We start from the raw sequence: 117,239 nt of genomic DNA, 5'->3' as shown, positions 1-117,239 counted from the left end.
TTTATTATCTAAACAAAAATCATGTTACATCAAAATTAATTATATAAAATCATGTTGATCTAAAATTAATTTTATCAACATACATCTAGACACACATGATATCGTCCATTCACAAAAAAACATGATATCGCCTAAAATTCTTATTTTTTAGGTAGCCAATGAAACTATCATATTAATGTTTTAATGCATAAGAAAAATATTAGCAAGTATTTTTAAAACATTGAATGGAAAACTAAAATTATTTTTTTTTATTGAAATGTTATTAATTAAACGATCTTTTTATAGTTCTTGATATAATTTATAGTGATTTTTTATTTATTATTTTCTTAATCAATATAACAGGACGTATAAAAGCTATGGCGTAGAGGTAAGGGTATTTTTTAATTTAATGAACGCAATTTTTTTTATAAGAATCAAAATAAAAAAAAAATACAAACTTTACACGAGATAAAAACATATCTAAGAGTGTAAAAAAAGAAATCTCATTATTATTATGATATTCTTTTACAAGTTTTCACCATTTTCAAGTCTTCATTTGATTTCTCAGCAATTTAATTTTTTGTTGTCTATGTTCTACTCTTCCTGTCTCTCTCTCTTTGTTGAACGCTCCACAACACGCAACATAACATAATTTAAAGACAGAGTTAATGATTCTCACGTCCCACACCCTACAAACACTAGTGCAGTTTCCTTGAATCCAACTCCAACTCACAAGCCCTTGGCATTTTCTGAAACAAAATCTTTGTTGCTTTCGTTTTTTATATTCCAAGTAAAGGCTTCTTTCATTGCCAGCCATGACCGAGGTCCTCCACTCCTCATCCCCACCCCATTTTGTTGCTTCTTCATCACCGCCAACAAAGACAAGGACAACAACCACTACAACAACAACCTCTTCATTCTCTTCTCACAATAATGCCTTTCTCCTCCGACCTCTCTTGGCTCTTCTTCTGACCCTTCTCAGGAAATCCTTCCAGCTTTCTCGCAGAAACATCTGCTCCATTATTATGAACATTGGTTCCCCAACTAACGTGCGCCATGTTGCGCATGTCACCTTTGATAGGTTCAACGGTTTCTTGGGCTTGCCTGTTGAGTTTGAACCTGAAGTCCCAAGAAGGCCTCCTAGTGCTAGGTCTGTGTCCATGCATCTATATTGAAGACACTTCTTCATCATTCAATTAAAGTCACATTTCTAAATGCATGTTGGTTTTTATTAGTTTTCATATTTTAGAGGAAAATTATGCATTATTTTTAATGTACATTATAATTTTGATTACGAGTCAGAATAGTATGATTTTGATTTAAAGATTGTGTTTTGTTTTATTTATTTATGCTTTTCTTTGATTTTTCACATGTAGTGCATCTGTTTTTGGAGTTTCAACAGAATCCATGCAGTTATCACATGACTCAAGAGGGAACAGTGTGCCAACAATTCTGCTGTTGATGCAAAAGCATTTGTATGTTCAAGGAGGTTTGCAGGTTGATCAACTACATTTGTCTGTAAATTTCTCATGATGTTGGTGGTTATTTATTGGATGCAATTTGTGTGAAACCAACAAAAATGTTAGTCCTGGTTTATAATGCACTGTTCTATGGGGACTTATTTGTTCATTTTACAAATAATTGCATTAATGGTCATTCTAGGTTAAAAAGTTGAATTTACACATGCAGGTAGAGGGGATTTTCAGAATTAACGCGGACAATGGTCAAGAGGAACATGCTAGGGATCAATTGAATTTGGGAGTGGTCCCAGAAGGCATCGATGTACATTGTCTGGCAGGGCTAATTAAGGTATAACACTGCAAGATAATTACTTGCTTCGGGTTCTTCTGTTGGTTTACTTGTTTATAGATGTTTGTTAGGTGACTTGAACCGAATCATCATATTGACAAAAAAAAAGGCTCTTCTATGATATGATGATTACTTTTGCTTGCAGAAATGATTATTTTCATTACCATTTTCAAAAAGACAAAAAAACCAATAAATATTTTTTCTTTATTATAGATCTAACATAATATCATTTGAGCATAGCATTGGTTCAACATGTAATTGATTGGAGGAAGGAACTTATCAATTTCGAACAGTTACTTGTCTAAGTAACAACTTAGACAAACAAACATCATTTCCAAATTCCAAAGTGTATTTGACTGAATAGAACCACATCTAGATCGTTTTAATGTATCAGATGAATAGTATAATTGTCTACCGATACAGTATTTGGATTATAGAATAAATGGTGAGCTGGGACATTCTGCAAGTATGAAGGAAGGATGTATTGTCACTCCTATTCTTTTATTGCATCTTATCCCTAACTTTTTTCTCATTTCCCTAAAATGTCCTTTGTTAAATAGTTAAGTTAAACAAATGATCTATTGCCAATCCTATACTTATCAAAATTTATAATTAACATTTGCTTTATTTTTTAAAAATACTACCTAATAACCGGATTAGTTTTTCCTTTTCAATTCAATTTTCGTTAGGACTAACAAACAAAACTAAACACTACAATACTAGTGTTTTCAATCTGTAAACTTTATGGTCTTGTTGGAAAGTGGAAACTGAAAACAGATGTCTTAAGACCCTGTTGTACTTTATTTGTCAAGAATTTTTAATATCATCATGCATGTGAATCTTTTTAAGATTGTTTGCAAAACAATTTTATCTTTTCTTTTTTCCGTTGCTTCTAGACAAGCTCAATGAGAACCTACATTTTTCTATCTGCTTTCTGTTCTTCCTAAATCATATGCTGACCAATTGCATCAATATCATCATCTGTTTCTGTCTTAACCTTCCAACATTTACTGCTAGCCACTAACAACCTGTCAATTCATGTCTTTAGGACAAATATAACAAGTTTCCGACATCTTTGTTTAAATTGCTGCTTCATGAAACTATAGTACTACTTAGTTGGAATATGTCACTTTTATTGGTGTAGTTTTGTCCTAGCAAGTAAACATAAGAATCCATTCCAGAAACATGAAAATGTACATAGCAAACTATCTTTCTTATGAAGGAATATAAGGTAAATGCTACAAACATTGCTTTAATTTGTAGCTGCTGCTTACAATCTATTCTTTGTGCTTTTGCCTTGGTGTAAAGGGAATGCATAATGTTATATTCCATACTATTTTGATATTCTTGTATTTTTCAAGGCTTGGTTTAGGGAACTTCCTACAGGCATTCTGGATTCATTATCTCCGGAGCAAGTAATGCAATGCCAGACTGAGGATGAATGTGCTGAACTAGTGAGACATCTACCTCATACTGAAGCTTCACTCTTGGACTGGGCCATCAATCTGATGGCTGATGTTGTCCAACATGAAAATGTAAATAAGATGAATGCGCATAACGTTGCCATGGTTTTTGCACCAAACATGACTCAGGTGTGCTTCCATTTTTTTTCATTCTCAAGTGATTGCAAGGAAGAAAAGATGTGCCACACAAGTGCTATATATTTTCATTTTCTACTTTACTAAATTGCATATGGGAATCTTTTGAAATCCAATTGAAGTTTTCTTTTCTCAGGAAATCTTTTCTGCACTACTTGTCTTGACAATATTTTCACCTTTAGTGAAGTCTTTACTATGCTATGTTTTCCCAAGAGTAAATAAAGATGCCAATGTGATAGTTGTTCTATCTGATATTAGGTTTGACCGTTTTGAGTCAACGAAAGTATTTGGCCTTTCTGATTGCAGATGGCAGACCCTATATCTGCATTGATGTATGCAGTTCAAGTAATGAACTTCTTGAAGACACTTATATTAAGGACAGTACGGGAAAGAAAGGATTCTGTGGTAGAATCTTATCCTAGATTTTATTTGCAACCTTCTGTTGATAATGAAAACCATTCACTTTTGGAGTCCTTCCAGCAAGATACTCCAGCAGAAAATAAAGAGGCTCAAGAAAACTTTGTTTTAGAGAAAACTGCCTTAGATCGTTCCCCTGAATCACTCCAAAACAACTCCACTAGAGCAGAGCCTGGCAGTTTGACAAACTCTTCTGAGAATCTTGTTTCCAATGAGGATTTGTATTGTGAGTTTCCACCCGTAGGAAACATGGGGAAGAGTAAAACTGGCCAATCAAGTAAGTCAAATGCTAGAAAAGAGTCCAAAAAGACAAGAGGCAGCAACCTGTGATTCATCAAATAGGGCCGGTTGAGAAAAAAAAATAAAAAAATTGGGAGTTTAAGCCACATAGATTCAAGACATGAACAGATCAAAGCGTGGATGTGAAGAACAGAAGGAGCACTGAAATGTAAATTGATTATTTGACATTGTGGCATTGTAAGTTTATTTATGTCCCAAGTTGCAAATCGCTAGGGGAGGTTTGTGAAGTGGTCCTTTATGTTGTTTTTTTTCCCTTTGTTTGTTTAACTTATATGATTTCAAGAATAGTACTATGATCAGTTGACCACACTAACATTGTAATGAAATCTCATTCCCTGTGTGTTTACTTGTGTTCATAATTATTCCTTAATAATAAATTCATCTTCTGTTGCACTTTTGAAGGGTCTTTTGGATCCTTACTCTACAATTTTGGTTTCCTGCCAGCGTATGCATGGTCCAATAAGTTTTGACATAAACTTGCATTGCTCAGATGATAGCAATGAGACATGCTACGCGTTTAGGTAGAAGTGGAACCTTTTTCCCTTGGACCATAATAGTAGTGGCCATAGAACTTCAATACAAACTTTTATGGAAAAAAGAAGTATTGTATGATTGATTTGGGAGGCATCAGGTCCACAAAGGTAGACCAATGACAAGATGTTTTATGGAGGTGGGAAATCTCAAGAGAAATGAAAGCCACAACAAAACTATCAAACTTTAAAGAAAACGTTGCAAGCTATTTTTCCCACCAAAACGCATCTATGGGCTAATTGTATGTACATTTCTATAATATAATGGGACAAGGCAATGAAAGGGAGGGATAACGGAGAACCACAACCATTTTCCTAGAAAGGAGTCGGCAAGTTTAAAGGACTCAATCGAATATTCCACTCCCTCTTTCCACCAATGATAAATTATGATCACAAGTGGAAGTGGGAATTGTGGAACTTGAAGCTATGCATGCATAAGTTCTTGGTTTGTTGCAATTCTATTCTGTAGACTAGCTACTAGCCTTATCCTCCTAGTCCAGAAAAGCTGAATGGGACTGTAGTGTTTGATGACACTTAGTAATATTTGATAGGTAAGGATTCCAAATTTAGATTACTAGTCCATTGCTAATTTCCTATAAAACAAAATTTATGAGAGTACAAACTCCAAAATAGATTCATCTTAAGGATAATTTGTGCAAGATAATACCGTATAAACTAAGTTTTGGTGGGCATGTCCTCAAAAAGCATAACTACTTTAGTCTTTAACCAATGCAAATTAGACCTTTTTTTTTTATCAGCATATAAATTAGATAATGTGGTACCAAGGGTCACGAGACACTTGCATACAAGCATGCCACGTTGCCTGCAATGTTCAAACTAGCAGAGCCACTTGGACAGTTACAACAAGTGAAAACGGTTAATTGAACGTGTACTCACATTCAGATGTGTTAGAATTTTAGAAGATTTTAGAGAAGGATGTGGCTGTAAGTGTAGGAGTGCAAGTAGTCTCCACGTTCACATCATTGTACTCTGGACAGCACCATGGTAGGATCGAATCATTGCTCAAAATTTGCCCCTCAAACCAAAGAAAGTTGTTATGGTCCTGTCTCCCTTGTTTCCTTCCCCAAAAGGAACATCCAATTGGAGTGCCATCTGCACAGGCAAGCTCTTGGTTATACCATTTTTATGTATTCATCTTCACTGACAAATTAATGATTATACCCTTTTCTTTTATGTATTTAGGTAGAAGCCTAGAAAGTTGAAACATTTGTTGCCTGATGCAATCCGTGTATTATATTTACACCCAAGACTGGGTCAATGTTTTGGAAGAAGATACCAAGTCATCAAGTCATTTCCATGACCGTGTGTAAAGGTAACTTTCAGATTGGAAGCCCTTTTAGTAAGGGTGATCGAGAGTACCTAGACAACTTTAAGAATACATGGTATACTAAATAGGATCGGATTAACGTGATGCTTAAGAAATCAATTTACCCTAATTTTTTATAATTTTTTTATTTATTGTGGATAATGAATAATAATGAGTTTAGATAAATTTTATTACTAAATGTGGGAATTAGTTAACAACTTCAAATTTAGATCTTAAATATACCGATTGTCTCCCAAAAAAATACCTATAATATAAGAAAAAGATATACAACTTTCTTAAATATTCCGTGCAATTTTTTTTATCACTGATTACCTCATGTATAAAGTATAATTAAGTGACAATAAATATTAAGATAAATCTAACCTGCATATAGTTACCTAGGACTTTTATATGGCCAACAACAAATCCTGGCTAAGCTACGTAAGCATAAGCATCCGTTGGCCATTTATAAGCCACGCCAACAGAAAAAAACAAGATACTATAGATCAGAGCCTCCTACTGCATATATATAACAGCATCTTCCCCTTGATTTTTTTTCATCTCATGCTATTTTCGTGTCTCTTTGCTCTTTTCCCCTATCTCTCAACTACCAAAAGTTAGCACTAACAACAACCTATTCCTTTCTCTCCGTGTTTAGTTCTACACAAAGCACCAACACTGGCTAGCAAGAAGGGCATGGCAACATGTGGGAGCCTGCATCACATCTTCGACACCCTTTTGCCAGAAAAGCCAACCCTGCTTGAATCCCTCTCATGGAACCAAATAAAACCCCTAAAACCCACAGACCAAACCCACTCCTTCACTGAAATATTTGGAGAACTTCATTTCAAGGAGAGTCCTATATCTTCATCATTCACTCCCCACGTTTCTACTTCATCATCATCATCAACTGAGATAACAAACAACACCAACAGGCACAAGAGTAGTGACAGCTTCTCATCCTTGAGTTCTGAGAGCTTGCACCTTTGCACTGAGGGTCTTGGCTTTGAGAGCTCTGATGATGTTGAAGACTTCAAGGATGAAATGAGTGAGAGTTGTGGAGTGTATAAGGAGAAAGAGGGCGTCAAAAAGTATGCGACTTCAAGGGTAAGTGAGTACCCTCCTCCAATTTCATGCATAGGGAGGAGTGGGAAGCCTTGGGTTTGTTTCAGATCCTACAGAAGTGAAGGGAGGTTTGTTCTTGAAGAGATAAGGATTCCTACACACGAGTTCTTGCATGCTTGTAGAGAGGATGGAAGGCTGAAGCTGCATTTTGTTCATCCTGAGGAGGAACCTATAGAAGAAGAAGAAGAAGATGATGATCATGTTGGTGTAGAAACTATGGATGAGGAGGAGGAAGAAGAAAACATGGGAGAGGAAAATGATGATGTGTGAAAGATCATGAAGAAAATGAGATTGATGCTCAAGTGATGACTAGCCACTCACTTGATGAAAGTGCAGAGAATTTGAATGCTAAGGAAGATTTACAAAAATAAGAGAAGAAAAAAAAATAAAAACTAAGCACTGTTGTGCTTTTGTATCTTTTCTTTAATATGTTGGCTTTTGTCTCTTAACTTTTCAAGATTTTGTCTGATCGAAACAGGAGTTGACACCTCTGATCGAGTTTTCATTCACATCAACTGTGACTTAAACTTGATTCTCAGACTTGTATTGATAAGCATATTGTAAATCTTGCTATAAATTTTCGTTGCTGTTAGTGATCTTTTTCTGACCTTGTTAGAACTTAGAAGAAGTGTCTACTCATAATCTAAATATTTTGTAAAAAAAAAAAAAAGAGTTTTGTGGTGTGTTCCAAAATTAGTGGACTAACCAGAAAATTGCAATAATCTGTCAATGACAAAGGGACCTGTTTGAGTAAATCTCTCAAAATATTTTTAAGAAAATAAAATAAAATTAACTCTTCCTTATCCGACACCTCCAGCTTACATCCTTTCTAAACGAGTCAGGTCTATTTTATTATGTATGTTTCTTAGTTATGATGGGAAGTGGAAATTCGGGGACTTTCACGTGAGACCAACAAGAAGTAAGAGGGAGACAAGGTAGATGCATGCTATCTGAGTATCTTTAAGCTATAAAAAAGGGTACACTACTATTATTACACGTGGCACAGCTCTATGAATTGAACTTGCATGTTCATGTTCATTTGTTCGTACTGTTCCATCAATCAATTGAGCTGTAACATTTAATATTTGGTTCCAATTTTTCAACCCAGTAGTTTTCCGTCAAAGTTCATTTCATATACCAGTTTATGGTCTTACTAATCTCAATACACTAGAACTCCAATGATAACATTCTTTTTAAGACGAGTAAATCATATTCTGGAAATTAAGCTTTCATAGTACCATTACATTCTTTCATCCTAATCAAATATACGAGCACAAAGTCCTAAGCAAATATTTGATGATGGCCAGGGAGGGTTGAATCGAGGTTAGCAAATAGCAATGACACATTTTGAGTAATGCAACGCGTGAAGCACTTTTTCTTAACACAGAAAATACGAAGAGATGAAAACCAAGGGAAAGTAGGATAATCTAGGAATAAATCAGAACCCATAATCGTAGTAACAGAGATAAGATTCTGAAAGAGACACGACGCACAAAAAAGAAGAAAAGGGCACCAAGATAAGAGCATTTAATATGCGATCCAGGGCCATGGTATTTTAGACAAAAAAAATTGTGAATATAATGTAATGTTGGCAATGATTTAATGCACAAATTACATACATAATATCATTATGTGAGATTATCGCTTATACAAATATTGTAAATGTAATGACAAAGTATTCATTTTTTTTTACAACGTTTTAGTTTATATTTATTAAAATTTACAAAATGTAAAATGATATTCATATTATTTCATAAGTTTCAAAAAATTATAACGAATAATGAAAATATATATTAACAATACACTGTTAGCTCATTCCTCCTTTGCATATAGTCAAACCAAATTTGCTGTAACGACGAGGGACCAAGTCATGTATTATAAAAATAGAACAAAGGAAAGAATATTCACGGAACGTTTAAGATGTTTTTCTTCTGAGTAATGCTATTTTGACAACATTTTCTCACAATATATCTTAAAAAAAAAGAGATAAAAAAGGAAAAGAAAAGAAAAAAAGATGAAGTACGTAATATAATGAAGAGAAATAAAAAGAAAAATAAATTGTGAAAAAAGTATTCTAAAAAAAATTGAATGAAGCAAGTATCATCCTTTTCTTTTTGCACGAAAGGCAGGGGGGAGGGGGGGAATAGTACAAAGCTCCACCAAATATCTCTCAGGCCCCTTTTTATCCCTTTTTTGTGTGTAAATTTTGCATAAATCTCAAAGGATTGTCTATATTAACAATTATAGGAAATCAACATCATCTTAAAACATATAATTCTCATAAATAATAGATAAATAATACGTATCTTTTTTCATAATGAAGCTTCTTTTCAGTCTACTTTGATTCTAAGAGAGGTGAGGAAAACAAAATTTTAATTCCTTGACTATTCTTTATAGGAGTTAGATTCTGTCAAGAAAACGACCTTATTTCAAGTTAGTGAGTATTCACCTTTTTATAACCGGTATTCTCATCAAACACCATTGTTTCTACAAAAAAAATTTATTTAACCTAATTAGAATTTAATTCTTAATTATTAATTATTTATTTATTAGTCCCTATATAAGTTACACATGTCTGTCCCTCATGAGACATTAATTCTAACAATTTGATCCCATCATCAAGTATTTTATATAAAAGATATCTAGAGGGAGAAGAGCATATTTTTCTCATAATACTAGTAACATACTCTTGGACATATTTTATTTAATACACTCTTCATTAATTAAAACTACAAAATTATGAAAAAGATTCATCTAATGAGAGACCTATATTTCTAACCATAGTTCAGGAGTAAATTTGTAAAGTTATTCTTTATCTTAGTCATCTATTTTAATTAAATCCAATGGTTCAAAATAATTCATTGATGCTTTCTTGCTTTCCCTTGTTTTTTTACAGTCGTACATCATTTCCTCTCGAAGTTGATGAACCACCCGCACTACTGCAGCAATTGCGACTTCGAAGAGATGTTTTATGTGTTCATGGTCAAATGAGACATTACTTCTAATAATTTGATCCCATCATCAAGCATTTTATATAAAAGATATCTAGAGGGAGAAGAGCATATTTTTCTCATAATACTAGTAACATACTCTTGGACATATTTTATTTAATACACTCTTCATTAATTAAAACTACAAAATTATGAAAAAGATTCATTCAATGAGAGACCTATACACTTTTATAATTTCTAACAAATTTCAACTAATAAAAAAAAAAAAGTATTAGCGAGGGTGTATGTTTATGTTTTTCTCACATACCGCCCAATTAAGTGTTCTGGGCTGCTTGGAGGACTTGAAGAAATAACATGTTTTCCTCTTCTGAAAGCTATGTACATTCTGAGCAACAATTGTGGTTAGATATTTATGGTGAATATAATAGGCTTAATTACAAAAATAGTTCTCCTATTTTTTTCAATCTGACTATTTGAGTTCTCAACCCTGAAATTGAATGTTGACTGTTAATAGGTAACGTTGACTGTCACATATCATAATCCTATTGGACGTTAAAACAAGGGATTAAATTAGTGAATTAAATTACAAGGAGACCAATTAAGTAAATTGAGATAAATATGGAGACTATTTTTACAATTAAGCAAATATAATATAATACAAGTTTTACTGTTTTTATACATTTAAAAAATAGATGGGAACATGACATTGGATTAAAATTTATTACATTTTTGTTTATATTAAAAAAGATTAAACCTGTTTGAGATCCTAAATTAACTAGTAATATAGCTAAAATAATATATCTACCTGATAGGTAATTCTCATCTCATGAACTGTTAGTATTAAGTTAGACCATTAATAAGTAAGTAATATGACTAAAATAGTGTACATAAGTGAGAGATAATTCCTACCTGGTGAGCTAACTTTTGAAGTTAAGTTGAATCTTACCAAAATTCTAAGAAAACAAAAAAAAATGCAAAACATTTAATTTTGTTCTGTCTGTAAACCAAATACTACCTAAGTCTACAACAGCTATATCTTAATGTGTCACAATAGCTCAGCCAAATATGCTTTAAAAAAATTACAGGAATGATCTATATAAACACAGAACAAATCACTTCCCGAAGCAAACAGCAAATTTAGAACACTACAGAAAACTTCGGTGTCGAAATAGCATAAAATGAAATACAATGTTCATACATGGTGTCAAATGATTCAGATGAATTGTTTATGAATAAGAGCACTACAAAACATCAAGTTACTTAGCTGATTGATCATTAATTCCACATATTTATTAAATTGCATGGAATAAGCAGATGATATTCTTGCGTTGTACCTTGTTCTTGCCTTCTTGGTGAGTGATAAACGCTCTGGAAGTTTGTAAAGGCTTAAACCATTCCAGGTATAATTCTATAACAGTTACAAGGTAAGATGTTTATCTATCATTGGACGGGATTGTTGCCATCTAATGTTAAAAGCACCTTATATAGATCAGGACGCCTATCACGGAATACACCCCAGCAATGCCTCATGGATTTGATATTGTCCAAATCAAATTGAGCAATAAGAACAGCTTCCTCTTTATCATCAGCAATTGAAACAATTTCTCCAGTAGGTCCTACATGTTGATAGAAAAGACAAAAATAGAAACAGAGAAGTTATGCCAGCAACTAAATATTCCCTAGTGTTAGAAGAATGAAGAAAAAATTCAATTCAATTAAGAAAAAGATGAGGAGGAGGAGGGAGGGGGGAATGCTACACAGCAAGAAAAAAATTGGTCAAGGTTGAGATGAATGTGGAAAACGTATATCATCTTTTAAATGAAGGGTTTTCCCACACTGGTCAAACGAGTAAGGTGTGCTTCTGTGCTGAAAAGAAAACAATTCACAAAAGTTACCTGCTATGAAGGAGTTTCCATAAAATGTTATCTCACTTTTTCCATGCTCAGTCTCAATAATCTCCTTTCCTATCCTATTTGAAGCCACAAGTGGTACCTGCATTTTCCAAAATTATTTGATCAAATATGTTGGAAAGTTTAAACATTAATGTTTACACAAGTGGTTAAACCCTTGATATTTATAAAAAGAAAAAAAAAGATGATCAAACAGTAAATTTCCTTTTCTCTAATACAAACTTTAGCATAGTAAATCTTGGAATTTTTTAGCCAACAACTAATGCTGAAGGAGTTCAAGATTAAGAAATAGAAACAACTGTGAGCATGGCATATATACACACATATAAGAAAGAGATAGCAAGATATGCACCTTATAGATACACATTATAAATGATAATATGTGGATGGGTAACTATTAGCTTGTGTACAAAACATACCAAATTGGCCCCAGCATGTCCTTGCATTACTCGTTTCCAATGGTCACGAGAGTCAATGCTTCCATCATGAGGTTCAGACCCAATAGCGGTAGGATAAAATAGAATCTCAGCACCTTGAAGCACCATTGCTCGGGCTGCCTCAGGAAACCACTGATCCCAGCAAATAGCTGACATGAAAATTAATTAAAATAGTTAAAAAAAATTGTTCAGTTTCCTATCTGGAAGAAAAATGAAAAATGCAGCTTCCAAAATGTGTTTGGTTGCTTGAGCAAAGCGAAAATCAAAATCGGGAAAATATTTTTTGATAGATTCAACATTTTTCTTTTCTACAACCACACTAAATGAAGTTTTGAGTGCAGGCAAAAAGAACAGAATGCAGTTATAGTAATTATAAGTTCTTACCAACTCCAACTTTTGCAAATTTAGTCTGGAAAACCTGTTCAGCAAAAGCCTCAATGTTACACTATGCTCTCCAATCATTAAAAAAAAAACCCATAAAAGCAAGGTTATTCAAAGCAGTGAATATCAATGAAGGCTATCTTAAGCACCCACCTTAAATCCAGTGTCACCTGGATTAAAATAGAACTTTTCCTCGTAACCTGTAGGGGAGATTGTTTGATGAGTTGGGATGTAGATATACTAAATGACATATAAATGGCCTGAATATTGTATACCTGGTCCATCCGGAATATGAGACTTTCTATAAATCCCAAGATCAGTTCCATCAGCATCAATTATGGCTGTTGAATTATAATGTGCATTGTTTGCCTCCTCGAAGAAGCTAACTGGTATAACTACACCTAACTCTTTTGCAAGTTTCTGCATTCTGCATCATGAACATTCAAAAAAGAATAATATGGTTCCACTGTCCCTTACAGCAGCATAATATGGTTCCAGTCCATTGAGTGGCATGCAAGCAGTGACTAAGAAGCAGATTACAGAAGCTACTTTTTCAATTATTTTACCTGAGGATTGTGGGATGGTCCTTATGTGGCTTAGCTCTTTGAATGAACTCCTCTCTCTGTGCCTGACAGAAGTAATAACCTTCAAAGAGTTCCTGAAATTAGTCAAATGTCATTAATATGATCCAAACACGCAAGCAATCAGGGTTTTCCATCTGAATTAACGAGTCCAGTAAAATTACTATCTCTACAATGATAGGCTAAGGAATCTATTTTTATTTTTCTATATGAACATCAAAAGTCATAAAAATCCCATTTTTCAGTCAGTAGTTTTAAAGATAAATAAAATTCCAGCAAAAATATTCTGTCAGTGTCAGCAATTACAGTCAAGAACCATCAGCATAATTAAGAAATCAATGCTAGATTGCCAGATATTTAGTGTAAGCAAGCAGTGCTTATTTGATTAATAAATAATGCAGAAGTAGAACTGTAATTTAGTCAAATGTATTCCAAATTCCATTTTACAGAAGCATATTGCAGAAGAGCAATTCTGCTTCCTGTCTAACAGATTCTCTCATAGTCTTGTAATATAGTATTGTATTATTCATGGTAAAAAAAATAGTTATATAAAAGAAATATCATCACAAAAATGGTTTTATGCAATCTACTTAGTAAATTAAAAATCAAGGGAAGTAGTCTTAAAGTAAATTGGTAACCTAACCAGATTTATGCTTCTAACCCACAACCTCAATATTTGCATTGCTATATTGGAGGTTGCACCTCCTCATTTTCCTTAAAACACGATTGCTTTTAGTTAAAAGTTTTGATCAAATAATCATATGGTTTTGAATCCCATTGAATGAAAAATACACATAGAATCCATTATGCACATATCCTACTTGACGTTAACCTTATCAAGCAATAGAAGAAGTCAACAAAAGATTGTATGGAATAAGATATTCTATAATTGATATGTAACACAAGTGGGAAGCATTGGCAGGGAAGGGCGTCCAAGGTTTTAAATATGCACACCTGAATAAGAATGATGTTCGCACCCTGTTTATGTGCAGCTCTAACTAGCCTGCACAAGAGCCAAAAAGCATCACATAACATGCATAGAATGATATAATTTTTTCATTTCTGCCACTGATTAGTCTACAAATTATCTTATATACTTAAACAATAATTAGGGAAGAAAAACTGAAGATCAAAAAATGAAATCTTTTAACCTGGGCAGCTCATAAAATAGTGACCCTCGTCACAGAGTTCAGGATTGAGAGCATGGAATTGGGGTTGCAAGGGCGAACAACCCGATATGAATTGAAATTGAAAGTGGGAAAATAAGGAAAAGAGGTGAAATTGTTACCTCTCGGCGGTGGCGACATTTGTTGAGACATCATCGGTGCAAGCAAACTGCAGAGCGGACACCACCACGGTTCTACCCTTCTCCATCTACAGCAACAACAACGCAATAAAGCTCAGGTTTTTGTGAATGTATGTGAGACTATTATTCCCTTGTCAGAGACCACTGCACACAACAGAGTTATATTCCGCCAACTTTTTAGACTACATACAACTGTGATTCGGTGAATAAGATTCGAGGCTTTTTTTCTTAAATTAAATGGTTCTTGCGTCAAATTTTGACTCCATCAACAAAATGATGCACGTGAAACTGTAAGCATGCTTATAGATTGGTTTTGTTTTACTATTATTATTATTATTATATAATATGTTTTTATTACTTGACTTTTTTTTCTAAATGACCAAACCGATGACAATCTTATTTTTTAGGAAATCTTATTCCAATATTATATTTTTATCAAAATTTAATTGTTATACAACTAATTTTATCTCTTCATCCTTTTTTATCCTCTTTTTAGATAATAATAATAATAATTTTAAATATGTTTTTCATATTTGTAATTATTTATTTTTTAGTTTATTATTTATATATATATATATATATATATATATATATTCAAATTTTTGCTTCTAATATTTAGTGTTATTTATTAAGTGATGATATGACGAATTAAAAGAATATCATATATCATGATGTGTCAAACTAACACCATGTTATGTCATTATTTAATCTATTTAGATGAGTAAAAATAAAGATTTAGAAATGTCAAATAAAAAAATAATAAACTAATAAAAAAATATTTAAGTCAAACTATTTATCAAATAAATGGAAAAAGTATATAGTTTTTGCACTGAAAAAAGAGTAGTTAGTAGTCAATGACTCACATGACACAATGTAAGAAGAACCAATCAATAATGAGAAATCAGAAACGGAAAGCAAAGTTCAGATGAACCAACAAAGTATGAATAAAATCCAATTCAACAGCCAGAAATTTCCAAAAACTGCATCATGTATAAATATATATGCTCTGCCATTTTCAGATCAATGATCTTCGGCCCGTCGGGCAATTTAGCTAAAGGCAAGGGATTCCATTAGGCTGATATCTGCCATGCTAACCAACAAGTTTAGTACTCTCCATTTTTAGTTTGTTACTTGCTTATGCGTTCGCTATTTTAATGATGTATTAGGATTAGATATTATCTACTTTATTAGTTTGTTACTTCCCTTGTCAGTTTGTAATCTACAGCTATATAAGTGCTATCCTATGTATCACCATGTACTCAATTTGATGATCTCAATAATAATCAGCTCCATCATGATTCTATAACAACCGCCAATTCATAAACAAACAGGTTTGATAGGTCATTATCTTTTAAAAACCCCGTAAAATGTTATTTTTCCGTTGGGTTCAGGTCTCAATAAACTAACTCTAGGGATCCAATTACAAAACTAGTAGAAGATCAATGATTCATTTACAGTTTTTTTTTTTTATATAGTTTAGGGACCTTATTACAAATTTCCAAAAAATTGAGAGACCTTATTTATTAAACTTAAACAAAACACTCTGAAGATATACTTCACATCTGGTTGGCTTTTGTGTTAGAGGGTAGCCTTCTCCGGGGCATTTATTCAATTTTTGTTTCGAGTAACTGACAATTTTGCGTTAAAAAATAACTTGACCGAAGCAGCAATGTTAAGCTTAAATGAGATCATTTGAAGTTAATGATAATACCTTCCTTATAGTGTGGTCATTTGTAAGTAATTAGTTGCTCCAAATGAGCTAATACGCGAAACTTATTATCCAGTTGGATCTGATGTTTACAAAGCTCATTCTTGTTATCATTTTGGCAATCTGCAAAATTTATGAGGTATTTGATTAGGTTGTTTTTTGTTTTCATTTTCATTGGAAATAGAAAATGGTGATGAAAATATGTTTTATGTTTGGTTGGATTTCTGTTTTTATTTTCAGATATTTTTCCATACGAACCAAAAATGAAAAACAATAAAATTTCATTTTTAGTTGAAATCAGGAACCTCATTTTGAATAAAATGAAAATGTGGTGACAAAGAAAGAATGTAATTTTAAGCAAATCTAAAAATACATTTTCTTTTTGAAAATGCATTTTCAGTGTTTTTATTTCTTAAAAACAGAAAACAAGAAGTCAAACCAAATATGTTTTCAGAATTCTAATCTTTTGAAAATGAAAACAAAAAATGAAAATACAAACCAAACACACCCTTAAGAACTTAAAAAGCTAAAATCAAGTAGAATATGCTCTCTTTGCATAAAAAGAATAATATGCTTTTAATTCCCCCGAAGTAGCATGGTGTGATGAAGTCCTAAGTCCTTCTGTTTTATTTTGTTGTTCTTTTTAATAATGAAACTGAAGATTGGAGGATGTATAGAAGATAGTTTAAAAATATTGACAATATATCTAAACAGCATTAGGCCTTCATGCATTACCAATTTTTAGGCTTTGTTATCCTTATCTGCCTCTTCGTTCCTAAGTATGATCTAGATCATTTCACAACTTCATATACAAGCATATCACTTATAGTATTTATGACTACTCTAACTCATTTATCAAGTTGAACAAAAGCAAAATAAAACCTAACTTTTGTTGTTATGTGGTTGGACTTTGGCATGAAGAGCTACTCATGCAACCGCTCTTGTTGCCAACGAGGCTAACAATCCTTTGTCTCTTTGATGCCACTTGCTAAATGGCAGAAACAAACAGCTACAAAAACTTGCTTTGAAATCTCCATACTTGTTATAGTACAAGCAACAAGCATACAGGGTAGAGATCCCTATAAATAGATCATGAAATTCAAAGCATATTGATCCAATTAAGTGTTTCTAGGCTCAAACTTTCAGCCTCATAGATAATTACAATCATGTCTTCCACCACCTTTAGAGTGTGTTTGAATGAGACAATTTAAAATTTTAAAGAATTTTAAATTCTGAGAATTTTAAATACTTCAATTTAATTTTTTTTTATTTTTAAATTTTGTGTTTGGATACCATGGCTGTGCTGCTAAACCAGCTTGAAGAACCTCATCAACTGGTTCTTCTCCTTTAGCGAAAGCATCTTGTCTCTGAAAATTGCTCCTCGAGAATCTGGCACGTTCGACAAACCCGTGTTCGCTTCATAGATGAAGCTCTCGTCGATTCCTTTGAACTCCAAATACTACGCCGCGCCCGATTTCATCAACAGATCGATTGTCTTGTCCGCGCAGAACAACGCCCTTGGACCTCCCAAATCGATGTTGAATTTTTGTGAATTTTCGCTGAGAAACACAGATTCATCGTAGGTCGTGGTTTCCGTGTCAGTACAGAGGGGTTGGTGGACGAGGTCGACGACAACGATGTTGTCAGAGTTGGAGGATGTGGTGGCGGTTGCGGCGGAGGGGAGGGAGTGCGGGGAAGTGAGGTAGGAAGTGAGATCATGAAAGGAGAGAGAAGCAAGTGGTTATCGTAGAAGGAGTTAGGATCGAGGTGGAGGATGGTTTTGCTGACGAAAGAGGCAGCGGCTGCGATGAGAGATTCCGATAGGGCAGTGCCGACGATGATGAGATCAAATTTGACGGGATCAATGGGAGGGTAGGAGAAGATAACAATGATGAGGTAAGTTGAGTTGAGTTTGAGAGAGAAAAGTTCAAGAGTAAGTTACAAAAAAATTTCAAATTCACTCCCTCGAAGATAGAATTTGAAATTTTATTCTTTCAACTAACTAAAATTCCTCTTAAAATTCTAAAATTTTAAATTTCTTTTACTATAATATCCAGATAGTTACTTTTGATAAAAAAAAAATTGATTTCCTATAAAAAAATACATTAACTAGTTAAATTATCCTATCCAAATGCATTCTTAAAGTTCATAAACTAATGATATCTGTTTTTGCCATTATGCAAATATCAAGAGCCGGTGACCCAGACATTCTCACTGACTTCATAGTCCCTCCCAACACCATACGTGAAGGCAACTTGTTCACCTTCACCGGCTTCAGTCATATTTTCACCCAACAACACTGTCTCAGATTTCAAAGTGCTGAAGGCAACCAAGGCAGAATTTTCTGCCCTTGATGGACAAAGTGTCTCATATGCAACCCTTGAATTCCCAGGTGGCAGCATATACCCACCACACACACCCTCGCTCTGCAGAGCTACTCTTCACTGTAAACCAGCACTCGCCATATCTGCCTTTGGAAGTGCCAGTGCTGGTACTGTGTCAATTCCTAACACTCTTTAACACCACCATTGATGACAATGACTTGGCTCTGGCCTTCAAGACTGATGTTGCCACCATTCAAACTCTCAAGAAAGGCTTTGCTGCTTATAAAGCATGATCAATGATGATAATGGGAGTAGAATCAATTAACTTATTACCACCTTTTTCCTTTCTGTATTGTTATAAAGAAAGGCTCTGGCCTTCTTCGGTAGTTTCTGAAGCTGTTACGGTCCATTCGAATATGGATAAAATTAATCGACCGTGTTGTTATAAAGTTTTTGCAGGAACTATATACAAACCCTTTAAAGGGAATCTCTTTTTTTCGCTATCCAACAAACAGCACCCGGTAGCTTAAAGTCCATTACATATGATGATTTGATAATATTCCTTTTAATTCTTTGAGATCGAGACTAGTTCATATACTTTGTTCAAGACCTATCGATCTGTTAATCTTGGAGGATTTTACGTAGTGCATTGATGTTTGATACTGCTTGTGTTCAGGTTTGAAAACAGCCAAGGCTGGACCAATAAAGAATATGTGCTATTGCTGTGCATTGGGGGTCTTTGAGACACCATGTACAATAATAATACTTCAACACTCAAAATGTTTATTTTATTGATACATAATGAGAAAGAAATAAACCATTAAAGTCAACCTAGAGATTGCCTAGTGATGTTGATATTTTCACATTAGTTTTTGTACAATAACCAACCCAATGACAATCTTTATTATACATAAATATTCGATTGGTCAAATCTTTGCATGAAAGGCAATGTGAGCCAGATCAACGACTTACTGACAAACTATTTTGTTTACTTTTCAGGGTCTCTCTCTCAGGCTCTCAACATTATAAAGCAAATAAAAAAGTGTTTATGGCGGATGTCTATCCTTATCAGTATTTAATTATCTTAAGAAAGTGCTAATATAAACACGAATCAAAGTTCAAAGAAATAATAAAAGATTAAGTTAGAGTATACAAACATATAAATAAGCTACTTACTACTAATTTTTTAAAAGTAATTTTGTATATACCAGAAGAAAAGAGGGATATCGTACCTCTTTATATATATTTTTTTAAAAATAACTAAAAAGAGAAATTATAGAGGTTAAATAAAAAATAGAACATGTAGTTATTTTTGTAGTTAACGGGGTATTTTTTTTTTTATAGGTAAGAACATAAGGCAGATATTAAGATATTTATAACAATTTACATATATTATTCAGAATTAAATTTCACTATAGTGAGATAATTTTTTATATGCAATTAAACATAATAGTAATATTGATGATGTTAGTAATTAAGAGACCAGATAGTCATATATATATATATATATATATATATATATATATATATATATATATGGAGATGAAAGGTATATATCGTCATTATATATAGATAATTTACTTTATAATTTAAATATTAAAAAATTTATATATATGTTAATACCTTTAAAAGAAGATATGTTATATATATATATATATATATATATATATATATATATATATATATATATATATATATATATATATATTATGAATCAAATATTACATTTTAAATTCTTTGAATGTGTATAATAAGGAAATATATTTGTGTGTAAAAAATTGTTATTATGTAATAAATTTAAATAACATTAAAAAATATTATAAAGGAATTAAATTGATATTGATAGGAAAGAAATCATGTAAAAATTATATAATTTCTATTACACACTTAATTTCTTATGCACAGTATTATAAAAAGTAATACCAGTGATTAAATGGAATTTGATAGGGAAGAAATAAAGAATTAAATGATAAGTAATCAGGGACTAAATTACAAGAAAATTAGAAATAATAAACATAAATTATTTTTCTTGAATCAATTAACTCCTATTTTTTACAAACGTCTTCCTTAATTTGCGATTGAAGGATTGTTATATGGAATCAATAATTAAATTAAAAACAATCAAATACTATCCTTCATTGTCCTCTTTGGATGTTCTTAATATTATGGGAGTTTGTTTTCTCAAGACTTAAACTATTTTCCACGGTTGATCCCTTAGAATGCGTTTGGATAGAGAATTTTAACTGAGAAAAGTAATTTATCAGAGAATTTAAATTTCTGTAATTTAGAATTCATTGTTTGGATGTTTTTTATGAAGAATTTAAAATTTTTGAATTTTAAAACAGAATTTTTAACAATTAAAAATCTGAAATTTCAATTTCTTTCTAAAAAGTGAGAAATTAAGATTCTCTTCTTTCTTCTTCAAGAAACATGATTTAAGTTCTTAAAATATCAATTATGTGAGCACAAAGGAACGCTTATAACTAGTATACCAATCTACACCAATCATATCTTCTCTTTTTTTTTTCATTCATTTTTTTCATTCTCATAATTTTAATTTTTTTTATCCAAACACAAAATTTTGAAAATAAAAAAATTTCAATTGAAATATTTAAAATTCTTAAAATTTAAAATTTGTCGGAATTTTAAATTTCTTCATCCAACCACATCATTTACTTTCCACGCCTAGCAATACCCAATAACAAGATTCCATTCAAATATTCAATAATAATAACAATTTTGCCAACCGAAAAACCAGAAAAAGCATAGCCATTATTTAACATATTTCCTCTATCTGTCTTTCTCCTTCAAAAATTACCTCACCTTTCTTTTCTTTTCTCTACTAGCACCGAACCCGAATTTGAAAAATGGATCTACACGACCCGAACCGGTTCCGCAACCGCAAACAAACCCTCTCCTCGCGGGAACGCTTCCTCGGCGTCCCATCATCCCACGCGCCTCGAATCGAAAACTCTTCCTCCTCCGCCACCGACGACGACGTCGTCGTTTTCTCCAACAACGACGACCTAATCGAAGACGATGTCGTTTTCTCCAACAATGACGACTCCACCGAACCCTCTTCTTCTTCTCAAATCCCTAATCGCCACCACAACCACAATAACCACCACAAAGCCTTCGCGTTCGGTCCCTCCGACGCTTCGTTCGGCATCCTCGCCGCGCTGCCGGAGAACGACCACGCCTCCTCGAACGGCTCGCACTTCTTCCACCACAAACCCTCGGTTTCCGTCTCCGTCTCTGTCTCGCTCTCCTCGTCCTCCTCCTCCTCCGCCGCCGCGCGCCTCATTCCGGCGATCCCGAAGCCCCCGCCGGAGCGGACTCCCTCCTCCTCCTCCTCCCTCAAGTTCCACCAGTCCGCGCCGGTGAACGTGCCGCTTATGCCGATGAGAAGACACCACCGCCGCGACTTCGATGACGACGACGACGCGACGGAGGAGATGCTGCCGCCGCACGAAATTGTGGCGCGGAATTCTGCGCAGTCACCAATGCTGGCTTATTCGGTTCTTGAAGGAGTAGGGAGGACGCTCAAGGGGAGAGACTTGCGTCAGGTTCGGAATGCCGTTTGGCGCCAAACGGGTTTTCTCGATTGATTGAATTATGAAGAAAATGCTTTTAGATTTTCGGTTTTTTCTGTTTCATTCTTTAGATATGTTTTTCTTTTAGGAAGTGCTAAAACCCTAAAACCTCGATTGATTGTAAAGTTGAAGAGTTGGTGAATAATGGCTCAGTGCTTTATTATTGTTTGATTATTGTATATCTCTTATGCAATAATTTATTTTTGTGGTCCATAATGAGCTCTATTGGAAGATGTTTTGCTGTTTGCTGATGGTTTATGGAATTTGTCTGAATCATCTGTGCCTTATTTTTGGGATGCATCTTTGCTTAAACCACATTTTGAAGCTTTGTGGTGTTTGAATATCAATTGCTCCTTCAGACATTGGAACTGGGCAAAGTAGGTTGCTCAGTCTTGGATGTTTGGCAATCCAAGCTGAGAGATTTGGTCAGCAACTGATTACCTGATGTGGTTGTTTCAAAACAAAATTTGAACTTTTTTTTTGTTGTAAAAGTAGGATGCTATGGTATGGTTCTTTATGGTCTTTGTTTTGGTCTAGTGAATTGAGGAATTATGATCTTATGATAATTACATTGTTTGTGGTATTTGGTTTTTGGGTCTATGGTCTGAGAGACTAGAAGGGTAGGGAGTGGCAGTGAACCTAGACCTTTGGGACCAATGTTGTTAAATAGCGGCTATGGCCCCACCATGGCAGAATGGTGTGGTGGATTGCCTTCCACCATCGATCAACACTGTTTGGGACTTGGGTATTCATTTTGTGCATGTTAGGAATGGCAAACTGGCAAAGGATGGAACTGAAGATGAGTAAAGATAATGAGTTAGTTTCTTCCTAAGCATGCAGCAACCTTACTCCTTCAGTTCTCTTCAATATATGCTGTTGTATGATGCTTACGCTAATATTGATAATTCATCCTTTAAGAAATAAGAATTAAGATTGATTGCCATGGTTTCTTTTATACCCTCAAATATGCAGCCTCTTGTACTTCTTTAATCTGAATAATTAATAAGTTTGATTAACTTGTACTATTTGTGAAACTTATGACACACATACCCAATCTCTTTTAAGTTATCTAGAGCATCTTCTTCCAATCAACTTATTATAGCCTAATTGGGCCACCTAGTTGTTCAAAGTTGCATTGACAGGGTTTGGTCTAATTGATAGATGTTTTTGACTTCTGGTGACATGTTGTAGTTGTAGGTAGGACTAGTTGTCCCTTGTTTTTCTAAAGAACAAATATTTAGACTGACCATTTCTAAAATCAACGTCAAATAAATGATTTAATCCTTCATACTTTAGCCAATCAAATGCATCCCAAGGATCTTTGGCTTTCCTTTGATAATTTCTGAAGTACATATGCAGATAATATTTTAGTCTTGTCATATGTTTGTGTGATGAAAAATACTTGATTAGCCACCCTGCTGTCTTGTGTTCTGCTTTCTTCAATTTTCTTTCTTCTCATCTGTCTGTTTTTTGTTTAAAAACATTCAAGGTTTCTGTACAACTCTCCCTCCCAGTGGGTTTAGTTTTTGGTGGGGATGGGGTGGAGATGATGTATATGAAGTAATATACACAGCATAGCAATTGGATGCTAGCTTAGAGTAAGATACAGAATGTTTTTAGGAGACGTTTATTTCAAGTTATTTAATTTCTTTTCGGGATAACATTCTTGGGGATAGTATGCTTGGGTATTTTTTTTAAAAAAAAGTGTCTGGTTAACCATTAAAGTTCATGGGAATCATTTTTATTTTCGGGAATAATTAAAATATGTGTTTGTTTTGCAATATATTTTTAGAGACGTATGTTATAATTATCAAAATGCCTCTATTTTGTAAAATATATTAATTTTCAATTTGATTTTTTCCATTTGCATATATGTATGTATATCTGTTTAGTATATTAAAACATATGTCGAGTGGCTAGCTGGTGGAGTGACATAAAATAAGATACGCAACACGTGAAAAGGTAAAAACAATCCCACGTTAAAAAATATTTTTTCAATCAATTTTTTTTTATTGAAATATAAATTTGAAGTAAAATATGGGTATTTCCAGGAGCAATTCAACTTTACCACGACGAAACCCTTTCAAATATTTTTTTGTTAGACCAATGTCATTCAGCACAAACCATTTTGTACAAAAACAGATATGAAACATTGTGGCACATACTAGTTAACAAATGCTTAATTGTTTTATAAAAAGAGGAACCTGAATTCTTAGACAGAAAATGATGTTAAAATATGAACGATTTGGAAGAACTGTTCATAAAAATAGCATTTTCCTCACCCAAATTTTCGTGTCACAAAAAAACTCAAAACCTCAGTAAAAAAAAGTCTCAAAGTAACATCATCATAGTTTAAAACTTGGATAGGACCAACCAGTTCGATTGGTTCATTGAGAACCTGACTGACTATTAGTCACTTTGGTCAGCTTAATGAATCGAATATGCAATCAAACCAATCAAAACCGGTAAATTTGGCTCTGAATCGTTCAAAATTGATAAATACTCAATATTGGTTCGATAGACTTTTACATCTCAATTTTTTTTACTCTCACTTGTCACTCATTTTCTGCAATAAATAGTACACAGTCCTAGTCCTAAGTCTGTTATGCTACCCTTTACATATGCAGTACTTGTTAGTATCTCTCCTTTTCTCAAACATGCGAAAGATAACCTTATGTCGTCCACTGGTTCCACACATAACCCAATGATTAATGATCTGTCCGATTTTTAAAGGCTATTATTTATTTATGACAGGAACCCTCCCACACATTGCTAACTTGTCACTATATCACAATGCGTGTATATAGAAATCTCATAAACACAAACTCGTGTTTGAAACAAATAAAAACCTAAAGGAAAATTTGAAGAGTTCAGTAGAGCAAATCGGATCAAGGGAGATAGAAACCACAAGCAAACATCTTTTATTGAAGGCAAGTATTTAATGCAGTTCTATAATCAGGATTTGAACTTGAGATCACTGACTAAATTTAAACAACTCACCCTAGGTAATTCACTCATCTTTTTTTAAAAAAATGTAGTTCACACGCTTGGTAAGTAATTTTACATAAAAAGTAGAAAAAAATTAACAAACGAGAGTGTAAATAACAAAAACATTTTAAGAGTAGCATTGTAAATATCGAACCAACTGGGATGAGCTGGCCTAACCGGGTAAATTTTGCTTACGGGTCACGAAGTCAGCCCAGTGTAGCCCAGACAAACTCGTTTAAAACCAATGACCCGGCCGGTTTGGCAACCCGGTCCGAGTTTCGCACTCTTTTTTTAAAAAAGAAACAAACAAACGACGTCGTTTTAGCTTGGAGACGCCCCAAATGACTTAATGCACGTTTTGTTACGTTCATCAATCGCTCTCTCAGACTCTCACGAAGCACAAACCCCCAAATCCCCTTATCTCTGTTCTCGCCGCCGGCCGCCGCGCCTCTGGTGACTGGATTCTGGAAATCGCCACCGTTCTTCGCATTGCGCGGAGCTATTTCTTCGCCGCGCCGCCCCTGGTTGCTGCAACTTGCCGCCGCCCTCATCGCCTCTGGTGATTTTCGTCACCGCACCACCACCTTTTCTGGTCTCTGAAACTTTGTTTTTTCTGGTATTTGTCTCAATTTCTTGTCTTTTATTTTGTAAATGAAAGAGGAGTTGTACTGCTCTGCTATTTGATATATTGTTCCTTTAGTAATGAAGGAGGGGACTATGTTGTGCATTGAAATTGGTATACAGAACTATACTGCTCTGTTATTTGATATACTTTTTTTTTAAGATCTTGATATAATGATTCTTTAATAATACTGTGTATTGTTGTGTTATTGAAGTATTGTTTATTAACTTGTGTTATCAACTTTGATGGTTCAACTGTTATTTTGGATGTTAGGTACTTTATTATGCTAATGTTCTTAAGTTTGGAGTATGGATGGACTTCTCTTCATCTCTTGTTATGCACTTTATTTGTTATTTGGAATGTTAGGCATTTTGAATTTGAAGAATGAATTGATCAATCAAATTATGTTATATAATTTTTAAATTTTTTTGATATATACCTAATCAAATCAGGCTAATTACTGACACACCCATTGTCTCGATCAAGTCAGTGGACTAGTTTTCACAACATTGTTGAAGAGTAGTTCTCATACTTGGTTGGATTCCACCGACCCAATTGGCCAAAGTCCCAAACGGTTTGGGGGGGGGATACTTTTCTTTCTGAATGTCAAAAGCTTGCTGCTCCAATATCTGCTTTTTGAAATTTTCAAGTTCATGTGCTTCTCATGCTTTTTACAGTATTCATTAATTCTACAGATTACTTCTGTAGATTCATCCTTGATTATTTTGTAAAGATGTGTTTAGAACATGTTATGTGTGTGAATGTATGAATACATGATTTTGATGATGGCAAAGTAGAATCAAACAAGGAGAAACATTACTTCAAGATTGATACAAGGTTGTTTTAACAAATAAAGCCTTGCTTCAAGATTAATTAAAGATCAAGTCTTGCCTCAAAACAAAGTATTTCCAAGATATCCAAGGCTCTGGTAATTGATTATTAGGCAGTGTAATCGATTACCAGAAGACAATTTTGAAAAATAACTGTTAAAAAGTGTTTTGAATTTGAATTTTGAACCTGTAATCGATTACCGGTAAAAAATTTCAGAAAAAACTTTTTGAAAAGACATATCTCTCCAAACCATTTTGAAAAATGCACGAAGGACCTATATATATGTATGTCTGATTTCAAAAAGCAAGAGAGATATTCCAAGAGAACTTCATTATCAAATGCTCTGTCAACAACTCTTGGGCAAACACTTGTAAATCTATTGAGTGTAAATCTATTGAGAGTTCATCCAGGAACTTTGAATTGTATTATCCACTCTAAAGGAGAGAAATTTTTCTGTTCTTCTCAGAAAGTCAATTGTAATCAAGAGATTTGTTGTCTCTTGAATTGTGAGTTTCCTAAACACAAGGGAAAGAGATTTCTTGGATGTTCAAAAATTGTAAAAATATTTTTTATAAATATAGTGAAAAATCTCAAGTGGGTTGCTTGAGGACTGGGCATAGGCACAGGGCGTGACCGAACCAGAAATCAAGTTTGCATTTTTCTCTTCCCTTATCTTATTTATGTTATTGCAATCAATTTTTTCTTGTACTTTTAAAAGAACATTGTTAAATTGATTGCTTCTTGCTCTTCTTCTGCATTCTAAGCCTATCATTTAAAAAGGGGGATTAAAAGTTTGTTAGTGGAAATTTTGAAACTTAATTCACTCTTCTCCTCTTAAGTTATTGAGACCACTTGTCTAACAATGTGTTACGGTAATCAATGTATATCAATATTTGATTCTATTGTTATGGTAACCAACTGTGCTAGATATAATTGTAGTTTAGTGTGCAAGGTAATTTTTACTTGCTTTCACATGTCTATGTTGTATTGTATCATTGTATGCTGTCTTGAAGATTGAAATCTTCAAATTTAAAATATCTTTTGCTTTAAAAAATAAAACTTAGTGAGTTAAAAGTTTATTCATTTATTTATTTAGTGGACTAGCCCTACCCACAAGGCATATAATATGAGCTTTTATTTTTATGGGCTTTATAAGCATGATTTGTTTGATCCAACAAGAATATTCCTATGAATATATATGTAATTATTCACTAGTAAATGCTCTTCACTCTGAAGTCTGAACTGCGTTAATATGATTGCAGGGTTTGGTCTTTATAAGAAAGAAGTATGCCTCATAGAACCCGACCCATGACGGCACTCTTGTTGTTCACCGCACTAAATGCAGTTTTATGTGCAACCATTACTCCAGTCTATGATTTTGTTTGCTTTCATCCGTATTGGGAAAGAAGGGTGCGATTTTTGCTCATTTTTTTTTCTTTGTTCCATTCCCATCTTCTGGTTTCTTATGTCAATGAATAATTGAAAATTATGTGAGATTACCCCAGTTCAGCTGGAGCACTGTTGTTATTGTCCTAATCTTTCATAGAGGCATCGAGCAGATCTCAAATTCATTAATTCTTGAACTTGGTTATCGACTATGATGACACTTTTTTATGTTAAATTTGTAACAAAGAAAACACAAAAAGACCAATAATCACGTAAAATCCTCTTATGGTTCAATATGAGGAAATTATCAATTGTGTCTATTTTTGGTAATCATGTAGAAAAATTCCTTGTTAATGGCTTTTGACCTTGAAGGTGGGCCCTAACGCAAACCATAAGGTTGTTGCCTTGTGACTTGAACATCATAGATTCAAATCCATCCCCATGCCCCATTAGGGGAGTCTCGTGCATTGAGGTACCCTCTTTTTAATGGCTATTGATCCCAACCATAATCATATGTTGGATGTTTTTTTGTGACCTATTTAACTAGCAGCTGACCAGAAGTAGATCAACTCCAATGTCTCCTTTTAACTGCCCTCTGTTTTGAAAATATACATTAGAATCAGAAAGTGTATCTTTTTTGGATCTTGCCATGGTTCGTAGGAAGTGCAAACCAATGCCATCTAATTGTATGCAGTGAATAGTGATAGCTATGGCTATGCTTAGAGCACGCAAAAATCAAATTAGATAAACTGGCAGAGAAGATAACTGTCACTGTAATGACTTATGAGTATAGTGGTAATATTTTGCTTAACCTAGCTGTCATTGCCACTTTGCTAGACAAAAGTTCTCCTTGAAAATCTCCCCCATAATTGGAAGTTTTTTAAATTTTTAGTTGTAATGTTCTTATTCCATGTATCCTATGTTTGATAAGCATTCAAGTATTGGTTTTTTGGAAATGGGGAAAATACTAAGTAATTAAGTGTGTGGAATTTCATATGGATTTGCTTGGTGTTGACTAGTTTTGAAATAGCGGGAGGTGGAGCAATTTATTTGTTAATTATGCTATTTGGCTAATTCTTCTACAATCTGATGTTACAGAGGGAAAGGCATCGCCAGCAACGTGAAGCTACTATAGCTAACAGTTCAACATAGCCATTTGGAGAACCTTTTTGAACGATGGTTTTTATTGCCCTTTCCTTTCCTTCATGATGTAAATAACCATAAGTATCTTGGAATGAAAATCTCAAAACTTGGACCTACTTGGCTGTTGTCGTTGGACATTTTTATGGGTTACTATCATATTTGTTTATTGAGGTTTAAAACCAAATATTCAACCGTTTCAAATTTAGATACATTTCTTTTTATTTCTTTAGTTGTTTGGCAGTTGATTTACATGAATTTAGTGTTGTCTAAGTCTTTTGATTCAAAATTCAAGTTGGTAAACTTGAGTTATCAGGGTTTTTTTCCTGTAAGTTTATTTTACGTATAAATGAATTTACCACATGGTAGACAAGGAAACCACTCGAGAAATTACAACTTTAATCACTTGCATACCTTCGATTCTGTTCTATAAGAACATCTTTAGCTGAAGAACCTATAAGTCTCATGGTATCACATAAGATATAAAAACTTTTGTTATTTTTGTTGTAAAATCCAATTTGGGTTTTTGGATTTTACTTGTAAAAAAACATAATCTTTTTTTTTAATCTCAAATGACTTGAAAAGATTATTTTTTAACAAAAATGGAATTCTTGAGAGTTGTTTTTTTTCCCTTAAATTCAATCACCAACATGAATAACTCTTAATGGACATTATTATATATTGCTAAAACTTACATCTTTTTTTTTTTACAGGAACTAAAACTTAAATAATCTTTACTATGACATATTTGATTTGAACTTGTTCTAATGAAAAAAACTGGGTGATTTTCCTTTTTGAATTTTTATGTTGCCGAATACAAATATCCTATCATCATGCCATGAGATATTAATAATTCCTTACGCTCTGTTTAAAGCCTTACACATTGCCATTTTGAGTGGTGTAAATGTAATCCTAGCTAGCTCGTTTTATAATGGGACAATAGCAGATGGCCCCTTTGTTCTGTTTATTTAATGCTTCATTTTCTTTTATTAAAACAGTCTAACATTGCCTTCCTCTAATCCGTTAGCTCCATTTAATACTGTCACGGTGGAGTAGCTAGCTGCTTGCCGTTTGTAAATAAACACTTTATTCTTCAATCACGTGGTGGACTTTTTTCTTTCTTAAAATGTGCTATGAATTGATCAATGTGCCAAGAAAGCCTCTTTCTTAGCTTGCACAGTTGCCTGTGCATTAGGATAAACACAGCTCCACAAATATTTATAATTTGTCAAAGTAATTATATATGCACTCTAATTTTTTAATACATTAGATCAGAGAACTTGCATGAGAAGTTTATTTTATCATTTTTATTATTTTATTGTCTTCTAAAATTGAAGAGTTTATTCAAACCAATTAGGTATGTTCATGAAATGAAATCCAAATGCTTCATCCGTTGACACAGTCACACAACCATCGTAACCATTACAATGAGTTTGCATCTTGCAGTATTACATGTTTAAGCAAGGGATAGCCAAGGAATTTAATAGTAAAGGCTAAATATACGTCTTTAAAATATATTTATTAAAAGAAATATCATTGTAATTTGTAAACCCATACAAGGTCAAATTCCTTGTGAAATTTGTGCATGTCCATATAAATTTTTCATTGTGACACAAAAAGATTTTCCTCTTATAAATAATACTTATGAAAATAGAAAGAAAAGAAAAAAGAATTAGAGAAATGCGTGTTTGCCATCGATCGGCTGCTAATTTTAAGAAACTGACGCGTAAACATTTTATACTGAACAAACATTTTATATATACTTCGTTGCAAGTTCATCATTAGGCAAATAATTATGTTGTAAATTCGTGTACCATTATATTATGTTCGTAGTAAATAGCAACTTTTTTTCTTTTTTAATAATTTGATCCACAAGGATTTGTGAGTATAATTGTTGGGGAGGTCCATGCAGTTGACAGAAACAGCGGAAAAGTCGAAAAGCGAAAATAACTAATTAAGCACACTACTTGTGTAAATGTTGGTGGTAAAGCGTTTCAAGGGGGCTATAGCCACCAGTCCCATTGGTAACAAATTTTTTTCATGTGAAATCATTCAAACATTAAAATCTTGCAACAAAATATGGGTTGAATATTCAATGGGCAAGTTGGGTTCTTCTTCTTAAGAAAATTCAATGTAGTACTACTACGTACCTCTCGACTCTTGTTTTACCATATCCTATATCATATCCCCGGAGACGTAAAATCAATAAAAGTGTAGAAATAGGTAGTCAATGTAACGAGAAAAATTAGAAAAAAGTTATATTATTATTTCTTAAAAAAAAAAAACATCCATAATTGGAACAATTATTGTCATTTTTTATTTGGGGTGTCTATTAGCTACATGCATGAAAGAGGTGATCATGACCAACCACTTACGGTTCATTAATATTTGAGAGCAAGTTAGTGTCACCGGTCGTTCTTGGCTCCCCCCAAATAACAGAACAACATTGAAATTCATGCTCTACTTCCACGTTGTTGTTCTCTTAGTTAATTATATTAATTAGTGGTTGTTATGGATTCCTTCTACCAGGAGATATACTTGCAACAAATCTACTTTATCCTGCTGAATAAATAATGTAGAGTATTAGTGCACTTCTACTAGGCATTGCAATCATGCTTATTAAACCTGGTCCATAACAACATAAAACATCAATCAAGAACCGGGTAGAATGGACAAAAATTAGTAAGATTTAGTATATAGAAAATCACTTTAATTATTTATTAAAAAACTTATTATTCTAAAACAATTCTTAAATAAATAAAGCTCTTATGTTTTTTAGATTTCTCTATGCTATTTACTCAATTAATTTTCTTATAATTTAATGTTAATTTATTATTTAATATATCTATAATATTCTTAATTTATTATTTCTCTATGCTATTTAATATACAACCAATGTTTTGTAATCAGAGAAACCTATATGCTGCATGAACCTGAATTAATTAGTCACGGAAACCCATTTTCTGTTTTGAAAATTATGGCCTTTTTGTAAGAGAAAAGTAAAATTCAGTGCAAACGTGCAATGTTTTGACCTAACTCGATTTTATTTATATATGAATAACACGTGTTCAACCACTTAATAGTCTAATTTAATAAATTTATTTTCGAAACAGGTTAATAATCATATGTAGTTTCTAGAGAAATATGATTAGAAGGTATCATGAACCTTCTTGACCTTATTATACACTCATGAAAGGTGAGAAATTATTCACGTGCGGAGTTATACTATACTTATCATATGTTTTTTGTTTTTTTCTTTTACTCTATCACTTACTGTTAAGATGCACGTCAAATAAATTCTTACAGAGCTAAAAGCTTGTGTTGTTGATTAATTATTAATTATTAGGATATTTTGTCGTCATTTGTTGATAAACCCTATCAGTACATAAGTAAACATAACTATAGTTGTTGACACCAACCACTATATCAGCTCTAGGTAGCTACATTTAATATATATGTTTATGTCTCAAGCTGCCACACTATATAAAAGCTTCAAATTATCTTCTTCTCTTCCAAGTTCCTTTGGCTTTTATATCTCATCATATAGTTATTGCTTAATTGCTTCCATAGCTGATGGCGTTTTCTCAGGTTATCACAACACTTCTTTTTGCATTAGCTATAGCCAGAATTAGCCCCTCAGCATGCCAAACGGTAGAGGGCAAAGTCTCTTGCACTGACTGCGCTGACAACTACGATTTCTCTGGTTTGTATCCACTCTCAACTCTTAACCATCTTATAATTTTATTACCCTCTAAGTTCGCTCACTTCACTTTATAGAAATACAAAAAGATATTCACGATGAAATTGAAAAGTAGTAATTCATGTCTTCTTAATTTTATAAAAGAGTTCAACTTTTATATATGTAAATGTAACGGTCAACTAGTCAAAAATAATTTTTTAAGATAGTACATTATAAAAGTGAATAAACGATTGTACATGAAGAACAGTATAAAAACTAAAAACTCTTTCAGCTTTAAATGCATGTATAGAGTATAGACTATTTATTACTTCTTTTTTCAAAATGACAAACAACTTAAGAGATATACTAAGGATTTATTTAGAAAATATTTTTCATATATAAATACTTTTAGGAAAAGAAAGTAATTAAAAAGTAAAAATAAAATATTTTTTTTCATAAACTAATATAATTAAGCTTCTACAAATAAAAAATTTTACATACAACATTTATATATATATATATATATATATATACATATATATAAAAGGATTAGAAAATATATCAAAGTAGTATCGACCAATGAGTTAGATCTAAAATAAATTTAAAGAAAATTTTTTATTTTAAATAAAAAAGTTATATATTAAGTTTTTTTTGTCAAAATAACTTTTTTTATATGTGTGATTTTTTTATTTAAAAAATTAATAGAATATTTTTTAAATGAATCTAAAATTTAAGTTTTAATTTAATTGTTTTTACCTTTGGGTCATGCCTGTATCAAAGACACACATAAATAGTTCACGTAGAACATTCTACAACTCTTTGATGTTTTCAGGCATTAAGGTCTCAGTGAAGTGTGAAGGTGTGAAAAACCTGGCTATGGCGACCACAGAAGATAAGGGCTTCTTCCAGGTTGACCTTCCCTCAGACCAAACAAAACCTCCCTCAGTGAATTGCTTTACAAAACTTCTCGGGGGGCCAAATACTAATCTTTATGCCTCAAAGAAAAACCTGGTCTCTCAAATTGTTAAGGGAAAAGAGAAAAACACATACACCATCTCCACTCCTCTTAGTTTCTTCACATCGTGTCCCCAGAACACTGAATGCAAGGCTGCTAATTATAACCAGTTCGGTTCATCCAAAACCTTTGATCTTCCATTGCCTCGGGAGTGGGGTTTGGCTCCTAGTAGCTTCTATGTTCCTTTCTTCCCCATCATCGGAATTCCTTAATTATTGTGTACGTACGTTCCACTGTTATATGCTCTTGTTCTTTAAATGTTTATATATGCATGCTGCCATGTCATTTGTGTAACTTATGAAAGAATGCCATGTATATGCAGTTGTGTGGTCTTAAATTTTAATGCATGCAGATAAACGTCCTGCGCTGCTTTGTGCATTTATATGTATCACCCGTACTATCTTATGATCGATATTTGATTTGAAAGCACTATTCTGAATATATATTGACTATTGAGTATAAACAACGGCCATATTCTAACCTCCAGAAAAAAAAAAGGACAGTATACTATTCGGTTAAAAATAAAAAAGTGTTTGCTCTCTCAGACGTAACAATACTTGGTTGGGTAATACCTAAGAATTTTCTTATTAAGTCCCTTGGAGTCAATTTTCTAATAATAATTTGTGATAAATCAATGAGGACAAGAGCATTAAATATGGATTATTCGAAACGACAGGAACTATAAATAATTAAGGACACGTACTTGCCTTTTATTTGTGAATCACTTGTCTCTTTTCAATACATCGGCGAATTTCTACACCGTAGTACTGCGTGGTATGTAGTAGCGATAGCAAGCGATAAAAAAAAACATTTACTTGTAACTTTCACCTTATTATAAGTAATATACAATAGTTAGTAGAAAATTCTACTGTGCCAGAATAATGTACTATTCAAGTCATGAACTCTAAGATTTTAATAGTTATGCCAGAGATCATTTTAAAAGATCGAGAAGAAAATATAAGTAGGTAAATTGCCATATCAAAACATAGTTTCAAAGGTAAATTCACTTTTTTAAGACCATGCAATTGATTGAAGATCCAATACTTGGAATTAATATTGGATTTCATACGTAGAATAATTAATACGGGGGTCAAGAAAGGTTTGAGGATATTTTTCACACCTTTGAAGCCGTGGTGAGAGGGGCATTCACGCGTAAAGGAATGACTCTGAATGATTTTACTAACCAAAATCCGCATTTATGGTTGATGACAACACAACAAGCCAAAACCACAATAACTTTTTTAAAAAAATAGTCACATTTGTGTCAGTGTACCAGTTTACTGTATACTAATGCCAGACCTTTCTCTTTCATTCTTTAATCTTTATAATTTAGATTTGGTCGTCAGTACAAGTTCCAACCCCTATAGCGTTTTCGTCATTACGTGTTTATTCGTCTACTCCTATATACGGTACTTATTTCTAAGTTATATTTGGAGTATTTATTTACGTTTTCTTTACTTCGATTAAGAACACTATAGATATTGTAGATTACGTCAGCATTTGCTATATACTTTATCTATTAACCCACTAAGTTACTGATATTTTATAAAATTCAAATATTCTGTTCAATTAATTGAGTTATTTTTTTTATGTCTAATATGTGTATAGCTACTATATATACAGTAACTAAGTATCAAATTATAAGAAATTTTATCTATTTACTAACATATCTATATTCAAAGTGAAAAGTTAAATAAAAAAACATATAGCCTACTGATAAAAAAGAAGAAGCATATAGCCTAACATTTCACATATTTGCCCTAATTAACAGTATTACACAATTACTTCTTTAAAATCATGTACGCTAGCGAGAAATTAATGTGCAGCGTAGCATATGCCCGTATGAATATTGCTATTGTGTTAAAATTTAGGATTCTTGTCTTAATCGGTCTTGCATGCATCATCACCCTACCTTGTTATATTTTGTGGAGTACGGGGCACTCAAGTTGATTTAGTCGCCAAAATGAATGAGTAAGAGGATTTCAAGTTATGTTCACTATTTTAAATATACACAAAAATTGTTTCTATTTAAATTTTTAATATAATTTTTTTTCTATATTAACAATATCTCAAAATTAAACTTCAAATTAGGAATTGTACGTAACGTAAATTGAACTTACAATGCTTTAACTTGTGTTTATTTCACCGATTAATAGCTCCTTTAATGGTCATGATAAGATAGGATAGGATATCATAGCAAGATAAAAATAAAATAGGATAAAAATAAGATAAATTTTAATTCTAACTAACATTTGATACGCACCATACAATAAATTAGATAATGATAGAGATATAATATGAATTATGTTGAAATGAAAAATTACTCTTTCATTAAATTGCATATAATTTTTAAAAAATTAACTTTTAATTTATTTTTCTATAAATTATGAAACTTATAAAAAATTATAATTTTAATTAAATTTGAAAAAATTATATTTTATTTATACAATTACTTTCTTAAAAATTATAAACAAATTATATATGTTTTTTAAAATTATAATTATTATTCAAATATTTTTTGAAAAAATTATTTAATTTTTGATATTTTAATTAATAATATAATTTAAATTTATGTATAAAAAGTAATATATATATATATATATATATATAGTACGCTGATTAAAATAATATATAAATACACCGCGTGTATATAAATTAAAAGTAATAGATGAACTTTATAGTAATATGTATAGAGTAAATATATAAATAGCTGTATATTATTTTACAGTGAATTTAAACAACATATTACTATGTATATTTTAATATTAAAATTATATACCCTCACTCTCTTTATATATATTAATATGTAATAATCAACGTATATTTATAATAATATGTGACAAAATATATAAATTTATAACAAAATAAATTAATATTTTACTATATATTCTATTTATTATATATATATATATATATATATATATATATATATATATTTTGCATAAAAATATAATACATATATTTTATGTAATAATTTAAATATTATAATTATTATATATAGAGAAAACTTATCTTGTCCTATTGATCTTAACTCAGTTCCTCTCTCATGATAAAATACATACTAGACCAACACGATAAAGTAAATGTTAGGATAAAATTATCATATTGTGTTGGAATAATAAACAACTAATTATAATAAGATATGATAAATTACGTTATCTCTTGACTATAAAACAGATCTTAAAAGTATATTTGGAAGAATGCAAACATAAAAATGTAACATTCTCATATTTTTCGTGTCCTCTCTCTTTTTTCCACCCACTTTATCACTTGTCATCTCTCTCTTCCATTCTTCTTCTTCTTCTTTTTATAATACACCTGGGTACTTCTCTGGTGACATCACTACGGTAAAGGATAAATAAAGAAAATATTAGCACGAAAATTAAGACTTATTCCACCCACAACCACAACAAGATTCCCGGACCCAGCGGATATATAAGCAAAAGCATCTAGCATCGACGATTCAAAGGGGATGCTTACTGGGGACAAAACCATAATAACAACAGAAAAATATACCCACAAAGACGTTTTCCTTCTCCTGTAACCGCGTGGAAGTTTCAATCACTTTTCTCATTTCACTCGGCAAATATCTCCTTTTCTTGAGCTCCTCTGTCCTCTCCATATATATTGTACGCAAACGGTAACTTAGCCAACATGGAGTTTCTCCCACCTGGTTTTCGATTCTACCCAACAGAGGAAGAATTAGTTGTCTTCTATCTACACAACCAGCTAGAAGGCCAAATACACGACACAAGCAGAGTCATTCCAGTCACTGACATCAATGGCGTAGAGCCATGGAACCTTCCAAGTACTACCACCACTTTAATTTTGTTACTATTCATTCTTTGCTGCTAAAATAGTTTGGTTTGTGTTGTTGTAATCAGCACTTGCAGGGGAGTTTTGTCGTGGAGACACGGAGCAATGGTTTTTCTTTTCACCTAGACAAGAGAGAGAGGCCAGAGGAGGCAGACCCAACCGAACCACGGCAAGTGGGTATTGGAAGGCCACGGGTTCCCCTGGCCATGTTTACTCTTCTGACAACAAAGTCATTGGGATGAAGAAAACCATGGTGTTTTACAAAGGGAAAGCTCCCACCGGAAGGAAAACCAAATGGAAGATGCATCAATACAAAGCCATTGAACACTCTCACCAATCCAACACTGCCCCTCCCAAGGTATATTCATCATTTCTATTCTAAAACTTCATTCCATTTTTTATTTCGCCAATCCTTCCATGTTATTTTTGGACTTCACTATTTTAATTACTTAATTTTAGTCTACATGACGGTCTAACATATTTCACGTTACCAACGCATGCTAATGTGACATTTTGTTATACTATTAGTCAACATTTTTGTTGTATATTATATGTCAAAGTTAGCATATAGACTAAAATGGTACGAACTAAAATAGAGAGTATAGGTAGCAAAATTGAGAATTATGAAAGTAAGAATATAAAAAGTGCAATTAAATCTTAGTGCTAACGTGTCAGTATCAAAGTTATATAAGAGTCTTCTCAAGCAATAAAAAATTATGATTTATTTTGTATTTAAAAATATTTAATAATAATAATAATAATAAATAAAAATAAATAAATTTGTGTATCTGGATGTACATTCTTAAAACAATAAATAAAATTCAATAATATCAAGACTCTACATGTATTTAGATCAAGACCAATATTTATTATCAACTATCTGATTAGTAGAACTTTAAAGAATAAACTTTTTTTCTATTCTTTATCTCTAAAAATACTAGGCTTAAATTTTTTTAGCTTTGTCTAGTGTCCTTTACTCTAAGGTAAATATTTCTCTATATTTATAATATTAAGAAGATATGGAAGTGGGTCTTTTAAAAAAAAAGAAAAATTTTATTTAAAATAATTTGATATCTCTCCATCTTTATATTTGAACATAAAAATTATTTCATATCTTTTTATCTTAATAAATTTTTTGATATAAAACAAAAATAATTCTCAAATAATTATATAAAGGAATTCTCACTTTGAAATAATGATAAATGAGATTTATTAATTTTTATCCAATAAAGATCATTATATATATATATATATATTAATTTAAAAGAATTATTGATGTCCTATTTATAATAACCAAACGATCAAAAACAATTTAAATTAAAATTACAAAGGACTCGTTTCTCTTTATTACAATTTTTATCAAAATAATAAATTTCTAATTTTAATCAAAGATTTATCAAATGAATAATTTAGTAAAACAATAAATAATAAAATTGATAACATGTTGAATTGTATCTTGTGCATGGACATGTATCTCCAAAAGTATAGTAGTAGTTGTTGTTGGTTTCATACTTCACACAAATAATGATGTTATTGTATAGCAGTTGAGGCACGAATTCAGCTTGTGTCGTGTGTACGTGATATCGGGAAGCTTTCGATCGTTTGATCGACGCCCACTGGAGATGCCAAGAATTGAGCTACGAGTTGATGGGGACAGAGGTGCTGCTTCAACAAGTACTCAACAGAGAGCAGCAGTGGTGGATGGATTAAGTTCTTCTGATACTTCTTCCCACTCTGGAGGAGGAAGAGGGGGTTCTCATATCTCAGAGGCTGGAGCAGGGTCAAGTGGAACCAATTGGAATGCTAGTAATAGTAGGGTTGAGGAACCACTTTGGGAATGGGAACAACTTAATTGGCCATGACCCAAAAGTCAAGAACATGCTTCAACCTAGCAAGACTTTATTAATTGAGAAACATATCGTTTACATCAATTTAATCTAAGTTGGAAAAAGCAGGGCGAGAAATTGATTAATTAATCATCTAAATTGTAGGCGTAGTTGGGTATAACTTCCTTCACCTTTAAGGGACAAGCAATGTAATGTAACATAATCTTTACTATTTGTTGTTTAGCATAGGATTGATTTTTCCCAGGAAAATAAGTTGGGAATAAGATCCAAACATAAAAAGGAAGGTGGTGGCGTGGATCTTGTAATTTTGTTTTAGTGACTTATTGTCTTGTAACGATAATCAATCAATCTCCTTTTCACCCCTTGAAACTTTGTCTCTTGTTTATAAAATCAAATGAAATTAATCAGTCTACTATTTGTTTAGGAATTCAATGATGTCTACGTAAATGTTTCTTTTGTTCAAATTCTATCTAGTTCGTTCACATTGTTGTGAAAAATTAGACTATTTCAAGACAGATTTTATATGGCTTGTATGACTTTCAGGTCTTAATTTTGGATCAAAACTAAAAAGTAGTGCCGTCTCTTCAATCGGTTCAAATAATTGAATGTTTTGATAAGATTTTCAACTAGCATGGTTGAGCGGGTTCATACTTCAGTGGATTACAGGTAACAGTCAACCGATCTTACGTTTTCATGTTGATGTATTGAAAATTTGGCCAATTTCCTAGTGGTTTTCCTACATCTGGGAAACGGATGGGATAAGAAATGCATACTTCGGCAAAGATTTTCAAATGCATGTTCGACATTAGCGCATTTTTTTTTCTTTATTTATAAAAACTACATATTTTTTTATGTTTTGTATAAAATAACATATGAATGGATTGTGTACAGAAATTAATCATCACCTAATAAATGATCGATTTAAGAAAAAAGTGTAACGATTCATCCAAAAACAAAAAGTGTAAGAATTGAGAAATTAAAAAGTAGAGCGCTCATTAGTTGGCTGCGAATATTGGCAACAAAGTATTTTCTTTTCTTATAATGGTTTCCCGTCGATGTCAAAGTTGCTAACGTCGCGTAAATCGATTTCCTATATATTAGGATTAACCGCTTAAGGACTAACCTAATTTCGCATAAAAAATGTAATTTGATACTTTATTTTATAAACACAGATTTTATTTATCAAACGTGAGTATACGGAGTACTCTATTCAATGTGCAAATTAAGTTCCTACAAAGTTATACTGGCCAGAAGATTGCAACCCTAGTCAGAAAAAGTAACTTAAACTTAATTTGTTCCTCTTAGCCTTCTACTAAGTCTAGGCTCTAACTTTTATCAAGCCTGAAGCATCAATAAAATTAAAATCAACAACTTAAAATACAATACTGTTATGCATCACCCAAATGGATCACCATATCCATTATCATTCTTGCTTATTTATTGGTTTCTAAACTAAGAAATTAAAGTGATGAATATTAATATTTAAATTTCTTTTGACTTTTGGAACTAGAGAGAAGGTGAGGCCATCTCCATCCTATTGGAAAACATGCTTAACAAGACCGCTTCTTAATAGAGAAAAATATGTTTTTGATTTATTTTAGTAAAGATTGATTTTGATAACTATACTTTTAAATTTATGAATTTAATTCTCTAAATTTAGAAAAATAATATGTTATAGTGAGTGCAGATAGAGGTCCTTCAAAGTCATTTTCAACTTCTACTGAATGTTAGGTGTTAACGTTCTCCTTGACAGCTAGCCAGTCTAAGTGCCGTGGATCTTCAGTAACGATAGGATCCATGAAAATTTTCAAAACATATATGTTCCACGTTCTGTGGGTAATATTAAATCTCATTAATATATCCTTTGTCTTAACTAACCTTAATAAATTGTTTTTGTGATAAGCGCAAAGAGCTATGCTACAACTATTATATGTGTATAGCTGTCTGCTGACTGAGTTTCCTGTGCCAAAATCACTCTTTTGTATGGATTAGAAATGAGATCGAGAGGAAAGAAATAAGGAGTGAAAGAAATAGTGGAGAAATAAAGTGGAAAAAATATGTATGTTAAAAGGATAGGATAAAGGAGTGCTTGAAGCCTTCTAAAATAATCAAAATTTTGGAGTTGTTCTGTTATATGGACAATATATCTTGTTTTCCAACGGAATGCTTGGTTTGAACTTGTGTAAAGTGCAAGCATCTTAACATGGGATAAGGGGAAGTATCTTATTATACGTGTATAAAGTACCATCTCAGGTAATTAATATATTTTTGAAGTTGTTAACAATTGGTTTCCATTGATGATCTTATTTAGCACTTGTGCTAATAGCTCTAGCATGGTGCTACAGTGCTACTAATCTGTCTCTGTGACGATTGATGAATAATAAACAATTCTTCCATTGTCTATCGCCTCTACTATCTCATAGAAATGAGGTTTATTAGAAGATATGGGTTAGTCATTGTGGAGCATGACTCTAAAGATTTTATATTATGCTATACTATAGACATGAAGATAACGACAACAAAATTCTTCAAATGGCAGTTTAAATGGCAAATTGAGATAATCAATGGGGCTTATTTTTGAAATTATGCAGTTCTAGGTGTTTTAACTTTTTACTTTTTGGTTAGTGTGTTGAGGTGGTACCCATACTATTTAAGACAGAATGCTGTGGGCATTCATCAACTGCAAATATGCAATTTTTTTTTATGATTGAACTACAAATATACATTAAAATATATACTAAATTTTTTACTATTTTCCATTATTATTTAGAAAATTTTAATTTGTAGTTATCATATTTGAAAAAAATGCTTATTAATATATTTTATACAAATTTCTTAAAAAATCACATGATGATTTTTTTTAAAAAAAATTACATGTGTTTTTTAAAAATGAATCATCCATAAGTTAAGAAATTAATATTATGTTACAACAACATATTTGTAAGTTAAGAAATATTTAAAATATGAGTTTAATAATTATGCATTTTTTAATATAAAATAATTTTATATTATCATTTAATTATAAACAACCATTATATGATTTTTAAGATAATACTTAAATATAACTTTGATTTCTTTATTTTGTTTAATATGTAATTTTAGTTTTGTCATTTTAAAATAAAGATATTTAGTCTTTCTATTTTAGAAATTTTATAATTTTAGTTAAATCCTTAATTTTGTCTATGTTTTATTTTATTTATTTTGATCTAGTGAAACTTTAGATCTAACATATTCATTTAGGTATTCTCAAAAAATGATATAATTAATTATAATATAAGAAATAAAACGTAGATAAAATAATTATTATAAACAAATTTATCGCACATAATTTATGATTAGATAACTATTTTTCTCTTAAAACATTACACGTAGAATAAAATATTGCAACAAGAAGGGTGATGCAAATTTTTTGTAGAAAATTAATGCTTAAATATGTTTTTGTTTTCCGTAAATTAATATTCTTTTTGTAAGTTTACTTTTAAAATTTTAGTTTATTTAATTAAGTTAATGTTTTTCCAAATTTAATCCTTGTAAGTTTATTTGTTCATGCTTAAATATGTAATTTTATTTATTCATTTTTAATTCTTATAAGTTTATGTTTTTTCAATTTTAATTCCTTTAAAATTTTAATTTTTTTCATTTTTAGTTTCCATAAATTTTTGCTAAAAATTAAAAAAACACAAAATTATAGGAACTAAAAGTAAATAAAATATATTCCAACATTAAAATTAAAAAAAAATATGAACTCATAAAAACTAAAAATTAACAATATTTTTTATTGGAACCAAAATTAAAAGAATATAAACTTACCCAATTAGCCCAAAACTAAATACAACTTTCTAAAGACTCGTGAATGATTGAAATTCATTAAATAATTTAATGCATTAATTGCATAACTAAAATTCTTCAATGAATACAAATCACAAAAAAGCGTTTCATTTGACAAACGAATTAAATGATTAAATGTTGAAAATAGAATACATTTTTTGACTGATTGAAAATAGAATACATAAACGACAATGATGATGATCTTTCAATAATTTATTCAATAACAAAATGTAAATTACCAAAATACTTATTATTCAAGCTTTTTTTTGTTTATAAAATAAAATATTATAAAATATTGCTGTATTTAATTATTTTCAAGATTATAAATAAAAAGAAAGGAAAACCAAATATTTTTCTACTCTTTTTTATTGTATTCAGTATTTTTATTTAAAAAATTAAATTCATAAATAAAAATAATAATACATAATAACTCATAATTAAATGCAAATTCAAATATAATTAATAATGGAATCACGATGTATTAAATAATTTTTTCTATAAAATACTAAACATTAAAAGTTCATTCTAAGTAAAATGAGCTAGTATTCAATATAATTTATTAAATAAGTGAATGGGAAAGCATCCTGTTGGGTGTGTGACTTGCCGATTCCTATTTGTCTGCATGTATCTTCCAATTACCAAAGTCTCTTCACTATAGACAACACATTTCTGCACAATTTTATTGCTACTTTTCTCCATCACCTAAAAAATGGGCACTAGTTTCATGCTATTTTCTCCACCGCCTCTGCTCAAGCCTCACCAAGTACCCCTCACCACTCCATTCCCTCTTCCTCAAACCCATCACACAGCATCAAGAAACAAGAGGGTCCACAGCACCAGCAAATTCGGAAACTTTCTTGACTTCAAACCCGAGAACAAACCCGAATCCTTAGATTTTGACCTTCCATGGTGCCACCCTTCTGACCGCAATCGTTTTGATGTGATCATCATTGGTGCTGGCCCTGCAGGCACAAGGCTCGCCGAGCAAGTGTCCCTCTATGGAGTTAAGGTTTGTTGTGTTGATCCTGACCCTCTTTCTGTGTGGCCTAACAACTATGGTGTGTGGAGAGATGAGTTTGAGAGCCTTGGTCTTGAGGATTGCTTGGACAAAACATGGCCCATGGCTTGTGTTTATGTGGATGATGGCAAGACCAAGTATTTGGATCGGTGTTATGGGAGGGTTGGTAGGAGGAAGCTGAAGGAGAGATTGGTTCAAGGCTGTGTCTCCAATGGGGTTAGGTTTCACAAGGCAAAGGTGTGGCAAGTTCAGCACCAAGAGTTTGAGTCCAAAGTTTTGTGTGATGATGGGGTGGAATTGAAGGGGAGTTTGGTTGTTGATGCTAGTGGATTCGCAAGTAATTTTGTAGCATATGACAAGGTGAGACACCATGGTTTTCAGATTGCTCATGGTGTTTTGGCTGAGGTGGATGATCACCCTTTTGATTTGGACAAGATGGTTTTAATGGACTGGAGGGATTCTCATTTGGGGAATGAACCCTACTTGAGAGCTAGTAATTCAAGGTTTCCTACTTTCCTCTATGCAATGCCATTTAGTTCCAATTTGATATTTCTTGAGGAGACTTCCCTTGTGAGCCGTCCAGTGTTGTCTTACATGGAAGTGAAGAGGAGGATGGTTGCAAGGCTAAGGCACTTAGGCATTAGAGTGAAGAGGGTTTTGGAGGATGAGAAGTGTTTGATTCCAATGGGAGGACCTCTTCCAAGGATCCCCCAAGAAGTGATGGCTATTGGTGGCACTTCTGGGGTAGTGCACCCTTCCACAGGTTACATGGTGGCTAGAACAATGGCTGTGGCTCCTGTTGTGGCTTTTGCTATAACTCAGTGCCTTGGCTCCACCAGAATGATCAGGGGGAAACAACTTCATGATAAAGTTTGGAATAGCATGTGGCCAATTGAGAACAGGCTGGTAAGGGAATTTTACTCTTTTGGAATGGAGACTTTGTTGAAACTTGACTTGAATGGAAGCAGGAGTTTCTTTGATGCATTTTTTAACTTGAAACCTTATTACTGGCAAGGGTTCCTCTCTTCGAGGTTGACTTTGAATGAGCTTCTTTGGTTAAGCATATCACTCTTTGGACATGCCTCAAATCCATCCAGGTTTGATATTGTCACAAAGTGTCCTGTTCCAATGGCTAAGATGGTGGGCAATATCGCTTTGGAGTACATTGGATGATGATGATGATGATGATGGAAGGTTGTGAAATGCGTGTTTAAGTTTTTGTTTTTCATTGGCTGAACTTGCATCTTGATTTGTTGAGTTGTCATTGAATTGATATATATGATAATTTAGCTGCTAATAAAAAATTAATTCAGTTCAGTTGAATGTGAAATAGACATCCACTCCTTATGCACTTTTGTCATTTGTCTCCCCTGGCAATATAGTTTTAGGATGATCTCGGAGCCACTCTTCCACTCCTTATTCACTTTTGTCGTTTGTGTATGTGTATGTGTAATGAGTAAGCTAATGAATCTATTTTTTGTGAAAAAAGTTAAACCAAACACAAACTAATTAACAGAACATAAGCTGCTTTAACAAATAGACAATGATACCAAGTTACCATGTGTATTGGATATGCGTCAATTAGCTAACTTATATATAAAATTCTTGTCAAATTTACAAAATGATGCAGTTTACTGTTTCTGAATTAACGTTGGTTGGGGCAAAGTGCCAGCAAACATGCACTTATACCACTGAGCTAGCTATGGTGACCGGTGCATATAAGAAACAATATCTTGATTAATAGTTAATTAAAAAATAAAATGAAGTTTGAAACTCGTCAGAATTACATTGTCAACCGATAAATTGTGGCACAAGTAGTTTAGGCCTTTTATGTGTACGACAGATGTTCAATTCTTTTTATGTAAATAGAGTCCTAATTGTGAGTAAAGAAATTGTCCTTTAATTAACACATAAATTAAGTTCTCTTAACTAAAGTTCTGGAATCATGAAAAAAGAATTACATTAAAGTTGTAATATATATGTATATATATGGATAAATTCAGGTTCTCTTGTTCAGAAGTAAGAGAGACAAGTTGTTTGAAATATTATGATCTCTATTTAAATATTGAAAAAAATGGTATGTCACAATGAAAATCATATAAAAATTATAAATAATAGTGTTATGCAAATTCAATGAATGATACTATTAGAAATATTCTAGGATAAAATAAAAAAAGAAAGAAAAACATAACATATATTTTCTAAAATGAGAGATATTTACATTACAATATCCTTTTTTATGATTTAAAAAATATTTAGAAAAAAATTCAAAATTATTAACGAGAGTATTTAAAATTGATAGACAAAATAAAAAAAGTTATTCTCAGAAATTGCTTCATAAATTAATAAAAAACGTGAACACATTTAATTTAGAATAGTACATTGTACAGTATTGTCCTGCATATTTTGCACCGGTGCTAGTAAGCTAGTTACGAAAGCAGGGTGAAAGCGTGAAAGTGAAAAGTATGGAGAAGTGAGTCGCCCGAAACTGCAAGCACCAACTTCCGTGTCTCCCTTTTCCATGGATCCTACTTGAATTCATTGATTGAGGGCATTCAGGTCACTTCCTTCTTCAAAGTTCGAAGCCATGCGAATTAAGCCAATCCTGCTCCCGGAGCCGCCCAGCCCGACGGCGGCGCGTGGCACTCCCGACATCTTCGAATCCGGTGTCCACACCCTCGTCCGCCGCGCCGTTGTCATCGGCAACGGTTTCCCCTCCTCCGAGAATCACAGCATCGGTTTGCTCCGCGCCCTTGGCCTCTCCCACGACCACCTCCTATTCGTACGAACGCTTATTTATTCATTTTCCGTCTCAATCTTCCAACTAACTCTTTCTCTTTATCTTTTTACACTGATTCATCATTCATCTATTTGTTGCAGCGCGTTACGAGGCCGAGAGGTGGAATCGACGATTGGCTCCATTGGTTTCCCCTTTCTCTCCATCGAAAATTTCATTACCTAATTTCCATGTTCCGCGCCTTCTCCTCCAAATCTAACTACCTACCCCTCACTTCCCACCCTAACGGCTTGTCCTCTATCCTCCAAGCCGATGCCAATCACATAGTCAATTTAGCTCGCGAAACTTATGAAAAGTCATTTTCTACTCCATTTCTTTTAACTCTAATTTGATGTGTTATGGAAATTAATTTGAATCTGATTGATATTTTGATTATTTTTTTCTTCCAGGGAGGGACCGTTATTGGTAGTTGCATCTGGAAGAGACACAATTTCTGTTGCGAGTTCCATAAAACGTTTAGCTCCTGATCTTGTTTTTGTTGTTCAGGTATGCAGTCGCATTTTATGCTGTGATTGATGGTGTTTTTCTCCAGTTAAGCAATGCCATTCAATTTAAACTGTGCCATATGTGTACTTATCCTAGATTTTGCTTCTTTGTTAAGAGTGTGCCTGCTATGATTTAGTTGGTTTTTGTTTGATTTGAAACTGCAAGATAAAGTAATGAAATAAGTTCGGTGCCTTAAAAGTTCACCAAGGGTGAAACTCATCATGTGGTTGACAAATGTTGGTGTTGCAATTACATGATAAAATAGGAGTAGCCACCTACTTTCTTGGCAAGGGAATTTTCTGTTTGTATTTCAGCTGTTACGCTAGTTCTGCTCTTGGATTCCATGACATGATCTTGAGTCTTGATAGGAGATTCCGAAGATTCTTTGCTTCTTCAATACTCTTTTTCCCTCATGTCTAGAGCTTGTCTTTCTTTTGCTTTATTTTCTTTGCATGTTACTGTTTGTTTTAATGTCTTTCCAATATTTTTGGGGCAAATACTTTTGAGACGCTTGGCTGAGGCAGACATTTTTAACTCTTAATTTATCCAATGAAAATAAATAGTACTTCGTGCTTGTTCCTAAGAAATAGTAGATCATCCATGTTTTATCAGTCATTCAGTCTCAATTTGTACTGTATGCGGTGTGGTGACTTATTGCACTTCTATACTTCTGTGGTGTTTATTGCTTCATTTAAGCATTGGCTTCAATTTGTAACTTTGACTATTTTTTTTCCTTTTGGACAGATACAACATCCAAGGTCTCATTTGAATAGGTTTGACATGGTAATTACACCTCATCATGATTATTATCCTTTGACTCCAGAAGGACAGAAGCAGGTTCCTAAGTTTCTTAGAAGGTGGATAACTCCACGCGAGCCTCCAGATAGTCATGTGGTATGTGTAATGTGCAGCATATGATGTGACTGCATTAGATTTTACTATACTGGAGATAATGCGGTTTTACTTTGATGTTAGCTATAGTCTATTGCTGAGGGTTGTATACGTGATAATTTACATTAGGTTCTGACATTGGGAGCCTTACATCGAATAGATTTTGCTTCACTTCGCAGTGCTGCCATTGCATGGCAAGATGTGTTTGCAAATGTTCCAAGGCCATTGCTCGTGGTCAACATTGGAGGCCCAACAAGTAATTTCTATTATACTTATCCTAGTCATGTTTGCTAGCTATTTCTCACAGTTTCCGTGTGGTTAAATTCCAATATCTTCTTCTTTGGGATAAATCTTTATATCATTGTAAGTGAAACTCTGGGGTGCATTCAAATGGTGAAGTTTGTGAAAAACAAGGACTAACAGTATACCCTCAGAAGAAAACAAGGATAATGCTTAGGATCCAATTGCTAGGAATGGGACTTTAGTCTCCCATTGTAAGTATGGGTTTATCAGGCCTTGGGCTCTCCAACTACAATGGCTAGCTTTCGTGGTGTGGTTCTCCCAAGATTCTTATAAAAAATCTTTGGAAATTAGGGGAATCAGCAGAGGGAAGACAGAGAGTATATCACTAGAAACCATGAGAACTTTGCAGACAGTGGGCTGACATTGAAATATACATTTTACTGTGCTGTAGCAATGGTTTAAAAGATACATTAAATTTCATGTAGAGTAACAAAACAAACATTTTACAAGGACTAAAATGAAAAAAATAAATTTGTAGGGACGAAAATGAAAAAAAACGCTAAATTGCAAGGATGAAAAATATATATTTAAGCCTTTTTTTTCCATATTTACACTTTCTCATGAATTTAATATTTAGCAGTGTTAGTATTGCACACGCTGGGGTGGGGGTGGTGGGGGGGGAGAAAAGTTTTATGTTTAGTAACTTCACTGACCAAAAGATTTACTTACTCACCCAATTTCCATTATATACAGAAAACTGTCAATATGGTGTTGACCTTGCAAAGCAGTTAGCAACATCTTTGATCAGTGTTCTTGGTAGTTGTGGGAGTGTAAGAATATCCTTTTCTGATAGGACTCCACAAAAGGTATAGTCATACCACGAAGTTTCTCAAGCAGGTATTATTAAGCGAATTTTTTTCATCTCTGACACACTTATTGTTTCCTTTATTTGTCTTTTAAACAGGTATCCAATATTATAGTGAAAGAACTTGGAAATAATCGGAAAGTTTATATTTGGGATGGGCAAGGTAAATATTTATTCAGATTTAGATTAGATTATTTAATCAGATTTTGGAAGTTTGTTTTGACTTACAATGTGGTTAATCCCTGTCACTAACACAATTTTCAGAACCAAACCCACATATGGGGCATCTGGCTTGGGCTGATGCATTTGTTGTCACAGCAGATTCAGTTAGCATGATAAGTGAAGCTTGCAGCACCGGGTATGTCTGTCAAAAGTATTTCTATGATTAGATTTCCTCACTCTGATCTCTAAATGATTTAACTGGAAATTTGGTTTTTATAGAGTCCACTGTTTTTTTTTTAATCAGCAATAAGACTTTCATTGATAGCACAAGTTGTGCAAAATTACAAGGAGAGCAGCAAATACCCCACTCACAGAACCTATATAATCTTATGACCCAAAGCACTTTTAGAGTGTCCATGAGTGCATCTAGCTAGTAACAAGCATTCTAAATATTCTAAATATTACAACATAGATATCAAATCTAAAATTATACAACAAAGTCACTTCATAATTAAAGATACAAAATCTATAAAGATGAACCACACCACCCTGACAAATACCATTAATTTGATCCTACCAAGCATACCACTGGATTTGTTTGCCATTGTTGGAAGGAAAAATCAAATTCCTTTTTATATGCCTTTAATCACTTCCACATCACAAACAAAATTTTGTGCCATACCTGATCATGGTCGCAACATTTGCCTTAAAAAATGACAGCACTTCTTTGGTTCCAAATACACCATTCAATTGCACTCCATGCAATATCCCACTAATGACCCTTCAACCCAAGAGAACTTTGGCAAAAATGTTCTGTACTAGATCTTGGCAGTGCCATGCTAGCCCCAAAGAGTTTATACCATCTCTTCCAAATTTTTTGAGAAAAATTACAAATGAACAATATATGTGATGTGTCCTCATCCTGCTCTTGGCATAATGGACAAGTAATGCCCCCATCTTCAAGTTGCACACCTCTCCTAACAAGGTCGATCTTGGAGGCTATCCTATCATAGAATACCCGCCAAATAAGAAAAGTCACCTTGCTAGGAATCTTTAGTTTCCAAAGGCCTTTAAAAATATCCACCTCATTTGTTCCAATATGCAAATTATATAGAGCTGCATAAGCGGATCTAACTGAGAATAAAGTGGAATCATATTCCACCCGCAACCAACAATCATCACCTGATAAATTATATAGACTCGACTGGGGTCTATTGATTTGTAGCTGATCCCATAAGATTTTGTTGTTGTTATTGTTGTAAACTGATAAATGTGTTTTAATTTATGATATTTGTTCTCAAGAAATCAGTTTTGTTCCTCCAACAGGAAGCCTGTGTATATTATGGGAGCTGAGCTTTGCAGATGGAAATTCACAGAATTCCACAAATCATTGAGAGAACGGGGAGTTGCTAGGCCTTTTACAGGGTCTGAGGATGTAAGTTGGATTCCTACTTACTCATCAAGTACATGAATTAAAATTAATATGTGGAAGGACGTTTGTCTTGGAATTATATATTTGTTATGAAAAAGTGTCCATGTTTTAAACGGTATATATTTCCTGAAATTTTCAGATATCGGAAAATTGGAGTTATCCACCCCTTGATGACACTGCTGATGCAGCTAGACGGGTTCATGAAGCGCTTGCTGCCCGAGGGTGGAAACTGAAGATATAGAACACATTTATTAATTCACATAATACTCAATTTTTCTTATGTTTATCGTAAAGGCCGTAACCATTTGTTGTTTGGAAGATAGTTTCCAAAATTTCATGTTTCTTTGATAGCACGAATAGAACATACCGTTTTGGGTGTTCGTCATTCTTTCTACCATAGCAATTTTCAAGGATGTAATGTAATATAAGTGTTGGAAGATTAACTGTACGATTGCAGCTTGTTAAACTGGGAGGAAATTTTTTACTTTTTTGTGCCGATTGACACATTTTAATAAATGATGTGAATAAAAAATTTGTTTGTGCTGTAAACAAAATATACTCTCTTTTTTTTTTCGTATCCTTCTAATTGTTATTTATTTGCACTTTTTTCTTGTGCTCCTTTTAGCATCGAGACGTCGGTGTACTGATAAAAATAAAAAAGTTTATATGAACTGACATTGCCAATAGGCAATAGCTGAGTTTTTATCTTGAATTAATGTAACGCTAAAACTTGCAGTGTCTTACACACGAAAATGTTATAAATTTATGATTTATGATAACTTTAGGAATGAATTATAGTGCTTTTAACTATTAGGCCTAGATGCAAAAACATGACACAATCTGCGTGTCCAAGTCCAACCAAACCCCTTGATATGTACTTGGTCTTTTTATGGCATTTGTTTTTGGCTTGAATCCTGCGACCTGCCTATATTGTTTTCGTTTATATTGCACTACGTATCCAACCCCTGCACAAAATTGAGATATATGATATACAAACAAATAAATAATTCACAAGTATATTTATTCGATAGTTTAGTTGGCGATTTTGTCACATTCTTGGTAGGAACGTTACAGAAACAAGGAAAAATGCTTTTGGTACGATGTGGAGCAAGTAAGTTATTAACAACTTCATGACAAACCTTATTAGAATGAGTCTTCACAGAAACATAAGAGCATCTTCACTAACCAACCCTGTTAATTAAATGGCTCAACCATTATGCATCCTCTATATATACACATGTAACAGTTTCAACATTACATACTAGAAAGAAACTTACTTTCTCTCCTTCAAAAGAGCACCTGCAATATCCGGTTGTGATGGACTCTGGGAAAGAGGGTGAGGCACCGGCAGCTACCACCAGCCCGGAATCGAGGAGGACCAGGAGCAATGGAAAAGGGAAAGGCATTGCTGATGCTGCTCCACCTTCTGCAACTGTAGTTTCCACAAAAGCTACCCCACTCCCAAGAGCTGGATGGAAAAAGGGTGTTGCAATCCTTGATTTCATCCTTCGGCTCGGAGCCATTGGTTCTGCTCTAGGTGCTGCTGCCATCATGGGGAACAGTGAACAGATACTTCCATTCTTCACACAGTTCTTCCAGTTTCATGCTCAGTGGGATGATTTTCCAATGTTCCAGTAAGTTTATGTTCCACAATAAAGATTTTCTCTTCTTTAGTGCTAGTGCAATTGCTATGTCACTATATGTAACACAAAAGTACATACATAAAAGAGCTCACTTAATTATTAGATATAAATATCATCCTTTTAATTGGGTCTTCACATGCAGGTTTTTTGTGTTTGCAAATGGAGCAGCAGGTGGATTCCTCATCCTCTCCTTGCCATTTTCAATTGTCTGCATTGTTCGGCCTTTCGCAGTAGGGCCAAGGCTTCTACTTGTGATCCTAGACATAGTAAGCTTGAATTATTGACCAACACATATTTTGTTCAAACAATAAATCACTTCACTTTAATACTAACTAGAAAAAGAATTGACTACAATTAATGTTGCAGTTGATGATGGCTCTAGTGATGGCAGCTGCTTCAGCTGCTGCAGCTGTTGTGTACTTAGCTCACAATGGGAGCCAAGATGCAAATTGGATTGCCATTTGTCAGCAGTTCACTGACTTCTGTCAGGTTACCAGTGAGGCTATGGTGGCTTCTTTCGTTGCAGCATTTTTCTTGATTTGCTTGATTGTGGTGTCCTCTGTGGCTCTCAAAAGGGATTGAAAAGATCGATTGGATTGGATGCTAATGGTGGTGCTTGATAGAAGTTGCTCTTCTATTGTAAAGTTGTATGAGTTTGTGGTGTAACTAATGTGTGTTGCATGAAAGTGAAAAAATCATGTTCAAGTTTGTGGTTCCATTAAATTTTCTACTTTGTAAATCTTAAGGTTTTTATGACCAACGTTCATTTCAATTCCTCTATTTTTAAATTGCTTTTTATAGAAAAATATACATGTAAGAGAAATGTTATAACACATTCTAGTTTATTAATTTTAAAATTTATTAAAAATTATAAAATTTTATAGCTCTCATATCTTATTTAATGTTTCTTTCTTTTAAATTTAATTTTTTTAATAAATTTTTAAAAATAAAAAAGAATATATTATGAGCACTTCTTTATCTTATTAACGAGAATACACAAATAATTTAATTAATATAATAAAATTATAATTAAATATATTTTTTTATTATTGAAAATAAGATATTTTCGTAGTCAGAATTTATAAATTTAATTTTAGAGACATACCTTATTCATTATTAGCTATGTTTAAATTAGATCCATCATAACACACGAATCCAATCTAATAAAAACTATAAAAAATTATTCAAAAACTGAAATTGAAAAATCTAACAAATTAATTTCATTGTTAAATTAAATCGTATTTCAGAATTAATTTTGAAAGGCAATGTAATCCATATCAAACTTATATATAAGTATATATTTTTGTTTATAAATCTATATCACTTATATTATATTTACACTTTTATTTCTTATATATTTTATAAAAGTATCACATAGTTTATATTTATGTATAAAAATATATTTAATTAAAAATATTTCTTAGCGATTATTTAAGTAAAAATATATAAATATGATTATTAAATTTTGTAAACTTATTTTTAAAAATCTATATTTGAAAATATATATTACTATATTAATATTAACTTTATATGATGATTAATATATAGATGACATATTGAGTGTTTTAATAATTCATTAGTATTTTCATTTTATATTTTATTTTTTATTTATTATTTTACCCAAATAAAAGTAAATCTAATCTCAACCATTTTAAATTAAATTTAAATTTTGAATAAACTAATTAAATCATGAATTAAAAAGGAAGTAATTATATGAGTGTTAAATATAATATAACCAAGAGGAGAATAGTAAAGGGAGAGAGTAAATAAGAGAATTTAGAGATAACAATATTATTTTGTATTCTTTCCAATAAAAATAGTCTATTTATAAGTATAAAAGATATATGAGAGAAGGGGTGGGAATGGTCGGGCTGTACTAGACCTACCTAAGTCTAATCTTTTATATTTTTATAGTCTAAATCTAAACCTGTTATTCATCACGAGTTTATTTTTAAGTCTAAGGTCGACCTTTATATAAGTCTATCAAGCTTGTTAGCTCATTTAAAAACTTGTTTCATATTAAGAAGCGTAAAAAATATTATTTCTTAAATAAAATCAAAGATTTTCATTAAAAACAATAAGACAATTTTAAACTACAATATACGGAAAAAATTTGCCTACAAACATTATAAGTACTATGCTACCAAAGTCTTTTAAGTCTCACCAAAATAAAAGAGTTCATATTTCTACTACCCATCTATGCTTATATGAATTAACTTATTTCAAACATTAATTAAAATGATTCAAATTGTCAAACTACTAAAATAATTTTATAATTAAAAAAATAATTATAACATTATATATCATATCAATAATAATATTTTTATTATAAAATATTATTTTTAAACGGATCGGTTGCTAGACTTAATAGATTTTTTTAATGTATGTGACCTAGCCTATTTAACTAAATAGGCTTTTTAAAAAAGCTTGAGTTTGATCTTTTTACTAAATGAGCTGGGTCAGATCAGGTCTTAAACAAACTGAGCTATAGGCTTGTGATAGGCAGTCTGACCTACTTTCACCCCTGTCATGTCTCAGAGATTACAAAAGATAAACATATATAAGAGGAAAGATCTTAAACCTTAATAATATATATAATATGGACAACCAGAATTAGATTACTCATAACAACTTTAACATTGATGTCTTGTCTCATGTGAATCATTATACTATCAGCAAAACATACAAAATATATCTCAAACAATTTCTTATTTTTTTATATTGCTCACTATAAAAGGCACACCACATACCATATATACATATTTATAAACCAATAAAATCATTCAAAGAAAAACATTGCGACCTTAAAAGATGTAAAAGTTATCCAACTGAATGAAATCAATCATGCACAATACACAACTTTAAAGCAAATCCATATTTCTTTTAATATATAATTAATCATGTTCATGATAAACAAAATGAACAATGATAACTTGTTAAATGTACTTGTAAATATAAAAATGGCAACATACATATATAAAACTCAAAATAATTTGAATCTCAATCACAATAAAAAACAACACATTTTATACAATGGTCTATACACTAATTCAATAAAACATTTCAAATCACATTTTATTGAATCCTTGAATTTACAAATCATTTAGGCCAAATAATATGTCTTAGGATAAAAGTATGAATTAAATCATAATGTGTGAATACGCCTGAATATAAAATCATCCAAACGTAATTCATATAAAATATTCAAATTAAAAATAGTCAATGTTAATTACATTTATAGTAATAATGAATAAAATTTATATAATAAAAAAATATTCAAGCAATTATTTTTATAAAAATACATATTTGTAACATTCACTTCAGGGAATTGAAGAATATCAATTAAACTAGTCATATAATTTTTCATATAAATTTCATATGTTTTTTCATGAGTATATAACAAATAAAGTGCAAATTTTTCTTAAGTTGTTTTTCCTTGATTTATTACTAAAAAAACACATTAAAGATGTGATTTTTTTTTAAATATCATGCTAGATAAATTTCTCCACACAATATCAATTAACCAATAATTCTAAATATTGCATATTTATATGAACACTCAATATCTAACATGTTAATATATTTATGCATAATGATAATATTAATTAATATAAATATGTTAATAAATATCATAAAAAATTACAAATATGATATCTTTGATTTTTTATTTTAAAATTATTAATTAACATTTACTTGATAATTTAGATTACATATGTGCAAGAATTATACATAATATTATAATAATATTTATGAAAAGGTAATTACCACTTTACCAGAATTGAAACATATATTAACAACAAACGAAATATTAATATAACATATTAAATAGGTGATTCAAATGCACATATAAAAACACTGTAGATATAGGAAAAATTAGTCGTGCTATGATATCATGTATAAACCGAGATAAATTAATATGAATAATTGAGATTTTAATAAATGATAAAATACTAAATTTTTCAAGAATGATGTTTTTGCATTATTTTCCTATTGGTGAGAAAAAAATATTTTTTTTTTATATTTTTATTCTTTAAGAAAGAAAAATTCTTTCTTTTTCATTTTTTGTATTTTTTTTCACCGTGACAAAGAATTATTCCTTTTTATTCACCTTACCGAAGAATGACAATTTCTCTCTTTCTCTCTTTTTTTGCACTATTTTTACATTTTTGGTGAAAAAATTATTCTTTAGTTTTTAATTTTGCATTACTTTTTCACTTTTGGTGAGAAAAATATTTTAAAAATATGGCTAATTCCATTTTTTTCTTACTATAGGAGATCCAAAGATCTTATAAAAAATATACCATGAAAGATTTAAAAGAAAGATATTTTACTTTTCTACTTCTGGTGCACATGAAAATATTATTATTTTCTCACTTTTAGTGAAAAAATATTCTTAATTTTTTTTATTTTGATAAAGTATTCAAGATTCTTAAATGATTAATTTTATAGATACATAAATAGAACATAAATACTATATTAAACATAGAATATGAATAATAAAATTAGAAAAAATAATATTTTTTTTTCATTTTTGGTTGAGGAAAAAAACTTCAATTTTTTTTAAAAGTCTTCGGAATATTTTTTGATTTTTTTATTTAATTTTATCTTTAAGACACATTTTCACATTAACATAAACAATATAACAATATACATATTAATTTAAATTAAACTATAAATAATTGAATAAATTATAAAAGATAAACATGAATAAAAAATCATAAATAATAATATATATGATAAAAGATATAAGCATCCACAATTAGATTATTTATAATATATGACGTGATTTTCCCTTTTGAAAACACACCTAGAAGGCTATATTTATGTTATTGTGCCTACAGATTAGTTAGGAGGTTTATTTTGTCATTTAGCAAGCAGAAGGATTTTCTTTGGGAAGAAGCTGAGTCTGATCGACTCAACCTCAACCTGCTTCCTGCATTGCTCTCTCCAAATTTCTAGGGTTTGGTTCAGAGAGAGAGGAACCTAAAATGTCTCAAAACGGGAAGCTGATGCCAAATCTAGACCAGCACAGCACCAAGCTTCTCAATCTCACTGTTCTCCAACGAATCGACCCCTTCGTTGAAGAAATTCTCATCACCGCCGCACATGTCACCTTCTACGAGTTCAACATCGACCTCAGTCAATGGGTTCACTCTCTTTCTATTTTTCTTACTTCTGTTTTTATTTTCATCCCATTCTCTCTCATCGCTCTCTTCCGCGATTGCTTTGCAGAGCCGCAAGGACGTTGAAGGATCTCTCTTCGTTGTCAAGAGGTTCATATTTTTTCTCTTTTTTTTATGTCACACAAATTCATCGCTTTAACGATCTAAGTTTTTGGATTCCGAGTTTATCTTATGCCTATGGCTTTGTTTAATTTCAGGAACACACAACCTCGATTTCAGTTTATTGTGATGAACCGTCGCAATACTGGTTAGTGACTCCGTCTGCTTGTGTTTTTTTTTTTGGTTGTTTTGTCGTTTATAAAAGTGGGAAAATTTTGCTGGTTATTGGAAACTGGGCGTAACGTGCAATTGATCTTCGATGATAGTATGAATCGCTGACACTTGGCTAATGTGGTATTTGGATTTGGATTTGAAAATTTGTCATTTTGCTTGTCTTGTTAAATATTTTAAGTGTTAGTTATTTTATTCCACTATGTTTGATTGTGTGAGGTGATATATTAATATGGTTTTAGAAAGTAGGTGTGCTTTTAACCTTAAAGTTATAGGATTGGGGCTTGGGTATTGGCTATCGACATTGCACACGCAACATCTTGCACTCAATAATTGTGAGTATTGTGAATTAGTAAATGCATAAACTGTAAATGTCTTTTAAACCTTGTTTTAAGGATTAAATAAATGCTGTATTCTTACTAGACTTGTTGGTGGAGAACTACCTAATGCCCATGCATGTAACTTGCATTTTACTCTTTTCCATGCTGGCATAAGCAGAAAATTTGGTGGAGAATCTCTTGGGCGATTTTGAGTATGAAGTTCAGATTCCATATTTACTGTATAGAAATGCTGCTCAAGAAGTGAATGGTATCTGGTTCTATAATGCACGTGAATGTGAAGAGGTTGCCAATCTTTTTAGCAGGTATTGCTTTTCATATGGATTAAACTATGGAAATGCAATGTGTCTCACATAGTCACATTTTTTTTTCATAATGGTAAATTGTTAGATTTTGGCAAAATATTGTTATTTTGGTGCAGCGGTAAAGTTGTGCCTTGGTGACTTGTTGGTCATGGGTTCGAATCCGGAAACAGCCTCTTTGCATATGCAAGGGTAAGGCTGCGTACAACATCCCTCCCCCATACCTTCGCATAGCGAAGAGCCTCTTGGCAATGGGGTACGAAGTTTTAGAGGGCGAGCCCTGGTACAGCGGTAAAGTTGTGCCTTGGTGACCTGTTGGTCATGGGTTCGAATCCGGAAACAGCCTCTTTGCATATGCAAGGGTAAGGCTGCGTACAACATCCCTCCCCCATACCTTCGCATAGCGAAGAGCCTCTGGACAATGGGGTACGAAGTTTTTTATTGTTATTTTGTATTGTGCATGTTTGGATTATTTTTTTTGTTCTCAAAATAGTTATAAGCATAATCTTTATGAGAGTTTCTGAAAAGGAAAAAAGCTTTTTCTTTTTTCCAATAGTTTAAGCAAATTCTGACATGGTTGTAGTGTTAGTTTTGAAACTTGATGGGTGTAAAGTTTAGGTATTTAAAATCGCTAAATGAAAGTTGATTTGGGAGAACACTTCCAAGAGATAAAGAGTAATATATCATGTCCTTTTGTCTTTTGAAAGTCAAACACTGATGTACCTATTAGGTATTAAATTGGTCAACTCTCCCCGTGCCAGTTCCTATTGGATGTTTAATTCAACTTAAGGGTTCCTGACCTATGGTGTTTTGTATGATGGTCAAATTCAATTTTCAAGCATTTGTTGAAGCCTTGAATCCTGAAATTAGTTGATGATATACCATAGATAACATATAAAGCTATATGTGCAACAATTAGCTTTGTTCTGTTTAAGGATTTGCTTTGCTTGTCAATTCTTTTTGCACATTACCATGGATTTTAGTTGTATTTTTACTATATAGTTTTTTAATGTTGCCCCATGTACCGAGATTTAAAAGTATGGTGTCTCTTGCTAAAAATTGGGAAAACTTGAATAGTTGGATTAAACAATACTGATACTCTATTATGTAGATGATTTTCCTCACAAAAACTGCAAGGAAATGTTCAAAATATTGGGCATATACAAAAAACGGGAAAACAAAGATTTAATTAGCTGCTCCATCCATTACAACTATTTCCCTGTAATGTGTCTGAGAAACTGTAGATGTTACCTGTGGAGAGAAAGGGTAGTGGAGAAAGAGGAAAATACTCAAAAAAGTCTCCCTGTTTCTCTCCCCTTTTCTTATTATTCTGGAAATGTTTTGCGTGACCCAAGTTTGTTAGCAATGTCTTTAGTTGCCTGATGTTAGCATAGAGATCTAGATTTATTTGGAACTTGTAAAAAAAACATGTATCCATATGATTCATGTATATTTGGCTATTTTTCAGGATCCTTAATGCGTATGCCAAGGTTCCTCCTAAGTCAAAGGTTTCTTCTACAAAGAGGTAATAATATGCTTTCTAACTGGTTAAGTGATTCCATGCAAGCATCTGGTCGCTCCCCCATGAATGGTGGGACTGGTTTAATCTATGATTTTCTTTTTTAAAAAAAATTCTAATCCAACTTCTTTTATGTACTCACCCATGCTCCTGACAAATGCTATGGATTTGAAGTGATCTTGATGGATGTGTTTTCTCTCTCTCACATTTCTGTTGCATGCTCTGTCTTGTCTCTATTTTGTCTGCTTCTGCTTTTGTGGGCTACTTTCTTTCTTTCCAAAATACTATCATGGATCATTCTGTACCTCTTTTAGAGGAGATCACCATTTTTAGCTATTTGTATTTTGGAACCTGTATTTTGGGGAGATCAACCCCTGTATTTCTAGTTTACTGTTTGGATTTATGTGGGATATGATGAGTATATTTATACTGTACATGTTGATATTTACACCTAGTCACATTATCATATAATTGTGTGTGTGTGTGTGTATATATATATATATATATATATATATATATATATATATATATATATATATATATTCTTATTTTGGTTGGGAAAGGGGATAAGTTTCTCTATTTTCCCATTATATTTTCGTTTTTATATGGTGTTCTATTAATGCCTGTTTCAAGGGCATTTGTGTTGCTACCGTCTTTGATGCAGAATATATGGTAGCATTGTTGCTTTCTTAGTTCTCTTCTTTCTCTTTTCTTTTTTCTATCTATTTTTTTAGGCATTAGAGAATATTTTACGCTCATTGTACTATTTCATTTTCTCTCTGAAAAAGGGGCATTTTTGTTGTGTCATCAAAGCAATATTCAATAGTTGACAGCTTAGCTAGCATACCTTAGACATTACCCATTTATTTTTGGACATTGTATACTTTGAATTTGAGTATATGGTTCTGCTTACACATATTGCAGTGAGTTTGAGGAACTAGAAGCAGTACCAACTATGGCAGTAATGGATGGTCCTCTTGAGCCATCATCATCTACTACTTCCAATGTGGCTGATGTTCCTGATGATCCATCCTTTGTAAACTTCTTCAGTGTATGTACCATTGATAACCATGTTTGTAATAGTTTGTTATTGCAATCTTTTAATCCATTCATTTATTTCTAAACTTTCTTAATCTTGATAAATAATGTGCTGATATTTGTACTGTGGAGATGGATAATTGCATGCATTCTTAGCTTGGTTGTGTGCTTTGGTTACTGGTACTTGTCTGCTTCTTTTTAATCATGTAACATGCTGATAGCTATACACTAATAGTCTTAACTCTTAACTTCTGTTTTTTATTGGAGGACACAGGATCTGAATTTAATTTACAATGACATACTGGATAAAACTATTAAACTACTCCTTATTCCATCTATAATGTTTTGAATTCTTCTTTCACTGCAAGTTCCAATTTTAGTATCTCATATTACAAGAGACTCATTTTTACATTTATCTTTTGAATTCAAACTTCAGTTGGTTGCCCCTTTTTTCGGTGTTTTCTTTGCTAGACTAGTCTCGACAATTTGAAATTCGTTTGGATGTCATTTTTTAAGCATTTTCATTGCTGGACGTTAGGACTCACTGATGACTTTGGTGCTTCACTTACGATCATTTATATTTAATTCTAATCAAATTGATATTACAAAGATTTTTTTTCATGTTTTTATTAGATATTTGTCAATTAGTTCTGATGAGGTTGATTTTTCCTGATACTTTATTATTGCAGGCAGCCATGGCTATTGGGAATACTTCAAACACTCCAATTACTGGACAACCTTATCAGTCTTCTGCTGCAATTTCTTCATCTTCAGTGCCAACTCATACTGCTACACCCACTGTTCCAACCTTACAGATACCCTCTCTTTCACAATCTACTCCTCTAATACCCCCGCTTGATGCTGTTGAGTCCATCTGCAGCAGTAACCGAACCGCAAAACTTGTGAAGCCTTCTTTTTTCGTCCCTCCCCCTTCTTCAGCAATGATGATACCCCCCGTATCTTCATCTACTCCGACGGCCCCTCCACTTCATCCTGCTGTTAATGTACATCGCCCATATGGTGCTCCACTGCTACAGCCATTTCCACCGCCAAATCCACCACTGTCACTTGCTCCTGCTGCTTCTCCCTCTTCCTCTCCAAACTATGGTTCAGTTATTTCCAGAGAAAAGGTTCGAGATGCGCTTATGGTGCTTGTTCAGGTTAGTCTACTTGCTTGGTGCTTGCCTATGATATTTCTGTGTAGGAAATTCAATGATCTTAAATGACTGTCGGGGAGCAAATAATTTTGTATGCTCCTGTCATATCATAATGTCATTCTATTTCATACCAGTGACAGATTATTATTATTATTATCATCATCATCATCATCTTATTTTTGTTTTATGGCTGTCTGGCAGGACAATCAATTCATTGATATGGTCTATAGAGCACTGCTGAATGCTCATCAATCATGACTTCCACGAGGTGTTTAATTATCATCTCGCTGGATGAATTGTTTTTTGGGCTGAATTACTTTTGCTATGCTTTTTAGGCCAGGCTATATATTATGTCCTAAACTTTGAAATGTTTCAGTCATATTTAATTTGTAAAATTGGTTGTGCTTTGTGGTTACCATTTTGATCTAGCTAGTTTCCTATGTCACTGTTTTTAGACAAGTCATCGCAATTTAACTGCCATATTAACTGTATTAGTTAGGTGACATGGCAGGAAATGGTGAGGTCCAGATGAATGGTTGTTAGCAATTCGGAACTGATTTTACAAATTATGTTGATCGACTGAAACAAATCTCCAAGTTATAGGGGGTGCAAAGGTTGTTATTGAGCCTTGTTTATTGTGTATTTTATTAAATTGTTTTGTCAAAGACGACTTTGTATAGCACCATTGATCAGTGTTTCAGAGAAATTGTACTGTGCCACTGCTGCATAATGTAAGTATATAATCAGCCCGATCTTTTTGATGGATTACGAATAGTTGAGAATATCATTCTTCTGATGACAAATCAGTTCCCATTTCCTCACCATATTGCAATATTTCAACGTCAATCAACCAGATAGTTGTAAATGAATATTCACTTTGATCACTTCGTTGTGGTAGAATTTTTTAACACATCTAAGTATTATACTGAAAAATGCAAGCTCAAGTAGTTGACAACTTGTTTTCCAATATTTGGCTACCTTGGATGACCATTCATTTAGTTTTTGAGACCTTTTCAGCTGAAATAAGCATTTAATTCCAAACATACAAGAACGCTCTCGTAGGTTTCATGGGAGAGCGTACGCATAAAATTTGAATTGTTCTATCTTTTTTAATTCATTTTATTTATTTATTTTATAGTTAGGTGGTTCCAATAGTTATGGGCATAACACAACATCCCCAACCTAAAATAACATACTTTTAACTGTTGTTTTGTCATGATGGAGCTAACTTCGAACTTACATATAGCATATAGTAAGGATTAAGGTTAAATCATTTCGGTAACGGACCTTGGGATGCGTCCAAAGTTAATTTTATTGTGATGGCAAAAATAGAACATGATTGAGAGATTAGAAGCAGTAGGTTCGCCTGGTTGTCAACTTTAATAATAATAACAAGTTAGTGAGACAGTGCATTGTGCAACTGCAAAGCAATAAAAGGAAAGTCTACCTGCATTGACATTAATGTTATCGAACAATATCCACTACAAGCCACCCCAATACCCACAGATACAAGCAATATTTCCCTCTGGAGCTACAATAACAAAATAATAAAGAATCAGCAACTCTGACATCAATGGAACAACAATAATTAATCAAGGCCTACGCGTCTTGACTATTAAAGTAAGAAAACACTAATGCCCTTAATCTACATAGTTTCTATAAGCATCATACAGATTCATATTTGAGAATGTTCAGTCTTGCACTGCTGTCTTGCATCATCTCTTAATATATGAAAGTAGGCATTAATTGAATAATTGATAAATAATTGTTCACTGATGAAAGAAGCTTCACTTAAAAATCATTTAACAAAACAAAATATGTATTGAAAATTTTGAATAAATAATTTTTATATCCAATTTTACAACTCATTGATGGGGCCTATGCTTACTGCACCCTCACACCAGAAACCAAAACTGAGTCTTGAAGATGAAGTCAAGGGAGAAAGATAGTGAGCAAGAGAACCAAATCATGTAAATGAGCGGAATGATTGCATTAACCATTTACATAAACAATAGCTTCACTTTTATATGGCTAGCATAGGAACTTTGCATTCTAAAACAAGTTGCAACTAAGTTCTCTCCTAACAGAATTACCTGAAATACCATAAATAACAAAAAGCTAACAAGCTAACTACTAGGTACGACTTATCAAGGACTGAATTGATATCTATGACTAATTCCAAGCTTCAACACCCTCCCTCAATTCAGATCCTTCGAGCTATTGATCAGCTTACTGTAGATCTGCTTGAACCTTGAAACTTGAACTGACTTTGTCATTAAATCTGCTAGTTGTTCTTCTGCTTGACAATATTCCAACTCTACATTACCCTTCGAAACTTGTTCTCTGATATAATGAAACCTAAGCTTAATATGTTTGCTTCTGCCATGCAGGGTAGGATGCTTGGCCAAATTATTAGCAGACTTGTTGTCAATCATTAAACATACAAGTTTCCTTTCCCTCGGCTTCAATTCTTCGAGTAGATTCACCATCCAAACTGCTTGATGTTAACTCGTTGGCAAGTGTACCAAATCGTTACAAGTAGTAAAGTTCTCAAAAGTCCGAGTGTCGAATCCACAAGGACTTTGTTTGTACTTAGATTAATGCAAACCCAATTTAAAAGCAAGAGATAAGAATTTAAAATAAAAGATAAAGAAAGATAGAAGATAAGGTAAAGAAAAGATAAGATATTTAAAGATAAAATTAGAAGATAAAAGAAAAGATATTAAAAGATAAAATTAGAAGATAAAAGAAAAAGATAAAAGATTGAAAGATCAAAATAGAAGATAAAGATAATAGATAAGATAAGATAAAAGATTTAAAATTTAAAATAAAAGATAAAGATAATAGATAAGATAAAAGATTTAAAATTTAAAATAAAAGATAAAGATAATAGATAAGATAAGATAAAAGATTTAAAGATAAGATTAAAAGATAAAATTAGAAGATAAAAAATATTTAAATTGCGATAAAGATAACTACTTCTACGAAATTCAAATAAATAAAATCTAAATCTACTAAATCTAAATACTTACTCCTAATACCCAACAGTAAGATAAGGAATAACTACTTCTAAAAAAACCAACAATAAAAATAGAGAATAAAATCTATATATTAAAATCGCTAAAACCTGACAAGTCTAATTAACCTAGATATATGGATTCTGGATTTGTCTGTTATCAATACCAGTGAACTAATTCTGCCCCACATCTATCCATCTACTTGTCCCTGATGCCTCATGATGACAAGCTTACCTTAATTACCTATCTTCCAAATGCCCTTTGCAAAGACTCAATAACTAAGATGCCTTAAGATTACATTATAGATGTTTGCTAAAGCATGGGCATTGAGGCATTAAGTCATGCTAACCCAATATTAAGCGTTACCCTCTCCCGAGTGGCCTAACCCTTAAAACCGATTCACGCATTCATTCCTTATCCCTAATTAGGCTTTACCCTCTCCGAGTGACCTAAAGACTAACAGAAAACAAAGTACGAGATGCAGAATAAGCAAGAAAGAAAAGCAGATAAAAGAAACTGGAAGAAAAACCCTCCTAAAAGATAACCCAATAATTTTATCCTGAGTGGCCTAACCCTTAAAACAGATTCAAGTATTCATTTCTTACCCCTAATTAGGCTTTACCCTCTCCCAAGTGGACTAAACCCTAACAGAAAGCAAGTTCAGAGATACAGGATGTAAAAAGAAAGAACGGTAAATAAATAAAGAACCTGGAGGGAATTCCTCTTTTTATTGATAACTCTTGAAATGCTCCATACATCATTGGCTTTTTAGGCCTGTCAGGCCCTAGCTAGGGGGTTTAGCCTCTCATAGTCATGAGGGCTTTACAACGAGAAGGGGGTGAAAGAAAGAAAGGGAGTAAATGAAATCCCTAGGAGAGGGGGTTCTGTGGTGGTGTGCTCTGTCCCTTGGACTGACTCTCTATTTATAGCTGCTGAAGTGGGCTTTGGGCCTTCGTAGGCACGCTTAGCGCGACACCCCGCGCTTAGCGCGTGTACTTCCTAGCCCGCTTAGCCCGTGACGTGCGCTGAGCGCGCGTATTGGGTTGGACCTTCTTCAAATTTTCTTCTTTTCTTTAATTTTTCTGCTCTTTTTGCTTGTTACACTTCCAATTTTTATATCTGCACCCAAAAATTCAATTTAATTAATTTTTTAACTTTTAATCACAAATAACTGCTAAATAATTAATTTATGGCCAATATTTGACTAATTTTCTACTATCAAAATACAATTATTTAGCAGTTATCACTTGACATGCACCAAGTGATGCTGCCACATACTCAGCTTCACAAGTGGATAAGGCTACCACTTCCTGTTTCCTAGAGCTCCAAGCCACTGGTGCATCATAATACATGAATAGATATCCTCCAGTGCTTTTCTTCTGTTTTGGATCTCTTTTCCAATTAGAATTTGTGTAACCAAACATATCTAATTTTCCTGATTCAACTTCAAAAGGGAACAACACACCACTGTCAATTGTCCCCTTAACAAACCTCAACACTCTTTTGGCTGCTTGCATGTGTGACACTCTAGGCTTTTTCATGAATCTGCTGATCAAGCTTACTGCAAAGCAGATATCAGGTCTGCTATTGCATAAGTATCTCAGGGATCCAATCAATTTCCTGAACTCAGTTGCATCATACAGTTCCTCTTCAGGATCCTTTTCCAGCTTAAGCCTAGGTTCAACTGGTGTAGAAGCATAATTGCAATTCATCATACCAAATCTCTTGAGAATTTCCTGTGCATATTTGCTTTGGTGCATGAGCATTCTTTTCTGGACTTGGTTAAACTCTAATACAAGAAAATGTGATAATTTCTCTAAATCAGTCATCTCAAACTCAGCCATCATGAATTGTTTGAAACCCTAAATCTCCTCTTCACTGCTGCCAATCACAAGTAGGTCATCTATATAGACAGACCAACAGTAAATTTGTTGAGCAATTGGCTCTTACATACACACCATGTTCACTCTTGCATTTGCTAAATTTTTGTTTGGCTAAGACTCCATCAATCCTCATATTCCAGGCCCTTGGTGATTGCTTTAAACCATATAGGGCTTTTCTGAGCAAATACACTTCATCTTCATGCTCTTCTTTTTCAAAGCCTGGGGGTGTAATGTGTATACTTCTTCTTCTAGGTATCCATTCAAGAAAGCTAACTTGACATCCATCTGGTACATAGGCCAACCCCTGTTATTGGCAGCAACTACAATCATCCTCACTGTCTCCAATCTTGCCACAGGAGAAAATACCTCATTGTAGTTAATCCCCTCTCTCTGCAGAAATCCTTTTGGCACCAGTCTAGCTTTGTACTTGGCTACCTCCCCATTTGGTTTATGCTTGATTTTGTATACCCACTTAACATCTATGGCCTTCTTTCCCTTTGGAAGCTTGACTAACTCCCAAGTCCCATTTTTTTCAATTGACTGCAGCTCTTCTTTCATTGCTTCTACCCATTTCCTCTCTTTGACAGCTTGAGTAAAGGAAAGGGGCTCGACATCAGCAAACAACGCAACATGCACTTCTTCACAGGGTAGGAATTCACCTTCATCAGTCACCCTATCATCTGTGTATACTTCAAAGTGCTGAAGCCTTGAAGGAGGGACCCTGGTTCTTTTGGCCCTACTGTCTGCTGCCCCTTCTTGATTTTGATTGACCTGAACCAGTGTCTCATGGTCTGCATCTTCATAGTTATCAGCTGATTCTGAAGCAGACTTATTCACTTCAATCTTGAGGTCCTGCTGCCTTGGATTAGTTTCTGTAGCAATGTTTTCCCAATTCAGGCTTCTACTTTCATCAAAGGTTACATCACTGCTGATCACCACTTTCTTTGAGTTGCAATCATAAAGCCTGTACCCACCAGTGTTGTGATAGCCCAACATAATCATCTGCTCAGCCTTCTTGTCCAGTTTTCTCCTTAACTGGTCTGGAACATGCTTGAAGCACAAGCACCTAAACACTCTTAGATGCTTGACATTGGGCTTACTTCCACTCCAAGTTTCTTCTGGGGTCATATTCTCTAGCTTCTTTGTTAGAGATCTGTTGAGCAAATAAGCTGTTGTTGACACTGCCTCACCCCAGAATTCCTTTGGCAAATGGAAATTCCTCAGCATGCACCTAGTCATGTTGACTATGGTTCTATTGAATCTCTCAGCTACACCATTATGTTGTGGTGTGTAAGGAGGTGTGATCTCATGAATAATGTCCTCATCCTCACAGAATTTCCTGAATTCATGTGATGTGTATTCACCATCACCATCCGATCTAAGCTTTTGTATCTTGTTTCCACTTTGTGTTTCAATCATCACCTTAAACCTTTTGAAGGTGAGAAACACTTCACTTTTCCTGCTCAACAAGTAGATCCATACCTTTCTTGAGTAATCATCTATGAAGGACACAAAGTATGAGCTACCTCCTAGAGAGACTCTCTCAAAAGGGCCACACACATTAGTATGGACCAAATTCAGGACTGCTAAAGACCTAGTTGTAATTTCAGTATTATAGGACTTCCTTGATTGTTTAGATTCACAACAGCTATCACACACTTTACTAGGTTGTTGTACATTAGTAATTCCTGTAACAATCTTATTGTTGCTCATCATTCTAAGCCTTTTAAAGTTCAAGTGACCATACCTCTTGTGCCAAAGCCAGCTTTTAGAATCCTCAATGAATGGGAGGCATTCTTGATCTTGTTGAATCTGGATTTCAATCTTAAAGGTCTTGTTGCTTGACACGGGTGCCTTGATAATCATCCTACCTTTCTGATCATAGATCTTCATGTGGTGGTCCTCTAGCATTGTTCTATATCCCTTCTCAAGCATCTGTCCCAAACTCAACAAGTTGTTGTGCATAGTGGGTACATAAAAAACTTCACTGATTGAGAACCTTTTTCCATCCTTTATGTGGATCAGCACCCTCCCAAGACCTTCTGCCTTGACTGTGTTGTTGTCTACAAACCTAACATTCTTCTTTACAGATTCATCTAGACCAACCAGCCAATCCTTCCTTCCAGTCATGTGGTTTGAGCACCCTATATCCAAGTACCATTCAGTGTTGGTAGCCTTATCTGAGTCATTTGTCACCATCAAAAGGACTTGATCCTCTTCTGAATCACTCTCCTGAGCCAGTTGTGCTTGATCATCTCTTGCCTTTTGTTGCTTCCTAACTTTGCACTGAGTTGCAAAATGACCCCATTCTCTACAATACCAACATTGAATTTGTTTTCTTCTGGAGTTACCACTTTTACCACTGTGAAGGAAGCCCTTCTGCCTTAATTGTGACCCACCATCATCATGATTGGTTTCATCAACACTTGAATCATTAGTGCCATCATCTCTTGTTCCTTTCGATTTGTGGCTTTTCGATTTGACCTTCCCTTTACTACTGCCTGAGCCAATTTTGTATCTTCTACCACTCTGAGTGAGTAAGGCCTGTTCAGATGACCTATCTGTTTCCTTTTCTTTGATTCTTTGCTCATGTGCTTCAAGAGAGCATTGAAGCTCATTCAATTTCATTTCTATGAAATCCTTAGATTCTTCTATTGCAGCAACCACATAATCAAATCTTGAGCTCAAGGTTCTTAAAACCTTTTCTACAAGATCTTAATCCTTCATGTTTTCACCACAAGCCATCATCTGATTTGACAGGCCCAGCACACGATTTAGGTATTTTGTTATACCTTCTTTCTCATTCATCTGTAGTAGCTCGAATTGTTGCTTCAAGGTTTGCATGTTGACTCTCTTCAACCTTTCTGACCCAGCATAAACCTTTGCAAGAATGTCTCAAGCTTGCTTGGCTGATGTAGCCGAGACAATGTTGGCAAAGTTTTGAGGATCCACACACTGGTGAATAAGGAAGATGGCCTTACAATCCAATTTCTTGGATTCTCTGAACATCCTTTTTTGTGCTTCCCTTGCATCCTTCTCCAATTCCTGAAGTCCTGTCATAACAATCTCAAGGACATCCTACATTCTGAAGATAACTTTCATTTGAATGCACCATGCATCGTAGTTCTTCCTATCCAAGATTGGTAGATGCGTTGAAGGCCCATTCCCGTTCATCTCTGCAACACTGAAGCTTCGAGGATCCCGCACTGGGACCAAGCAAGACTCTCCTAGGATTGTTAAGACCAGAAGCTTTGATACCACTGATAGGGCCTATGCTTACTGCACCCTCACACCAAAAACCAAAACTGAGTCTTGAAGATGAAGTCAAGGGAGGAAGATAGTGAGCAAGAGAGCTAGAACAGTAGCTTCACTTTTATATGGCTAGCATAGGAACTCTGCATTCGAAAACAAGTTGCAACTAAGTTCTCTCCCAATAGAATTACCAGAAATAACAGAAATACCAGAAATAATAGAAAGCTAACAAACTAACTATTAGGTACAACTTATCAAAGACTGAATTGATATTTATGATTAAATCCAAGCTTCAACACTCATGTGCCAAAGATGATGGTATACTAAAGGATAAAAATTAAAGTTGTAACATTTTAAAAATAAAATTGGAAACATACCTTAGGAGTCTCTTTCTTGTTTATTGGTGCAGACTTGCCACCTAGTACCCACTCTTGGGTTCTTGAAAGTTTTAAAAAAAAACCGCCGTCACTATCACTCTACAAATATAGAAGCACCCCAAATACCAATATATATTGCATGGGCTAATCAATGAAATCATGTACTTGAAAATTTGCAATTGAAGTGGTTCAAAATGAAACAACCAAAGGAACTAGGAAGTCAACTTTGAAAACAGACAGCACTTCTGGACATAAGTTTAGTACAAGGAGTCTGCTGCACCTTTTCTATTTGCTGAGAAGGGTTGTTGGTCAGATTGTTAATATTAGAATCAACAGAACTGGTGAACTTACTATGCCATAATATCAGAAGCTCTAGATATAAAATCTCCCTTTAATTCTCTCTCCTTGAAAAATATTTGCAAGACATCCTCTTCTGCATCATTCACTAGTAATTTAGAGTTTCAACCAATTAACAAGGATAGAGAACTACTAAAGAATAGAAAAAATGTTGACCGCATGAAGATATACTTAAACAAAGGGTCAGGCAATGCCCTTCATGAACTTACTCATTCTGAACGAAAGCAAACAAGGGAGATGAGAATGAAGAGAGGTTTTTATTTTTTATTTTTTTATGGTCGTCAATTGTTAATTTATTATTATTTTTATTAAAAATGGCATTTAGGGTGATTGAATCCATAATCATTTTAACAGATTGGTTTGAGCGACTGTGATTCAACTCAGCTGTCACTTATCACTTAGGAAACCAACATTATCGGGACAAATTCTTTTAACTTTTTTATTACATATTTAGTTGTGATTATTTTTTTAAGAAAAAAGCGACTATTTATTTTATTTTTAATATGCTTTTAATTCACCTTTATAATATACTTATATTTGACTTGAGAATGTTTTAATTTTTTTGTCATATTAAAGAATAACATAAGTTTTTATAAATTATTTATTTGAAATTTCTAGCTATTTTTTAGATATTTATATATACATTTTTTTAATATTTTTTTAATTTAAACGTTATCTGAATTTGAAAAAAATATATATTATGTAATGCACGTATTCAGTAATGCTTTAGATGCAACTGATAGTAAGGAATTAATAATGCTATTTATAAATATTTTTACATTTTTCTATTATTATTTAATAATAAAAACCAAAAGATGAAGATATAAAAATTAATAATGTTCTTTATAAATATTTCTCATGCTTTCTATTACAGTTTTTATGATTTTTTTTATTTACGTTCATTGTTAATATTATTATTATATTAGTAAAAAAATAATATAAACACAAATATTTTTTTTATAAAATAATATTTAGAAAAAAAACTTTAAGAGTAACTCGAATCTTTAGAATTTCTCGGAATTATATAAAAATTAATCAATACAAATTAACTATTACTTTGATATAAATTTTAGAACTAAAACTAATTTAACCATATACTTTTCAAATGTTTTTTTTATAAAAAAAACAAAATTTCAAAATAAAAAAGCGATAATTGATCAATGATGGAAAAAAGAGAATGAGGGTGAGGAAGTGTAGGGTTTTAAGGAAGCATATATAGGTTAGAAGTTTTGATTACGCTTAGCATTAACAGGTCTTGAAGAAGGAGGCAATGGCTCGCCTAAGCTCCGATCAGGTCTTGAAGGACAACAATGCCGCCGACCCAACTTCCGTTACCACTCTTCACCTCACTCACAAAGCTCTTTCCGACGTCAGATTCAATAATACCCTTTTGTTTTCTGTTCCCCTTTTCACTTGTAACCACTAAAAATATTAACTTTTTTAACTTTGGAAATTACCCAGATAACGTGTTTGGCCAATTTCGTAAACTTGGAAAAGCTTGACCTCAAGCTCAACAATCTCACTTCTCTTGAGGTTCCTTTTCCTCTATTTTTTTTTTGTTTGAATCAATTTGTATTTTAAAAATATAATTTTTGTCATTTGTGATTGATTTGTTGTGCATGCTGCTACACCAGGGATTGAGATCATGTGTTAATTTAAAGTGGCTATCCGTTGTAGAAAACAAATTAGAAAGCTTGGAAGGAATTCAAGGACTTACGAAGCTCACTGTAAGTACCTCTGGGTTTTATTTTGTTACTTTTTATTTTTATTTTAAACTGTTAATAATATATTCTTTTGTGTGTAGTTTATTTTCTAGTGGCTTAGTTAATAGTAAATTTAGTGGCAACTTGAACGGTGTATGTGTTGTTAATAGCTTTTAGCTTCTTTGGTGCTCTTATTGATGTGTTAGTTGTAAGAACAGTGATACATATCATTTCCTTTTAACAGCTAAAACATGCGGAAAATTTCTTTTTTCTTTCTAGAAATTTGTGTTTTAGATATCTTGGCTCTCCCTAGGACTAGGTTGTTCAAATTGCATTGGAAAAACAATGTTGTAGCCTGTACAGCTGTAGGAATAGCATCATGTAGAGTCTTGAGATTGATATGATTTTAACCTCAACTTCCAAGTATAATGGCATCCCCCCGAGCCATTTGGTTTTGGCAATTACTTTACTTGATTGTAGTTGTGCATCTTGTATGTGTTATTTATATCCTTGCTGAAAAGTGAAAATAGAGGCATGTCCAAGAGTTCAAATATCTAGAATTTGAGATTAAATTTGCAACAATGTGATAAGATCACTATCATTTAAGCTTTTAGAAATAGTGGTGTTTTGCTGAGTTTTTGAAATAATGATTCTTCTGTCTTTTCCTTGATGTGCTCATTTTGTTTGTGCATGCATATGTTTGGATTAATGAATTTATTTCTTGCTAAGTAATCTTCCTAAGATTAGTTCTTCTGATAAAATTCATTGATTTGCATGAGGATTTAGAAGTCACTTTTATATGATTACATGAATCAGGTGCTAAATGCAGGTAAAAATAAGCTTAAATCTATTGATCAGGTCATGTCAGTTGTTAGTCTCCGAGCACTGATTTTGAATGGTGAAACTTCTTAAATGAATCTTTATCTTTTGCTTATATTTTTCTCTTTTTCTGCACTCTTACTTTTCTTTTTGATTTTGACAGAAAATGAGATTTCCTCTATTTGCAAACTTGATCAGCTGAAAGACTTGAACACTCTTGGTATGACTATACCTTGTATTTTTCTTTTAAAAGTTCAGACACTTTCTGTCCCTACCTAGTTTAGGATAAGACTTGGTTGTTGTTTATTATTTTTAATGATGGATATGGGTTGGATGTTGTGCTTCCATCGCGGATCAACAACAGGCTATATTTTACTTTTGATCTAGTTTCTTAGTTATCATCTACTTCTTATTCTTGAAGTAAAGTTTACATGAAAACAAAAGTATAAAAAGCCGACAAACAATTGGGATGAAACAATTTACAAATTGGAAAGTTCTTTCTTGATAGATCCTAATACTTTTTTTAGGATGTTTTGCAGCGCACTTTTCATGTTGAAAAATGCTTTGAAAAATGATCCGCAATTGCCGCCACATCAGCTGCAATTTTCTATATATCAAAAGGATCATGGAGAAACCACAATAGCAACCACACTATATATTTATACAAGGAGCAACTTATGTGATATGAAAGAAGTTTATCTTGACCATTCAATCTTGCTTGATCAAAATTACTTCATTTCTCCACTTATGCTCCCACTAGATATGTTCCCTCTCAATCTACATTGTATATATAGAAACCAATACTGTTCTATATTTTGTGCCTACTTTATGTCTGTTGTTTGTTTGAAATGCATAATTATTTTGGCGAAATAATATCTCATGATGGTTTGAACTTCAATTAGTTGAATATGTATGAGAAAAGTGTACATAAAAAATCTTGAATAATCTTAAAATATCTCTCACTTCTGCAGTTCTATCCAAAAATCCTATACGTAAAATTGGTGAGGCTCTGATGAAGGTGAAATCTATCACAAAGGTAAGAGGTGTCCCAAGATGTTGAGCTCCTTTGGTGCTTATTTCAGTATTGTATTCCTATTGCTCATGATACCTTTCCTGGTTGCAGCTTTCGCTCTCATATTGTGAGCTTCAGGGTATTGGCACTTCACTCAAGTCTTGTGTCGAATTGAGTGAGCTCCGCCTTGCTCACAATGAGATTAAGGTAGGTATGCCTTAAATCTACTGACAATTTGTTTTTGTATATGTATGCTTCTTTCATATTTATTTCATGACTTTCTTGCTTAAGAATTTTGTTGTGTTGTTTATAACTTACTAAAATTTGGATTTCAGTCTCTCCCAGCGGAATTAAAGCTTAATTCAAAGCTCCGGAGTTTAGATTTGGGGAACAATGTGATCACGAGGTGGTCAGAACTAAAGGTTTGGTGTACATATCTGGAGTTTTCACTTTTTTCCAACATTTGATAGTTGTCTAGAATTCACCTTACCATGTAATTTTCATCATGTATTACAACTATAGGTCCTCGAATTGCTCACGAATCTTAGAAATCTTAATCTACAAGGAAATCCTGCTGCCACAGTCAATAAAGTTATGAGAAAGGTGATCCCACTGTGTTTTTTTATTCATATGTGAATTCTCACATGATTATTAAGTTTCATCCCTACTGTGGTTGTAATGTTACAGATTAAGAAAGCACTGTCAAAATTACAGATATTCAATGCTAGACCTGTTGATAAAGATACCGAGAATAAGAAAGGTAGCATAGTTGATGGAACTCGTGATTTTTCAGTAGATCAAAATGAGAATGATCATATTGAAGCTGCTGATGATCTTGACTCAGGGAGAAAATCAAGTAAGAAAAGGAAGAGAACTGTTGATGCATCCAAGAAGGAAGACAGGGTTGTTGATGAGGAAAATAAAGGTCATAAAAAGGATAAGGCAGATAGAAAAAAAGAGAGTCTTATAACTAATGTCGATCCTGGCATGGAGAATAAATCAACTAAGAAAAAGGCAAAAAAGGATGACAAGCCCTTGGACAAGGGATTTGCTCTTGAGGAGAATGTTTCCAAGGTTGAGAAGAAACTAAAGAAGCAACATAAGAATGACGAACAAAGTGAGCTTGATGTTATTGATGATGCAGAAGCTTCATTTGCGGAGCTTTTTAAAATCAATGATGCAGAAAATCTGAATCTTGCTGATGAAATGAAAGCACAGGACAAAGCGCCGAAGGATGTGATGAAATTGGCAGGTGACCCGGTGACCTCATTTGCCAAACATAAGAATGCTAAAATACAGAATATGGAATCTCTATCAGCTCCAGTAGCAGAAATTGGAATGGGAGGACCATCAACATGGGGTGATGAGTTATGATGATATCTTGACATATGCTGATGCATCAAACCTTGTGTGCAAAGGAGTTGAGGATCAATTTTGAGTCTGATTCTGCTGTCAGATTTCGCATTGCATTTGTCGGATGGTTGAGACAAGCTCCTCGGCTATTTTCTACTTCTGAATTCCAGGGTATTTTTGCTATGCTATATAAGCTGGTGGTTATGTTGTTAATTTGTGAATTGCATGTCAGATTTAGGAACTTCCACTCAAACTTTCTTTTTACCCGTTTTTAGTGAGTTTATTGCAATCAGTTCTAATAATTTTCTACATCTTTGCCATTATATTTTATGCCCCGTATCCCTTTTTTTTACTTGACTAATCTGAAATGCAGTTAACAAATGTTATTTTACCTTTCAAAGTGAACTAGCAAAGAGATTTTATGGTTTTTCACTATATAGTTGGTTACAAAAAGATTTTATGAAATAGCTTGTAATATATTTTTTAAAACTTATATATTAAATATCGTAATTATTTGAATGTGGCTTTCATTACATTTATGGTAGATTTTGCTGGTATTATCTATTGTACCACAAACAAAAAATTATAGTGGTCTCTTAAAAACAGTTTATTCGCAAATTTTCCGCTTCCATTCTCCATGTTTCATGATTCATGCCTCTGTTGATCTCAATCATCAATCTTTCGTTGAAAATCATGCAACGTTTAATTAGCTTTCTTTGGAATTGATGCCAAGTCAATCTTCAAAGAAAAAGTCCAATGCAGCAAATATGCAGCCGAAAATGACAATTTCTTTTTGCCTCTTGACTGATTGTTCTTCAAATTCCGTGTTTTTGGGTCTGAATTAGGGTTTGATTCTTTTAAAATTAAGTAGAATTGTTCAACATGATTAAAATCTGTTTAAATTTATTTTAATTGCACTCTAGTTAATTAAAATAAATCTTTAATTTGTACCTTTTTTATTCATTTTTTTAGTTTGCAACACCCAAAGTTTAGAGGAGCTAACTTTCACACTATGCACCGGGTTTTTTTTATTGAACTAACCGCCATTGTCTAATAAACTTTTTATTTATCAATTTATTTACATTTAACTATTTTAAGTATATACATGAAATAAAAAATGAAAATGTTAAATGTATATACTCTAAAATAGTTAAATGTAAATAAATTGATAACTAAAAAGTTAATTAGACAATGCCGGTTGTTCAATAAAAAAAATCGGTATATACTTTAAAATTAAAACACGTGTTTATACTTTAAAGCTGTTTTTTATTTACATTTAAATTAAAACACCTCATAATCAGATCATCTTAATTTTAAATCAACACATTTGCATCTTTAAAAAATTACTCACTTGGTCAAATGAATATCCATATACTTCTCATCATAAGCTGGATTTTGTTGAGCCGGCCATTAATTAATTGGATATTCAAAAGTAAAAACAGAGGTACGTCCATAAGCTACTAGCATCCATTTGCTCTGTCAATTCAAACATCTCGAGTTAGTTGCTTCTACAAACTCGCCCATGTTATGTGCACACGCTCGTAACACAACTTGGAAGAGGACTCGGTAATATGTATATACAAATTATTATTTCTCAAGTTCTAACATTAAAATATAATTTAAATTATTTTTTTATTAAGTATCTTCACTTCCACCTTCAACAAAATACCATAAATGCAATTTTAGTCTGGCTTGACCTTTGACTACAACATCTTTGAGCCTTGGCTGAGACATTTTGGGTCAATCTTGGTTGGAATATTTTTTAACCATCTTTGATTGAGGCATTTTTTACTCACTCAATTAAAGTATTTTTAATTTAATCTGGACTGAGATATGTTTTGTCCATGATATTTTTTACCTATTTTGATCAAAACATCTTTTAATCAATTTTGGTTGAGACATCTTTCAAGTGAAATATCTTTCACTCGACGTTGATTAAGATATCTTGGCTCTTAAGAATAAGTCAGAAAAATTTATCTAGAGTTTCTAAATTATAATTTTTAAACCTATTTGACAACCCTATTTTTTATATATAAAAAAGTGGATTTAAAATATTTATATCAATAATTTTATTTCTGTAAAACAAAATTCATATAAAACAAAAATAATTGAATGATTAGCCATTAGTGTGCATAGTGATTACAGACTTGCTTGGAACAGTATAATTGCTTGTTCCCAGAATGGATACAAGTGATATGATAGCGATAACTGAGATTGAATATTCAGCCAATTAGTAAACAGAGATGAGAGGTGTTTGTTCTTCTACGGTATAGAAATGATATTAGAGATTTGAGAGTTGAGGTGAGTAAAAGTAAACGGTTATTAGTTCCAAGTCTATTTTGATTTTTGCATCATTAAATTTTAAAAGCCATAGCCTATAGGTGTGAACACATGAGAAAAAGGCAAGCCAACAGTGTATTTCAACTTGAACCACTTGCTGCCAATGGTTTATACACCACCGCCAAATCCATCGGATAAGAGGCACACATGCATAAGATCATATCTTCACGTATGTGTTCAAGAGCAAATTTTCTTATTTTAAGAAACTAGAAATAAAAAAATATCCATTCAATAGTACTATAGTGTCATGAATTTGAAAGGAGCAAGCACATAATAATATTCTTCATCAATGATTGAAATATTTTTTTCTTGTTTTGATGAGCACGTTCAAAATATCGTAATAACTAGAAATTAACCACCATGTGTTCCTATCATATCAAGGTCTATATCGCGCGTAATATCGTATCGCTTGTCTTCTAACGCCTTCCAACCTTTATATATGGTGAGTGACGCAACAGCTAGTTGCACCAACAGTGGTGTAATTGACAAAAACAAAACACACTTTAAGTAAAATAAAAACAAATCATTATAATAAAAATAACATAAAATAAAAACATTAAATTTTGTCGTAATGAATCTAGTGGTCATACAGTTACCATAAAAGAGTTTTTACATCGTCATTTATTGGTATATTTTTTCGTAGATTATAATATTTTTTTTATTGAAAATAATCTTATAATCTTAATGGTTGATATAACTTTAAAATTAGTTATTATAAAAATTAAATAATTTATACAATATAATTTATGATTAGATGATATTGTAATTCATAATTTGTTTTCTCATAAAATTATTTAGAAGTCAATATTTATTTAAATTAAAAAGATGATGAGTTACAAGTTAATCTAAATTGGGTTAAAACGCCAGGTTAAAATACCCAGCTTAAAACACAGAGCGAAGCATGGATATAGTTCGTATATATTTTTCATAGATGCCACGTCTTATTACTAATGACGTTTAAACAAGTGAACATCGGTAGATTATACTATAGCATAATTAACTTTCATTGAAAAAAATCATAATCAATGATTTAATTCAAATACTCAATGAAAATCATTTTTATATTATTATCTAACTTTATAATAACATATATGATAAAATTATTGACTTTTATAATAATTATTCTAAAAAATATATACATAATATTTTTTAATTAGTTAACAATGCAATTTTTTTACACGGTCAGTTTATAATTATTTTCTTTAAAATTAATCTCTTTTTAAAGTAAATAGTTCATGCATAAATAATATAAATATTTCTAAGTTATTATTTAATTATAAACTATATTATACAATAAATATATTGAATTTATGATGATTATGTTAAAATTTATATTAACTATAACTTTCAATTAGCTAACAGTATATAGAAATTTAATTTAATTTTTATATTGAGAAGAAGAATAATTAATATAAGCACACGTGCATTACATGTGTTATTGAATAATGTATGCGTGGAAAATTTTGAAGGAATTGAGGTGTTCACTAGGAACGATGATGCAAAATCCATGTAAATGTAATACTGCAGTTTGGTGAATCATTATTCAAAGAAGGGTACAGTGGGGTTCAACAATTTTGGTGGTAGACAAATTAACCACGGCGAAGTAGAAAAAGCTAATGGCTTCACTTAATTAATTTGATTTCTGATCCAAACACCAAACTGGTTCACATTATATTGGAAATGTAATGTTTCAAGGGACGGCTTATTTGTATTGTTCGAAGTTCTATTTTTCATTATTTAGGTTTTGAAAACGGTGATACCTTCATTAATTACTACTTATGATCATGAAATCAATTTTGCCGACCCAACAAAAGTTTACTTATCATCTTTGACTTTTCATTGGTCCACACACCTTAACCTCCGGCCTGAGCCTGGCAGTACTGCCACATTTTCAGAATTTGCCAAACTTTGCAAATCCTGTGTATTGCATGTAGCCAGACTGCAAATACAAAAATAACAGTTGTAATTTGTTTGCTTATTAATTTACACTATTATGTATGTTTTATTAGATTATTATATTCAATGTTGCAAATAGCACTGAATCCCCCCTAAAAGTTGTTGCCAATAATAACAATTTCTATCTTCTTTGTCATTCATAATTTGGGTTATAATAGAACTGTGAGGTGTACAACTTGAATTTTGACACTTGATATTTTCCTTGATCAAGATATTAAATCAGATTATATTGTTTTCACATTTTTCGTCACGTTGAAATATGTGGCCTAGAATAAGGTATGCAATATTCTAATTTCTTTTAGTGATTAAGGATCCATTCTGTATAGAGTAAAATAAATAGAATAAAAATAAATTGATATAAAAATTTTGAATGTAAAAATATAAGTTCTACTCTTTTTTTAGTGTTCAATTAACTTATTTTTACTCATCTTATACTATAACATGAACAAATCTTATAAACTTATAAGTATTTTTTTATCGAAAATATTTGCATTCGAATATGATAGAATTATAGATAATATATAAACTTTTTTTTTCGAATATCTAATATAATTATATATTTAAGATCTAAACTCAAAATTATTAATGGAAGTGCATGTCAGGTGATTCACTCATCAATAGGGAGTTCATGTTAATATAACAATCTAAGAATGTGATATATACTATAAATCTCATAAAAAGAGTTAATTATAATATTAGTGAATAAATTAATTTATATATATTTTCCAAAGTTAAGTTTTATTTTTAATAAAAAAAGTTGTTAAGAAACACATGATAAATGGTTTTACCTATTAAATAGAGTATGTATAATTTAATTATTTGAATAAATATAATTAAAATGATAAAAAATAAATATATTTACAAATTTGAACCTAAGGAAATGATGTGGTGGTTAAAGAGGTGTGTGCCTCTATCTTCTAGCATAATTAATAGAGAATTAACATTCTCGATTGAATATACTAGGGGCCTCGTAGTTTCATTACACCGCGCCTCACAAAAAACTGTTGCAAATTGCAAATTCTATTTTCTTGGGGTTATAAGAGCGCGTGTAAAACGTGATTTTTTGACCCGTGATTTTTTCTCCTTTTATTAAAAAAATATTCAATCAGATTATACAGTTCTTCAAAATCCTTCGTTATGATGAAATTTGTGGTCTTGATGAAGGTATACCAACACTAACTACAAACCAATCTTCATATTGATTACATGTCAATATAACACACTACAAGTATATATAAATCACTATCGAATTTAAGTTTACATTTTTGTAACTGGACAGAAGTTTGCATTTTGTTGATAGTTTAGTAAATGTCCAACTCAGAATAAAATTATGTTTACAGATTTCAACAATGGAATAGTTAAAACAGAACTTGTAAGTTGAGATAAAAAAGAACTATTTAATTATTATAATCTTGATACTATTAGAATGGTTCCAAATTCGAATCTCATAAAAATAGTAATAAAATGGTTTCCTTCTAGATGAAGAGTTGTTTTTTATGAGAAAAGGTTTGTTTGATTAATTAGTATCTACGCTGAGCTTACTAGCAGCCAGTCTGAATTGGTTCCCAGAAGTTGTGAATCCAAATCCTTCCTTGGTCACTACACATCACACACACGTTTCAAGTATATAAATAAAACTCCATTCCTCACCCACCACTCTTCTTTTATGACACCACCCATGGACAATACTTCATTCTCGTCCGACATCACAACCGTCCACCCTGACATCTTTCAATCCCACATCCTTAATCGCCTCGACGGTCCTACTCTCGCCTCCGCCGCTTCCTCCACCTCCCACCTCCGCCGCCTCTGCACAGAACACCACCTCTGGCGTAACATTTCCGCTGCCACGTGGCCTTCTCTCAACGACCCCCTCGCCGCGGCCATTATCACCACCTTCCCCGCCCGCCACCGTTCCATCTTCTCCGACTCCTTCCCCTCCCTCCACCATTCCCCTCCCAATCTCAACCCAACACCACCACCCCCTCCGCCGCCGGAGCTCATCTCTGCCGTGGACCTCTACTACAAGGGTAAACCCGTCTTTTCCCGCGTCATCAAAACCGAAACCCACAAGGGCTGGTTCCTCTGCTCCCCTCTCTGGGTGGACCTCCTCGACCGCAACGAGGTGGTCCCCACTCCCCTCAAATTCGCGCAAACCAACGACGAAAACAAATTGCTCAACCACCTCGATGAGAATCTCACCCTCAGCTGGATCATCATCGACCCGACCCGAAAACGCGCGGCGAACCTCTCCAGCCGCCGCCCCGTCGCCGTGCGGCGCCACTGGCTCACGGCGGAGCTCCAGGTTCTCTACGCCGTGCCCATGGAAACCGTCCAGTGCGTCGTAAAGGTCACGTGCTGCGGGAAGGCCGGTGGCGCGATGCACGTGCGCGAGGTGAGTCTCACCATGGAGGACACCGAGGGGAGGCACGTGATGGGAAAGGACAGTGTTGTAATTTTACAAGACGCGATGGAGAATGGAAAGAGAAAAAAACTTGACGAAGTAGAAGCAAAAGAGAGGTTCGAGAAATTCTCCATTGTGAAGAGAGAGATTAGAGAGAGGAAGATGAGGAGAGACAAGGCAATGGACATGGTTGCCATGTTGGTAGCTTTTGCTGTTTTTGCTCTGCTCTTCTGGTTTATGGCTTTTGCTGTTTGACCAAAACGTTGCCGTTTTCGAATTTTTCTTCAATTAGGTCCTTTACCTACGTAGTAGTGTCTGTGTTTGGACTTTGTGTTGCACTTACGCAAGCTGCTTCAGACGGAAGAGAAGAAAAAAAATATTCAACAAGTAAATAGTAAAAAAAAAGTATAGTTGAAAGTGAGAGAAAAAAAAAAAAAACATACACGACAGGAAAACGTGTGTGTGCTGTTAATTCATTTTTTCTTTTGACCCATACCATGTTACGTTGTTACATAACTCAATTATACAAATTCAATAATTTTATTTATTTATTTTCTTCCAAATCGTGGTTTGTTAACGGTTTTGACTTTTGATGTTTGCACGTTGAAGTTCATGCATTAGTATTTTTATTAAACAATAAGCGCATAACTTCTATGAAAAAATAATGTACTTTTATCATAATTTTTAATAAAAAAATATTCAACATAAAAAATAAAAAAATTATTCATTAATTTAACATAAAATTAATTTTGGTAGTTTTAAATAAAAATATAAACTTTAATATAATTTTTAGTTTTTAAAATAATTTCATTTATCTTTATTCTAATTAATTTGAGACACGATTTAAGTTGAGTGAAAGAGTTTGTTATCCTACAAATTAAGGTTTGAATTTTTATCTATAAAGGTGTCTACATACTTAATTATATATTGAGAAGTATATTCCAAAGAAATTGTATATATAAAAGAAATTAAATAAGTATATACAATTTGAGTAAGGGATACAGGTCTAGTAAAAATATCTAGAAAAAAAAGGATTATGTATTAATAGTATAATTTTTTAAAAATTATTTAATCATAATTTATTATATATGATAAGTTTATTAATTTTTAAAGTTATTATCTTAAAATAATTTAGACAATGATTTTTAATTAAATAATAATATAAAATTATTTTAGAATTTACATTAAACTCATATATATATATATATATATATATATATATATATATATATATTTTCAAATTGTAATTCAGTTACTGAAGAAGAACCTTTGGCTGCTCTTAATGCATGTGCTCTCAATTTTTCATGTTAAATTAGGGGAAAAAAAATAGAAGCTACTAGCTTTAGGAATGACGTATATCCAATATTTCAAGACATAGAGAAAGACACATTTACCAAGTTAAAATCTTCTACAGTTATTCCCAAAGTCTACATTTCAAACCTATGATGCAAGCAAAGGCTAACCTTCACTTTAAGGTATTCTTCTGTTCGTGGTCTAAAAGGTTAGCTTTTTTTGATCGAAAGTTCGTATATCAACAATAAATGACTGAAAATCTATTTTTTAAAGAAAAATTATACTAAAAATTCATATAATAATTCATATATATTAGAAGAATAAGAAAAGAAGAGAACAAAAAAACAGTTAAAATCTATACTATGATGAAGAAAGATAAAAGAAAAAAAAATTATGGTTTAAACTTCAAATATAATTTTTCATTTCTAAAATACAGCTGTAACATATTCCCAATGCTATGTTGAGTTACTACATTGTTTCATAGAATAAATAAGCCCAACTTATTGTTTGAAGGCATTTTTTTTAGATACAGTTGTTTGAATGTAGTGTATCATTAGTTCACTTTAATTAAAAAGTATTTATCTTTCATATTTATATATATAAAAAAAAGCCTCTCTCGATCATGAATCCAAAAAGAAAACAATAACATCACCGTTTTTAGCATACCGAATTGGTATTAAATGTTGGAAGAAATAAATAAGAAACTATGAGCTCCATTCCTTACTAGATACTAGTCAAAGTGTGAGTTGATTAGAACAAAAACAAAAACGGTGGCAGAGAGTGAAAGAGAGTTACAGAGGATATAAAAGTAGTAGAAAGAAGGACCTGAGGTGAGGCCACGTGACAAGATGGAAATGGAACCGAACCTTAGTTACCTCACCTCAGCACCTCACACATTCTTCGCCGACTCTCTCAAAAGCTCTACCACCACGCCACAACCTGCGCCAGCTTGCGTGCCACACGCAACCAAGCAAAGCACAACCACACTTGAACCTCATAAGCGGAGCCACCCCTCCCTGCCCCCAAGGAATAACTCTTCCGACAGCAACCCTGTTCGTTTATAACCATCAACCACCTTAAACCCTGGGTAGCTAGCTTTTTTTTTCATTATTGTGTCGGCAATCGGTTGAGGAAAAAAAAAACAGAGGAGGGTGCAAAAAGCAGGGTGGTGGATGATGGAAGGGGTTTCGAGGGAGGCTCAGATGTCGATTGCTGCTTCGTCCATGTTTCCTGGATTCAGATTCTGCCCTACCGATGAGGAGTTGATTTCTTATTACCTGAGGAAGAAGTTGGAGGGTCATGAGGAGAGTGTTCAAGTCATTTCTGAGGTTGAGCTTTGTAAATACGAGCCTTGGGATTTACCAGGTTAATACTTAATACTATTTCTCTCTCTATTCATTTTTGAATCCTAGCTTTTTCTTCAATGTTTTGGGTGCGACTTCATGCTTCTTCACTTCGATTAGTATTGGCATAATTGGAAGCAGAGTCATAAATTTTGCGCGTAACTCATAAGGTGATACATACTTAAAGACTTGAGTTTTTTCCGATACCCCTCCTTATACCAGTACTATTAGACTTCATGCATAGATAATATGGCAGATTAGTTAATAATAAATTTAGAATAAACTTTGATATCTATCATCTTAGATTTTGGACCTAACTTAGTCTCACGAAAACGGATCTCAAGATGAGAGATACCTAACTAACCTAAGCTAGTCAATTAGTTTTGGCATAATTGAAAGCAGAGTTTCCCAATTGTTGATTAGTTATATAGTTTATGCTGAAAAATAGAAAATGACAATGATGTATGCGGGTGGGTAGGAACCAAATAAAAAATTTTCGACTTTATTCCAATACAAATATTTATGTTTGTGGAGTACTTCCTTCCTTATGCAAGGCTCAAGGTGTGCAGTGGCATTGCATGATTTTGAAGTGGGGCTTCTTATATGGCGCTCATCATGTTGGAACCCTATGTGAAACCCACTCATATGTGACTGAGTTATCCGTATATGATGATTCAAATTGTGTTCAATGTTAAAAATGTTCAAAATTGATTTTACTTCTTGTTAAGTTAGTAAAGAACATGATAATATTATGCTATGCACGAGAAAGAAATAAAAATTAAATTATCCATAAGTTTTCCTACAGATACTTTGCATCTTTCGGTATTCTGACATATTTTTATGTTCCGAAATTACATAAAAGGATCCCAACCGTTTGAAAATTTTGATTATCCTAGCATCCCCTAAGTTCTGGGCAAAAGCAAAGGTGGGACAGTGCTAAAATGTGGTTTAAGCGTATAGGGGTTGTTACATGAAATTACATGATTCAAGCTATATTGTATTAATCTAATATTATATCAAGTAATAACTTTTTGTGTTGTAGCTTCATTGTAGAATTTGATTTAGTTTTGAATAGTTACTGTGAGTTATAGTGTTTGATGCATTATGTTTTGTGACTGGTTGAACATTCAAGAAACATGTATCTCCTTATTTCTTGACTTGTTTTATGCTAAAGTGAAAACAGAACAAGCAGAAAGAAACCAAGATCTGTTGTAGTTTCTGTTTGGCTTTTTGCACTGAAAAACTGAAATGAAATGTTGCTGTTGTCTAATGTTATTCCAGCTTTCTGATATCCATTTTCTAAATAAATATAGAAAACAGAATGTAATTAGAAATTGTTATGCATGCTTAGACCTGCCTTCCATTCAACAAAATTATTGAAACCTTTGACTTACTGATATTGATTTTGAACCAGCCAAATCATTCATTCAGTCAGACAACGAATGGTTCTTCTTCTCTCCCCGCGGAAGAAAGTACCCAAATGGTTCACAAAGTAAAAGAGCAACTGAATGTGGATACTGGAAGGCAACTGGCAAAGAGCGAAATGTAAAGTCAGGTTCCAACATTATAGGAACGAAGCGGACTTTGGTGTTCCACTTAGGGCGTGCACCTAAAGGGGAAAGGACTGAATGGATTATGCACGAGTACTGCATTAATGACAAATCTCAGGTGAGTAATTATTAAATAAGACATGAGACTGATCATATTTTGTGATTTCTAATAAATTTCAATCAATAAAAAAGAGTGTGTTAAAAAACATGTTGCTAACAGTTTTCATTATCTGAATATCTTTTTAATCAAGACAACATAAGTCACATTCATGGATTCTGAGTTGCATGTTTGTTGTATTTTGTAACTGTTAAGTAATGTACTATGTATGTTTCAGGAATCTTTGGTCATTTGTCGCCTCAAGAGGAACACAGAGTTCCGTTTGAGCGATGCTTCGAATAGAGCTTCATCAAGTCAAAGGCATCCGGTGAATTCACATGAAAGTGGTTGTGCTATCTCAGGAGGTGGTATTGATCAAAGGGATGCTTGTGAGCAAGACAAAGAGGTTGGATGTAGCTCCAAGAGGGACAGTAGCAGTTATGGTTCTCCTTCAATGGAGCAAATTGATTCTGTGTCCGAATCGAATCAGCGACCAGTTAACGAAGCTACTTTCACTGAATCTTCAGGTCAACCAAAGGTATACATACTAATACTACTAGATTCAGCTTCTTTGTAGTATTAATTAGTACTGCATTGGATAAAATTGAAATATTTACATGCCCTTGTTATTACATTGTAGGAGGGGTATGAAGAGGATTGTTATGCAGAGATACTAAAGGATGATATCATCAAATTAGATGAATCATCAGTCTTGGTAGAGAGTCACACAAGACCACAGGATCCTACACAGATGCAACCTGCACCACAAGGCACAGCACAACGGAGAATAAGATTAAGGGTTGGGAATTCAAAGCATTCTCGTGCAGTAGTTCGTTTCCCAAGCACAATGCACTCATCAAAGAATACCTTCTTTGCCAGAACAACCAACAGTTTGGTGGTATTAGCTTTCTTCGTTTTCACTTTGATGGTTCTATATTTTTTGTCCTTAGTGAGAGGACAAAAACAAGACAAGTATTGTGGGGAATTTTCGGGTGTAAATCATGATTAGTGCTACACAAAGCGTAGGCAATTTGTTAAACTGCTTCTTTCCTATTAATATGTTGCATTAGCCTTTGAGGTTGCGTGTACAAATTAATGATGGGCTCCTCTGCACCACACGAAATCAGGGAATGTAGTGGAGGTTTGGAAAGGATTGCATATCATAGTTTTTTTTTTCTTCTCAATATATAAATATATATACTCACACGTGGGTAAGAAACCTATCACACATGAAAGCATTTTTTGAGACTGAGAAAAATAAATATTAATTATTATATTTTATTATAAATATTTAAGATTAAAATATATATTCATAATCTATAAAAAAAGCCTATATAAGTTTTTGTCTAGTATAAAAATTATTAGTATAAATTTTAAGATAATTATTATAAAGATTAATGATTTTTTATGGTACATAATAATTTGTAATTAAATGAAATTTACAAGTATTTCATGTATGGTTAAATTTGATTCTCTCACTTTTTTTGTTAAAGGGACTTTATATATAGAGGAAATTAATTTTTTGCGCATCTATCCGATTTAGTATGCAACAAAGATTAAAATGATACTATCAATTTAATATTAACCTGTCAAAAACAAAGAAAAGCTTAATAATTAGGAGTAGCTTAAGTGATTGGCTTTGGATTATTGGAATCAAGTGGCCAAGATTGAAGGTGTTGGAATACGCGTAAATTATGTATAGTGCATACCATACGCACGATTCCTGGTTCCGGCAGCCAGAAGTTTCTTAAACTTGATGATGACGGAATGCTGGGTCTTCAACTCTTGATTGATTCCAATCTTACATTACCTGGTGGTGGTGGGGGCTCAATCTTGTTGGAATTTCTGACATCTTGTTATTTTTTTAGTTTTTAGGATGGTTTAATCAGGAATTGCATGTTCATTTTCTAAATGCCCATTGGCCATTTCGTTCAGAATGCGGATAGATTTGATTTTAAATTAACTTGAATAGCATCATATTTACATTTTTCAATGTATTCTTCTTTACAGAAATATAAAATAAGCAAGGCCTACAGTAAAATGGTTGTCATTAATGCTTACTTCTTTCATACTTTCAACTTTATCTTCTCTCGTTTGATCTTTATAAATTCTATTCTTATTTGTGTTTTATCATATATTTTTTTCCTATAACCAAGAGTGAAAAAGAAAGAGAAATGCAAATACAAGACAGAAATAAAAATTTGTTATAAAAATAAGTTTTGTCAATGTTTTGTATTCTCTATTCCATGCAAAGCTTTTAATAAAAATGTAAAAGTGAGTCAAATAATTAAATCCCCAACTTAACTAGTAAAAATAATTATGCTCAAACTTAATTTATTTAGTTTAACTTGTAAAAATTTAAAGTTTGAACTGAACTTACTAAAAATATGAACCAAGTATGGTTTATTTATTAGTGGAAATATAGGCACTCCAAACTTTTTTTGTATATAATTTTTACCTTTTGAAAACTAATAAGCCCAGCGGTTCAGTTGATAAATAATTGAGTTCTTTAAATTTTTTAATAAAAGTTTGATGTTCTTACCATGTGTATGAAATATCGAAAGTTACAAGGATAAAAAAAACTTTTACCTTTTAAAATTGGATTTAATTATATAAGTAATTGAGTATATTTTTTAAACAACATAATTGACATTAGAGGAGGTTAAAATCGAATAATAAAGAGAAATTTATAATAGTTAAAGGATAAAATTATCTAAATTAAGTGGAGATCAAATAGGCACTTGAGACGCATGTAACCTAAACAAGGGCTTTAGGCTCTCAAAAAAGAAGGCTTTAATTTTTTTTTAAGTACTAATATACCTAAAAAGATTTTATTGTAAAATTATATTTGAAAATAAATTTTAAATAAAATAATAATAATTTTAATAAATTATTTTATGAGTAAATAAAAAGTTCGATTCTTAAATTTGTTTTAAATTTCTTAAGTCTTTGAGCCGTCCTTACAAATATGCTATTCTTCTTTATTACTTCTATAGTTTATAGATATATTCTTGAAGTATTCTTAAATTTATTAATTTAGTATTCAAAATATATTTTTATATTAAAATAACAAAAGTATTTAAAGTTAACTCATTTGATCGTGTATGAGTGGTTAGAATAGGGGCATAGGGTAGCGTTGGGTGCTCCGAACCGTAACGAATCACAGCTTTCATCTTCCAAGTAACTTCCGTAAATGGTTGACAGATACAAGAAAAGTAGAAAGTTGAAAGAGAGGGAAACATCGAGTTTCATTGCTGTTTTAGGGTTACACTTCTTGCCATTGCTGGCTGGTAAAGAATCTCTAAACTGATTTCCGCACTTAGTCACTTGCTTTCTTCACAATTCACTCCACAATTTACTTTTTTCACTTTCCACCAATCGATAATGAATTTAGGGTTTCCTCGCCTCCATCCATCGGTAAGTCTTCTTCTACCCACTGCAAACTCTCAATTGCACACTTCTTTTCTGATAATGATTTCTCTGCGATTCCACGATTCAATTAACCCTAATTTTAGGATTCCACGATTCAATTAACCCTAATTTTAGGAATCTGGAATTGAGACCTAATTGAGTGTGTTCGTGGTTATTTTTTGGTTTTGAATGTTGAGCAGGTGTTTACTCTGTAATTAGGAATCATGTCGAGGCCCATGTTGCTTGTTTTTTTGCTGATTATACTTATAATCACCTCACAGTTCGAGTGGAAGCAGCAGCTTGTGGCCGATGTTGACTCTAACCCCAACTTGCCTCAGAAGCAGCATCAGATTTCTAAGGCTGAAGAAACCGTTAAGGAGAAGGTCTTGTGTTTATGCTTAAATTCAATTCAATTAAATCTCTCTGTTGATATAATCAGTGGCTTGAGTTGCTTGATGTAGCATCTGTTTCTGTGTTGTGTTGTTATTTGGGTCATTTGTCTGCAGTTTTGATTCATGATGCTTTTTTATCCTGCACCTTGCATTAGGTTACATTTTGATTATAAACGAGTAAAGAAAATTTCCCAGAATACCGAGAGAGGTGTTGATGAAGATTATAACAAAGATGGTTTCAGTTTATATGCTTGCTGTCACGGGTATTATATATTTGTTTAGTTGAGTACTTGAGTGTGTATGTGCTTGCTTATATCAGTTATATGTTAGCTTTGACCGTTTCATTTCATTATGCTGTACATGATTTTTACGGTCTCAGTAGGCCAGCTTACAGTGCACAACCATGTTCCTTGGTGGCATGAAGGACAGTGTGGTGTTCACTTTTCGAGAATTGCTTTATGTACTCTTGTTGACTAACTCCCCCCCTCTGGCTCCTTAAAGAATTAAGAATAAAACCCTGAAAACTTAGTTGAGATAGTATGTGTGTCTAGATTTTATAAATTTCTTGAAATCAAGATAAGTGATCTGGGTTTGGTAGCATGTAGGGAACCTTTAATTAAAATAACATATGTAAAATGCTTCTTTTCACTTTTATTATTAATAATAACAATGAGGGAGTGCTATCCAGTTATAGGGAGCTGGAAGCTAAGAACAGATTATATGTATGAAGACAAATGCAGAAAGGAAGTAGTATAGAGAAAGAGAGGGATAACAGAATACTTTCCATGAGCACCCTCTCACTTCCATCCATTTACTTGGCACCTCTTGCTTCACTCAAAATCCCTGTGGTTGGTGTTAGCTGCTTTCCTTTGTGATGTTCTTTTCAATTCCTGAAATCTTGGACCTACAGCCAGCAGTCTTTCCTTGCTAACTAACTATGATTCCACATGTGTCTTGATTTCTGTCATCTTTTGCATATGGCTAAATTTTTGTATAAGTTTTATTTGGATTCATCAGGAGTGCTTAGGTTCTGTTCCATATAATTCTTTTGAAGTAAAACAAGTCATCGTTGTGTGACAGAAAGTTTTTTGCTTAGTTTTATCCTGTATGCCCTTTCTGTGATTTGTTCCCAACTTCCAAGGTTATCATTCTGTCTTAAAGATTTGCATGTTTTTACTTTATACAATTATCACTGGAAATAATTAATTCTAATTAGTTGAACAGACAATCTTTTGATCACATAGCTTTGGCATCTCATTGTCTCAGACAATCTACATTCAGATCATTTATCATTTGAGGGAATATTGGCTTTATAGAGCTATATGCCAATTAAAAAGTTGTCTCACTGTGGGAACAGTGATACATGTATGAACTTGGTTTTGAATGCCTAATTTTAAAAAACTAATGCAATTGTAGAAGTTTTTTAGTTAGTGGTGAATGGAGCATCACATTCATTGGGACATTGCAACCCATCCATTGAATGCTCTAATGTTGATCAATTGTTATGTGAAAGGATTATTATAAAGTAAGCTTGGGAACTGTAATTAATTTCTACTAAGTACTAAAGACATTTAATGTGACACAAGAAATGAGATAGTTTGGTTGTGGCTTATCTACGTTGTGCATAACTAGTGTTATATTTACATACCCCGTCTACAATTTTTCCCCATTTATCATGTTATAATTGCTCTATAATAGAGATTAAGAAGTGATGAGTATTATTTACTGAGAAAAATGGAGCTAAGCTCCCTACAGCAGAGAAATCAACTAGAAACCACAAGAAAAAAAATCCAAAAACAGTATATGTAGGTGCTTATTCTGACACATGCCCTGGAAAAAACTGTTCTTCACACAGAAGACACTTCCCCCAATGCTCAACTTTGATCTTGCACCCATTGAGCGAGCTTCATCGACGTCCCTAGGTCTCCTGAACTATGAAGTCAGACTTCCACTCAGTTTGTCATCCAGACAGCCCAGACATGAATAAGCACCTCTTTGTCAGCTTATCGAAGTGGATTGATGAGCTCAAACTGCTCCTGTACTCATTCACGGATTTTGTTTGCTTCAAACTCATTAATACTTCATGAGTACTGAAATTGATAAACAGTGATCTCTTGAAAGTGATCCATGAGATGCACTCAGTTCTTGTCCCCCCCATTAAAACCAGTTTAGCATCATCCCCTCCAAACAAACCGCAACTGCTGCCACCTTCTCATCATCTGGAATTTGATTAATCTCAATACCCCTCAGCCTGGTATATCCAATAAAAGAACAAATGTCCGCAACTGTCACTCAGTGGTTCACTCCACCTTGCTCAACCTTGCAATAAAATATTCTCCTTCCTTGTCCTATCTCCTCAGTCTTATATCCTGAATGCCACCTGTTCCATTCAGTTATGATTTCTCCCTCTATCTATCTGGTAACTACATTCCCATTTTTCCCATTTCTGTTATCCTCATCATTTGCCACATTCCTCTCATCTCCCACAGAACAAATATTACCATTGGGCATTTGGTTTTGAATTCCCTCTATGCTTATAAATGAATTATGTGCCTATCCCAGAAGTTTAACAGAATTGTCCAATAGGACCATATGCTATTTTAGTCAGTTATTTACTGATGTTTTTCGTGAAATGGATGTTCCTTGCTGCAGATTATTTTAGTGCAAGAGAAGAATATTCGAAGGCTGAATGAGCTAGTGCGGCATCTCCAGGAACAACTGCAGCAGTGTAGAGGACGCAATGGAACAATAAATGGAACTGTAAGCCCTCTAGCTGAGCGGATTCTTGAGCTTGAGCGACAGCAAATTTTAGAGGATTAAGCAAATGCGGCTAGTACGGTAATGAAGTTCGTTGTTATGCTCAAGCTGTGAAGTTGTTCCTTAATTCGGTTGGAGGGAATGTTGTAGAAGATTTGCTCCCTGTCTGATCAATTACGATTTTTAACTCTATCTCATTGAAAAGTGCAGTGTTCTATTGTTAAAAAAGTTGTTGAATGGTATAGAAGCATTATATCTTATACCGGTTAGATCGTTTCTGTAGTTTAACGTTTTCATATTTCTCTCTTGATTTCTAATGCTACCGTCCTTTTGGCACATATAAATAAGGAGATCTTTTGAGTAAACTCTTTGTTTAAATTATTGAGCTTTGTGAAAACGCAAATAATTAGGAAGCCGGAAGACTCACTATGTAAGTCAAAAGGTCACTAATGTAAAACAATCCTTGCCTTGCCTTTGGAAGAATGGAAAGTCGACTAGTTGAATTAGTCTGTAGAAAAACAATAATAAATAATCTAGACCAATTTTATAATGTAAGTACACTATGGATCAAGTTTGTATAGAGAATTAAGGCTAAATTTTGAATGCATTGAAGTGTTTTTCTTTTTCTTCCGGACGGTTATTGGCAAGCTTTTTTTTTCCCTCATACATGAAAAAGTGCATGTTCGGTAAGAGATTGTTTTGGAAAAATAATTGCTTTTTTTTTCCCTCTCAAGAGCCCTCTAAAAAAATGATTATATATTTTTTATAATAAATTAGATCAAACATACACTAAATATTTATCCAATAAGGCAATTAGAGTGCATATTTCAAAAGAAAATAAAAGACCTTTTAGTTAGCATTACATGAATAGTCCAATCTTATAACTGAGCCAGCTATTTCATATAATTAAAACAATATATCAGAATAATACTGCTTAATAATGTAAAAAATAATTTCAAATATATAATTAATTTTAATCTATATTATAAAATAAAATAACAAATTCCCCTTTGAATAAAGTTTTTTTTTTTTATCGTTATCAATTACTCAATCGAAGATTCACTTTGTAAGAAATTATAAGTATCTTTGAGGAAAAATTATACTCAAAACGAGGAAGATTATCATGCACGATAAAAAACTTTTTTCAAGTATAAATGTAAGTAACTATATTTTAGATTTATAATTCGAAGTCACTTATTAAACTGGAAATTCTCGTATTAATTGATCTATATATTCAGTGGTATTCATTTAAAGATTTAAATATAAATTAAAATAGAAATACTCATACTCTTCAATTACAACAACATTAAAATAAATTATAATATGCTTAATTAACTTTTCACTATATTTTTGTAATTGACATTGAACGTATGGTAGGAGCATATGTAGATGGGCTCAATGACCATAAGCTCAAACGGTTGGTCCAACTTAAATTGAGTTAACTTTTGTTTTAGGATAAAAACTAGGGTGGAAAAGTCTAATTACTTTTGCACCGTGTGAAAGAATTTTCAGCTGTCAGATACAAGCTTATAAAAATGAAAGGCATGAATCGAATGTGATAAATTAGTCTCAACCACAGGGGATCTTTTTTATAAAATTCTCAATCACAATAATCATAGGCGACAACAGTAGCATTTTTTCTTCGATCTGTAAACGACGACATCTCCCCGGAGATCCAATGATGATGACAACATATCCATAAAGATCCAGCGACAACGATGACTTTTGTGACTTAAGTAACTTTAACAGCACATTGTTTGAGCCAGAGTTTAAAAGCGAAGTTTGTGTCGTCATAGTCTTGGAGGTGACAGAGGAAGACGAGGTCAACGTTGCGACTGTCGGAGGAGACTGTGGCCATGAAATACCTTTTCAATACTGTTGCTAGAAGCGGCGAGTTACAACATTGTGCACATGGAAAGCCCAAATATAGTTTTTTTTTTTTTTTGTGGGATTTGAGTTTTTTGTCAAAGATATCACAATGCCGGTCACCATTTTTTCTTCGCGACGCCCCTTTTCGTCCTTTAAAGGCAAATGCTAATGGTGATTTAGGCATGAAAAGGAAGCTCCGTAAAAAAAAAAACATTAGTGTAACAACCTATATGTGCTTGCAAAAGATCTCACTATACTTAGATATACGAGATGAGTGCAGTTTGGGGTTTGGCCACGCTTGACCATGAGTGATGCCAACAATGTGGGCAGAACATTAGAGAAGATGAAAACTAAGGAGGACAATGCATTTTAATTTTTTTTATTAATTTAATTTTGTATAAACATGTCCACGCTAATCTACATTAATCTCCAATTATCTTAATCCTTAATTTTAAAAGATGCATATTCTAAGCTCAATATTTATTTTCCAATCACTTACACAGGGTGGGAAAGATGTTTTACTTTCCCACCCTAGTCTTGGTATTGTTTCAGAAGATAGTTTTGTCTCTTGCACACGGTCACATCAGCGCATACACACATAAAAGAAAATTTCTGGTTTTGTATGTGATTCTGACAACCATCACTTCTCTTTTTTTCTATTTTTTTTCCTTATTTAGTTTTACTTTTGTTGATTGTAAATTCGTAAGTGCAGCAATATAATGAAGGCTAGTAGCCTATTTATTTATTCTTCAATCTTGTGTTGTTATTGTCGTAATACTCGCTGCGTCTATAATTTAATTTTAAAATATTCAATACTATTATTCATTTTCATCTTAGCAGGAAAAAAAAAATGATAGATACATAAAGCCAGCCATGGCCAGTATCCAAATCAAATAATTTTGATTTATATTAGTATCTCAAGTGATCCCAAGCGTGTACACATATACACACAGGACACGGACAAATACAAAGCTTAATTGAACTTTAGCTGTATATAACTGTACAACGGCTGCTCGACCTCTCAGATTAACCATTAATTGTCTAAATCATGATAGACAAAACAAATAAAATCAAATAAATGTAAAAAGGAACGTGCCAAAATTACAAATCATAAAATGGTAAATTGTGAAATTACAGTTTGATCATTAGGTAACCTTAAAATGACATGATTTTAGCTTCAAAGACAAAATTCACATTTTTGTGTTGCATTCATATTCATAAAACGTCAAAGGAAAATAAAATATAATCAATGCATTAATTATTCAACTACTAACATTACTAAGATTGTTGGCGCATTAATTTTTCAGTGTAAAAAAACTGTCTAAAACTGTAATACGGAAGCAAATCAATATCTACTCAAAATTGAAAAGGACAATCATGTCAGAAGTACTGTATTGAAAATAAATGTGTATGCCATGGCCTCTCCTTGACATGTTCGAATTATCTGTGTCCAATTATACTGTAGTATTATTTATTTAGCTTTTTTTTTAGTCTACAAATATGGACATAAGACGTCAGATAGAATGGGAATGTTAATTTTTACTGTTTATTTGAGAGGATAAAAAAATAGGAAGGAATAGGGTTTTTTTGGGGTCTCACATACAAAAAATAATTCCCCTAAAATATGGGAAAATGTTTCTTGCATTTAATTTTTTGTTTTAGTTTTTTGAAAATTAAATAATTTTTTAGAACATAAAAAATAGTAAGAAATAATTTTATATTAAGAAGAATAATATATTTGGTTTTCAGGAAGTGATAACAAAAGTCGATTGCTTTCTTCTCTTACCACGGCTATGCCATATTCAACACTTTTACTTTCAAAAGTGGCATATTATAGTCCCTGTTGTATGGACCTAAAATTAGAAGCATTTATATTAGTTTGACAAAGAGAGAAATTTTATTTTTGCCAAAAAAACTGACAGCAGTATTTATGTCAGGTTGCAGTAATTTATTATAAATGGATATGAATATGGAAATAGCAGAACAGGGGACACTTAATAAGTTTATCAGCAGAGCTCATGTATACACACATGTTTTCTGCACCCCGAAACTTTAGCAACCCCCATGGAAGAAATATTCATTTGCTTACACAGTTAAGTACAAAAATGTGGACTTGAAAAATTTCACTTGAAAAGAATGGGTGATGAGAATGGGCTATGACTAGGTTGTATGAGGTTAGTGTCAAGCATAGCTGAAATCTGCTTCTTGTTTCCTGTTTTCTGGAAATGTGGATACCGATAGGGGCGAACGTTGACTGGGGTGGTTTGGGAAAGAAGATGAATATGGTATTGAATGTTTTGTGGGGGAGGCAATTGAGTTGGTTCTGCAAAAATATTAGGATAACAGGCTAGAACAGTGTTTATCAGAGGTGGAATGGGTGTGATTAATGAAGGGGATGAAGGGGGTGAAGATTGAAGCGGAGTGTTGGTGATATGAAACAAGTCGTTTTATTTGATGGGCCGAGGCCGTGGACGGGGTGGAGGGAGCGTCTGCGCTAAGGGTAATGTGTTGGCCCATATGAACGAAAGTCATGGTCAACGTTTGGTAGTTTGTAGTGATTGGACCCAAAAGCTTTAACCATTGGACACCCAAAACAATATCTGCACCACAAAGAGGTAAATGGTACAGATCAAGCGTAAACTCATGGCCTTGAATGAAAATTGGAACCTAAAACGACAATGTGTCGCAGTCGAGAGTGTGGTCGTTTCCCACCATGACTCGCAAAGCTGACGTTGGAGTTGATGGCAGAGTAAGGAACTTGGCCACGCGCGACTGAATGAAGTTGTGCGTGCTGCCGCCATCCACGAGAATGACCACTTGGTGGTGGCTCAAAGACCCAAGGAGGCAGAAGATTTGCGGCGCGGGGGTACCCTCCATAGCATTCAAGCTGATTTGTGGAGTCAGAAGGGTGTCAATCGCAGAACCAGTGTGTGAATCGAGGGCCGAGGGACCTGACGAAGGTTCTAGATCTTCATCCGCGATGAGAATGTGTAAGCGCGGCTTGCATCTGTGGCCATGTGACCACTTCTCATCGCAATGATAGCACAACCCTTGATCACGGCGGACCGCCATTTCCTCCGTCGTGAGTCATTTGAGCGGAATCTTAGAAGGGACTGTCGGGGAATGTGTTGGTGGTTTATTCGAAAAATTAGGGTTTGGTGGATGTGAAGAGGAACGGTTATCACGGCGGTGATCCAACATTTTGTCTTCCTATAACCGTGCGAGCTCAGTCGCCTGGGGTAAGGATAACGGGTGGAGGGCCTAAACTTCGCGGCGGAGCTCCGATATCAGTCCTGACACAAAGCAACTCAACAAACATGAAGGAGGAAGGCCTATAGTCCTGTTCGCGAGCCTCTCAAATTCTGTTAGGTATTCGTCCACTGTGCTGGTCTGCTGGAGCTTGAACAGAGCTCCCTATGGATCGTCATAATATGACAGAGCGAATTGTGATTCTAGTGCCTGCAACATTGCCGACCAGGAAGGAAAAAATCCATTCCGAGCCATCCACTGGTACCAAGACAACGCGGGTCCGTCCATGTAGAAAGACGCAACCGTGAGGTGCTCGTGGTCAGGAATCCCCTGATAGTCAAAAAATTGGGATATTTTGAATATCCATACAAGGGTGTCATGGCAGTCAAAGCGTGGCACGTCAAGCCTCTATAAATCATGAAGATTTTGATGATGTCAAGAAGAATTAAGAATTTGCTTGAGAAAGGGGGAGAATGTAAATCATGCAAGCTTTGATGGTGTTGAGAAAAAATCACATGTTTGTCATCATCAAAAAGGGGGAGAATGTGAATGTATGTATACATGATTTTGATGATGTCAAAAGAAGAATCAAACAAGGCTCATTTTGCTTCAAGATTAATACAAGATTGTTTCAACAAACAAAGCCTTGATTCAAGATTTCTTCAAGATCAAGCCTTGCCTCACAATGAAAGGTTTCAAGTCATTCAAGGCACATGTAATCGATTACCAATACATGTAATCGATTACCAATGGTTTAAAAGTGTGTAATCGATTACACATCATATGTAATCGATTACCAGAGACTCTGAACATTGGGAATTCAAATTTTTAAATGAAGGGTCACAACTGTTCAAGAAAAACAACTGTGTAATCGATTACACTAATTCTGTAATCGATTACCAAAGAGGATTTTCAAGGAATATCGCCAACAGTCACATCTTTTCATTAGATTTGTGAATGGCCATCAAAGGCCTATAAATAGGTGACTTGGGCACGAATTTTATGCAGAGAGTTTTGCTTGGCAAAAATGTCTTATCCTCTCAAAAGACAATGAGAGAGATTCCAAAAGAACTTCATTGTCAAATGCTCTCTCAAAAGAAATCCTTGACCAAACACTTGCAAAATCTATAAGGATTCCTACATGATCTTTATTGTAATATTCTTCTCTTGAAGAGAGAATTATTCTTCCATTCTTCTTATTCAATGAGATTGGTTAAGAGACTGTGAGTCTCTTGTTGTAAAGGATTCCTGAACACAAGGGATAGGTTGTCCCTGTGTGGTTTAGACTTTGTAATGGATTTTACAAAGATAGTGGAAATCTCAAGTGGGTTACTTGAGTACTGGACGTAGGCACAGGTTGTGGCCGAACCAGTATAAAACTGTGTTTTCATTCTCTCTTCCCTTATCTCATTTATGTTATTGCAATCAATTTTTCCTTTCATGTTTAAAGAACATTATTAAATTGATTGTTGTTGCTTCTTCTGCATTCTAAGCCTATCCCTCTTAAGTTATTGAGGCCACAAGGTCCAACAGCCTCATGTGGTGGCCGTGAGCTGGTGCAGGTGGCGGACCGGGGGATGAGGATGGAGACTGTGTAGGTGCTACTATGGTGGCAAATCGCTCGAGGAGGGAATCAAATTTTGCAGTGAGTGAGGTATGAATTGATTTAATTTTGTTGTTGAGGTTGGTTTGGCCAAGGTTGAGGCGACTGAAAGCCTCTTTGAGTTTATCGATAGTAACTTGGCGAGTGCATGTGGTGTTCAGGCATGGTGGATGTGGTGGTTGTAACTATGGCGGTTGAAGGAGGTGGTGGTGGTAGATAGGTCGGACTAGTTGATAGAGGACTGAGATTAGAGAGAAAGAAGAGACACTACAATTGAGCTAAGTTCAGACTTATTTCATTTCTTTGTTATTTGTGAATTTATACAAAATGGAATTCTCACTGAAGTTTCACAATTTGTTGCAAAAGGATTAACTGCCTAGCTACCTGAGATCTCTTATACAACCACTCACACATACTCCTGTAGGTATGTGGGTTTTCTAATGATGTGGGTTTTCTAATGACCCTTCTTGGCCTGTTATTGCTGCTAGCTACTACATTGTTCCCTGTTATCTGGTAATCATCTAGCCTATCATTGCTATCAAATAATTAATAATGGAACGCTAATTTATTATGAAGAAGGACTTGAAGGTTTTGTATATGATTTTTTTAGGTAAAAATATATTATAGAATTAAGAAAGATACCAATACCAGCCCAAGTGGTGTTGTTTTTTTTTTTTGTTAATTACAATGCATAGTTTTTCAAGAGTATTCCAATGCTAAAATAGATAGACCGACTAAAAAAAATGTGGTCATCATTGTGATCACATTGATGATAGAACTCCCTAAATTAATAATTTCCACCCATGGCCATGGCATCAAACCACCTAATAGGCATTAGATTTTAAGCTCAATAAGAAATAGGAACATACAATATTGATACAAATGAGACATGACCACTTATATTGAGCGTTTGTAACCACCTGACAGCTCCCTGATCACTATCACAGCGCGAAACACGGTGAAGGTTTTGTATATGGTAACTATAAGTCTATAACTACTCAACCAAATGAAGGACCAAATTTAAATAAGTGTTAAATGTGTTTAGTACCTAATATTTTGTCAAGTTTTAAATTGAACTTTATCATCCCCATTTAATTTGAGAAACAAAAGTTGGGTTAACTACTGATGTATAGTTAATAGGTTGACATGTCTTCATCTTTCACGTGTCATCATCATTCCACGTGGCCTAATAGTACATGTAACTAAAGTCAAACTTTTGCACAATTAGACGAGCAAATTTTTATATATTTAGTAGAACCAAAAGTATTATATACAATAATACTTACATATTCATAGAATAAACAAAGAAACTACCAAAATATGAATTAATTGATAGAGTGTTCTAGCCTAACCAATGAACTTAAGTTCAAGTTATTATTGTATTAAATACTTGAAAACAAAATTTTATTATATGTAATTATCTTATTTACTCGAATAGAATTTTTCATGTTGAAGCTATGTAATCTTTGTTGCAAAAATAATAAAAAAAAATACGGAGAGAAGACTATGATTATTTTATCATTAATATTTGATGTGATGACAATTTGTAGATTGTTCAACTATATAGAATAGTCAAATATGACAATTTATGGATCTGATTGGTTTCACGAAACGAAAATATCATGTATAGTGATTGAAATGAGTTGCATTTGTGGTTCAATATGCCCAAGCCAATCAATATTTCTGCATAATTCAATGAAATGAATAAATACGGATCGCAGACTTTTTAGTCTATTCTCAATTTAATAAAACAAACACGCGTGTAAGGCAAGCCTTTTTTTTCTTCTCCCCGTATTCAATTAGAACAAAGAAAAGGAATAGTGTCAAACTTGATAAACAAACACTGCAGCTTACGAATTAATTAGATGGTATCTACCACAGCCGAATTCCATCGATCGCATTCACATATGATGGGAGCTATATATTCCTGCAAGCTTCGTTGGTATAATTTTCTGTCTTATGGTTGGTTCCTTCACTAACCACAATAATTAAATTTGACCTTTAAAAGTCAATCAAACACATCCTCCATGTATGACTGGATTAATACTTTTCCTCGCTACTTCCTTGCCTTGCTTGCTCATCAAATCCTCAATATATATATATATATATATATATATATAAGCATCCTTTTCCACTTCACATAACAAAACCAAAATAACCCTTTGTTGCTATTGGCTGTTATACTAAATAAGTCATCCAATTGCAACCATTCCAACAAGTCTCAAACCCAATAAATAAATCTAGCTATCTGTTTAATTTCTTCTGACTCTTGTTCTGTGTTTCTTTTCAATTACTATATACAAGGTATTAATTCGGATTTCTGACTCATATATACCCCCAATTTATTTTTATTATGTTATTGTAAGTGAATCTGGAACTTGTACTTGATTCATGTTATCAAGCGTAAATTAAACTTTTATACATATTGTGTTGTTAACATCATCTCATTTTTGTCATGGGGATCAGGATTCCAACAAGCAGGGAGAGGTATGAGTAATGAAAGAGCAAGGAGTCCTAGGTTGGAATTTGATCTGATGTTGTCCCCCCCACGAACTGCAAACTCATCCGAGTTATCGACTTCAGAATCATCATTATGTTTGTATTCATCATCGGATCCTGACTCATGCGTATCTTCCGAGACTAATGATGAAGAGATTAGATCCATGGTTCTCGTAGGTTGTCTGCGATGCCTCATGTACGTTTTGTTTTCAAAGGATGATCCAAATCCTAAATGCCCCAAGTGCAAGAGTACTGTGTTGCTTGATTTCCTGAATGACAACAAGCAAAAAAACACCAACAAAACAACCACCTAGTGGATGCAACTCCGGCGGAGTTAGACTATTTTAAATCTTTAGGGTGGTTCAATATTTATATACATAAAATACTATTTACAGAGAAGATTATTAATTTGTTATTCCTTTTGTTGTTATAAAAGTTTATATGTATGATAGAAATTATAAAAATAAAAACCACTGCTTATACTTGGGTTACATTCTCATGGTTCCATAATCATTTTCTTTGTAGGATAGCATGTGGAGTCATTCAGTATGTAAGATGTCGGTAAAAAGTAAGAAATCATGTTTCAGAATTTTTTACATTTGTTTAAATAAAATTTATAAGGGTTATTAGTTAATGAAATTTCAGTCTTTTAATTACATTTCAATTGTTGATTTTAAATTGGTCTCTAAATATTCAAATAAATTTTTTAAAACCTATATATTAACAAGCGAAATTTCATTAAGGTGGGTAAAGTTTGATGACTATATGATAAAAAAAGGAAGAAAAAAAATGATGAATGGATAAAAATATTTTGACTACGATCTGGAGCAAAATTACAAAAGTTAGTAAAAAAGCTTTGTTCCTAACATTAAAACAAAAAATAACGGCAGTGTTAGCTTCTGCCACTTTGGAGGAAGCTAGAGCGACAATAAATATTAACAGCGGCGAGTTCAACATTGTCTTTGAAAATTGAAGATATAGTTTCTTCTCCAATCATTGTTTGGAAAACAATGAAGATGTTTGCTATGATATATTTAACTAATAATCAAAATCCAAATGTGGCTTTTCAAAAACTAAAAAAAATGGGACACTAAAATCAGACCACGTGAAGAGCTTTAGCACATGTCATGATCATCAATATTCGAAAATTAAAGTTTATAATAATCAAAAGAATTTCCAGATTTTAAACCATGCTATGCATCCAACACATGTAGATGGCAAGCCTTCCAATTCTAAGGTTCATGACAAATTATGCAACACCAAGACTTACAGGTTTTTTTTTTTATATTTTTTTATGAAACCAATACTTACAAGTGCATGCACGTAAGAAGCCAAAGGCAAAATCTTTAATTCCAAGACTTACAAGTTCATGCACAACAATATTAAGTGTGCTAGGTAAAATGTCACTACTGATTAGTTTTCAAATTGAGAAAGCTTTTGTGAATACTTGGGAATTTTCGTAATCTCCTTCTTGTAATATCATATTTTAGAAAATTAATATGAAAAATTGTTTATAACTTAATTACTGTATAAGTTATTTTTTTCGAAAAATATATTCTTCTTGAAAAAACTTATCTAAACAGACTCTAAGCATTATTTAAGTTTGTTTTTGAATTTGTTTCATCCCTTGTAGTTGTAAGTCTTCTATCTATCATTTTATAAAAGCAAGTTTATTATCCAACATCTTTATCTAATAGCATTGTGTTAAATAAATTGTAATATCCTTTCTCTTAAACTAAAATAATTATCATTGCTACTGTTTTTAATTTAAGTTCTACATAAAATAAAATCACCACTCGTATCTTCAAGTTCTATTTAACTAATTTTTTTTATTTTAAGTTATAGTTTGTTTAATCAGATTTTAATGGAAATTTTACCTAGTAAATAATTAAATTTTAAATGACTAGTTATGTAAAAGTTATACTATTTTCCCTTTTTCTAGAAAAGAGTAATAATGCATAGAGTGTATACGTACCAGACGTATTTGGAATTGTGCAAGAAAGGACCCCATGGCAAGCCCTCAAAACACAAAGGTCTTCTTCCACTAATTAATTATAGAAACGGAAAAACACCAAAACCCATCAAATGCATTATAAAATTTGGACAACTGATACAAGGGGCAAATTAAGAAAGGACCCCATCAAACTCTGATACACAAAAATGCTATGAATTCTCCACAACTCGCGTTTATCTTTTCATAAAAATTAAAATTGAAAGAGGAACAGTTGACAAAGGCAGCAAATATACTGAACTTCGTAGCAATGACATATTTCGAACCAAATAATTAAGGATGCAAAAGCTGCAGAAAACATTTTTCAGGCAAACCCGCCACTTTTTTAATTTCATAGAAAGATATTTTTAACATCATTTTGTCCAAAAAAAAAATAATAAAATCATCCCCCTTAAAGAAAAGGGTTACTGACGTACGCTAATTTATTGGGGAAATATTTTTGGTTCTATAATAAATTTAACTTGATATCTTAATTTATTTTAATATGATGGGTAATGAGTAATTATGTAGTATATAAAAGAACGGATATAATAAGGATACCAAAACCTATATACAAGAAAACAAAAATCTGATAATCACAACCATCATAACATAACGTTCCTACCATCTTAAGTGACACATTTAATTTTTTTATATATGGCAAACTAGCTGAATGTTTGTTATCTTGGTACTTCATATGGTCAACCTATTTTCCTCCCAAGTTTTTCATCACCTTTAACCCACCCATGAAGCAACCTTTGAACTATGCATCACTCATTTGCAAGATCTAGCTAGCACTTTGCCTGGCCAGAAATCTTTCCAAGCTAAGAACTTACAAGGAAACCTTTAAACCCACACGCAGACAGTAGAAGATGTCCATTACCAAAACCAAACATTTTTTGCAGCTGCATTCATGACAACTGGAATTCCTTCAAGGCATATAACTTGTCAGATAAATAAATCTTTTCATTTTGGTGTATTTAGTAGTTGTGCGTGAGTGTGCAAACCTTATGAACACTTGCGTCTTTAATTAATTGATCTAGAAACTTCCTAATTTAGGCATATGTTGAAATTATTTATACTACTCCTTATTAAGGTTTCTCACTATGTCTAATATCTCTTGTAGTCATTTTGTATTTGTGTGTGCTAAGTGCTAACCCTTGTTGTTCCCTATGTTATGTTGTGTCTTTCCCATATATATGGTCATTTGCTTATTTTTCACATTTATGTAAAGACAATGGAGTTTATTTGTACGAATGTCCTCTCTTGTTTGTCACTATGGAAAATGGTCTGAAAGAAAAATCTATCAAAGGGTACTTGAAAATGTCGGGTGAAATAGAATAAGTTTAGAAGAAATTAAACTACAAGAGCTCATACTCTCTCTCTCTCTATGGATCAGACCATAATATATGCTAAAAGCTGTCATAGCAAAGGTGTAACACAATGATAAGACATTGGAGACTTGCTCCTTATTTGTTTAGTTAGAAATAGAGTAAAAGGAAATAAGAAAGAAGAGGAAAAAATATGAAAATTTTACCGTTTGTTTTAGAGCATAAATATGAAAGAGAGAAGTTATTTTCGTAATACTTCCATGCATCAAATTGGAATAAAATAAGAGGGAACTGATTTTTTTACTTTCATTTTTATAATATTTTAAATAAACATTCAATAATTTTATGTTAAGAAAAATAATAAATTAAAAAAATGATCAGTGTATAAAATAACATTTTACGTTATCTATTTATTTTTATTCTTTTTCACTCGTCTAAATTTCTCTCCAATTCTTTCTTACTTATTTCTAACCATTCAAGCAATATAATTTTCCACTTTTATTTTATTTATTTCATTAATACAAATAAAGCATTAGTGACAACATTGAAAACCACAGCAATAGCAGCTCAAGTCCACAGCCTTCAATCCATGGCCATCATGTTTTTTTTAAGCCTTCACGCATGGCCATAATCGTAACAACATCACACCACAACCATATCATGAATTAATTAATTTATAAATATAAGATTGACTTGATGATAAAAAAATATAAGAAATAGATCATGGATTCAAATCTCATCACTAATAAAAATTAATAACTAACATTTATAAATAAAAAAATAATAATCTATATCTCAGCTAAGAAACAAGAAAACCCTAACCCACATGACATGAATCCCTTCAATTCCTAAATCAACCAATTAAGCTCACATGACCACTACCAACTCAACAGGGACCAGCACTTACGAAATGGGTACCCATTTTGCTATCAGTCAACAACTAAGCCATCTTTGTCTTATTCGAACTAACAACCGCCAAAACAGTCGCATCAAACCGTCGCAAACACTCATCTGCTGCTGTTTCTTCTTTGTTGCTTTGCATGGTTTGTTTACTTGTGGAGCTAGCTGTTATGCTACTTAACATTTGCATGGTTCTAATTAGTCAAATGTTGAACAATTTTTTTGGGAAGAAAACTTAGAATGTCGTTTCTTTATGTGATTTTTAAAAATAATTCTTAAAAAAAAACTAAACATTAAATAGTTTTCAAAATTAAGAAACAAAAGAGCCGATAATCTTTACCTTCCCAATCCCAAATTTTACATCCAAAATTTATATTTAAATCCAAAAGTCATGACATGTTGATACTAATTCTACTACTAATGATACATTAATACTTATTCTGTGTATATATCTAAGTGATACTTTTCATTTTTTTATCATATCATATATTATATTTAAAAAAAATTCTTTAATTTATATCTTAATTTCTCTCCTTTTTTTTGTTAGCTAGATAAAATATTATTTGATCTTGAATAAAGGGGTGCCCATTATACATAATTAACAACAAGAAGGACCATACATCAGTGCATACCAAGCCTAGTGCCAACCTTGCGCAAGCATTATCTTATGTAATACTAGAACAGCAATGTCTTCTATTTTGCCATCCACTGCAGTCTCAATTTATACTAACCGTATTGCCTTCACGTACATGAATACTTCATCAAGAAATTCTTCATATATCTACATACTCTTCAAGCCTATGCTGGGGTTTTGTTGACCATTCATGAAACGAAAATGAGAAGCCTTTCATTCTATTGGACAGCCAAGACTAAATTTTGAATCTATCTATTTCTCTGTGGCTGTAGAACAAAAATGATTTTTGGTATTTAGCTAGTGAGAGAAAAATAAAAAATAAAAAATAATACATATAATAAGTGATATAATGTTATAGAAAAAGATATGAGTATTATGAAGTGTTTGGAAAAATGAGATCTCCAAAAATCTCTGCATGCTGTAATATAAATTTCAGTGTCGTGAATCATTTGCGACAACAACTGAATACGAAGGACAACTTGTATGTAAACAGAATAAATGGATGATAGACAATTGTCTAGAGTCAATAGAGAGAGAGAACAACCTATCGGCTGCATGTGTTTGGGTACATTATTGATTTGATCTTATTTAATCCTTATTGTCTTTGTTATAAGATTCAAATGATAAGTATAATTTGATTCTTATTATAAGGTTAAATCTAAAATGTTTTTCATATTAATTTTTTTATACAAAAATGTTCTTAACTAAAGTCATTTATCTTAGTTCAGTAATTATTTGGAGTACATTAGTTTTAATCTTTAAATAATAGATAGTCTAATTTTGCCTCTTGATATGGAAAGACTTTGGGAAAATGTATTGTTTTCCATTTCCTATCTCTTTCTCTTGCAAGGAAAACATATTCCATTAAATTTTTTAAGTTTTGTTTATAGAGGTATAGCTTTTAAAGAAACCATTTAGGATAAATTTAATGCTCTCAACTAAATTAATATTTTTTTTAATCTTTGAGAATTAATACTAGTTAATTATATTGGACCTTATAATTAGAACTAGAGAGAGTATCTAATTTATCTTATTCATGTTAATTACTGAATTATTGAATTTATAATCTATTCATAAACTCTACTTTTTACATAACCAGATGCCTTTCCATTTTTTTTTTAACATACATCAAATTAATTAATATATTTTTTTAATTAGTTGTTAAATTAAAGTTATACTCCATGCTATAACAACGTGCCTAAAGAACCAAGAAATTGTTGATTATCTCAAACTTAAATCAGGAACATATTTCAATCAAAATAGTCTAGAGTTCGATCAAAATCAACAATTTTACCTTGGACACAACAAATTAACTCTCATTGTAAATTGTTTATCTAACACAAGCTAAACTTGTAAATATTATACATTGTTCTTTAATTTTTATTTAATTTTTTCTCGTTATAAGTGGTGATTATTCTTTGATTATTAGTGGTTTAACAATGGTAATTTTTTTATTAATTACTTATTTATTTTATTTCTTATTTACTTATTTTGATTTTATATTATACAGTGTTTTATTTATTTTATTATGTTGTATAAATATACAATACTTAATTTTTTTGTATATTTTAACATTGTGATTTATTTTATTTATTTTTATATTATTTAACTATTGGATAAATAAACATGTTTAATTTATTGTAATTTACACAATTAATATTGGTTTTAGTTTTCATTTCGTTCAATTCACTGTGCTTAATGCTTTCCGAACTTGACTTTGTTATTGTAGACCAATTTTTATATATGTATATTAAGCATTTTTTTAATGTTTTCAACTTAAATAAAAAAATTTGCAACTCTAAAAAAAATGCTTTTGTGATTTTAAAAATGTTTTGGATGGGGAAATGGTAAATGTTACTAAACTCTTTTAATAAAAAAATATGATCGATGGGAGATTTCCGTCAAATCACATTGTCTGTGTGTGTATTTAATAATTAAATTTTGTTTTAAAAAAAATCAGCCTTACACATTCTGTTTTGTGCAATTTGTACATTTTTTTTTTACGGAATAGTATCATTGTTTTGGATTGCCTCCTGCTGTAATAGCAGCCATGACGGTTTTCTTTAATGGTTGGAAACAATTATGAATTTTAATCAACTTGAAATTAATTTTAGGTGGTTATTCTAAGAAATTGTAATCAATTTGACCTCTTAATTTCAATTATACTGTCAGCAATTACATATAATTTTTCATTTTGGATTATTACCAACAACTGTAATTATTATCAATATTGGTCATAGCATTTTTAAGTTTGGATCAACAACATCTAATTGTTTTCAATATGATTAATTAGGGACTATTAAGGATGGAAATAGGAAAGGTCAGACTAGGCTTTAAAAGAACTGAGTCTAGCTTACAATGAATTTTTTAGGCTTGAGCCTAACTTATAGCCTATCAAATACTTTTATTTTGTCTCAGCCTGACCTTTTTAAAAGTCTAATCTGGCCTGATAGTTTTTTTAAAAGTCTTTTTCACATTAAACCTTTAATATTTCTTTTATAGTTATTTTTATAAAAATAAAATAACACACCTTCTATAATAGACTAAACAAGACCTTAATATATAATTTGGCTTAATTGTTAATCTAACAGTTAATTGAGTTGGTAGCCCTACAAATATATTAATAATATAAACTGAAATCAACAGGTGATATAAAATAATCCAAAACTGAAATCATATATCACCAAGTAACAAAAAACCAACATGAACATGTCTAAATCAAAATAAACTTGTTAAAGGAATAAGAAGATGAAAGAAAAAATGACAAGGTTTTAAAGTTTTACCTCTATTAAAGCTTGAAGTGAAAAAGATACGATTTTTGTTTATTTTGTAATTTTTGTTAGTTTGTGTTCTCTGTTTTACTTCAACAGAGAAAAAAACTTAATAGGAAAAGAAAACGTTAAAAGAAATAGGAAAATAAGTTAATAAAAATAATGAGAAATATAAAGGGAATAAACTGAATATTTTAAACTAGTAAAAAGAATGAAACTTAGCACATGACTCACATATATATTGGTACCCAAAAAAGTCTTAATTAAAGTCTTACTTCAATGCAATGACACATATATATTGGTACCTAAAAAAATAATATAAGTATATATATATATATAGGCCGATCTATCAGGCTTATAAGATTTTTTAATAAATCCAAATCTGATCTATTTAATTTAATAGACTTTTAAAAAAGTTCGAACCTAACTTTTTTTTATCAAATAGGTGAGTTCAGACCAGGTTTTATATAGGCCCGTGTAGATCAGCTTGACCTATTCTCACCCCTATAACTTACTACAACTATTGTTATCCAATTGGCAGTAACAATAATCAATCTCATTACACAAAAACCGCATTAAACTTAACCTCTTACATCTACGTTTTTTTTTTGTGAATAACCTCTTACATCTACTACCACTCCAAGAGCATGATTTGAACTTGTTACAGAAGCATTTACGTACCTTCGGATATATCTTTGGTAGATTCTCAGTCCCAGCAATCTTGACCATTCTTATTTTTGCATTGCTCATATCTAAATGCCCATAGGTGACAAGTAAAATCATTTTAAGTTTACTGCCTTAATTTTATGGCTGTTTCATAAATTAATTTTTACAAATATATTATGCTTTCAAAAATGTCCTAAAATTAATATCAATTATTTCAAAATTTACATTTTGATTTGTGTTTTATTTTAAAATAATAATATTTAATTTATAATAATAGTATAAAAATACTTATTTAAATAATTGAGTCAGTTATCTGATATCCATGTAGTACGAAAGTCATGTCATACTTAACGTTGATAATTAAGTTGAAATGACTGTAATGGACAAGTAGTAGAGAGCCCTAAATACGAAGGGATACCATATATATCGGCGTTGGCCAGAACAGGTAAAATAACAAAAACGAGCACGCACCATGATCATGTCCGTACATTTGATTATTATTTTTTCTTTTATTTATTTTGTTACATTGTTTATTATCTTCTCTAACCAAATAATAAAAAATGAAGTAATAATTTTCATACTTGCATGTTTTGTCTCATGCAAGCACATCTTTACTACTATTATTATTATGAGTGACGGAGCAGACGAACTTTGACTGTAGTTCTTCTTCTTTCGTTTCGTGCGTATGCATGCAAGTCAGGCAATAAATAAGTCAGTAAGACACGTGGAGGTGGGGCAGTTTAAGGCTGCAGTCCTTCCCTTTCTTGTTCATGGGTAATTGATTGATTTGTTATCTGACTGTATATGATTGTATCAGTATTTTTTTTTTCCTGTCACATAAGTGTGGAGTATTTATTAATAAAATTAAAGATTCATTTTTATTGAAAAATTTTGATTAGTGAAGTTTTTCTTCTCATTCATCATATTTTTCATCAATAAGATTAGAATTTAAAATTTTGTTTAAAAAAATTGAGCTTAATATCATTTTTAGACAAATAACTTATTATAAATGTACAAAGTATCGTTGTATTTATTTATCAATAGAATGAAATTAAAAAAGTATTTGAAAATGTAAATTGATAATTGTATAAGTCTAAAATTTAAATTTGTGTGATGAAAATAATAATATTGACATATATTTAAAAATTAAAATCATAACAAATAATTAAAAATTAGAATTTTATTTAATATCTTAAGAATTTATGTAATATTTTTTTAATTTCAGATAATGTTGCAGGAGTGCTTGTCACTTCAAAAGATTAAATTAAGTATTTACTAGTTTATTATCTGAAAAAAGAATCAATCAAAGTTTTGAAACTAAAGTTTTGAAACAGGCTATATGTAGCCAACTTTAGCTATGTTTAGATTAAAAATTGAAAAAACATTTTTACAAATTTCAATATACAATATACAAAATGAAGAAGAAAAAATTGTTATTTAAAAGTATAAATATTTTTGAAATCTTTCCACTAAAATTCAAACATACACTTTAACCATGTCAAATTTATTGGTTAAAGCAAAGCATAAAAAATGTTAACTTCTTTTCAAAGTGAAGTATCTGAAACACACTAAAAATGGGTTAAATAGTGGAATGAATAAAACTTAGTATTTCAAAAATTATAAAAAAATTTCTCAAAATAAATATCAACGGACGAATGGTTTCGTCCAAGTAATTTGAAATAACTTTGTGCTTAAAAAATCAATTCGCAAAACTTGGATATAATAGGATATAAGTGACTTAAAGAAAAGAAATAGTTATACCAAAACAGTAATGAAAATATAAAGATTTTATACCGGTTCATTCTAACTTTTGTGCTACGTTTAGTTCTCCTTTAAACCTTGAAGGGTTTCACTAATCAAATATTTGATTCCAATCAAGTGTTTTCTATGTCACTTCTGGTTACACCAAGTACTTTCTAGGCCACTTTTGACATTACACTTAATCTTTCTATGAGATTAAGACATAAGTATTCTTTATCACCAAGTTACTTTTCGCTTTCACAAACAGTATATGTTTGATAGAAATTATATTCTAATCACTCAATGAGTGTTTACACAATAAACTTAAATACAATGAAACTAGTTAACTTGGCAAAACTAAGATTTATTCAATTTGTTTAAGTTTCCTTTATCTAGTAGACTAACATCGTTATATCACTTGTTCGTTTTGTCTCATAATATTTTCTTATTTTTTGACAATCTTAACACAAACATCTTAAAGCTTTTATAGACTACAAAGCTTTGATCTGTTGAGAGACCTCAACTAGCTATTGTCTAATGGCTTTGACGCTTGACATAAGGTTGCTACTATGCAGAGAGAGAGAGTGAGAACCACAAACGCTTTTGCATTATATCCTCATCGAAGTACAACTTTTCAGTGTTGCCTAGTGCTTATATATAGCTTACTTTCAATGTACATATTGAAAGAAACGATAACAACATAAGACAAAAAAAAATTAAGAATGTCATGACAAGACATTTTAAATCTTCTCTCTTATGCGTTCTAGCACTAGTTTCTTATTGAGCCTTTGAACGTTATTTTCTTGTGATTGTTTTTAGTTTTTGAAGATCGAGCAACTGTTTTATTGCTTTTGCATTGCGAACCAAGTGTAAAGGCACTAATCTTCTCAAGGTTAAATGTAAAAGTAGTATCATTGAGTAACTAGTACTTTGCCTATCCTCCAAAATCTTTGTTCATATGAAAGGTTAATACATAAAATTTATACTTTATTTATATCAAAACCTAAGAAAGTTAATTGTTTAGTACAATCTAATGACTTGGACATAGCTAGAATCAACACGAAGAAGTGTGTAGTAAATCCCGCCTAAATTTGAACTTATTTGTAGAATGCTCTTACAAACTTTTAATTTGTCACAATTATTTACTTAAATATAATAAAATATACAAATACACCATCTAATGTACTTACCATTCGGTAACTAACGAAAAATATAAAAAAATATTTTTTGTTCTCAAATTTTATAAAATTTAATTATATTTAAAATTTTGTGTTTATACATATTTTTCTTTCATTAATCGTCGTTGTGTTTTCAAAAGGTATCTTGTTAATTAGAGGTGCTCAAAATTGAGTCAAATCATGTTAAACAGCTAAATCGACAAAAAGAAAATCAAAAACTTCAAAATCACATACTTTTTTCGTTTGGTTGGGTTTAATTCATTTTTTTATAAAAATTAAATCAAATTGAACCTAATCATATATTATAACTATACTGATTTTATTTAATGAATGTTTAATATTATATAATTAGTATTATTTTAAATTTTAAATTTTTAATGATTATAGTATGATTTATAGTGCACTTCTTTTTATAATAAGTTTGTAATATGTGATTTTTGTTATGATAATTAATTCTATATGTATTAAATACTAATAAATAATGTATGTTATTAGTATTAGAATTAAGTACATAATTTTTTTTTGATAATTAATACTAATAAATGATAAATTGTTTTATTTTTCCTAGATAATATCTACATGTACCTTCTTTTTCCCATAATCGCATGTCTTTCCATTTTGTAATAAATAGAAAATTGTTTTTTCTTTCTCTTAAACTAGTTAATTAAAAAATATTTTTTACTTATTTCTTTTTATATCTTAAATATCCTAAATTAGTATTAAACATAATAAAAAAATTTAAATCACCAACAGAATAATATTTTGTTTTTTTTTTCGTGCATAAAGACTATATGTATCTTCTAACAGAAGCAATTGGCTTCTTTGAGCTATGTAAAACTTAAATTTGATAGCATTGGTTAAGTTAAAATAACTTAATGAAAATTAATTCATGTGTTTAATGCTCACAACAAAAGAATTTTTTATATATTAAATAAATTTTTGAAAATTTTAGAAAACAAAATTTTCAATCATGTATTTATATTTTCTTGCTTTAACAAAGTTAATAATTAAATCAATCTTTACTTTAGTACTTTTAATTTATACTTTTAACATTTTGTCTAAACGGTAACTAATAAACGACGCTTAATATTAGTACTCTGGTATATTATGATGTGCAGATAATATATATCAGTTTCTTATATCAGTTTCTTATATATCAGTTTCTTATATTGGTATATTAATTTAACCAAAATATATAACAACATGTTTATCATGTACCCCTACTATAGTATTTATGAGTATAGGACTGGAGCAATCATTGTCTCATCTCACGAACGTTAAGTGATTGCATGGGTATTTAAAAATGTAAAAATAAATTACACCGATTTTTCTTGAAGTTTTGTAAAACTACATAAATCCCTCTTTTTTTTAATACTTACACTGGTTTCTTTTAACAAAGTATTATGTAATATTTTTCAAACAATAAAGAAGGTATCGGTGTATATTTTTAAATAACTAAAAATAATAATTAGTGTAAAAATGGGTGTATATTTTTAAATAACTAAAAAACTAATTAATGTAAAAGTAGATAAAGGCAGAAGTAGTATATTACAATTTTATAATATTTCATTAGTGTAATTTACTCAAAATGTAATATTTTATTGACACCTAATGTTAATTTAGATTTGAAAATGACAAAAAGAACACAAGAAAAAAGTGATACTGTGGAAAAAGATAGATATAAAGAAATACAAAATTTAAATGGAGTAAAAGATATGGATGCATAAAGAAAGAATAACGTAGACACATCTTACCATAGTCAGCGCTTCCGTACCACGGAGTGGCATCACTTTTACACTGAACTTGATGAGAAAATAGGATATATATTAATTTTATAAAACAATTTTATATAGTTAGTTCATCATAAATTATTCTATATAATAAGTTTATTAATTTTATAATAATTAATTTAAAAATTATATTAATAATTAATTTTTATTGAACTACAATATCAAATTATTTTATATCATTAGTACAAACTCAAACTTTATACCCGTAGTCGTGATTCCTATAAAAATTGTCTTATGACAAAGACAATAAAGAAGTAGGTTTTGATTCCGGTATGAAATAACATACAAACTCAAACTTTATTTACTTAAGTCTCAGATTTTAAAAAAAACTAATAAACATCTAAGTACCACCAGGATTTTATTTAATTTCATTCCTATAAATACTCCCCCTGATCGACTCAATTGTCTGGTTTGAAGTTTCATCTTTGAAAAATTCAAGAAATACTGTGCTCTTGCACTTAGGGCACTTTGGATCCACCTCAGATAACATGACGACGTACATGAAGCATCGAGGACAACCAACGAGATCCACGGCTTTTGTTTCTGGAGTAACATTTTCACGTTGCACATATCCTCTTCTACACGTGTGCCCTCATTCGGCATCTTTGATGAATATGATGATGAAGAAGAAAACTCTGGTGATGTTGGGACGTACAATTTAACAACATAGAGACGGAAATAGAAATAAGCAAGTCATTTTCATTTTAATCCGCTCAACAAATTAAGCAGGTGATATATAATGTGAAATAAATAGCTATCATGTGAAATTAACCAGAAAGAGATATCGTGGTTCCTTAAGATCCAAATTAAATTGAACTGAAACAATTTTTCAAAGAGAGAATTAATTAAGCTTGTAGAGAAAATGTAAAAATCTCTTGTAGCCATATAATAAAGGCCGGAATTACGGGACTATAGACAAACCAAATATTAT

The 117,239-nt window shown here is 32.3% G+C and overlaps 16 protein-coding genes and 1 pseudogene across 23 annotated transcripts; 15 read left to right on the top strand and 2 right to left on the bottom strand.

Moving 5' to 3' along the window:
• Positions 1–654: 654 nt before the first annotated feature.
• Positions 655–4,476, top strand: LOC100798012 (rho GTPase-activating protein 5). The gene is made up of 5 exons (XM_006594867.4): positions 655–1,129; positions 1,356–1,476; positions 1,669–1,788; positions 3,150–3,380; positions 3,693–4,476. Exons 1-5 carry the CDS (start codon positions 795–797, stop codon positions 4,131–4,133), a joined length of 1,248 nt encoding a protein of 415 aa, XP_006594930.1. The 5' UTR covers positions 655–794; the 3' UTR covers positions 4,134–4,476.
• A 1,987-nt stretch (positions 4,477–6,463) lies between these two features.
• On the top strand, positions 6,464–7,681 carry LOC102660459 (protein FANTASTIC FOUR 3). Its single transcript, XM_006594866.4, has one exon. The coding sequence runs from the start codon at positions 6,657–6,659 to the stop codon at positions 7,353–7,355; it is 699 nt and encodes a 232-aa protein (XP_006594929.1). The 5' UTR covers positions 6,464–6,656; the 3' UTR covers positions 7,356–7,681.
• Positions 7,682–11,172: 3,491 nt separating this feature from the next.
• On the bottom strand, positions 11,173–14,926 carry LOC100785492 (N-carbamoylputrescine amidase). Its single transcript, XM_003543379.5, has 9 exons — positions 14,634–14,926; positions 14,300–14,348; positions 13,331–13,422; positions 13,040–13,191; positions 12,918–12,964; positions 12,768–12,801; positions 12,366–12,532; positions 11,932–12,028; positions 11,173–11,652 (listed from the first exon to the last, which is right to left on the bottom strand). The coding sequence occupies exons 1-9, from the start codon at positions 14,717–14,719 to the stop codon at positions 11,477–11,479; spliced, it is 900 nt and encodes a 299-aa protein (XP_003543427.1). The 5' UTR covers positions 14,720–14,926; the 3' UTR covers positions 11,173–11,476.
• Positions 14,927–18,515: 3,589 nt separating this feature from the next.
• Positions 18,516–18,976, top strand: LOC106795652 (germin-like protein 9-3; annotated as a pseudogene).
• A 2,502-nt stretch (positions 18,977–21,478) lies between these two features.
• Positions 21,479–22,487, top strand: LOC100796410 (uncharacterized). Its single transcript, XM_003541919.5, has one exon. It carries the CDS (start codon positions 21,551–21,553, stop codon positions 22,289–22,291), a length of 741 nt encoding a protein of 246 aa, XP_003541967.1. The 5' UTR covers positions 21,479–21,550; the 3' UTR covers positions 22,292–22,487.
• A 2,924-nt stretch (positions 22,488–25,411) lies between these two features.
• Positions 25,412–29,362, top strand: LOC100795891 (uncharacterized). Of its 3 annotated transcripts, XR_005888015.1 has the most exons (4): positions 25,446–25,880; positions 27,980–28,127; positions 28,476–28,575; positions 29,202–29,251. XR_005888015.1 is itself a non-coding variant. In XM_006594865.4 (3 exons), the coding sequence occupies exons 2-3, from the start codon at positions 28,005–28,007 to the stop codon at positions 29,253–29,255; spliced, it is 177 nt and encodes a 58-aa protein (XP_006594928.1). In that variant the 5' UTR covers positions 25,465–25,880; positions 27,980–28,004; the 3' UTR covers positions 29,256–29,362. The 3 variants fall into 3 exon arrangements, 1 of the variants encoding a protein (XP_006594928.1); XR_005888014.1 differs by having other exon boundaries at positions 25,412–25,880; positions 27,980–28,575; positions 29,202–29,225; XM_006594865.4 differs by lacking the exon at positions 28,476–28,575 and having other exon boundaries at positions 25,465–25,880; positions 29,202–29,362.
• Positions 29,363–32,757: 3,395 nt separating this feature from the next.
• On the top strand, positions 32,758–34,397 carry LOC100306432 (uncharacterized). The gene is made up of 2 exons (NM_001248022.3): positions 32,758–32,946; positions 33,755–34,397. The coding sequence occupies exons 1-2, from the start codon at positions 32,817–32,819 to the stop codon at positions 34,147–34,149; spliced, it is 525 nt and encodes a 174-aa protein (NP_001234951.2). The 5' UTR covers positions 32,758–32,816; the 3' UTR covers positions 34,150–34,397.
• Positions 34,398–37,393: 2,996 nt separating this feature from the next.
• LOC100784960 (NAC domain-containing protein 90) lies at positions 37,394–40,017 on the top strand. 2 transcript variants are annotated; one of them, XM_006594864.3, is made up of 3 exons: positions 37,394–37,745; positions 37,822–38,111; positions 39,295–40,017. In XM_006594864.3, exons 1-3 carry the CDS (start codon positions 37,592–37,594, stop codon positions 39,613–39,615), a joined length of 765 nt encoding a protein of 254 aa, XP_006594927.1. In that variant the 5' UTR covers positions 37,394–37,591; the 3' UTR covers positions 39,616–40,017. The 2 variants fall into 2 exon arrangements, with proteins under 2 accessions (XP_006594927.1, XP_003543426.1); XM_003543378.4 differs by having other exon boundaries at positions 37,400–37,745; positions 39,298–40,017.
• Positions 40,018–43,964: 3,947 nt separating this feature from the next.
• LOC100795360 (capsanthin/capsorubin synthase, chromoplastic) lies at positions 43,965–45,797 on the top strand. The gene has a single exon (XM_003541917.5). The coding sequence runs from the start codon at positions 44,138–44,140 to the stop codon at positions 45,617–45,619; it is 1,482 nt and encodes a 493-aa protein (XP_003541965.1). The 5' UTR covers positions 43,965–44,137; the 3' UTR covers positions 45,620–45,797.
• Positions 45,798–46,836: 1,039 nt separating this feature from the next.
• LOC100784429 (mitochondrial fission protein ELM1) lies at positions 46,837–51,765 on the top strand. The gene is made up of 10 exons (XM_003543377.5): positions 46,837–47,228; positions 47,327–47,538; positions 47,633–47,729; positions 48,474–48,623; positions 48,750–48,876; positions 49,617–49,729; positions 49,828–49,891; positions 49,993–50,086; positions 51,217–51,325; positions 51,462–51,765. Exons 1-10 carry the CDS (start codon positions 47,034–47,036, stop codon positions 51,561–51,563), a joined length of 1,263 nt encoding a protein of 420 aa, XP_003543425.1. The 5' UTR covers positions 46,837–47,033; the 3' UTR covers positions 51,564–51,765.
• Positions 51,766–52,556: 791 nt separating this feature from the next.
• Positions 52,557–53,681, top strand: LOC100783901 (casparian strip membrane protein 5-like). Its single transcript, XM_014766335.3, has 3 exons — positions 52,557–52,956; positions 53,108–53,231; positions 53,332–53,681. The coding sequence occupies exons 1-3, from the start codon at positions 52,640–52,642 to the stop codon at positions 53,545–53,547; spliced, it is 657 nt and encodes a 218-aa protein (XP_014621821.1). The 5' UTR covers positions 52,557–52,639; the 3' UTR covers positions 53,548–53,681.
• Positions 53,682–57,839: 4,158 nt separating this feature from the next.
• LOC100783361 (mRNA-decapping enzyme-like protein-like) lies at positions 57,840–63,455 on the top strand. The gene is given in 8 exon segments (NM_001252697.2): positions 57,840–58,112; positions 58,198–58,238; positions 58,346–58,395; positions 58,917–59,061; positions 60,527–60,583; positions 61,502–61,628; positions 62,305–62,775; positions 62,974–63,455. Coding segments are annotated over 8 exon segments (1,107 nt in total). The 5' UTR covers positions 57,840–57,953; the 3' UTR covers positions 63,031–63,455.
• Positions 63,456–67,018: 3,563 nt separating this feature from the next.
• LOC121173286 (secreted RxLR effector protein 161-like) lies at positions 67,019–67,633 on the bottom strand. Its single transcript, XM_041007949.1, has one exon. The coding sequence runs from the start codon at positions 67,631–67,633 to the stop codon at positions 67,019–67,021; it is 615 nt and encodes a 204-aa protein (XP_040863883.1).
• Positions 67,634–72,837: 5,204 nt separating this feature from the next.
• On the top strand, positions 72,838–76,868 carry LOC100782829 (protein phosphatase 1 regulatory subunit 7-like). 4 transcript variants are annotated; one of them, XM_041007784.1, is made up of 11 exons: positions 72,838–73,027; positions 73,120–73,191; positions 73,293–73,385; positions 74,178–74,259; positions 74,344–74,400; positions 75,152–75,216; positions 75,304–75,399; positions 75,528–75,614; positions 75,715–75,795; positions 75,907–75,952; positions 76,037–76,868. In XM_041007784.1, the coding sequence occupies exons 1-11, from the start codon at positions 72,929–72,931 to the stop codon at positions 76,564–76,566; spliced, it is 1,308 nt and encodes a 435-aa protein (XP_040863718.1). In that variant the 5' UTR covers positions 72,838–72,928; the 3' UTR covers positions 76,567–76,868.
• Positions 76,869–82,450: 5,582 nt separating this feature from the next.
• LOC100794825 (probable F-box protein At2g36090) lies at positions 82,451–83,792 on the top strand. Its single transcript, XM_003541916.5, has one exon. The coding sequence runs from the start codon at positions 82,508–82,510 to the stop codon at positions 83,498–83,500; it is 993 nt and encodes a 330-aa protein (XP_003541964.2). The 5' UTR covers positions 82,451–82,507; the 3' UTR covers positions 83,501–83,792.
• A 1,448-nt stretch (positions 83,793–85,240) lies between these two features.
• LOC100527616 (uncharacterized) lies at positions 85,241–94,466 on the top strand. Of its 2 annotated transcripts, XM_026124807.2 has the most exons (7): positions 85,241–85,903; positions 87,296–87,549; positions 87,767–88,066; positions 88,169–88,536; positions 89,265–89,363; positions 91,154–91,322; positions 93,984–94,370. In XM_026124807.2, the coding sequence occupies exons 1-7, from the start codon at positions 85,711–85,713 to the stop codon at positions 94,149–94,151; spliced, it is 1,551 nt and encodes a 516-aa protein (XP_025980592.1). In that variant the 5' UTR covers positions 85,241–85,710; the 3' UTR covers positions 94,152–94,370. The 2 variants fall into 2 exon arrangements, with proteins under 2 accessions (XP_025980592.1, NP_001234955.1); NM_001248026.3 differs by lacking the exons at positions 85,241–85,903; positions 87,296–87,549; positions 87,767–88,066; positions 88,169–88,536; positions 89,265–89,363 and adding an exon at positions 90,683–90,945 and having other exon boundaries at positions 91,140–91,322; positions 93,984–94,466.
• Positions 94,467–102,942: 8,476 nt separating this feature from the next.
• On the top strand, positions 102,943–103,893 carry LOC100306500 (uncharacterized). Its single transcript, NM_001249010.2, has 2 exons — positions 102,943–103,113; positions 103,276–103,893. The coding sequence occupies exon 2, from the start codon at positions 103,299–103,301 to the stop codon at positions 103,620–103,622; it is 324 nt and encodes a 107-aa protein (NP_001235939.2). The 5' UTR covers positions 102,943–103,113; positions 103,276–103,298; the 3' UTR covers positions 103,623–103,893.
• Positions 103,894–117,239: the final 13,346 nt, after the last annotated feature.

Source organism: Glycine max, chromosome 13 (genome assembly GCF_000004515.6).
Source record: "Glycine max cultivar Williams 82 chromosome 13, Glycine_max_v4.0, whole genome shotgun sequence".
NCBI classification, from domain to species: Eukaryota; Viridiplantae; Streptophyta; class Magnoliopsida; order Fabales; family Fabaceae; genus Glycine; species Glycine max.
Note: the sequence above shows the minus strand (reverse complement) of the source record. Positions and strands in the feature narration are given on the sequence as shown.

What these genes read in the sequence shown, in the direction of transcription:
- LOC100798012 (XM_006594867.4), top strand. Translation starts at nt 795, where the DNA reads ATGACCGAGGTCCTCCACTCCTCATCCCCACCCCATTTTGTTGCTTCT. An exon ending in AGAAGGCCTCCTAGTGCTAG is followed by an intron (nt 1,130 to 1,355) that starts GTCTGTGTCCAT and finishes TTTCACATGTAG; the next exon opens with TGCATCTGTTTTTGGAGTTT. An exon ending in GTCTGGCAGGGCTAATTAAG is followed by an intron (nt 1,789 to 3,149) that starts GTATAACACTGC and finishes GTATTTTTCAAG; the next exon opens with GCTTGGTTTAGGGAACTTCC.
- LOC102660459 (XM_006594866.4), top strand. Translation starts at nt 6,657, where the DNA reads ATGGCAACATGTGGGAGCCTGCATCACATCTTCGACACCCTTTTGCCA.
- LOC100785492 (XM_003543379.5), bottom strand. Translation starts at nt 14,719, where the DNA reads ATGGAGAAGGGTAGAACCGTGGTGGTGTCCGCTCTGCAGTTTGCTTGC. An exon ending in TCATATTCCGGATGGACCAG is followed by an intron (nt 12,965 to 13,039) that starts GTATACAATATT and finishes TCTCCCCTACAG; the next exon opens with GTTACGAGGAAAAGTTCTAT. An exon ending in CAGGTGACACTGGATTTAAG is followed by an intron (nt 12,802 to 12,917) that starts GTGGGTGCTTAA and finishes TTTGCTGAACAG; the next exon opens with GTTTTCCAGACTAAATTTGC.
- LOC100796410 (XM_003541919.5), top strand. Translation starts at nt 21,551, where the DNA reads ATGGATCTACACGACCCGAACCGGTTCCGCAACCGCAAACAAACCCTC.
- LOC100795891 (XM_006594865.4), top strand. Translation starts at nt 28,005, where the DNA reads ATGCCTCATAGAACCCGACCCATGACGGCACTCTTGTTGTTCACCGCA. An exon ending in ATCCGTATTGGGAAAGAAGG is followed by an intron (nt 28,128 to 29,201) that starts GTGCGATTTTTG and finishes CTGATGTTACAG; the next exon opens with AGGGAAAGGCATCGCCAGCA.
- LOC100306432 (NM_001248022.3), top strand. Translation starts at nt 32,817, where the DNA reads ATGGCGTTTTCTCAGGTTATCACAACACTTCTTTTTGCATTAGCTATA. An exon ending in TGACAACTACGATTTCTCTG is followed by an intron (nt 32,947 to 33,754) that starts GTTTGTATCCAC and finishes TGATGTTTTCAG; the next exon opens with GCATTAAGGTCTCAGTGAAG.
- LOC100784960 (XM_006594864.3), top strand. Translation starts at nt 37,592, where the DNA reads ATGGAGTTTCTCCCACCTGGTTTTCGATTCTACCCAACAGAGGAAGAA. An exon ending in AGAGCCATGGAACCTTCCAA is followed by an intron (nt 37,746 to 37,821) that starts GTACTACCACCA and finishes TGTTGTAATCAG; the next exon opens with CACTTGCAGGGGAGTTTTGT. An exon ending in CCAACACTGCCCCTCCCAAG is followed by an intron (nt 38,112 to 39,294) that starts GTATATTCATCA and finishes GTTATTGTATAG; the next exon opens with CAGTTGAGGCACGAATTCAG.
- LOC100795360 (XM_003541917.5), top strand. Translation starts at nt 44,138, where the DNA reads ATGGGCACTAGTTTCATGCTATTTTCTCCACCGCCTCTGCTCAAGCCT.
- LOC100784429 (XM_003543377.5), top strand. Translation starts at nt 47,034, where the DNA reads ATGCGAATTAAGCCAATCCTGCTCCCGGAGCCGCCCAGCCCGACGGCG. An exon ending in CCCACGACCACCTCCTATTC is followed by an intron (nt 47,229 to 47,326) that starts GTACGAACGCTT and finishes TATTTGTTGCAG; the next exon opens with CGCGTTACGAGGCCGAGAGG. An exon ending in CTTTTACAGGGTCTGAGGAT is followed by an intron (nt 51,326 to 51,461) that starts GTAAGTTGGATT and finishes TGAAATTTTCAG; the next exon opens with ATATCGGAAAATTGGAGTTA.
- LOC100783901 (XM_014766335.3), top strand. Translation starts at nt 52,640, where the DNA reads ATGGACTCTGGGAAAGAGGGTGAGGCACCGGCAGCTACCACCAGCCCG. An exon ending in GATGATTTTCCAATGTTCCA is followed by an intron (nt 52,957 to 53,107) that starts GTAAGTTTATGT and finishes CTTCACATGCAG; the next exon opens with GTTTTTTGTGTTTGCAAATG. An exon ending in TACTTGTGATCCTAGACATA is followed by an intron (nt 53,232 to 53,331) that starts GTAAGCTTGAAT and finishes TTAATGTTGCAG; the next exon opens with TTGATGATGGCTCTAGTGAT.
- LOC121173286 (XM_041007949.1), bottom strand. Translation starts at nt 67,633, where the DNA reads ATGGCTGAGTTTGAGATGACTGATTTAGAGAAATTATCACATTTTCTT.
- LOC100782829 (XM_041007783.1), top strand. Translation starts at nt 72,929, where the DNA reads ATGGCTCGCCTAAGCTCCGATCAGGTCTTGAAGGACAACAATGCCGCC. An exon ending in CTCACAAAGCTCTTTCCGAC is followed by an intron (nt 73,028 to 73,119) that starts GTCAGATTCAAT and finishes GAAATTACCCAG; the next exon opens with ATAACGTGTTTGGCCAATTT. An exon ending in CCGAGCACTGATTTTGAATG is followed by an intron (nt 74,260 to 74,343) that starts GTGAAACTTCTT and finishes TGATTTTGACAG; the next exon opens with AAAATGAGATTTCCTCTATT.
- LOC100794825 (XM_003541916.5), top strand. Translation starts at nt 82,508, where the DNA reads ATGACACCACCCATGGACAATACTTCATTCTCGTCCGACATCACAACC.
- LOC100527616 (XM_026124807.2), top strand. Translation starts at nt 85,711, where the DNA reads ATGATGGAAGGGGTTTCGAGGGAGGCTCAGATGTCGATTGCTGCTTCG. An exon ending in AATCTTCAGGTCAACCAAAG is followed by an intron (nt 88,067 to 88,168) that starts GTATACATACTA and finishes ATTACATTGTAG; the next exon opens with GAGGGGTATGAAGAGGATTG. An exon ending in AAGAAACCGTTAAGGAGAAG is followed by an intron (nt 91,323 to 93,983) that starts GTCTTGTGTTTA and finishes TCCTTGCTGCAG; the next exon opens with ATTATTTTAGTGCAAGAGAA.
- LOC100306500 (NM_001249010.2), top strand. Translation starts at nt 103,299, where the DNA reads ATGAGTAATGAAAGAGCAAGGAGTCCTAGGTTGGAATTTGATCTGATG.